The following is a 144,179-nucleotide window of genomic DNA, read 5'->3' as shown; positions in this document are numbered from 1 at the left end:
GTAACCCCGTCCTTGTTGAAGTAGGGGCACCTTGACTATCACCTGCTGGGAATACAGCTTGTGAATTGCCTCTAGCACTGCCTCCCTGCCTGAGGGAGTTTTTGGCAAGGCAGATTTGAGGAAACGGCGGGGGGGAGACGTCTCGAATTCCAGCTTGTACCCCTGAGATACTACTTGAAGGATCCAGGGATCCACCCATGAGCGAGCCCACTGATTGCTGAAGTTTTTGAGACGGGCCCCCACCGTACCTGGCTTCGCCTGTGGAGCCCCAGCGTCATGCGGTGGACTTGGAGGAAGCGGGGGAGGACTTTTGCTCCTGGGAACTGGCTGTATGCTGCAGCTTTTTCCCTCTACCTCTGCCTCTGGGCAGAAAGGACGCGCCTTTAACCCGCTTGCCCTTATGGGGCCGAAAGGACTATACCTGATAATACGGTGCTTTCTTTGGCTGTGAGGGAACATGGGGTAAAAATGCTGACTTCCCAGCTGTTGCTGTGGAAACGAGGTCCGAGAGACCATCCCCGAACAACTCCTCACCCTTATAAGGCAAAACTTCCATGTGCCTTTTAGAATCTGCATCACCTGTCCACTGCCGTAACCCTCTCCTGGCAGAAATGGACATTGCACTTATTTTAGATGCCAGCCGGCAAATATCCCTCTGTGCATCTCTCATGTATAAGACTGCGTCTTTAATATGCTCTACGGTTAGCAATATAGTGTCCCTGTCTAGGGTGTCAATATTTTCCGACAGGGAATCTGACCACGCAGCTGCAGCACTGCACATCCATGCTGAAGCAATAGCTGGTCTCAGTATAATACCTGTGTGTGTATATACAGACTTCAGGATAGCCTCCTGTTTTCTATCAGCAGGCTCCTTTAGGGCGGCCGTATCCGGAGACGGTAGTGCCACCTTCTTTGACAAGCGTGTGAGCGCTTTATCCACCCTAGGGGATGTTTCCCAACGTGACCTATCCTCTGGCGGGAAAGGGTACGTCATTAGTAACCTTTTAGAAATGACCAGTTTCTTATCGGGGGAAGCCCACGCTTCTTCACACACTTCATTTAACTCCTCAGATGGAGGAAAAACTACTGGTAGTTTTTTCTCTCCAAACATAATACCCTTTTTTGTGGTACCTGGGGTAACATCAGAAATGTGCAACACATTTTTCATAGCCTCAATCATGTAACGTGTGGCCCTATTGGAAGTTACATTAGTCTCATCGTCGTCGACACTGGAGTCAGTATCCGTGTCGACATCTGCGTCTGCCATCTGAGGTAGCGGGCGTTTTAGAGCCCCTGATGGCTTTTGAGACGCCTGGGCAGGCACAGGCTGAGAAGCCGGCTGTCCCATATTTGGTATGTCGTCAAACCTTTTATGTAAGGAGTCGACACTGTCACGTAATTCCTTCCACATAACCATCCACTCAGGTGTCGGCCCCGCGGGGGGTGACATCACATTTATAGGCATCTGCTCCGCCTCCACATAAGCCTCCTCATCAAACATGTCGACACAGCCATACCGACACACCGCACACACACCGGGAATGCTCTGACAGAGGACAGGACCCCACAAAGCCCTTTAGGGAGACAGAGAGAGAGTATGCCAGCACACACCAGAGCGCTATATAACACAGGGATTAACACTATAACTGAGTGTTTTCCCTTATAGCTGCTTATATATATATATATATATATATTGCTGCGCCTAAATTTAGTGCCCCCCCTCTCTTTTTTACCCTTCTGTAGCTTGAAACTGCAGGGGAGAGCCAAGGAGCGATCCTTCCAGCGGAGCTGTGAGGGAAAAATGGCGCCAGTGTGCTGAGGGAGATAGCCCCGCCCCTTTTTCGGCGGACTTTTCTCCCGCTTTTTTTATGGATTCTGGCAGGGGTATTTATCACATATATAGCCTCTGGGACTATATATTGTGATTTTTAGCCAGCCAAGGTATTAATATTGCTGCTCAGGGCGCCCCCCCCCAGCGCCCTGCACCCATCAGTGACCGGAGTGTGAGGTGTGCATGAGGAGCAATGGCGCACAGCTGCAGTGCTGTGCGCTACCTTGTTGAAGACCGAAGTCTTCTGCCACCGATTTTCCGGACCATCTTCATGCTTCTGGCTCTGTAAGGGGGACGGCGGCGCGGCTCCGGGACCGGACGATCGAGGCCGGACGATCGAGGTCGGGTCCTGTGTTCGATCCCTCTGGAGCTAATGGTGTCCAGTAGCCTAAGAAGCCCAAGCTAGCTGCAAGCAGGTAGGTTCGCTTCTTCTCCCCTTAGTCCCTCGTAGCAGTGAGTCTGTTGCCAGCAGATCTCACTGAAAATAAAAAACCTAAAATATACTTTCTTTTCTAGGAACTCAGGAGAGCCCCTAGTGTGCATCCAGCTCAGCCGGGCACAAGATTCTAACTGAGGTCTGGAGGAGGGTCGTAGAGGAAGGAGCCAGTGCACACCAGTTAGACCAAAAGCTTTCTTTTAGTTGTGCCCAGTCTCCTGCGGAGCCGCTATTCCCCATGGTCCTTACAGAGTCCCAGCATCCACTTAGGACGTCAGAGAAAAAGGAAGCCACTGGGACCTGAGGAGGGGATGAATGCTGTCCAACAGATACAGCGAGTACCAGGAGGGGTGGGCTGTAGATGGAGGAGGACCATGGAGCCACAAGGACCTGAGGAAGGGAGAGGTGGCTGCAGATCATTAGTAACACTAGCACCGCCTGCATCGTCTATTGATGTAGCTGATGGGGCAGTTTTTCAGTTGGAATTACTGTGCAGGGCAATGGAGGTGGTGGAACTAGTTCCCCCTACCATTACAGGTGGTGGAACTCGGTTCCACCTCGTTCACCATCACTTTAACCCCTGACTATAGATCTAAAAAAAGTTGTCCTTCCCTTCTCTAGAGTCTTAGGGGTGGATTTACAGTTGGACTCAGATGCAAATGCAGGGTTGTGTCTACCTCAAATTCAGCTACAAATTCCTTCCCTGCCTGGTGTACATCCATGCATATTAATATACAAAGAGTGAGACACTCACTAAAGAGCAGTACTATCAAATCCAAAATATGCCTCATTTTGCATGTAATATTTTTGCCATTTTAAATCTTGCAGATAAAATAAACCGACAATGGGCGGCTTTGGAAACCCTCTAAGAGGTTTCATAGGGTGATGGATGTGAGCTATTTGCTAGAAAACAACATGACTCCAGCAGAGTTTGAAAAAAATAAAGACTGTACTTACAGTATTGGTCTCCGTTCACCAATTTTATGTGTCAGATATACAACATTTTGCAACTGTGTCTGCCAATCAAGTGTCAGTATTAAAAAAGATAACTTCAAACAAAAAATGCATGATATATCATATAAATGTGACAAGATGCAAATAAAATCAATCTTAAAATTTGATTACCTGAGAAAAGAAAAGGACATTTCCTGTCTAGAAAATATTTAGGTTCTATAACTGTAAATAGTATAAGGACATGATTTAAGTGTTATTTTTTTTTTTAATTATTTTAATTTTTATATGTGTGGTGCTTGTATTTTGTTCTTTTCAATGAAAGAATCATGAGAAATGATCAGTCTCCTAGACATTAAAGGTAAAGTGCAGGAACATGCAATAAAGATAACTTGTTTTGATGCAGACAGATGAAATGTAGGAAGGCAGAGGTTACTTATGAATCATTTTCACTCCAGCTTCTGAGTTTGTGTTTATGTTTGCAGCCTTTTTTTACACTCCCACATCTTATTTTTTATCTATTATATTTGATGACCATAACTTAACAGTAGCAAAAAAGGAGGGACAGGGTAGGAGAGATAGGGGCAGAGAAAGGAGCAATATAGATGACAGGGGTCGTTAGTAAGGAGAAGGGAAAGTGGAAAAGATGAGACATGGCATGGGGAGTGTCTTCAAGGATATCAACAAAGTGCATCTTGAGCACATAGAGCATGGGAAATGCAGACAAGGCCGCGAGTAGGAGAATAAAGAGTAAGAGAGGAGCTTAAGGGGCATAAAGGTGAACAAAAGCTACCTAACCTGTGAGGTGAATGCAGGAAGGGAGGTTGTAGCTGTAGGAGGGAAGAAGTAGAAAGAGGGCAGAGAGACTGGGTAGATGGGGAGAGGCCCCAGAATGAAACCAAGATAGAACAAAAGGAAAAAGGAGTGACAACAGGAAAGGGACAGATGGGGAGGATTACACAAGAGCAGACAACAAGGATGAGGAAAAAGACTCAAAAAACAGAACATTAAATAACCAATCTGGTCAGTAGCATCAGAATAGAAAAGTGAGACAATGGCATTTCTTCTGGGGTCTGGGTCTGACTGGAGAGAAAGAAGCAATAGACCATTCAGGCATAGGGGCCAGGAAGATTGGGTTGTGATTATGCCCAGGGATTCAAGCAGGACAGTACCCTGAGCAGATGTTTTTACAGAGTAGGAAAGGCCTTTATGGGTGACTGACAAATGAAATGGGAAGCCCTAATGGTAACGAATCTTCTGGATATGTAAGGCTTTGGTGACATTAATCAAGTCTCTGCTTTTCTTCATGGTCGTAGGTGCAAGATCTTGATAAAACTGCAGGTTCTGTACATAGTATGAGATGGATGGGTTGAAGTGGTCTGAGGAAAAAGTTTCTCCTTCATCCTGTAATAATGGTAGCAAATCAGGAAATCACTCAGAGATTTGTCTGAAGTTGTCTTCACCCTTAGAGCTCTGTGGGCTCTGTCCATTTTAAAAGAGGCAAATCTGGGGGACACTGTACAAATAGACCCGCCAGAAACTTGTGGAGGACATCTGAGTGAACAGATGTATCCTGGATGTTGCGTATACATTTGTTTATTCAGAGCGCATGTATGTAAGTCAGCACCCATCTGAAATCTGCAAACATCGACCTGGCATTCAAGAGAATCTGTTCAGACTTAAGGCTGATGACAAGTGACTGGAGTTCTTTCTGGAGAGTGAGTTGACTCAGTTTACGAATCTCAATGAAGAGGGATATCGCAGTAACAGAATCCATATAGCCATAAAACAGAATCAGGAGCATTTGAGCCATTTTAGATTTTAGACTTAGACTTAGGCCCAAAGAAAACTTAGGAAACAGCAGTAGTAGACTTCTTGTGATATTGAGACATGTTGCTGGTAGTGAGATAACACCAAAGTCAGGGGCAATAGAGGCAGAAAAGGTAGTAAAATACAGGGGCCTACAGAGGTAAAAATAACAGGTATGTGTTAGCCAGGAGCAATAGAGTCAGAGCCTCTTGCTCCTCCAAGCGGTGCTGTCATCGGCACATATGAAGTATTGATGGAAACAACAATTGCAGTCTCGGTGGGACAGATGAGCATAGCACTGGTCAGCATAGGTGCCAGCAGAGCACAATGTTAAGCTGTGGAGCATTCCAATATCTGGAAGCAGGCACCGGATGAAGCAGCATGTGAGACAGGCCAATAGTGCAGCACAAGTGGGGGTAGGGGAGACAAGGGAGCCCCAGTAAAAAAGAGACCAGTGGCTGCTAATGGGGAAACTGAGTACTACAGTGTGTCTCCCTCAGGTGCATACAATATGGACACACCAAAGCAGGTGATAAGATCCTCCAAAGACAGGTGCAGCAGATCTGGGGTCAGTCCTGCAAAGGTGGTGTGGCAAGGTCAGACAGATTATCAGCTGAAGCAATGCTCACATCAGGCAGACCACTAGGAGAGGAAGTACAGTTTATGGTGTTCCACCCCTTTCAGGTCGCAGTGGCGGCAGGCTTTGCTGGTACTACAGTGGTATGCATAGAGGCATGCCAGTTCAGATATAGTCCACGCCCACTGGTGAGACAGTCTCATGCCCAGTGCCTGCCGCAGCAGGAAGCTAACGGTCCACTGTGGAGGAAAGCAGCTCTAACACTGATCAAGCCTACCTAAGGGCGTAGGTCATGTCCAGGCTTTAGGGATAGTTAAAGTGGCTCAGCAAGAACACCAGTCAAGGATAAGCTGCAGCGGATACTGCTCCCAACACTGGATAAGTACCAGTTGGTTCAGAGGAATCCCAAATGGTTCAACAGGACAGACAGAGAGTGCAGGTAAGGGGGGATCAGGCAAACAGCAGGTCCACAGTTTGGGATGAATGAAAGTACAAAAAGGAGAGAGTGAACTCCAGCACAATCAGGGTCTAATTCAGACCTGATCACTGTGCTGCAAATTTAAAGAGGTCTGTGATCAGGTAGTCGCCGCCCAGGGAGAGTAAACCCCCCCCCCCCCCCCCCCCCGTGCAAGTGTGCAAATGCATGTGTACACCGTGCGAAAATTACACCAATACGTATTGGATTGTTACTGGACTATTCGTGTTTTTTATTCAACGTTTTTGTCGAGTTTATTATGCTTGGAATAAATTTTATTTTTATCAGATCTACTCCGTGTGGAATCAGCATCAGATCTACTCCGTGTGGAATCAGCACTTACAAGAAACCATTATGTGTGGATCTCAACCTATTAATAAGTGAGTTAGGTACGCATCATTCTGCTGACACAGTCTGTGTATTTAGGTCTGTCCTATAATTACGTTTGCGGTGTAAAGATTCTGGGGGTCATTCCGAGTTGTTCGCTCGGTAAAAATCTTCGCATCGCAGCGATTTTCCGCTTAATGCGCATGCGCAATGTCCGCACTGCGACTGCGCCAAGTAAATTTGCTATGCAGTTAGGAATTTTACTCACGGCTTTTTCATCGTTCTGGCGATCGTAATGTGATTGACAGGAAATGGGTGTTACTGGGCGGAAACAGGCCGTTTTATGGGCGTGTGGGAAAAAACGCTACCGTTTCCGGAAAAAACGCAGGAGTGGCCGGAGAAACGGAGGAGTGTCTGGCCGAACGCTGGGTGTGTTTGTGACGTCAAACCAGGAACGACAAGCAGTGAAATGATCGCAGATGCCGAGTAAGTCTGGAGCTACTCAGAAACTGCTACGAGGTGTGTAATCGCAATATTGCGAATACATCGTCCGCAATTTTAAGATGCTAAGATTCACTCCCAGTAGGCGGCGGCTTAGCATGAGCAAATCTGCTAAAATCCGCTTGCGAGCGAACAACTCGGAATGACCCCCTCTTTATGTGCTTTTCTGCTACACTCTTGAAGTGAGTTTCTTAGTACACACCCTTGATTACATTGTTGTGGTGAGGCTCTATCCCATCCATTCTTCACGGAAGTTACTACTACCACCCCTCACTATCTGTACACAAGAGGCTATTGCTTCAATAGATTTGATTACAGGGGAGGGGTCCTGGGGTGCACACCGGTAATGAGAGGTGCGACCCCTGCGGAGACCTTTCAGTACTGCATATAAAGACAAGGTTATGTTTCATATACACCTTATACACACAGCCTGAATGTCATTTAATACAAATAACTTTGTGTATTAAACAAAGTTTGTGTACATTGAGCCATCAGAAATCAAAGGTTTCACTATCTCACTCTCACTCAAAAAATTCTGTTTTTCAGAATATTCCGTATTTCAGAATATTTGGATATGGGATACTCAACCTGTAGTAATAGTAAGTATTACTTACACCCACCCTCCCTCACTGCACATGTGCAATCTAATACCGTGATTCCCGGGATTGGATGCTCCAATCCCGGGATTCAAATCCTAGCCTTTTTGGGCCAGAATCCTGGGACACCGCCGATCCCGATACCAAGATTGGCCCCCCTAACCACTACTATACCTTTTCATTCTAGCAGATCCACAGTACCAAACTTTGCACCATGGTGGAGTTGTGCTAAAAAATATCCACCATGTTAGGCTGCCAAACCACATCCCCAGTTAGTACATTTTATAATAAATACATAAATAAAATAGCTGAACAGTTCAATATTTCTGAAGAATAATACTGAAGCTGCAATATGAATTTCTTACAAGCATCAAGTCACATAATATGATGCAATGTAGAGTTGGATAACTGAAGGTCACATAATCCATTTTACTATGTGCAATAAAATGCAGAAGAATTTTAGATTAAGGGAGGTGGATATGAGTGTGCAAGCACAAGTTAAGTACGTTAGGGTTGTGCACAAGTACACTGGAGATGCACAAGCCCCTTATCCCACTACAAACCAATCTGGCGGTGAACAGCACTGGGGCTTATCTTGGCGCCACTTGAAAGGTGGGTGTAAGGGTAATGCCCTGGCAGCAGGGCCGGTTCTAGACCTTATGGTGCCCAGGGCGACAGTATCCTTTGGCGCCCCCCCACACACACACACACACAAACACATACACCGCCCCGACAGGTAAAACAGGGTTAATGTGCGCCATAGGCATGCGCCAAAGATAGGGCGTGGCTTCATATGGAAGGTTCGTGGCCAAAGTTATACCCCCTGTAGTTGTGTCCCCAGTAGAGTTATGCCCCCTGTAGCCTTGCCCCCAGTAGATTTTCCCCCTGTAGCTGTGCCCTCAGTAGTTGTGCCCCTGTAGTTTTGCCCCCTGTTGCTGTGCCCTCAGTAGTTGTGCCCCTGTAGTTTTGCCCCCTGTTGCTGTGCCCTCAGTAGTTTTGCCCCCTGCTGCTGTGCCCTCAGTAGTTGTGCCCCTGTAGTTTTGCCCCCTGTTGCTGTGCCCTCAGTAGTTTTTCCCCCTGTTGCTGTGCTCTCAGTAGTTGTGCGACTGTAGTTTTGCCCCCTGTTGCTGTGCCCCTGTAGTTTTGCCCCCTGTTGCTGTGCCCTCAGTAGTTGTGCCTCCTGTTGCTGTGCCCTCAGTAATTGTGCCCCTGTAGTTTTGCCCCCTGTTGCTGTACCCTCAGTAGTTGGGCCCCCTGTTCCTGTGCTCCAGTAGTTTTGCCCCCTGTTGCTGTGCCCTCAGTAGTTGTGCCCCTGTAGTTTTGCCCCCTGTTGCTGTGCCCTCAGTAGATGTGCCCCCTGTTGCTGTGCCCTCAGTAGATGTGCCCCCTGTTGCTGTGCCCTCAGTAGATGTGCCCCCTGTTGCTGTGCCCCAGGTAGCTGCGCTTACAAAAAGAAAAATACTCACCAGCCCCGATCCTGCTTCCCGACCGCTGCTGCTTCCCGACCCCTGGCCGGGGTAACCTGGAGGAGCGGGGACCAGGGCCGGCTCAAAGAGCCTGAGGCTGGTTATGCTTAGTAGGGGGGACCCCACACAATTTTTTTTTTTTTACTATTTCAGACCCTTTTCCACAGATAAGCATGCACGGATCTCACTGATCTGTGCATGACTATCTGAACACACCAGCAAAATGCAGGTCTATTTGAAAGCTTCTTTTTTTTACGGATTCTATGCTTTCCCGGCAGTGTTTGGCTATTGTCGGCAGTGATTGAGAATACAAATTCTTAGTAAATTACTGAGTTGTATCAAATAACAGCTGTCTTTGACCAATGGTCTATTCATTTGTATTTGTGAACTCTGCCGGGAAAAACAATACGAATAGCCCCAACATTGCCGAGATTTGTGTTTAGTAAATTCCCGTGATCACACTTAGAAGAAAAATACAAACTGTAATTAAATCGGGGCCTTAGTAAATATTCCCCTTGGAGAGAGATACCGTGGATTGAGGTAAAGTACCAAACAACCAGCTCCTAGCTGTCCTTTTTAAATACAGCCTGTAACATGGCATTTAGGAGCTGATTGGTTGGTACGTTATCTCCGTCCACTTTATCACTCTCCAAGGCTTAGTACATCTGCCCCTGTATGAGATGTACAATGCTATCAGTATTAATTAGGTGTGAATCTCGTCAGACTGGTGGTGGTGTGTACTGTTGCCGATGGGTATTCCCAAACGCAAATGGGAGAGCGTGGTTATCAAGAGTGTCAATGGGGTATAGGTGACTCCTTGAGGGAGAACCTTCCAAGACTGGCTTCATGCCATGTGGGTCACTGTCGCTAGTAGGTTGGTGTGCTCATTCCCTGGTACCGAGCGGGCAAGGATGAGGAGATAGTATACTCTCTAGTGCCACGTCTGTGATGCACTCGGCTCTGTAATTAGGGATCAGCTCAGGGCCGGTTCTTGCCCTCGTGGCGCCCCGGGCAAAAGATAGGGGCGTGGCTTAATATGGGGGCGTGGTCAGCCACGCCCCCATTTGTAGCGCAGCTGAAAGGAAATAAAAAATTAAAAAAAGTATACTTACTATACCCCGCTCCTGATTCCAGACCTGCAGACCTCCGCCGGCGCCGCTCTTCTCCTAGGATCTATGGGAGAGACGTCAGTCATGACGTCTCTCCCATAGCACAGCATAGGCACTAGAGGTCAATTATGACCCCTAGCATCTGTGCCACAATGCTGTGCGGTGCGCGATGACATCATCGCGCACCGCACAGCAAAGGTCCTCTCCATGAAGGGAAACTAGACACTTAGCGTCTGATTCCCTTCACAGTGGGGGGGGGACCAGCGCCACGAAGGGAAACTAGACGCATAGCGTCTGGTTCCCTTCTCACAGCGGGGGGGCACAGCGGGGGGGCACACTGTACAGTGGCGGATCTTGCCATAGTGTGGCGCCCTCGGGATGGCGCCGGCACCCTCCGGAAGGCGGCGCCCCCGGCAAAAGTCCTGCTTGCCCGTGGCAAGATCCGCCACTGGATCAGCTCCTGGTGCTGCAGCTGGGTACAAAGTTCAAACCAAGCGTACTGGTGCCACCCTTGTTATGGTGCAGCTTGACAAGTGGCTCAGGGCTCGGAATGTAATGATAAAGTGTCATTTCAAGTTAAAAAAGGGAGAAAAAAAATCACTGTGCAGCATTTGCAAGTTTTTTTTTTTCTTGGTAATTGTCAATTATGCTGACACCACTGCAGCCACTTGTGCATTGCTACTTTCACTTGAGCTTCTGTTTTCAAATCTTTTGACCTGGATGATGTGATGACAGATATAGGGCAGTATCCAATTAGCTTTGTTAAATTACCACGGCTAATTGGTTTGCTGGGAGCTATTCTATTAGCCTCGACAACCGGTGCTTATCCCCCGATGCCACCACTTTATTTGGTGAATTGGTTTAGCTTGCAAGCAGATAAGTGACCATTTTTTATGCAAAAAGTGCAGTGAAAATACATAGGTCCGTGGCTTTTCGATACGATAGGGGTAAATACTGCCTTCTCCCATTACACTGTATCCCATTATAATTATATCACTCCCCAAACACTGTTAAATACATAGGGGTATATTCAATTGAAGTTGAAAGCTGCCGTGTGTTGAAAAGACGGCAGTTTTTGACTTTTTTAGGTCGGAAGGGGTTCCGACCTATTCAATCTAAACCCAAATTATTCAACAAGTCGAGGAATTCGACTTGTCGAAAAGCACGTGGATCGGCGGAATAGCTGCCGATCCACGTGCTTGTGTCGAAAACGGTTTTAACCCCCTTTTTCGACCATCTCAATTCGACTTTAAAAAAAGTCGTAGTGAGATGCGGGAGCAGAGACCGGGAGAGCCGCGGGCAGCCAGATGGGGAGAGCAGCACCGGAGAATGTCACAGACGCTACTCACAGCAGCATCCAACCGGCTCCAGCCAGCGAGACCTCGCTTGCTGGAGCCGGGTGGACGCTGCCGTGAGCGGCGGCTGTGATGCGGGGATGGGGAGAGGAGCGACGGTGAGATGGGGGAGAGCCGTGGGCAGACGGGGGAGAGCAGCGCTACAGCAGCGGCTATATAGCCGCTGCTGTAGTGCTGCTCTCCCCCGTCTGCCCGCGGCTCTCCCCTGTCTCAGCTCCCGCATCTCAATTCGACTTTTTTTAAAAGTCGAATTGAGATGACATTGAATAGCCCTGGTCGGACCCATTTCCGACAAATGAATGTCGGAATGGATCCGACTTCTATTGAATATACCCCGTAGACTGAGGATACAGTAATTCTGTGAGTGTTTGAATGTTTTTGCATAAATGTTTTTCTCACAAAAAAGAGAAAGTCAATAATTATAAACTATTACATCAAATCTTAATTTAATTTTTTTGTATTGAACAGTTGCTCAATTGATAGTTAACCAGGAACTCCAGTATCTTACGTCCTAGAGGATACTGGGGTCTATTTAGAACCATGGGGTATAGACGGGTCCACTAGGAGCCATGGGTACTTTAAGAATTTGATAGTGTGGGTTGGCTCCTCCCACTATGCCCCTCCTACCAGACTCAGTTTAGAAAATGTGCCCGGAGCCGGTCATGCTGAAGGAAGCTCCTGAAGAGTTTTCTGCATTTATTTTATATGTTTGTTATTTTCAGGCAGGGCTGGATGACACCAGCCTGCCTGCTTCGTGGGACTTAGGTGGGGGGGGATCTCTTGAAGGGTTAATGGTCCCGTTCCCCGCAGACAGGACACTGAGCTCCTGAGGGACCTATTCGCAAGCCCATCATGGCGAGCGTACTGGCCCACAGCACCCGCCACCCCTAACAGAGCCAGAAGAATGAAGAGTGGTGAGTACTGAGCCGGCATCCCGGCCACAGTACACAACTGCGTCCCCGTACACTGAACACAGTACCCATACTGGCACAACAGCCTTAAAACGGTTTTCTCAATTTTAAGCACCAGATTCCTCAGCAACTATAAAAAAAGTGGGAAGACTGTGCGCCACTGAAGGGGCGGGGCTTCACTATGAGAGGATCCAGCAGCTCACCAGCGCCATTTTCCCTCTGCAGTGGACACAGACGCTGACAGGACAGGGACACGCAGCTCCTCCAGTGTGACTCCAAATTACCTCAGCGGTATCAGGGGGTCATAGCAGGGGGGAGCGATTACTAGTGTACTAGGTCCTCTATCAGGGTACTTAGTCTGCGACCCGGCTAAGCTTGGCATTAGCAATAAGCAGGGACGTGCAGTCAGGGGAGGCAGGGGAGGCAGTGCCTCCCCTGTCATTAATGATTAAAATAATACAAAGCAGATACATATGACACATATTCTGTGTCATATGTATCCACTTTATATTATTATAATCATTGTAGTCCATGTAATTAATTTGGGAGGCACTGACAGCTAGTGCCTCCCGTAGCCAGTGGAAACGGGGACAAAGCGGGGGGCGGGGCCATGCGCTGGTCTGTAAAAGCCCATTACAAAAGAAGGGGAATGCGGCACTTATACAAGTGCCTCGCTGGCAGGGAAAGCACGCCCCTGCTAGCGAGGCACCAGTGATTGAACAGCGGATCCAGTGCTGGTTCCGCTGGCCCAATCACATAGACGCGGCCAGGAGAAGCGACGAGACCCGTCAGGTACTGCTGCGGCGGCGCCGGGACGCCGGGATGCGGCGCTGACTTCATTAAGAGCGGCTCCTCCCTCCCTGCCTCCTTACTCATGGCACAGCACTGTCCTTGCTGCCGCTGCCGGACCGGCGCCTGTCACACACAGGCAGAGCAGAAGACACAGTGCAGCAGCAGCAGTACATGGAGGAGGGGGGAGAGCGGAAGACATGTGGCGCACCAGCAGCGGTACAGGGTGGAGGGGGGAGAGCGGAACGGCAGATCTGTCTATTGTGTCCCCCCCTCCCCCTACTAACTAAAGTGTGTTCCTTGTCCCCCCCTCATCCTAACTAAAGTGTGTCCCATGTCCCCCCTCCTAACTAAAGTGTGTGCCATGTCCCCCCTCCCCCTGAGTCCTAACTAAAGTGTGTGCCATGTCCCCCCCTCCCCTCCTAACTAAAGTGTGTGCCATGCCCCCCCTCTTAACTAAAGTGTGTGCCGTGTCCCCCCCCTCTAACTAAAGTGTGTGCCGTGCCCCCCCTCCTAACGTGTGTGCCGTGTCCCCCCTCTAAATAAAGTGTGTGCCGTGTCCCCCCCTCCCCCTACTAACTAAAGTGTGTGCCATGCCCCCCCTCCTAACTAAAGTGTGTGCCATGTCCCCCCCTTCTAACTAAAGTGTGTGCCGTGTCCCCCCCTTTAACTAAAGTGTGTGCCGTGTCCCCCCTCCCCCTCCTAACTATAGTGTGTGTCGTGTCCCCCCCTCTAACTAAAGTGTGTGCCGTGTCCCCCCTCCCCCTACTAACTAAAGTGTGTGTCATGTCCCCCCTCCTAACTAAAGTGTGTGCCATGACCCCCTCTACCTCCTAACTAAAGTGTGTGCCGTGTCCCCTCTCTAACTAAAGTGTGTGCCATGTCCCCCCTCCCCCTCCTAACTAAAGTGTGTGCCGTGTCCCCCCCCTCTAACTAAAGTGTGTGCCGTGTACCCCCCTCTAACTAAATTGTGTGCCATGTCCTCCCCTCCCCCTCCGAACTAAAGTGTGTGCCGTGTCCCCCCCTCTAACTAAAGTGTGTGCAGTGTCCCCTCCTCTAACTAAAGTGTGTTCCATTTCCCCCCTCCCAGGCACATAAAGATCAGTGGCGGATGTAGACTTAACTTTTAGGGGGGGCAGTTTAAGAATTCTGACTCCTCCCCCTAACCATAGCCCCTCCCACTTAGGAATGCCCTTCCCGTTCGCTTCTAAAATTTCCTATTGTTGCCATTACTAATAAAATGTTGCCAGTTAGTGGAGAGAACCCTGCGCACTGGTGATACAGACTGGCAAATCGACATTCCTTCCATCAGGGGTGGTAGAGGCTAAGACAGTAGGGCAATTTAAACATGCATGGGATAGACATAAGGATATTCTTACAAAGAAATAAGGATCAGATAAGGTTAGAGATAAAAATAATGTAAAAAAAAAAAAAAAGGGGCAGACTAGATGGGCCAAGTGGTTCTTATCTGCTGACAAATTCTGTTTCTACAGCACACAGAATGAGCCGAAATTCACAATATAGCACACTGTATGAGCTGAAATTCACATTGTAGCACACAGTATGATCCGAAATTCACATTATAGCACACTGAATGAGCCGAAATTCACATTATAGCACACTGTATGAGCTGAAATTCACATTATAGCACACTGAATGAGCTGAAATTCACATTATAGCACACTGAATGAGCCGAAATTCACATTATAGCACGCAGAATGAGCCAAAATTCATGTTATAGCACGCAGAATGAGCCGAAATTCACGTTATAGCACGCAGAATGAGCCGAAATTCACATCATAGCACACTGAATGAGCCGAAATTCACATTATAGCACACTGAATGAGCCGAAATGCACATTATAGCACGCAGAATGAGCCAAAATTCACATTATAGCACGCAGAATGAGACAAAATTCACGTTATAGCACGCAGAATGAGCTGAAATTCACATCATAGCACGCAGAATGAGCCGAAATTCACATTATAGCACGCAGAATGAGCCAAAATTCACATTATAGCACGCAGAATGAGCCAAAATTCAGGTTATAGCACGCAGAATGAGCCAAAATTCACGTTATAGCACGCAGAATGAGCCGAAATTCACATCATAGCACACTGAATGAGCCGAAATTCACATTATAGCACACTGAATGAGCCGAAATGCACATTATAGCACGCAGAATGAGCCAAAATTCACATTATAGCACGCAGAATGAGCCAAAATTCACGTTATAGCACGCAGAATGAGCCGAAATTCACATTATAGCACGCAGAATGAGCCGAAATTCACATTATAGCACGCAGAATGAGCCGAAATTCACATCATAGCACACTGAATGAGCCGAAATTCACATCATAGCACAATGTATGAGCCGAAATTCACATTACAGCATGTAGAATGAGCCGAAATTCACATTACAGTACACTGAATAAGCCAAAATAATGCAGGGACATATACACTTTAGTTAGGAGAAGAGGGGGGAGAAATGGCACACAGGCACTTTAGCTAGGAGTGGGGGGGGGGGAGACATGGAACACAGAGGGCACACACACAGGAGGGCACACACACACACACACACACACATACTTTAGCTTGGAGGGGAGGAGACATGGCATATACTGACAGTGACACCTACTCATATTTTGTCCGCAGCAGGGTGTGATGCGCTATTATGCAAATTTCTACACTGGCTCCCCATGTCCTTTAGAATACAATTAACATTATTTCCCTTCACCTACAAGGCCCTCAATAACAACTGCTTTTCATACCGTTATACCCTTATCTCAAAATAAGATCGATCTCTGACATGTGTTGTGCCTTGATGTCTATAACCACCTTAGCAGCATGAGGAGTAGGATGGAGGCCGGGTCCCACCGCGGTATTGGGAATGGGGTGGAGAGTGGTGCAGCGCGGCGTGGGGACAGGGAGAGAGAGAGAGCGTCCTGAAGCGCGTACATGGAGGAGGGGGCGTGGTCAGAACAGAGGCCGCTGTACGCGCGTCAGGACGCTCTCTCTCCCCGTCCCCCGCTGCGCTGCTCCGCTCTCCACCCCGTTCCCAACACTGCGGCGGAACCCGGCCTCCATCCCGGTGCCGGTATGTGTAGGGGAGGCATTCGCCCTAATCGCCCCCCGCTAAATCCGCCACTGATAAAGATGGGATCCAGACCCAGCCCACAGTCAAGAGCTTTGCCGGTGGTGAGCGGAAACCACACTATCAGCTCCGAGTTCTGTCCTGCACAAATACTGATAGAGACCCACGTGTGACAGACTGAAGGAGTGAGGAGGCACTGCACATATCTGGTAAGTGACGGTTGGGGGATTTAGAGCATTTGTTTATTCTAATCTATTTTTTAGGCCCCTGTCCTCACCAGGGACGTGCAGTTAGGGGAGGCAGGGGAGGCAGTGCCTCCCCTGTCATTAATGATTAAAATAATACAAAGCAGATACATATGACACATATTCTGTGTTATATGTATCCACTTTATATTATTATAATCATTGTAGTCCATGTAATTAATAGAGATGAGCGGGTTCGGTTCCTCTGAATCCGAACCCGCCCGAACCTCAGGTTTTTTACACGGGTCCGAGCAGGCTCGGATCTTCCCGCCTTGCTCGGCTAACCCGAGCGCGCCCGAACGTCATCATCACGCTGTCGGATTCTCGCGAGGCTCGGATTCTATCGCGAGACTCGGATTCTATATAAGGAGCCGCGCGTCGCCGCCATTTTCACACGTGCATTGAGAGTCATAGGGAGAGGACGTGGCTGGCGTCCTCTCCGTTTAGAGAAGAGAGAGACACAGTATTTTCGGGGAGCATTATTAGGAGGAGTACTACTGTATACTACTATACTACTTGCTGAAGTGATATTTATAGATTAGATAGTGTGACTGTAAGTGTATTATCTGACTTGTGGGGGAGACACTGACAGTGGGGAGCAGTTAGAGTCTGAGAGCAGGACTCAGGAGTACATATAACGTACAGTGCACACTTTTGCTGCCAGAGTCAGTGCCACACTGCCATTGTTGTGACCACACTGACCACCAGTATAATAATATATTTTGTGATTGTCTGCTTAGGCCTCGGAGTACTAGTTGCAAGTTGCAACGTGACCTGTCCTGAAGTGACCACCAGTTTAATAATCAATCACCACCAGTTTAATATATTTATATATATATATATATATATAATTGTTTATTTTATATATATATATATATATATATAATATTGTATACCACCTACCCGTGGTTTTTTTTTTTTCATTCTTCTTTATACATACTACTATAGTAGCTTACTGTAGCAGTCTGCGGTGCTGTGCTGACCTGACAGTGTCCAGCAGGTCCGTCATCAGTCATTACATAATAAATATATATAGTACCTGTCCGGCTGCAGTACTAGTGATATTATATTGATTTCATCTCATTATCAATAATTTATCATCCAGTCTAGACTCTATATTAGCAGCAGACACAGTACGTTAGTCCACGGCTGTAGCTACCTCTGTGTCGGCACTCGGCAGTCCATCCATAATTGTATACCACCTACCCGTGGTTTTTTTTTTTTCTTTCTTCTTTGTACATACTACTATAGAGTATAGTAGCTTACTGTAGCAGTCTGCGGTGCTGCTGAGCTGACAGTGTCCAGCAGGTCCGTCATCAGTCATCATTACCTAATAAATATATTATCTACCTGTCCGGCTGCAGTACTAGTGATATTATATATACATACATATATATATTGATTTCATCTCATTATCAATCATCCAGTCTATATTAGCAGCAGACACAGTACGTTAGTCCACGGCTGTAGCTACCTCTGTGTCGGCACTCGGCAGTCCATCCATAATTGTATACCACCTACCCGTGGTTTTTTTTTCTTTCTTCTTTGTACATACTACTATAGTATAGTAGCTTACTGTAGCAGTCTGCGGTGCTGCTGAGCTGACAGTGTCCAGCAGGTCCGTCATCAGTCATCATTACCTAATAAATATATTATCTACCTGTCCGGCTGCAGTACTAGTGATATTATATATACATACATATATATATTGATTTCATCTCATTATCAATCATCCAGTCTATATTAGCAGCAGACACAGTACGTTAGTCCACGGCTGTAGCTACCTCTGTGTCGGCACTCGGCAGTCCATCCATAATTGTATACCACCTACCCGTGGTTTTTTTTTTTTCTTTCTTCTTTGTACATACTACTATAGTATAGTAGCTTACTGTAGCAGTCTGCAGTGCTGCTGAGCTGACAGTGTCCAGCAGGTCCGTCATCAGTCATCATTACCTAATAAATATATTATCTACCTGTCCGGCTGCAGTACTAGTGATATTATATATACATACATATATATATTGATTTCATCTCATTATCAATCATCCAGTCTATATTAGCAGCAGACACAGTACGTTAGTCCACGGCTGTAGCTACCTCTGTGTCGGCACTCGGCAGTCCATCCATAATTGTATACCACCTACCCGTGGTTTTTTTTTTCTTTCTTCTTTGTACATACTACTATAGTATAGTAGCTTACTGTAGCAGTCTGCGGTGCTGCTGAGCTGACAGTGTCCAGCAGGTCCATCATCAGTCATCATTACCTAATAAATATATTATCTACCTGTCCGGCTGCAGTACTAGTGATATTATATATACATACATATATATATTGATTTCATCTCATTATCAAGCATCCAGTCTATATTAGCAGCAGACACAGTACGTTAGTCCACGGCTGTAGCTACCTCTGTGTCGGCACTCGGCAGTCCATCCATAATTGTATACCACCTACCCGTGGTTTTTTCTTTTCTTTCTTCTTTGTACATACTACTATAGTATAGTAGCTTACTGTAGCAGTCTGCGGTGCTGCTGAGCTGACAGTATCCAGCAGGTCCGTCATCAGTCACCATTACCTAATAAATATATTATCTACCTGTCCGGCTGCAGTACTAGTGATATTATATATACATACATATATATATTGATTTCATCTCATTATCAATCATCCAGTCTATATTAGCAGCAGACACAGTACGTTAGTCCACGGCTGTAGCTACCTCTGTGTCGGCACTCGGCAGTCCATCCATAATTGTATACCACCTACCCGTGGTTTTTTTTTTTCTTTCTTCTTTGTACATACTACTATAGTATAGTAGCTTACTGTAGCAGTCTGCGGTGCTGCTGAGCTGACAGTGTCCAGCAGGTCCGTCATCAGTCATCATTACCTAATAAATATATTATCTACCTGTCCGGCTGCAGTACTAGTGATATTATATATACATACATATATATATTGATTTCATCTCATTATCAATCATCCAGTCTATATTAGCAGCAGACACAGTACGTTAGTCCACGGCTGTAGCTACCTCTGTGTCGGCACTCGGCAGTCCATCCATAATTGTATACCACCTACCCGTGGTTTTTTTTTTCTTTCTTCTTTGTACATACTACTATAGTATAGTAGCTTACTGTAGCAGTCTGCGGTGCTGCTGAGCTGACAGTGTCCAGCAGGTCCGTCAACAGTCATCATTACCTAATAAATATATTATCTACCTGTCCGGCTGCAGTACTAGTGATATTATATATACATACATATATATATATTGATTTCATCTCATTATCATCCAGTCTATATTAGCAGCAGACACAGTACGGTAGTCCACGGCTGTAGCTACCTCTGTGTCGGCACTCGGCAGTCCATCCATAATTGTATACCACCTACCCGTGGTTTTTTTTTTTTCTTTCTTCTTTGTACATACTACTATAGTATAGTAGCTTACTGTAGCAGTCTGCAGTGCTGCTGAGCTGACAGTGTCCAGCAGGTCCGTCATCAGTCATCATTACCTAATAAATATATTATCTACCTGTCCGGCTGCAGTACTAGTGATATTATATATACATACATATATATATTGATTTCATCTCATTATCAATCATCCAGTCTATATTAGCAGCAGACACAGTACGTTAGTCCACGGCTGTAGCTACCTCTGTGTCGGCACTCGGCAGTCCATCCATAATTGTATACCACCTACCCGTGGTTTTTTTTTTCTTTCTTCTTTGTACATACTACTATAGTATAGTAGCTTACTGTAGCAGTCTGCGGTGCTGCTGAGCTGACAGTGTCCAGCAGGTCCATCATCAGTCATCATTACCTAATAAATATATTATCTACCTGTCCGGCTGCAGTACTAGTGATATTATATATACATACATATATATATTGATTTCATCTCATTATCAAGCATCCAGTCTATATTAGCAGCAGACACAGTACGTTAGTCCACGGCTGTAGCTACCTCTGTGTCGGCACTCGGCAGTCCATCCATAATTGTATACCACCTACCCGTGGTTTTTTCTTTTCTTTCTTCTTTGTACATACTACTATAGTATAGTAGCTTACTGTAGCAGTCTGCGGTGCTGCTGAGCTGACAGTATCCAGCAGGTCCGTCATCAGTCACCATTACCTAATAAATATATTATCTACCTGTCCGGCTGCAGTACTAGTGATATTATATATACATACATATATATATTGATTTCATCTCATTATCAATCATCCAGTCTATATTAGCAGCAGACACAGTACGTTAGTCCACGGCTGTAGCTACCTCTGTGTCGGCACTCGGCAGTCCATCCATAATTGTATACCACCTACCCGTGGTTTTTTTTTTTCTTTCTTCTTTGTACATACTACTATAGTATAGTAGCTTACTGTAGCAGTCTGCGGTGCTGCTGAGCTGACAGTGTCCAGCAGGTCCGTCATCAGTCATCATTACCTAATAAATATATTATCTACCTGTCCGGCTGCAGTACTAGTGATATTATATATACATACATATATATATTGATTTCATCTCATTATCAATCATCCAGTCTATATTAGCAGCAGACACAGTACGTTAGTCCACGGCTGTAGCTACCTCTGTGTCGGCACTCGGCAGTCCATCCATAATTGTATACCACCTACCCGTGGTTTTTTTTTTCTTTCTTCTTTGTACATACTACTATAGTATAGTAGCTTACTGTAGCAGTCTGCGGTGCTGCTGAGCTGACAGTGTCCAGCAGGTCCGTCAACAGTCATCATTACCTAATAAATATATTATCTACCTGTCCGGCTGCAGTACTAGTGATATTATATATACATACATATATATATATTGATTTCATCTCATTATCATCCAGTCTATATTAGCAGCAGACACAGTACGGTAGTCCACGGCTGTAGCTACCTCTGTGTCGGCACTCGGCAGTCCATCCATAAGTATACTAGTATCCATCCATCTCCATTGTTTACCTGAGGTGCCTTTTAGTTGTGCCTATTAAAATATGGAGAACAAAAATGTTGAGGTTCCAAAATTAGGGAAAGATCAAGATCCACTTCCACCTCGTGCTGAAGCTGCTGCCACTAGTCATGGCCGAGACGATGAAATGCCAGCAACGTCGTCTGCCAAGGCCGATGCCCAATGTCATAGTACAGAGCATGTCAAATCCAAAACACCAAATATCAGTAAAAAAAGGACTCCAAAACCTAAAATAAAATTGTCGGAGGAGAAGCGTAAACTTGCCAATATGCCATTTACCACACGGAGTGGCAAGGAACGGCTGAGGCCCTGGCCTATGTTCATGGCTAGTGGTTCAGCTTCACATGAGGATGGAAGCACTCAGCCTCTCGCTAGAAAACTGAAAAGACTCAAGCTGGCAAAGCACCGCAAAGAACTGTGCGTTCTTCGAAATCCCAAATCCACAAGGAGAGTCCAATTGTGTCGGTTGCGATGCCTGACCTTCCCAACACTGGACGTGAAGAGCATGCGCCTTCCACCATTTGCACGCCCCCTGCAAGTGCTGGAAGGAGCACCCGCAGTCCAGTTCCTGATAGTCAGATTGAAGATGTCAGTGTTGAAGTACACCAGGATGAGGAGGATATGGGTGTTGCTGGCGCTGGGGAGGAAATTGACCAGGAGGATTCTGATGGTGAGGTGGTTTGTTTAAGTCAGGCACCCGGGGAGACACCTGTTGTCCGTGGGAGGAATAGGGCCATTGACATGCCTGGTCAAAATACAAAAAAAATCAGCTCTTCGGTGTGGAAGTATTTCACCAGAAATGCGGACAACATTTGTCAAGCCGTGTGTTGCCTTTGTCAAGCTGTAATAAGTAGGGGTAAGGACGTTAACCACCTCGGAACATCCTCCCTTATACGTCACCTGCAGCGCATTCATAATAAGTCAGTGACAAGTTCAAAAACTTTGGGTGACAGCGGAAGCAGTCCACTGACCAGTAAATCCCTTCCTCTTGTAACCAAGCTCACGCAAACCACCCCACCAACTCCCTCAGTGTCAATTTCCTCCTTACCCAGGAATGCCAATAGTCCTGCAGGCCATGTCACTGGCAATTCTGACGAGTCCTCTCCTGCCTGGGATTCCTCCGATGCATCCTTGAGTGTAATGCCTACTGCTGCTGGCGCTGCTGTTGTTGCTGCTGGGAGTCGATCGTCATCCCAGAGGGGAAGTCGTAAGCCCACTTGTACTACTTCCAGTAAGCAATTGACTGTCCAACAGTCCTTTGCGAGGAAGATGAAATATCACAGCAGTCATCCTGCTGCAAAGCGGATAACTGAGGCCTTGACAACTATGTTGGTGTTAGACGTGCGTCCGGTATCCTCCGTTAGTTCACAGGGAACTAGACAATTTATTGAGGCAGTGTGCCCCCGTTACCAAATACCATCTAGGTTCCACTTCTCTAGGCAGGCGATACCAAGAATGTACACGGACGTCAGAAAAAGACTCACCAGTGTCCTAAAAAATGCAGTTGTACCCAATGTCCACTTAACCACGGACATGTGGACAAGTGGAGCAGGGCAGGGTCAGGACTATATGACTGTGACAGCCCACTGGGTAGATGTATGGACTCCCGCCGCAAGAACAGCAGCGGCGGCACCAGTAGCAGCATCTCGCAAACGCCAACTCTTTCCTAGGCAGGCTACGCTTTGTATCACCGCTTTCCAGAATACGCACACAGCTGAAAACCTCTTACGGCAACTGAGGAAGATCATCGCGGAATGGCTTACCCCAATTGGACTCTCCTGTGGATTTGTGGCATCGGACAACGCCAGCAATATTGTGTGTGCATTAAATATGGGCAAATTCCAGCACGTCCCATGTTTTGTACATACCTTGAATTTGGTGGTGCAGAATTTTTTTAAAAACGACAGGGGCGTGCAAGAGATGCTGTCGGTGGCCAGAAGAATTGCGGGACACTTTCGGCGTACAGGCACCACGTACAGAAGACTGGAGCACCACCAAAAACTACTGAACCTGCCCTGCCATCATCTGAAGCAAGAAGTGGTAACGAGGTGGAATTCAACCCTCTATATGCTTCAGAGGTTGGAGGAGCAGCAAAAGGCCATTCAAGCCTATACAATTGAGCACGATATAGGAGGTGGAATGCACCTGTCTCAAGCGCAGTGGAGAATGATTTCAACGTTGTGCAAGGTTTTGATGCCCTTTGAACTTGCCACACGTGAAGTCAGTTCAGACACTGCCAGCCTGAGTCAGGTCATTCCCCTCATCAGGCTTTTGCAGAAGAAGCTGGAGACATTGAAGGAGGAGCTAACACGGAGCGATTCCGCTAGGCATGTGGGACTTGTGGATGGAGCCCTTAATTCGCTTAACAAGGATTCACGGGTGGTCAATCTGTTGAAATCAGAGCACTACATTTTGGCCACCGTGCTCGATCCTAGATTTAAAGCCTACCTTGGATCTCTCTTTCCGGCAGACACAAGTCTGCTGGGGTTGAAAGACCTGCTGGTGACAAAATTGTCAAGTCAAACGGAACGCGACCTGTCAACATCTCCTCCTTCACATTCTCCCGCAACTGGGGGTGCGAGGAAAAGGCTCAGAATTCCGAGCCCACCCGCTGGCGGTGATGCAGGGCAGTCTGGAGCGACTGCTGATGCTGACATCTGGTCCGGACTGAAGGACCTGACAACGATTACGGACATGTCGTCTACTGTCACTGCATATGATTCTCTCACCATTGAAAGAATGGTGGAGGATTATATGAGTGACCGCATCCAAGTAGGCATGTCACACAGTCCGTACTTATACTGGCAGGAAAAAGAGGCAATTTGGAGGCCCTTGCACAAACTGGCTTTATTCTACCTAAGTTGCCCTCCCACAAGTGTGTACTCCGAAAGAGTGTTTAGTGCCGCCGCTCACCTTGTCAGCAATCGGCGTACGAGGTTACATCCAGAAAATGTGGAGAAGATGATGTTCATTAAAATGAATTATAATCAATTCCTCCGTGGAGACATTGACCAGCAGCAATTGCCTCCACAAAGTACACAGGGAGCTGAGATGGTGGATTCCAGTGGGGACGAATTGATAATCTGTGAGGAGGGGGATGTACACGGTGATATATCGGAGGATGATGATGAGGTGGACATCTTGCCTCTGTAGAGCCAGTTTGTGCAAGGAGAGATTAATTGCTTCTTTTTTGGTGGGGGTCCAAACCAACCCGTCATTTCAGTCACAGTCGTGTGGCAGACCCTGTCACTGAAATGATGGGTTGGTTAAAGTGTGCATGTCCTGTTTATACAACATAAAGGTGGGTGGGAGGGCCCAAGGACAATTCCATCTTGCACCTCTTTTTTCTTTAATTTTTCTTTGCGTCATGTGCTGTTTGGGGAGGGTTTTTTGGAAGGGACATCCTGCGTGACACTGCAGTGCCACTCCTAGATGGGCCCGGTGTTTGTGTCGGCCACTAGGGTCGCTTATCTTACTCACACAGCTACCTCATTGCGCCTCTTTTTTTCTTTGCGTCATGTGCTGTTTGGGGAGGGTTTTTTGGAAGGGACATCCTTCGTGACACTGCAGTGACACTCCTAGATGGGCCCGATGTTTGTGTCGGCCACTAGGGTCGCTTATCTTACTCACACAGCTACCTCATTGCGCCTCTTTTTTTCTTTGCGTCATGTGCTGTTTGGGGAGGGTTTTTTGGAAGGGACATCCTGCGTGACACTGCAGTGACACTCCTAGATGGGCCCGGTGTTTGTGTCGGCCACTAGGGTCGCTTATCTTACTCACACAGCTACCTCATTGCGCCTCTTTTTTTCTTTGCGTCATGTGCTGTTTGGGGAGGGTTTTTTGGAAGGGACATCCTGCGTGACACTGCAGTGACACTCCTAGATGGGCCCGGTGTTTGTGTCGGCCACTAGGGTCGCTTATCTTACTCACACAGCTACCTCATTGCGCCTCTTTTTTTCTTTGCGTCATGTGCTGTTTGGGGAGGGTTTTTTGGAAGGGACATCCTGCGTGACACTGCAGTGACACTCCTAGATGGGCCCGGTGTTTGTGTCGGCCACTAGGGTCGCTTATCTTACTCACACAGCTACCTCATTGCGCCTCTTTTTTTCTTTGCGTCATGTGCTGTTTGGGGAGGGTTTTTTGGAAGGGACATCCTGCGTGACACTGCAGTGACACTCCTAGATGGGCCCGGTGTTTGTGTCGGCCACTAGGGTCGCTTAGCTTAGTCATCCAGCGACCTAGGTGCAAATTTTAGGACTAAAAATAATATTGTGAGGTGTGAGGTATTCAGAATAGACTGAAAATGAGTGTAAGTTATGGTTTTTGAGGTTAATAATACTTTGGGATCAAAATGACCCACAAATTCTATGATTTAAGCTGTTTTTTAGTGTTTTTTGAAAAAAACACCCGAATCCAAAACACACCCGAATCCGACAAAAAAAATTCGGTGAGGTTTTGCCAAAACGCGGTCGAACCCAAAACACGGCCGCGGAACCGAACCCAAAACCAAAACACAAAACCCGAAAAATTTCCGGCGCTCATCTCTAGTAATTAATTTGGGAGGCACTGACAGCTAGTGCCTCCCATAGCCAGTGGAAACGGGGACAAAGCAGGGGGCGGGGCCATGCGCTGGGCTGTAAAAGCCCATTACAAAAGAAGGGGAATACAGCACTTATACAAGTGCCTCGCTGGCAGGGAAAGCACGCCCCTGCTAGCGAGGCACCACTGATTGGACAGCGGATCCAGTGCTGGATCCGCTGGTCCAATCACATAGACGCGGCCAGGAGAAGCGACGAGACCCGTCAGGTACTGCTGCGGCGGCGCCGGGACGCCGGGATGCGGCGCTGACTTCATTAAGAGCGGCTCCTCCCTCCCTGCCTCCTTACTCACGGCACAGCACTGTCCTTGCTGCCGCTGCCGGACCGGCCCCTGTCACACACAGGCAGAGCGGAAGACACAGTGCAGCAGCAGCAGTACATAGAGGAGGGGGGAGAGCGAAAGACATGGGGCGCACCAGCAGCGGTACAGGGTGGAGGGGGGAGAGCGGAACGGCAGATCTGTCTACTGTGTCCCCCCCTCCCCCTACTAACTAAAGTGTGTTCCATGTCCCCCCCTCATCCTAACTAAAGTGTGTCCCATGTCCCCCCTCCTAACTAAAGTGTGTGCCATGTCCCCCCTCCCCCTCCTAACTAAAGAGTGTGCCATGTCCCCCCCTCCCCCTCCTACCTAAAGTGTGTGCCATGTACCCCCCTCCTAACTAAAGTGTGTGCCGTGTCCCCCCCCTCTAACTAAAGTGTGTGCCGTGTCCCCCCTCCCCCTCCTAACTAACGTGTGTGCCGTGTCCCCCCTCTAAATAAAGTGTGTGCCGTGTCCCCCCCTCCCCCTACTAACTAAAGTGTGTGCCATGCCCCCCCCTCCTAACTAAAGTGTGTGCCATGTCCCCCCCTCCTAACTAAAGTGTGTGCCGTGTCCCCCCTCTAACTAAAGTGTGTGCCGTGTCCCCCCCTCCCCCTCCTAACTAAAGTGTGTGTCGTGTCCCCCCCTCTAACTAAAGTGTGTGCCGTGTCCCCCCCTCCCCCGACTAACTAAAGTGTGTGTCATGTCCCCCCCTCCTAACTAAAGTGTGTGCCATGTCCCCCCTCCCCCTCCTAACTAAAGTGTGTGCCGTGTCCCCCCTCTAACTAAAGTGTGTGCCATGTCCCCCCCTCCCCCTCCTAACTAAAGTGTGTGCCATGTCCCCCCTCTAACTAAAGTGTGTGCCGTGTCCCCCCTCTAACTAAAGTGTGTGCCATGTCCCCCCCCTCCCCCTCCTAACTAAAGTGTGTGCCGTGTCCCCCCCTCTAACTAAAGTGTGTGCAGTGTCTCCCCCTCTAACTAAAGTGTGTGCCATGTACCCCCCCAGGCACATAAAGATGGGATCCAGACCCAGCCCACAGTCAAGAGCTTTGCCGCTGGTGAGCGGAAACCACACTATCAGCTCCGAGTTCAGTCCTGCACAAATACTGATAGAGACCCACGTGTGGCAGACTGAAGGAGTGAGGAGGCACTGCACATATCTGGTAAGTGACGGTTGGGGGATTTAGAGCATTTGTTTATTCTAATCTATTTTTTAGGCCCCTGTCCTTACCCTCCCTGTAACTCCCTCTTCAGTTCTACTGCCCTTACCCTCCCCATCAGCTTTCCTGCCCTCACCCTCCCTTTATCTTCCCCTCAGCGCCCCTGCCCTCACCCTCCCTGTAACTCGCCCCTCATGATTCCTCTAACTCCCGGTCAGCGTCCCTACCCTCACCCTTCCTCTAACACCCAGTCAGCGTCCATGCACTTACTCTCCCTATAATACCCCGTGAGCGTCCCTGCCCTCACCCTCCCCGTCAGCATTCCTGCCCTCACCCTCCCTGTAACTCGCCCCTCATGATTCCTCTTAACTCCCTGTCAGCGTCCCTACCCTCACCCTTCCTCTAACACCCAGTCAGCATCCATGCACTTACTCTCCCTATAACACCCCATGAGCGTCCATGCCCGCACCCTCCCTGTAACTCCCTCTCAGCATCCCTACCCTCATTTGCCCTCTAACTCCCCGTCAGCATCCCTGCCCTCACCCTCCCTGTATCTCCCCCTCAGCGTCCCTGCCCTCACCCTCCCTGTATCTCCCACTCAACGTCCCTGCCCTCACCCTCCCTGTATCTCCCCCTCAGCGTCCTGCCCTCACCCTCCCTGTATCTCCCCCTCAGCGTCCCTGCCCTCACCCTCCCCATCAGCTTTCCTGCCCTCACCCTCCCTGTATCTCCCCCTCAGCGTCCCTGCCCTCACCCTCCCTGTCAGCATTCCTGCCCTCACCCTCCCTGTAACTCGCCCCTCATGATTCCTCTTAACTCCCTGTCAGTGTCCCTACCCTCACCCTTCCTCTAACACCCAGTCAGCATCCATGCACTTACTCTCCCTATAACACCCCATGAGCGTCCATGCCCGCACCCTCCCTGTAACTCCCTCTCAGCATCCCTACCCTCACTTGCCCTCTAACTCCCAATCAGCATCCCTGCCCTCACCCTCCCTGTATATCCCCCTCAGCGTCCCTGCCCTCACCCTCCCTGTATCTCCCCCTCAGCGTCCTGCCCTCACCCTCCCTGTATCTCCCACTCAACGTCCCTGCCCTCACCCTCCCTGTATCTCCCCCTCAGCGTCCCTGCCCTCACCCTCCCCATCAGCTTTCCTGCCCTCACCCTCCCTGTATCTCCCCCTCAGCATCCCTGTCCTCACCCTCCCCATCAGCTTTCCTGCCCTCACCCTCCCTGTATCTCCCCCTCAGCGTCCCTGCCCTCACCCTCACCATCAGCTTTCCTGCCCTCACCCTCCCTGTATCTTCCCCTCAGCGTCCCTGCCCTCACCCTCCCCGCCAGCTTTCCTGTCCTCACCCTCCCTGTATCTCCCCCTCAGCGTCCCTGCCCTCACCCTCCCCATCAGCTTTCCTGCCCTCACTCTCCCTGTATCTCCCCCTCATCGTCCTTGCCCTCACCCTCCCCGTCAGCTTTCCTGCCCTCACCCTCCCTGTATCTCCCCCTCATCATCCCTGCCCGCACCCTCCCCGTCAGCTTTCCTGCCCTCACCCTCCCTGTATCTCCCCCTCATCATCCCTGCCCGCACCCTCCCCGTCAGCTTTCCTGCCCTCACCCTCCCTGTATCTCCACCTCAGCGTCCCTGCCTGCATACAGTGTAATGTGAATAAGATTGCGCTACAGTGTGGCGTAATTTGAATTGGAGGTACTGTTCTCAGGTGCTATTGTCTCCACGCCCCTTCCTTGGGAGACCACACCCCTCTTTTGTGATGCAAGCTGTCCCTTTATGAGTTAAGGGAGGGAGGGCGCCGAACACCCTTGCACCGGCCCTGAGCGGCGCCTACACTCTGGCCTGCACACACATCTCAAGTGAGAGAGGGGGCAGATGGAGATATATATGTGCCTCCCCAGCCAAAGACCTCACCGCGCGTCACTGGCAATAAGGGCACGTGGGGGCTGGCTCCAAACATCTCTGTGTCTCCCTGAAGGGCTCTTTGTGGGTTAATTGTGCTTAACCTATCCTCTGTGTGTGCTGTCACATTACATTATGTCAGGCAAAGAGTGTGTGTCTTGTACCGCGGAGTGTTCCTCTTCACCAGGGGGCTCACTACTGGGTACTCAGGGTTCACAGACTAGTGGGGCTGAACTGAAATGGGTTAATTCTCTTAAGGGAATGATCTCAACTCTTTCTACAAAATTGTCCCGCAGTGAGAAGGAGACGCAATACTTAAAACAGACTGTGAATGAGTTTATGAACAGAGACTCACTCCCCAAGATAGCATCTCAATCCGCTCCCATTTGTCTGCAAAAATGATCTCTGGCCCATATCCTGCAATATCACTCTGACGCTGACAAGTCAGACATGGAGGAGGGGGAGGTGGACTCAGAGTGGTGGGGGGGGGGGGGGATGCAGCACTGTTACAGGGAATAGAGGCTCTTATAGAGGCTATCAGAGATGTTCTGCATATTCCTGATAAGATGTCAGAGGAGTGTGAGGAATCTTATTTTGATGTAAAAAAAGAAGTCCTCAGTCACTTTTCCTGTGTCAAAGGAATTGAATACCCTGTTTGAAGAATCTTGGGTTAATCCTGATAAGAAGTTTCAGATACCTAAAAGGTTGCTCTCATCTGTTCCTTTTCCTCTGGAGGATAGGAAAAAATGGGAAAATCCGCCGATACTGGACGCATCAGTCTCTAGGCTGTCACAAAAAATTGTATTGCCTGTTCCTGGTGCAGCCTCCCTATTACCCCTTTCACATCACACAAATAACCCGGTATCGACACGGCATATTGCCGTGTCGACACGGGTCAGTGTGCGATGTGAAAGCACTTGGCGTGAATTAGCGGGTCGTCTGACCCGGTAATTCAACCCGGTATAAAAGAAGGGTTCTACCCGGGTTGAATACCGGGTCAGGTGTAGAGATGAGCGCCTGAAATTTTTCGGGTTTTGTGTTTTGGTTTTGGGTTCGGTTCCGCGGCCGTGTTTTGGGTTCGACCGCGTTTTGGCAAAACCTCACCGAATTTTTTTTGTCGGATTCGGGTGTGTTTTGGATTCGGGTGTTTTTTTAAAAAAACACTAAAAAACAGCTTAAATCATAGAATTTGGGGGTCATTTTGATCCCATATTATTATTAACCTCAAAAACCATAATTTCCACTCATTTTCAGTCTATTCTGAATACCTCACACCTCACAATATTATTTTTAGTCCTAAAATTTGCACCAAGGTCGCTGGATGACTAAGCTAAGCGACACTAGTGGCCGACACAAACACCTGGCCCATCTAGGAGTGGCACTGCAGTGTCACGCAGGATGTCCCTTCCAAAAAACCCTCCCCAATCAGCACATGACGCAAAGAAAAAAAGAGGCGCAATGAGGTAGCTGACTGTGTGAGTAAGATAAGCGACCCTAGTGGCCGACACAAACACCGGGCCCATTTAGGAGTGGCACTGCAGTGTCACGCAGGATGTCCCTTCCAAAAAACCCTCCCCAATCAGCACATGACGCAAAGAAAAAAAGAGGCGCAATGAGGTAGCTGACTGTGTGAGTAAGATTAGCGACCCTAGTGGCCGACACAAACACCGGGCCCATTTAGGAGTGGCACTGCAGTGTCACGCAGGATGTCCCTTCCAAAAAACCCTCCCCAAACAGCACATGACGCAAAGAAAAATAAAAGAAAAAAGAGGTGCAAGATGGAATTGTCCTTGGGCCCTCCCACCCACCCTTATGTTGTATAAACAAAACAGGACATGCACACTTTAACCAACCCATCATTTCAGTGACAGGGTCTGCCACACGACTGTGACTGATATGACGGGTTGGTTTGGACCCCCCCCAAAAAAGAAGCAATTAATCTCTCCTTGCACAAACTGGCTCTACAGAGGCAAGATGTCCACCTCATCATCACCCTCCGATATATCACCGTGTACATCCCCCTCCTCACAGATTATCAATTCGTCCCCACTGGAATCCACCATCTCAGCTCCCTGTGTACTTTGTGGAGGCAATTGCTGCTGGTCAATGTCTCCGCGGAGGAATTGATTATAATTCATTTTAATGAACATCATCTTCTCCACATTTTCTGGATGTAACCTCGTACGCCGATTGCTGACAAGGTGAGCGGCGGCACTAAACACTCTTTCGGAGTACACACTTGTGGGAGGGCAACTTAGGTAGAATAAAGCCAGTTTGTGCAATGGCCTCCAAATTGCCTCTTTTTCCTGCCAGTATAAGTATGGACTGTGTGACGTGCCTACTTGGATGCGGTCACTCATATAATCCTCCACCATTCTTTCAATGGTGAGAGAATCATATGCAGTGACAGTAGACGACATGTCCGTAATCGTTGTCAGGTCCTTCAGTCCGGACCAGATGTCAGCATCAGCAGTCGCTCCAGACTGCCCTGCATCACCGCCAGCGGGTGGGCTCGGAATTCTGAGCCTTTTCCTCGCACCCCCAGTTGCGGGAGAATGTGAAGGAGGAGATGTTGACAGGTCGCGTTCCGCTTGACTTGACAATTTTCTCACCAGCAGGTCTTTCAACCCCAGCAGACTTGTGTCTGCCGGAAAGAGAGATCCAAGGTAGGCTTTAAATCTAGGATCGAGCACGGTGGCCAAAATGTAGTGCTCTGATTTCAACAGATTGACCACCCGTGAATCCTTGTTAAGCGAATTAAGGGCTCCATCCACAAGTCCCACATGCCTAGCGGAATCGCTCCGTGTTAGCTCCTCCTTCAATGTCTCCAGCTTCTTCTGCAAAAGCCTGATGAGGGGAATGACCTGACTCAGGCTGGCAGTGTCTGAACTGACTTCACGTGTGGCAAGTTCAAAGGGCATCAGAACCTTGCACAACGTTGAAATCATTCTCCACTGCGCTTGAGACAGGTGCATTCCACCTACTATATCGTGCTCAATTGTATAGGCTTGAATGGCCTTTTGCTGCTCCTCCAACCTCTGAAGCATATAGAGGGTTGAATTCCACCTCGTTACCACTTCTTGCTTCAGATGATGGCAGGGCAGGTTCAGTAGTTTTTGGTGGTGCTCCAGTCTTCTGTACGTGGTGCCTGTACGCCGAAAGTGTCCCGCAATTTTTCTGGCCACCGACAGCATCTCTTGCACGCCCCTGTCGTTTTTAAAATAATTCTGCACCACCAAATTCAAGGTATGTGCAAAACATGGGACGTGCTGGAATTTGACCATATTTAATGCACACACAATATTGCTGGCGTTGTCCGATGCCACAAATCCACAGGAGAGTCCAATTTGGGTAAGCCATTCCGCGATGATCTTCCTCAGTTGCCGTAAGAGGTTTTCAGCTGTGTGCGTATTCTGGAAACCGCTGATACAAAGCGTAGCCTGCCTAGGAAAGAGTTGGCGTTTGCGAGATGCTGCTACTGGTGCCGCCGCTGCTGTTCTTGCGGCGGGAGTCCATACATCTACCCAGTGGGCTGTCACAGTCATATAGTCCTGACCCTGCCCTGCTCCACTTGTCCACATGTCCGTGGTTAAGTGGACATTGGGTACAACTGCATTTTTTAGGACACTGGTGAGTCTTTTTCTGACGTCCGTGTACATTCTCGGTATCGGCTGCCTAGAGAAGTGGAACCTAGATGGTATTTGGTAACGGGGGCACACTGCCTCAATAAATTGTCTAGTTCCCTGTGAACTAACGGCGGATACCGGACGCACGTCTAACACCAACATAGTTGTCAAGGCCTCAGTTATCCGCTTTGCAGCAGGATGACTGCTGTGATATTTCATCTTCCTCGCAAAGGACTGTTGAACAGTCAATTGCTTACTGGAAGTAGTACAAGTGGGCTTACGACTTCCCCTCTGGGATGACCATCGACTCCCAGCAGCAACAACAGCAGCGCCAGCAGCAGTAGGCGTTACACGCAAGGATGCATCGGAGGAATCCCAGGCAGGAGAGGACTCGTCAGAATTGCCAGTGACATTGCCTGCAGGACTATTGGCATTCCTGGGGAAGGAGGAAATTGACACTGAGGGAGTTGGTGGGGTGGTTTGCGTGAGCTTGGTTACAAGAGGAAGGGATTTACTGGTCAGTGGACTGCTTCCGCTGTCACCCAAAGTTTTTGAACTTGTCACTGACTTATTATGAATGCGCTGCAGGTGACGTATAAGGGAGGATGTTCCGAGGTGGTTAACGTCCTTACCCCTACTTATTACAGCTTGACAAAGGGAACACACGGCTTGACACCTGTTGTCCGCATTTCTGTTGAAATAGTTCCACACCGAAGAGCTGATTTTTTTGGTATTTTCACCAGGCATGTCAACGGCCATATTCCTCCCACGGACAACAGGTGTCTCCCCGGGTGCCTGACTTAAACAAACCACCTCACCATCAGAATCCTCCTGGTCAATTTCCTCCCCAGCGCCAGCAACACCCATATCCTCCTCATCCTGGTGTACTTCAACACTGACCTCTTCAATCTGACTATCAGGAACTGGACTGCGGGTGCTCCTTCCAGCACTTGCAGGGGGCGTGCAAATGGTGGAAGGCGCATGCTCTTCACGTCCAGTGTTGGGAAGGTCAGGCATCGCAACCGACACAATTGGACTCTCCTTGTGGATTTGGGATTTCGAAGAACGCACAGTTCTTTGCGGTGCTACTGCTTTTGCCAGCTTGAGTCTTTTCATTTTTCTAGCGAGAGGCTGAGTGCCTCCATCCTCATGTGAAGCTGAACCACTAGCCATGAACATAGGCCAGGGCCTCAGCCGTTCCTTGCCACTCCGTGTGGTAAATGGCATATTGGCAAGTTTACGCTTCTCCTCCGACAATTTTATTTTAGGTTTTGGAGTCCTTTTTTTACTGATATTTGGTGTTTTGGATTTGACATGCTCTGTACTATGACATTGGGCATCGGCCTTGGCAGACGACGTTGCTGGCATTTCATCGTCTCGGCCATGACTAGTGGCAGCAGCTTCAGCACGAGGTGGAAGTGGATCTTGATCTTTCCCTAATTTTGGAACCTCAACATTTTTGTTCTCCATATTTTAATAGGCACAACTAAAAGGCACCTCAGGTAAACAATGGAGATGGATGGATACTAGTATACAATTATGGACGGACTGCCGAGTGCCGACACAGAGGTAGCTACAGCCGTGAACTACCGTACTGTGTCTGCTGCTAATATAGACTGGTTGATAAAGAGATGTCGTAGTATGTATGTATGAAGAAGAAAGAAAAAAAAACCACGGTTAGGTGGTATACAATTATGGATGGACTGCCGAGTGCCGACACAGAGGTAGCTACAGCCGTGAACTACCGTACTGTGTCTGCTGCTAATATAGACTGGTTGATAAAGAGATGTCGTAGTATGTATGTATGAAGAAGAAAGAAAAAAAAACCACGGTTAGGTGGTATACAATTATGGACGGACTGCCGAGTGCCGACACAGAGGTAGCCACAGCCGTGAACTACCGTACTGTACTGTGTCTGCTGCTAATATAGACTGGTTGATAAAGAGATGTCGTAGTATGTATGTATGAAGAAGAAAGAAAAAAAAACCACGGGTAGGTGGTATACAATTATGGACGGACTGCCGAGTGCCGACACAGAGGTAGCCACAGCCGTGAACTACCGTACTGTACTGTGTCTGCTGCTAATATAGACTGGTTGATAAAGAGATGTAGTAGTATGTATGTATAAAGAAGAAAGAAAAAAAAACCACGGGTAGGTGGTATACAATTATGGACGGACTCCTGAGTGCCGACACAGAGGTAGCCACAGCCGTGAACTACCGTACTGTACTGTGTCTGCTGCTAATATAGACTGGTTGATAAAGAGATGTCGTAGTATGTATGTATGAAGAAGAAAGAAAAAAAAACCACGGTTAGGTGGTATACAATTATGGACGGACTGCCGAGTGCCGACACAGAGGTAGCCACAGCCGTGAACTACCGTACTGTACTGTGTCTGCTGCTAATATAGACTGGTTGATAAAGAGATGTAGTAGTATGTATGTATAAAGAAGAAAGAAAAAAAAACCACGGGTAGGTGGTATACAATTATGGATGGACTGCCGAGTGCCGACACAGAGGTAGCTACAGCCGTGAACTACCGTACTGTGTCTGCTGCGACTGGATGATAAATAATGATATAAAAAATATATATATATCACTACTGCAGCCGGACAGGTATATATATTATATAATGACGGACCTGCTGGACACTGTCTGTCAGCAGAATGAGTTTTTAATAGAATAAAAAAAAAAACACCACACAAGTGAAGTCACACGACGAGTGTTTAACTTTTTCAGGCAATCACAATATAGTATACTACTAACTATACTGGTGGTCAGTGTGTCAGGTCACTGGTCAGTCACACTGGCAGTGGCACTCCTGCAGCAAAAGTGTGCACTGTTTAATTTTAATATAATATGTACTCCTGGCTCCTGCTATAACCTATAACTGGCACTGCAGTGCTCCCCAGTCTCCCCCACAATTATAAGCTGTGTGAGCTGAGCACAGTCAGATATATAATATATATACATAGATGATGCAGCACACTGGGCTGAGCAGTGCACACAGATATGGTATGTGACTGTCTTGTACTCCTGGCTCCTGCTATAACCTATAACTGGCACTGCAGTGCTCCCCAGTCTCCCCCACAATTATAAGCTGTGTGAGCTGAGCACAGTCAGATATATAATATATACATAGATGATGCAGGCATGCAGCACACTGGGCTGAGCAGTGCACACAGATATGGTATGTGACTGAGTCACTGTGTGTACCGTTTTTTTCAGGCAGAGAACGGATATATTAAATAAAACAACTGCACTGCTGGTGGTCACTGTGGTCAGTCACTAAACTCTGCACTCTCTTCTACAGTATCAGCCTCAGGTCAATCTCTCTCTCTCTCTCCTAATCTAAATGGAGAGGACGCCAGCCACGTCCTCTCCCTATCAATCTCAATGCACGTGTGAAAATGGCGGCGACGCGCGGCTCCTTATATAGAATCCGAGTCTCGCGAGAATCCGACAGCGTCATGATGACGTTCGGGCGCGCTCGGGTTAACCGAGCAAGGCGGGAAGATCCGAGTCGCTCGGACCCGTGAAAAAAAACATGAAGTTCGTGCGGGTTCGGATTCAGAGAAACCGAACCCGCTCATCTCTAGTCAGGTGCAGTGTGAATGGGAGCCGCGTCACAGCATAGGGAGAGGCGGCGCAGGAGATTAGCTCATCTCCCAGCGCCGCCTCCGCCCCTGCTGTGCTGCCCCCCCCCCCCCCTGCTGCTATGGCAACCGACCCGGTATATTGCCCGGGTCGGAAAGCCAGCAAAGGAGAGCAAATGCCGGAACTCACCCGGTAAGGACACGTTTCTCTTACCCGGTGGGATCCGGCATTTGCGATCTGAAAGCGGTATAAAAGACACGGCTGATCATAAAATTGAGACTACACTCAAATCATTGTACACAGAGCTGGGGTGGCCCAAAGACCCACTATTGCATGTGCGTGGATCACTAAAGCCATTGCAAAATGGTCAGGTATCCTAATTGAGGGGTTAGATTCCTTATCTAGGGGGGATGTTGTCTTACTCCTGCAACATATACAGGACTCTGCGAACTTTATGGTGGAAGCCATAAGGGAAATAGGCGTACTTAACGCACGCACCACTGCTATGGCAGTGTTGGCACGCAGAGGCTTGAGGCTACGCCAGTGGACTGCTGACATGGATTCCAGGAAAGGCGTGGAAGGCCTTCCATTCACAGGAGAGGCCTTGTTTGGAGATGAATTAGACAAATGGATCTCCACAGCTACTGCGGGTAAGTCTACGTATCTTCCTTCTGCAGCCCCCCCAACCAAGAAGACTTATTCAGCTTCTAAGTTACAGTCCTTTCGGATGGCCAAATTCAAGGGCAAATCCGGAGGTGCTTCTACGTCCTCCAGCTGCACAAGTGGTAAACTACGCAAACCAGCAACAGCAGGTGTTCAGGAACAGAGCTCAGGCTCTGCTTCCTCAAAGACTTCAGCATGACGGTGGACCGCAATGGCTGGAAGGCTGTCAGGTGGGAGCTCGCCTACAATTCTTCAGTCAAATCTGGTCAAATTCGTGCCAGGATCCCTGGGTCATAAATCTTATTTCCCAGGGCTACAGACTGGAGTTCCAAGAGCTCCCACCTCACAGATTCTTCAAATCAGGCTTGCCACTTTCACAAGAGGCAAGTATAACTTTACAACACGCCATCCAAAAACTGGTCCAGGCTCACGTCATGGTTCCAGTTCCACCTCATCTACTACACAAGGGGTACTATTCCAACTTGTTTGTAGTACCGAAACCAGACGGTTCGGTAAGACCAATTTTGAACCTCAAGTTGTTGAACCCGTACTTACAAGTGTTCAAATTCAAGATGGAGTCTCTGAGAGCGGTGATCTCAGGTCTGGAGGAGGGGGAATTCCTAGTGTCTCTGGATATCAAGGATGCGTACCTTCACATTCTGATCTGGCCGCAACATCAGGCTTACCTACGGTTTGCAATGCAGTACTGTCACTACCAGTTCCAGGCCGTGCCATTTGGTCTCTCCACGGCACCGAGGGTGTTCACCAAGGTGATGGCAGAGATGATGTTTATATTCCGCAAACAGGGAGTGAACATTATTCCATAACTGGACGATCTCCTGATAAAAGCACCGTCCAGGGAAAGGTTGCTGGACAGCATTTCTCTCTCAACCAAACTTATTCAGGATCATGGGTGGATTCTGAACCTTCCGGATTCTTACCTAGTGCCAACACGGAGGCTCCCATTCCTGGGAATGATACAGGATACAGAGTCACAGAAGGTGTTCCTTCCATTGGAAAAGGCATTGGTGATCCAGTCGATGGTTCGGGATGTCCCGAAGCCATCCCGGATATCGATGCATCTGTGCATTTGACTTCTGTGGAAAATGGTGGCCTCTTATGAGGCTCTTCAATATGGAAGGTTTCACGCAAGACCCTTCCAGCTCGATCTGTTGGACAAATAGTCCGGATCGCATCTTCACATGCACCAGAGGATCCGTCTGTCGCCAAAAGCCAGGATCTCCCTTCTGTGGTGGCTACAGACTTCTCACCTCGTCGAGGGTCGGGAGGTTCAGAATTCAGAATTGGATTCTGTTTACCACAGATGCAAGCCTCAGAGGTTGGGGAGCAGTCACTCAGGGGGTGCAGTTTCAAGGAAGATGGTCCAGTCAGGAAGTCGTCCTTCCAATCAACATTCTGGAACTCAGGGCCATATACAACGCTCTTCTGCAGGCCTCACATCTTCTTCAAGGTCAGGCCATTCAGGTCCAGTTGGACAATGTGAGAGCAGTAACGTATATAAACCGACAGGGCGGAAATGAAAAGCAGAGCAGCAATGTCAGAGGTGTCAAGAATTCTCCTCTGGGCAGAGAGAAACGCTGTGGCATTGTCAGTGGTCTTCATTCTGGGAGTAGACAACTGGGAAGCAGACTTCCTCAGCAGACACGACCTGAACCCGGGGGAGTAGGGCCTTCACCCGGAAGTGTTCAGGTGCTTGACAAGTCGATGGGGATATCCACAGATCGACATGATGGCCACTCGTCTCAACAAGAAGCTCAAGCGGTATTGTTCCAGGTCGAGAGACCCACAGGCGGTGGCAGTAGATGCCCTGATGACTCCATGGGTCTATCAGAGGGTGTACGTGTTTCCTCCACTTCCTCTGATCCCAAGATTTCTAAAGCGAATTAAAAGGGAAAAGGTTCAAGCAATTCTAATTTCTCTGGACTGTCCAAAAAGGGCTTGGTATGCTGACCTTCTGGTGATGCTCCTCGAAGATCCGTGACCTCTTCCTCTTCGCGAGGATCTTCTGCAACAGGGCCCGTTCATCTATCAGGACTTACCGCGGCTACGTTTGATGGCATGGAAGTTGAATTGCTGATTCTAGCCAGGATAGGGATCCCTAACAAGGTTATCCTGACTATGATCAAAGCCAGGAAGGGGGTAACGTCTAAGCATTACCATCATATTTGGAAAAAATACGTCTCTTGGTGTGAGAGCAGAAATTTTCTGCAGTGGAATTCCATCTGGGACGTTTCCTGCTTTTTCTACAAGCAGGAGTGGATGTGGGCCTGCGTCTGGACTCCATAAAAGTCCAGATTTCGGCCTTGTCCATTTTCTTTCAGAAACAATTGGCTTCTCTCCCTGAGGTCCAGACATTCTTGAAAGGTGTTCTGCACATCCAACCTCCCTTTGTGCCTCCCACGGCACCTTAGGATATCGATGTGGTGCTGCATTTCCTCCAATGGGACTGGTTTGAACTGTTACAGGAGGTGCACGTAAAATATCTTATGTGGAAGACCGTCACACTGTTGGCCTTGGCTTCAGTAAGACGCGTGTCGGAGCTGGGGGCTTTGTCTCACAAAAGTCCCTATTTAATTTTCCATGAGGATAAAGCTGAACTCAGAACTCATCATCAATTTCTTCCTAAGGTGGTGTCTGTGTTTCACATCAACCAACCTACTGTGGTTCCGGTTGTCACCGACACCTCTGCTACTTCAAAGTCTTTGGATGTCGTGAGGCCTTTTGAAGGTGTATGTGTAAAGAATAGCTCGTCACAGAAAGACAGACTTGCTGTTTGTTCTTTATGATCCCAATAAGATTGGGTGTCCTGCTTCAAAGCAGACAATTGCACGCTGGATCAGACTTACTATCCAGCATGCTTATTCCACAACAAGTTTGCCGTGACCAAAATCTGTAAAGGCCCACTCTACTCGGTCGGTGGGTTCTTCCTGGGCGGCTGCCCAGGGTGTCTCGGCTTTACAGCTCTGCCGAGCAGCTACTTGGTCAGGTTTGAACATGTTTGCAATGTTTTACAAGTTCGATACTTTGGCCTCTGAGGACCTTCAGTTTGGTCATTCAGTTCTGCAGGAACCTCAGCACTCTCCCACCAGGTTTGTGAGCTTTGGTACATCGCCATGGTACTAAATGGACCCCAGTGTCCTCTAGGACATAAGAGAAAATAGGATTTTAATTACCTACCGGTAAATCCTTTTCTCATAGTCCGTAGAGCAGGGCTGGCCAAACCAGTCCTCGAGATCTACCAACAGTACACATTTTCCAGACCACCTAGCTGGTGCACAGGTGTAGTCATTACTAATTAAGATGTGCTGCATTCATTCCTAACTGACAATTCTACAGATCTCCAAGAGGCCTGGAAAACATGAACTGTTGGTAGATCTCGAGGACCGGTTTGGCCAGCCCTGCCGTAGAGGATACTGGGCGCCCGCCCAGTGCTTCGTTCTTCCTGCACTGTTACTTGGTTAAGTAATGTTGGTTCAGCCGTTGCTGTTCCTGATTCAAGTTTGGTTAGCTTGGCTTTCCTCTTGTTGTGTGGGCTAGTTCGGAATCTCACCACTATCCTTATCTATCCTTCTCTCAAAGTATGTCCGTCTCCTCGGGCACAGTTTCCTAGACTGAGTCTGGTAGGAGGGTTATAGAGGGAAGAGCTAGCCCATACTATCAAATTCTTAAAGTGCCCATGGCTCCTAGTGAACCCGTCTATACCCCATGGTACTAAATGTACCCCAGTATCCTCTACGGACTACGGTAGGTCATTAAAATCCTATTATTTCATGTAATTTCCTTGACATACTTGTACTTACCTTGTATAAACTATAGATGAGCGGTTCAAATTGCCTGAAATCCCAGTCCGCCCGAACTTCTGGAATCCAAGTAAATCCGAGCAGTGGCTTAGGTTTTCCTGCCAGGTTTGGATTCCATATTGAGGCAAAACGTCATTCCTACCAGCATTGGATTCTCATGGGTTTTGGACTGCATATAAGGACTCTCCGGCGGTGACTCTGAACCATTTCACTCCAGTCCACGCATGCTGCTGTGTGCTGTGCTGTGCTCTGCTGTCCATTCACAACTTAGCGGCTTAGACACCTCACAGGTGTACATCCACAAGTGGCTGTGCAGTTAGGTTATACTTAATATGTCTGCGAGGTGTCCATGCAGAAGTAACTTGAATCCTGCACCAGCTCAAAGCTGGTGGAGATTGATTCTCAGCCAGTGCTTTTAATAAAACAAAAAATGCAAGTGGACTGTATAATTATTTATTATTTACTGTATTTATTAACATATTCTTATATAGCGCAGCAAATTCCGTTGCGCTTTTTCAATTGGACACAATGATAAAACAAATCTGGGTAGTAACAATCAGTCATAGAGATAGGAAGACCCTGCTCACAAGCGTACAATCTATCGGGAAATAGGCATTGATATACAAGGATAGGTGCTATCTACTGCATAGTTGTCTACCAGATTGCAAAGGTTCTAGGTGTGCTGCATGATATCACATCACAGCAATGATTAACCAAGGTCAGACTCAGGAAGAATGGAAAGTGTAGAAAGAGAAAATATGTGGAGGATATGTGTGGACTGTACTGTGGGGATATAGGGGGTCATTCCGACCCGATCGCTCGCTGCAGTTTATCGCAGCGCAGCGATCGGGTCGAAATTGCGCATGCGCCGCAGTGCGCTGGCGCATGCCGGATGGCCAAAGGCTGTCGCTCCCTAGCGATCGCCTAGCGATCGCCTGATTGACAGGCAGAGGCGGTCACTGGGCGGGAGGGAGCGGCATGGCTGCGTTTGGCCACTGTTATGGGGGTGCGGTCCGGGCTACACAGGCGTGGCCGGACCGTGCAGGAGGCGGGCCGCAGCGGCTGCGTGACGTCACACGCAGCCGCTGTGACTAGGGGCAGCGACGATCAACTCCCAGCCAGCCGTAAGAGCTGCGCTGGCCGGGAGTTACTCCACAAGTACAAAAGCATCGCCGCTGTGCGATGCTTTTGTACTTGTGCAGAGGAGGGGGGGGGGGGGACAGACATGCGGGGCAGTCTAGCCCTGTGCTGGGCGTCCCCCTGCATGTCTGGGAATATGATCGTAGCTGTGCTAAATTTAGCACAGCTACGATCAACTCGGAATGACCCCCTAAATTGGAAAGAAAAGCTTATGAAGGTTGAGTGAGCGATTCTGGAATGTGATAAGCTAGCCTGAAGAGGTGTGTTTTTAGGGAACGCTTGAAGGTTTGGAGACTAGGGGAGAGTCCTATTGAATAAACATGATTAGAATCATTAGGTTTTAATAAGAAGAATTTTATTTATATAGCACTTTTTCTCCAATAGGACTCAAGGCACTTAACAGAATCAACACATATCAGTACAGAAACAATGAAGTACAGAAAAGCTTTTCATAAAATACAGAGAGCGTGGAGATATTAAAGTGACAATTATGGAAATGCTTAAGTAAACTGGGGAGTCTTGCGTCTGTATTTGAAGGATTCTAGAGTGGGGACCTCTTGAACTGTATGGGGAAGCGAGTTCCATAGAGTCAGAGCCGCATGACTAAAAGCTTGATCCCCAGATCAATTATGGGAGAATCTAGGAACTGGACTGCTAAAAGGCCTTCATCTACAGATCGTAGTAATCGTAATCGTAGTAGGGCAGTAAGGAATCAGAAGCTGCTTGTACATTGGGCCCTTGTCATGTAGGGCTTTCAAAGTCAGTAAGCCAATCTTGAAGACGATTCACCATCTTACAGTGGGGGGAGTAGAGAATGGGTATGTGGCTGGAACGGGGCTAGTTGGTTAACAGCCTGGCAGCTGTGTTTTGTACCAGTTTTTAGCGGTGGGAGACCAGGGTAGTGGGCATTGCAGTAGTCTAAACAAGTTGATACAAACGTATGTATGGGTTTTGGCAGATCTTCAGAGGGAATTCAGTGCTTGATTCTGGCTATGTTCCTCAGATGAAAGAATGAGGATTTGATTGTGGCTGATATCAAAGTGTCAAACCACCATCAAGGACAACGCCATGATTCTGCACACGATCACTGTTTTGTAATTCTGAATCCCGAAGCATAAGACCATTTTGTTGGCTATGCTGCAGTCTTGTCCTTTGATGTTGCGGTCCTATCATAATGACCTCTGTTTTATCAGGATTCAGCCGCAGCCAACTCACACTCATCCATTCTTGGAGCTAAGCTAGAAAGCCATTTGGGTTATTATTGGGTTCTCAGTACCCGAGGCACAGTACAGGTACTGTTGTATATCATCTGCATAGCAGTGGTAGACAAGGCCATGGCATCTGATTATAACATGTATACTGCAAAAAGCATGGGCGATAGTATAAAACATTGTGGAACACCACATGGCAGTGGCACTGCCAATGATAAGTGTAATCCAGATGAAACTCTATGTGACCTGCTGTGAGAAATTATTTGAACCAGCTTTTAGAACCCGACGCTTAGTAAAAAAAAACCTTGTCTACACTCTTCAGGAATCTCACTGCTATAGTGAACACCAGTCGTAGAGGGGTCAGTGCAAGGCTAGCATGTCTCTAGGTGTGGGGGAGGCCACAAGATAACAGCCAATTCCCACTACCAGTCCCATGAACAAAAGCTTGGCCTGTGAGATACTGTACCTAACAAGTAGTAATTTACAACTTACAAGTTTGAAATTGCTTATGTGGCAACTTTGCCACCTTAGTTGTCTATTGACAGGAATTCCCAGCTGCTGACATGCAGGTGCAGCAGTCGGCAACTTTTTACATGTAGCTATTTCCTGCTCATATTTTTTTAATGGGAAGGGAGGTGATCCTGATAGGTGAAAGCCTAGGGCACAAAATTCACTTGCCTGCACTATCTGAAAAAAACTGGTCTAGCAAAACAGTAATCTTAAATCCCCCATACATCTAATCCCCGACCAGAACCACCGATTGGCAGCTATCACTGATTGGTGATCCGTCTGGGAAATTAATTTTAAAAGTCCCTGATTTGCCTATCCCAACCGGGTTGGGAAATCGATATTTTTTAAACATGTTTAATATTACCGTTTCCAATACTCGGCCTTCGGGTGATCGGGAAATAGCGGTACTCCGTCACTAATGTATGGAGGCTATTACTCTTACAGATCTTGGTCAATATGAGGTATCGGTCACCTGCCTCTGACTGTCTTTGCAGACATTTGCTGATAACAGGATTTTAATACCTACCGGTAAATCCTTTTCTCCTAGTCCGTAGAGGATGCTGGGGTCCACTTCAGTACCATGGGGTATAGACGGTTCCGCAGGAGCCATGGGCACTTTAAGACTTTTTCAGAGTGTGAACTGGCTCCTCCCTCTATGCCCCTCCTCCAGACCTCAGTATAGGAACTGTGCCCAGGGAGACGGACATTTCGAGGAAAGGATTTACTTTTTTAGTTAATGGTGAGATTCATACCAGCTCACACTTCAACCATGCCGCACACATGGCATTCAACAAAATACATGCCAACGGGCATGAACATTACAGCAACCGTGCTGAAAACATTTTCAACAAATTAACAACTGCAGGTAAAGTACGCACTGGGCTGGGTGCCAAGCATCCTCTACGGACTAGGAGAAAAGGATTTACCGGTAGGTATTAAAATCCTGTTTTCTCATACGTCCTAGATGATTCTGGGGTCCACTTCAGTACCATAGGGTTATACCAAAGCTCCAGTACGGGTGGGAGAGTGCGGATGACCCTGCAGCACCGATTGACCAAACTGTAGGTCCTCATCGGCCAAGGTGTCAAACTTGTAAAACTTAGCAAACGTGTTTGCCCCTGACCAAGCAGCTGCCCAGGACGAGCCCACCTTTCTAGTAGAATGGGCAGTCACCGAATTTGGTACCGGCAATCCTGACGTGGAATGAGCGTGCTGAATCGTACCTCTGATCCAGCGCGCAATAGTCTGCTTAGAAGCAGGACACCCAATCTTGTTGGGAGCATACAGGACAAACAGCGCCTCTGTTTTTCTTATCCGAGCCGTTCTGGCGGCATAGATTTTCAAAGCCCTGACCACGTCCAGAGACTTTGAAGCAGTGAAGGTGTCAGTAGCCACTGGCACCACAATTGGTTGGTTTATATGGAAAGAAGAAACCACCTTTGGAAGAAATTGCTGACGAGTTCGTAACTCAGCCCTATCTTCATGGAAAACCAAGTAAGGACTCTTGTGAGACAAGGCATCTAACTCAGACACCCGTCTTGCGGATGCCAAGGCCAACAGCATGACCACTTTCCAAGTGAGAAATTTTAACTCTATCTCCTGGAGAGGTTCAAACCAATCCGATTGAAGGAATCGTAACATCACGTTAAGATCCCATGGTGCCACAGGAGGCACAAATGGAGGTTGGATGTGTAGCACCCCTTTCACGAATGTCTGAACTTCTGGAAGGGAGGCCAATTGTTTCTGAAAGAAAACGGACAAAGCCGAAATCTGGACCTTGATTGAACCCAATCGTAGGCCTGCATCCACACCCGCCTGGAGAAAATGGAGAAAATGTCCTAACTGAAACTCTTCCGTTGGAGCCTTCTTGGTTTCACACCAAAACACATATTTTCTCCAAATACGGTGGTAATGTTTAGACGTTACTCCTTTCCTGGCCTGAATAAGAGTGGGAATGACTTCTTTGGGAATTCCCTTTCGGGCTAGGATCCGGCACTCAACAGCCATGCCGTCAAACGTAGCCGCGGTAATTCTTGATACACGCACGGGCCCTGCTGCAGCAGGTCCTCGCGGAGAGGAAGAGTCCGAGGATCTTCTATGAGCAACTCCTGAAGATCTGGATACCAAGCCCTCCTTGGCCAGTCTGGGACAATGAGGATTGCTCGAACTCCTGTTCTTCTTATAATTTTGAGAGCTTTTGGTATCAGTGGAAATGGAGGGAAGACATATACCGACCGAAACACCCACTGGGCCACCAGTGCATCCACTGCTATTGCTTGAGGGTCTCTCGACCTGGAACAATATCTCTGAAGCTTCTTGTTGTGACGAGATGCCATCATGTCTATTTGAGGAATTCCCCAAAGACCTGTCAACTCTGCAAAGACTCTTGGTGGAGGCCCTATTCTCCTGGATGGAGATCATGTCTGCTGAGGAAGTCTGCTTCCCAGTTGTCCACCCCCGGAATGAAAATTGCAGACAGAGCTCTTGCATGTCTTTCTGCCCAGCGGAGGATCTTTGACACCTCTGCCATTGCCGCTCTGCTTTTCGTTCCGCCGTGACGGTTTATGTACGCGACTGCTGTTACATTGTCTGACTGGATCTGTACGGGCTGATCTTGAAGAGGATGCACCGCTTGTAAATGTAAATTGTAAATGGCTCTCAACTCCAGAACATTTATGTGAAGACAAGTTTCTTGACTTGACCATCTTCCTTGGAAGCTTTCCCCCTGTGTGACAGCTCCCCAGCCTCGGAGACTTGCATCCGTGGTCACCAGGATCCAGTCCTGAACCCCGAATCTGCGTCCCTCTAGTAAGTGAGAACTGTGTAGCCACCACAGGAACGAAATTCTGGCTTTGGATGACAGGATTATCCTCTGATGCATGTGTAGATGGGATCCGGACCACTTGTCCAACAGGTCCCACTGGAATACTCTGGCATGGAATCGGCCAAACTGTATGGCCTCAAAGGCCGCTACCATCTTTCCCAACAACCGAATGCATTGATGAATCGACACTCTTGTTGGTTTTAGGACTTGTTTGACCATTCTCTGGATTTCCAGAGCCTTTTCTACTGGAAGAAATACCCTCTGTACTTCTGTGTCCAGTATCATCCACATAAAGGACAATCTTGTCGTCGGTTCCAAGTGTGACTTTGCAAAATTTATGATCCAACCGTGATGTTGAAGTATTGTCAGGGAGAGTGCAATATTTTGCACCAGCTTTTCTCTGGACCTTGCTTTTATCAGGAGATTGTCCAGGTAAGGAATTATATTGAATCCTTGCTGTCGAAGGAGGACCATCATCTTTGCCATTACCTTGGTGAACACCCTCTGAGCCGTGGAAAGTCCGAACGGCAACGTCTGAAGTTGGTAATGACAATCCTGCACTGCAAATCTCAGATAAGCTTGATGCGGAGGATAAATGGGAACATGTAAGTAGGCATCTTTTATGTCCACTGACACCAGACTGGAAATCACTGCCCTCAGAGAATCCATCTTGAACTTGAACCTTTGCAGGTAGAGATTCAAATTTTTCAGGTTTAGGATTCGTCTGACCGAGCCGTCCGGCTTCGGAACTACAAATAGGCTTGAATAAAACCCTTCTCCTTGTTGTGACAAGGGAACCAGGACAATGACTTGATCCTGACACAATTTTTGTATTGCCACTGCTACTACTTCCCTGTCTGGAAGAGAAGCTGGTAAGGCCGATTTGAAAAATCGGCCTGGGGGAACATCTTGAAACTCCAGTTTGTACCCGTGGGACACAATTTGTAAGATCCACAGGTCCAGGCCGGATTGAACCCAGAACTGACTGAAAAGTTTCAGACGTGCCCCCACCTGAGCGGACTGCCGCAAGGGAGCCCCAGCGTCATGCTGAAGATTTGGCAGAAGCAGGGGTTGATTTCTGCTCCTGTGATCCCAGAGACGCTGCAGACTTTTTTCCTTTTCCCCTTCCTTTACCTGCAAAGAAAGGGGAACCTTTACCCTTTTTGTATTTATTGGTCCGAAAAGGACTGCATCTGAGAGTGATGTGTCTTTTTCGCCGGCGCAGGAGCATAAGGCAAGAATGTCGACTTACCTGCAGTAGTCGCAGAGACTAAATCATCCAGTCCATCTCCAAACAAGGCCTCACCTTTATACAGGAGAGCCTCCATATTTCTTTTGGAATCTGTGTCAGCATTCCATTGGCGAATCCACAACACCCTCCTTGCTGAAATAGCCATGGTAGCGGCTTTTGATCCCAAAAGCCCAATATCTTTCATGGCCTCTAGCATATATGCAGCCGCATCTTTGATATGACCAAACGGCAGGAGAATCTCGTCTTTATCTATTGTGTCAATCTCTAATGACAAGATTTCTGACCATTTTTCAATAGCACTACTCACCCACGCACAGGCAATGTTAGGTCTGAGCAGTGTCCCATTGGCCACATAAATAGATTTTAACGTAGTCTCTAACTTGCGGTCTGCCGTCTCCTTTAGGGAAGCCGTCCCAGGTGCAGGGAGAATCACCTTTTTTGTTAAACGTGACAGGGCACTGTCTAAAACGGGGGGTGACTCCCACCTTTTTATGTCCTCTGCCAGGAAAGTATAAGCTACCTGAATTCTTTTGGGAATCTGAAATTTCTTTTCAGGGTTTACCCAGACTCCCTCAAAGAGAGTGTTCAGCTCATAAGATGGAGGAAAAGTTACATAATTATCTTTTCTTTATAAAAGTAAGCCTTCTCCTGAGGTAAAGGAGGGGCTTCTGTAACTTCTAAGACCTCCTTAATAGCAATAATCATGTACTGAATGTTCTTCGCTAAATTTGGATCTATTCCTTTGGAATCACTAGTGTCGACACAGGAATCAGAGTCCGTGTCGGTATCAGTATGTACTATTTGTGCAATGGTCTTTTATGTGACCCAGAGGGGTTCCCTGTGGATGAATAAGCAGAACTATTAAAAATCACATCTTCGACTGATTTTCTCCAGGTTTCTGCATGAGACCCAGACTTTTCCAATCTCTTACTGATATGATTCACACTATCACGTAATTCTTTCACCCATTCAGGCTCGTGGTGTGCCGGCAGCGCCACCACATTACAACTCTGTGTCCCTAAAATGGTTCCCTCAGGTGAAGAGCTCCCTGCCTCAGACATGTCACTCACGTGCACAATCACACCACAGACACTATGGGGCTTATAGGGGACAGACCCACAGAAAAATCTGTCAGAAGGACACAGAAAGGATTTGCCAGTTCACAACTCAGCGCCAATATAAAATCCCTGTGTAATCTAAAATGTCCACAGAGACCTGTAGCGCTTTTATAATGTCTAATTATACAATACAGCACCAAAAAACACTGTGCCCCCCCCCCCTTATTTACACCCTGATACTTGGTTCAGTAGTGGAGGAGGACCAGCGTATCTTCTCCTGCAGCCTGTGGAGAAAATGGCGCTGAGCAGTGTCCCCTGTAATGGCGCTTTTCTCCTCAGAAATTTCAACACTATTTTTTATACTGGCGGGGGCTAGGACTGTGCCTCAGCATCTTATGTCCCTTTTTAGCCAGTTCTGAGTAGGTTTCATGCTGCCCAGGGCGCCCCCCCCCCCCCCCCGCTCCCTGCACCCTGCTCCCTGCTGTGCCTGTTTAATGGTAGCATGGCGCACTGCATTCCCGCCCGCTGCGCGGTACCTTTTAGCCGCCACGATGTCTGAAGAATCTTCCCTTCTGTACACTCACCTGTCTTCTGACTTCTGGCTCAGTAAGGGGGGTGATGGCATCAGTGGCGGAACTAGCGAGCAGTGGGCCCAGGTGCGACAAAATGCTGTGCCCCCCCATCCCATTCAAGTCCACCCCCTCACCCCTGGAGAGGATCTGGTGAGGGGGACCTGCTCAGGGCCAGAGAAATGGATACCTAGCAACAGTGCCGTAACTAGACATTTTAGCACTGTGTGCAAGAAACGGCATCGGAGCCCCACCCCTGCATGCAAAACAGGGGCAGTGCGTGCCTTAGGTGCGCGCAATAATACATAGTGGCGTGGCTTCGTGGGGAAGGGGTGTGGCCACAAAATAATACCAATTCATAAAACGGTGCACAGTAGTCTCCATTATTCAAATTACGCCGCACAGTAGCACCACTACACCAGGTAGAGACCCTTTTACACCTTACAGCGGACATATTCCTCTTTATACACATTACGGCAGACAGCGTCCCCCTTTTTACACATTACGGCAGACAGCGTGCACTTTTTACACATAACGGCAGACAGCGTCCCCTTTTTACACATAACGGCAGACAGTGTGCCCTTGTTACACATAGTGGCAGACAGTGTACACTTTTTACACATAACGGCAGACAGCATCCCCCTTTTTACACATTACGGCAGACAGCGTCCCCTTTTTACACATTACGGCAGACAGCGTACACTTTTTACACATTACGGCAGACAGCGTCCCCTTTTTACACATTACGGCAGACAGCGTCCCCTTTTTACACATTATGGCAGACAGCGTACTTTTTACACATAACGGCAGACAGCGTCCCCTTTTTACACATTACGGCAGACAGCGTGCCCTTGTTACACATTATGGCAGACAGTGTCCCCCTTTTTACACATTATGGCAGGCAGATACCCCCTTTTTACACATTGCGGCAGGCAGATTCCCCCTTTTTACACATTGCGGCAGGCAGATTCCCCATTTTTACACATAGTGGCAGGCAGATTCCCCATTTTTACACATTGTGGCAAGCAGATTCCCCCTTTTTACACATTGCGACAGGCAGATTCCCCCTTTTTACACATAACGGCAGACAGTGTCCCCCTTTTTACACATTACGGCAGACAGCGTCCCCTTTTTACACATTAAAGCAGACAGCGTACACTTTTTACACATCACGGCAAACAGCGTCCCTTTTTTACACATTACGGCAGACAGCGTCCCCTTTTTACACATTACGGCAGACAGCGTACACTTTTTACACATAACGGCAAACAGCGTCCCCTTTTTACACATTACGGCAGACAGCGTGCCCTTGTTACACATTACGGCAGACAGCGTCCCCCTTTTTACACATTACGGCAGGCAGATTCCCCCTTTTTACACATTGCGGCAGGCAGATTCCCCTTTTTTACACATTGTGGCAGGCAGATTCCCCATTTTTACACACAGCGGCAGGCAGATTCCCCATTTTTACACATTGCGGCAAGCAGATTCCCCCTTTTTACACATTGCGGCAGGCAGATTCCCCCTTTTTACTCATTGCGGCAGGCAGATTCCCCATTTTTACACATTGCGGCAGGCATATTCCCCCTTTTTACACATTGCGGCAGACAGCGTCCCCTTTTTACACATTACGGCAGACAGCGTACACTTTTTACACATAACGGCAAACAGCGTCCCCTTTTTACACATTACGGTAGACAGCGTACACTTTTTACACATAACGGCAGACAGCGTCCCCTTTTTACACATTACGGCAGACAGCGTGCCCTTGTTACACATTACGGCAGACAGCGTCCCCCTTTTTACACATTACGGCAGGCATATTCCCCCTTTTTACACATTGTGGCAGGCAGATTACCCTTTTTTACACATTGCGGCAGGCAGATTCCCCATTTTTACACATAGCGCAAGGAAGATTCCCCATTTTTACACATTGCGGCAGGCAGATTCCCCCTTTTTACACATTGCGACAGCATCCCCCTTTTTACACATTACGGCAGACAGCGTACACTTTTTACACAAAACGGCAGACAGCGTCCCCTTTTTACACATTACGGCAGACAGCGTCCCCTTTTTACACATAACGGCAGACAGCGTACACTTTTTACACATAACGGCAGACAGCGTCCCCTTTTTACACATTACGGCAGACAGCGTGCCCTTGTTACACATTACGGCAGACAGCGTCCCCCTTTTTACACATTACGGCAGGCAGATTCCCCCTTTTTACACATTGCGGCAGGCAGATTCCCCCTGTTTACACATTGCGGCAGGCAGATTCCCCATTTTTACACATAGCGGCAGGCAGATTCCCCATTTTTACACATTGTGGCAAGCAGATTCCCCCTTTTTACACATTGTGGTAGGCAGATTTCCCCTTTTTACACATTACGGCAGGCAGATTCCCCATTTTTACACATTGCGGAAGGCAGATTCCCCATTTTTACACATAGCGGCAGGCAGATTCCCCCTTTTTATACTTTGCGGCAGGCAGTCCCAAGAAAGAAAGAAAGAAAGAAAGAAAGAAAGAAAGAAAGAAAGAAAGAAAGAAAGAAAGAAAGAAAGAATTATACTTACCCTCTCCGCTGGCTCATGCTCCTCGGTGCAGCTTGACGATTCCCGGGTAGTAGAGAAGGAGGAGGAGGGAGCCGCAGCAGCGCTGTATTATTGGTGGAGGCGCTGCTGCTGCTGCCCCTCTGCTTCACTATAGGCTGTTCTCGGAAGACAGCCTATAGTGAAGCAGAGGGGCAGCAGCAGCAGTGCCTCCACCATTTTTACACATTGCGGCAGGCATATTCCCCCTTTTTACACATTGCGGCAGACAGCGTCCCCTTTTTACACATTACGGCAGACAGCGTACACTTTTTACACATAACGGCAAACAGCGTCCCCTTTTTACACATTACGGCAGACTGCGTCCCCTTTTTACACATTACGGCAGACAGCGTACACTTTTTAACCATAACGGCAGACAGCGTCCCCTTTTTACACATTACGGCAGACAGCGTGCCCTTGTTACACATTACGGCAGACAGCGTCCCCCTTTTTACACATTACGGCAGGCAGATTCCCCCTTTTTACACATTGTGGCAGGCAGATTTCCCCTTTTTACACATTACGGCAGGCAGATTCCCCATTTTTACACATTGCGGAAGGCAGATTCCCCATTTTTACACATAGCGGCAGGCAGATTCCCCCTTTTTATACTTTGCGGCAGGCAGTCCCAAGAAAGAAAGAAAGAAAGAAAGAAAGAAAGAAAGAAAGAAAGAAAGAAAGAAAGAAAGAAAGAAAGAAAGAAAGAAAGAAAGAATTATACTTACCCTCTCCGCTGGCTCATGCTCCTCGGTGCAGCTTGACGATTCCCGGGTAGTAGAGAAGGAGGAGGAGGGAGCCGCAGCAGCGCTGTATTATTGGTGGAGGCGCTGCTGCTGCTGCCCCTCTGCTTCACTATAGGCTGTTCTCGGAAGACAGCCTATAGTGAAGCAGAGGGGCAGCAGCAGCAGTGCCTCCACCATTTTTACACATTGCGGCAGGCATATTCCCCCTTTTTACACATTGCGGCAGACAGCGTCCCCTTTTTACACATTACGGCAGACAGCGTACACTTTTTACACATAACGGCAAACAGCGTCCCCTTTTTACACATTACGGCAGACTGCGTCCCCTTTTTACACATTACGGCAGACAGCGTACACTTTTTAACCATAACGGCAGACAGCGTCCCCTTTTTACACATTACGGCAGACAGCGTGCCCTTGTTACACATTACGGCAGACAGCGTCCCCCTTTTTACACATTACGGCAGGCAGATTCCCCCTTTTTACACATTGTGGCAGGCAGATTACCCTTTTTTACACATTGCGGCAGGCAGATTCCCCATTTTTACACACAGCGGCAGGCAGATTCCCCCTTTTTACACATTGCGGCAGGCAGATTCCCTCTTTTTACACATAACGGCAGACAGCGTCCCCTTTTTACACATTACGGCAGACAGCATCCACTTTTTACACATTACGGCAGACAGCGTACACTTTTTACACAAAACAGCAGACAGCGTCCCTTTTTACACATTACGGCAGACAGCGTGCCCTTGTTACACATTACGGCAGACAGCGTCCCCCTTTTTACACATTACGGCAGGCAGATTCCCCCTTTTTACACATTGCGGCAGGCAGATTACCCTTTTTTACACATTGCGGCAGGCAGATTCCCCATTTTTACACATAGCGGCAAGCAGATTCCCCCTTTTTACACATTGTGGCAGGCAGATTCCCCCTTTTTACACATTGCGGCAGGCAGATTCCCCATTTTTACACACAGCGGCAGGCAGATTCCCCCTTTTTACACATTGCGGCAGGCAGATTCCCTCTTTTTACACATAACGGCAGACAGCGTCCCCCTTTTTACACATTACGGCAGACAGCATCCCCTTTTTACACATTACGGCAGACAGCGTACACTTTTTACACATAACGGCAGACAGCGTCCCCTTTTTACACATTACGGCAGACAGCATCCCCTTTTTACACATTACGGCAGACAGCGTACACTTTTTACACAAAACGGCAGACAGCGTCCCCTTTTTACACATTACGGCAGACAGCGTACACTTTTTACACATAACGGCAGACAGCGTCCCCTTTTTACACATTACGGCAGACAGCATCCCCTTTTTACACATTACGGCAGACAGCGTACACTTTTTACACATAACGGCAGACAGCGTCCCCCTTTTTACACATTACGGCAGACAGCATCCCCTTTTTACACATTACGGCAGACAGCGTACACTTTTTACACATAACGGCAGACAGCGTCCCCTTTTTACACATTACGGCAGACAGCATCCCCTTTTTACACATTACGGCAGACAGCGTACACTTTTTACTCAAAACGGCAGACAGCGTCCCCTTTTTACACATTACGGCAGACAGCGTGCCCTTGTTACACATTACGGCAGACAGCGTCCCCCTTTTTACACATTACGGCAGGCAGATTCCCCCTTTTTACACATTGCGGCAGGCAGATTACCCTTTTTTACACATTGCGGCAGGCAGATTCCCCATTTTTACACATAGCGGCAAGCAGATTCCCCATTTTTACACATTGCGGCAGGCAGATTCCCCCTTTTTACACATTGCGGCAGGCAGATTCCCCATTTTAACACACAGCGGCAGGCAGATTCCCCCTTTTTACACACTGCGGCAAGCAGATTCCCTCTTTTTACACATAACGGCAGACAGCGTCCCCCTTTTTACACATTACGGCAGACAGCATCCCCTTTTTACACATTACGGCAGACAGCGTACACTTTTTACACAAAACGGCAGACAGCGTCCCCTTTTTACACATTACGGCAGACAGCGTCCCCTTTTTACACATTACGGCAGACAGCGTACACTTTTTACACATAACGGCAGACAGCGTCCCCTTTTTACACATTACGGCAGACAGCGTGCCCTTGTTACACATTACGGCAGACAGCGTCCCCCTTTTTACACATTACGGCAGACAGCGTCCCCCTTTTTACACATTACGGCAGGCAGATCCCCCCTTTTTACACATTGCGGCAGGCAGATTCCCCCTGTTTACACATTGCGGCAGGCAGATTCCCCATTTTTACACATAGCGGCAGGCAGATTCTCCATTTTTACACATTGTGGCAAGCAGATTCCCCCTTTTTACACATTGTGGCAAGCAGATTTCCCCTTTTTACACATTACGGCAGGCAGATTCCCCATTTTTACACATTGCGGAAGGCAGATTCCCCATTTTTACACATAGCGGCAGGCAGATTCCCCCTTTTTATACTTTGCGGCAGGCAGTCCCAGAAAGAAAGAAAGAAAGAAAGAAAGAAAGAAAGAAAGAAAGAAAGAAAGAAAGAAAGAAAGAAAGAAAGAAAGAAAGAAAGAATTATACTTACCCTCTCCGCTGGCTCATGCTCCTCGGTGCAGCTTGACGATTCCCGGGTAGTAGAGAAGGAGGAGGAGGGAGCCGCAGCAGTGCTGTATTATTGGTGGAGGCGCTGCTGCTGCTGCCCCTCTGCTTCACTATAGGCTGTTCTCAGAAGACAGCCTATAGTGAAGCAGAGGGGCAGCAGCAGCAGTGCCTCCACCAGTAACAAAGCGCTGCTGCGGCTCCCTCCTCCACCTCCCTCCTCCTCCTTCCTCCGTACCACTGCTCCTCTCCTCTCCGGGCGGCTGTGTGTTGCAGGCAGCGGTTGCCCGCAGCACACAGCGGCATGTAATGAGTCAGTTTGACTCATTAAATGCTTTGAGCCCCTGGACAGAGGCGGGCCCCAGTGCAACGCACTGGTTGCACTGGCGGTAGTTCCGCCTCTGGATGGCGTGCTGTGGGAGTGAGCGCATAGCCCCAGCCAGTGTTCAGTACCCTTCAGGAGCTAATGGTGTCCTGTCAGCCAGAAGCAGAGCCATGAAACTATTTAGGAAGTTGGTTCCTACTTCTGCCCCCTAAGTCCCACGAAGCAGGGAGACTGTTGCCAGCAGCCTCCCTGAAAATAAAAAACCTAACATAAAGTATTTTTTAGTGAAACTCAGTAGAGCTGCACTAGAGTGCGACCAGTCTGCCTGGGCACATTTTCTAAACTGAGGTCTGGAGGAGGGGCATAGAGGGAGGAGCCAGTTCACACTCTGAAAAAGTCTTAAAGTGCCCATGGCTCCTGCGGAACCGTCTATACTTCATGGTAGTGAAGTGGACCCCAGCATCCTCTAGGACTTATGAGAAAAGAGATTTTTTCATCCATGTAAAAAACAGCAATACGGTCTGACTTAGGGTTGTAATACAGTCCTAAGTGAGATTTTTTTAATGATGAATATACTCATATACGGAGCCGGCGGAACCCACTCAGCAAAGGCATGCAGTGCAGGTAGGCACCAGGAAGGAGAGGTGCTCTCCCTGCTCTGCATCCCTGTGCGGTGCGCTGTTGCTTCCGGCTGCCGCTGCACCTATCACTGTACAAGCAGTGGCAGCTAGCAGCCTGGATCACAGCTCTTTCAGTCCCCACACCAGCCACGCCGCTGATGTCACCTTCTCCCGTCCTGTGTCAGTGCAGTGATGCTAGCAGGAGGAGGTGTGGAGGCGGGACTGACTCCGGGAGCAGAGAGCTGCAGTTACTGCTGACTGCAGTACTGCCAGGAGCCACTAGATGCCCCCATCTCCATGGATGGAGCCATCTCATCACCTACCAGGACTCAGGAACAATAGAGAGACTGTCCGGGACCAGTGCAGAAGAACTGAGTTTTCTTTTTATGTGTGACTGTCTATTATCTATCTATCTATCTATCTATCTATCTATCTATCTATCTATCTATCTATTATCTATGTGTCTTTCTATCTAGCACAGGCCTGGCCAACCTGTGGCTCTCCAGATGTTGTGAAACTACACATCCCAGCATGCTCGGCAACAGTTTTAGCATTCCCTAATAGCAAAACTGTGGCAAAGCATGATGGAACTTGTAGTTTTACAACAGCTGGAGAGCTACAGGTTGGCCAGGCCTGATCTATCATCTATCTATGTGTCTATTATCTATCTATCTATCGTCTGTCTGTCTGTCTGTCTGTCTGTCTATCTATCTATCTATCTATCTATCTATCTATCTATGTGTCTGTCTAGGGGCGGAACTGCCAGAGACAACGGAGTCTGTTGTCACCGGGGTCCAGCCCAGAAGGGGGCTCTTCCTCCGTTGTCCTCCGTTCCATTTGTACCAATTCTGCAGTTGCTGTAGTAGAGGAGCCACCGAGCGCAGAGTATATCATCAGTGGCGCTCGCTCCTCCTCTGTGACTGAATCGGTCCTCTGGCCTGCAGACATCACATGACATCCGACAGCAATCCAGAGTGAGAAGCCAGCGATGCAAGGGGGTCATGGCTAAACCAGAATGCACCAGGAACACATCTGTGTCCTTTATAAATAGGTGCTGCCTGGCTGAGTAGCCCGGGGTCCGGAGGCTGTACACACGTCCTGCACTGAGTTGGCGTCCCTTCTCCCGGCTGTCGACGTCTGAGTTCCTGCTTTCTCCGTGCTGTGGTGCGGCCGCATCTCTCACTACCTCCACACTCCGGGTGCCGCTGAAGTGCCTGTGTGAGGCAGTTACCCTTCCTTGCTGCCAACACCTTCCAGCTTTACAGTAGCTGGAGACTCAAGGGATCGTGCTGCACAGTGAGGACACCGTGTGGGTGAGCAGTGTGGGGCTGTGACTGACTGGGGAGTGTGCACGGGAATCCAGTCTGCAGTGATAAGTGCAAGCCCTATTGGGGGGGGAAGGAATGGGGGGCGGCGGGTGCCGAACTTCGGTGCGCACTGTACCTTTATTGAGTATGGGAGGGAGGACGCAAATTTATAGTTTGCAGGGGGGCGCCGAAAACCCTTGCACTGGCCCTGCTCATATACAGAGTCATATACAGTCACAGGTAGTAATTCAGATCTGATCGCTGCTGTGCGTTTTTTGCTGTCCTGCATTCAGATAGTCGCCACCTACAGTGGGAGTGTATTTTCGCCATGCAAGAGTGTGTTCCTATGTGTACGCCGAGCTTCTAAAATTCTGTGTGTGTGCAGTCTCTGCGCAGCCCAGGAATTACTCTTCCAGTGCGACTGAATCAGGCTGATCGGAGCTGAAGTCAGACACCCTTTCTGAAAACGCTTAGGCACGCCTGTGTTTTCCAGAACACTTTTTTGCAATACTTGGTGTTATAGGAACTTAACTCTATATATGATCTTATAACTCTGCTCATGGGTAACACCATTTTATACAACTCCAATACGGATAACATTAGATACAGCATAATTAGTGTCCTTTATAGAATGTATAACAACCCGCACTGCAAAGATTATAGGACATGATCATTTTGGGTTCTATTGGTGACATTACCCAATCTGTCTATAAAACTTGACTCAACGAGTCATAATTATATGTTAAATGTGTGTTTGTTTACAAGTGAGTCCATATATAAAAGTTACGTTTTAGCAATATTTTTTGAAGAGTGCCCCACAAAAGAGAGTTTTCTTTTTTCTTTGTTTTTTGTGTATACTGTGTTAACTCTTGGGAGCACCACCGGTATTTATTAGAGATGAGCGGGTTCGGTTCCTCGGAATCCGAACCCGCCCGAACTTCATGTTTTTTTTCACGGGTCCGAGCGACTCGGATCTTCCCGCCTTGCTCGGTTAACCCGAGCGCGCCCGAACGTCATCATGACGCTGTCGGATTCTCGCGAGACTCGGATTCTATATAAGGAGCCGCGCGTCGCCGCCATTTTCACTCGTGCATTGAGATTGATAGGGAGAGGACGTGTCTGGCGTCCTCTCCATTAGAATAGAGATAGATAGATTAGATAGAGAGAGATTGTGCAGAGTCGCAGACAGAGTTAGTTTACCACAGTCAGTGACCAGTGCAGTTGCTAGTTAACTTTTATTTAATATAATATATCCGTTCACTTCTCTCTGCTATATCCGTTCTCTGCCTGAAAAAAAAAACGATACACAGCACAGTCAGTCACACAGTGTGACTCAGTCTGTGTGCACTCAGCTCAGCCCAGTGTGCTGCACAGTCATCAATGTATAAATTAAAAGCTTATAATTAATTGTGGGGGAGACTGGGGAGCACTGCAGGTTGTTAGCAGGAGCCAGGAGTACAATTATATTAATTAACAGTGCACACTTTTGCTGCAGGAGTGGTGACCAGTGCCTGACCACCAGTATAGTATTGTTGTATACTACTAATATCTCTTTAAATATCAACCAGTCTATATTAGCAGCAGACACAGTACAGTGCGGTAGTTCACGGCTGTGGCTACCTCTGTGTCGGCACACGGCAGGCAGTCCGTCCGACCAGAATTGTATTATTTATTATTATATACCTACCACCTAACCGTGGTTTTTTTTTCATTCTTTATACCGTCATAGTGTCATCCTAATTGTTACGAGTATACTACTATCTCTTTATCAACCAGTGTACAGTGCGGTAGTTCACGGCTGTGGCTACCTCTGTGTCGGCACACGGCAGGCAGTCCGTCCGACCAGAATTGTATTATTTATTATTATATACCTACCACCTAACCGTGGTTTTTTTTTCATTCTTTATACCGTCATAGTGTCATCCTAATTGTTACGAGTATACTACTATCTCTTTATCAACCAGTGTACAGTGCGGTAGTTCACGGCTGTGGCTACCTCTGTGTCGGCACACGGCAGGCAGTCCGTCCGACCAGAATTGTATTATTTATTATTATATACCTACCACCTAACCGTGGTTTTTTTTTCATTCTTTATACCGTCATAGTGTCATCCTAATTGTTACGAGTATACTACTATCTCTTTATCAACCAGTGTACAGTGCGGTAGTTCACGGCTGTGGCTACCTCTGTGTCGGCACACGGCAGGCAGTCCGTCCGACCAGAATTGTATTATTTATTATTATATACCTACCACCTAACCGTGTTTTTTTTTCCATTCTTTATACCGTCATAGTGTCATCCTAATTGTTACGAGTATACTACTATCTCTTTATCAACCAGTGTACAGTGCGGTAGTTCACGGCTGTGGCTACCTCTGTGTCGGCACACGGCAGGCAGTCCGTCCGACCAGAATTGTATTATTTATTATTATATACCTACCACCTAACCGTGGTTTTTTTTTCATTCTTTATACCGTCATAGTGTCATCCTAATTGTTACGAGTATACTACTATCTCTTTATCAACCAGTGTACAGTGCGGTAGTTCACGGCTGTGGCTACCTCTGTGTCGGCACACGGCAGGCAGTCCGTCCGACCAGAATTGTATTATTTATTATTATATACCTACCACCTAACCGTGGTTTTTTTTTCATTCTTTATACCGTCATAGTGTCATCCTAATTGTTACGAGTATACTACTATCTCTTTATCAACCAGTGTACAGTGCGGTAGTTCACGGCTGTGGCTACCTCTGTGTCGGCACACGGCAGGCAGTCCGTCCGACCAGAATTGTATTATTTATTATTATATACCTACCACCTAACCGTGGTTTTTTTTTCATTCTTTATACCGTCATAGTGTCATCCTAATTGTTACGAGTATACTACTATCTCTTTATCAACCAGTGTACAGTGCGGTAGTTCACGGCTGTGGCTACCTCTGTGTCGGCACACGGCAGGCAGTCCGTCCGACCAGAATTGTATTATTTATTATTATATACCTACCACCTAACCGTGGTTTTTTTTTCATTCTTTATACCGTCATAGTGTCATCCTAATTGTTACGAGTATACTACTATCTCTTTATCAACCAGTGTACAGTGCGGTAGTTCACGGCTGTGGCTACCTCTGTGTCGGCACACGGCAGGCAGTCCGTCCGACCAGAATTGTATTATTTATTATTATATACCTACCACCTAACCGTGGTTTTTTTTTCATTCTTTATACCGTCATAGTGTCATCCTAATTGTTACGAGTATACTACTATCTCTTTATCAACCAGTGTACAGTGCGGTAGTTCACGGCTGTGGCTACCTCTGTGTCGGCACACGGCAGGCAGTCCGTCCGACCAGAATTGTATTATTTATTATTATATACCTACCACCTAACCGTGGTTTTTTTTTCATTCTTTATACCGTCATAGTGTCATCCTAATTGTTACGAGTATACTACTATCTCTTTATCAACCAGTGTACAGTGCGGTAGTTCACGGCTGTGGCTACCTCTGTGTCGGCACACGGCAGGCAGTCCGTCCGACCAGAATTGTATTATTTATTATTATATACCTACCACCTAACCGTGGTTTTTTTTTTCATTCTTTATACCGTCATAGTGTCATCCTAATTGTTACGAGTATACTACTATCTCTTTATCAACCAGTGTACAGTGCGGTAGTTCACGGCTGTGGCTACCTCTGTGTCGGCACACGGCAGGCAGTCCGTCCGACCAGAATTGTATTATTTATTATTATATACCTACCACCTAACCGTGGTTTTTTTTTCATTCTTTATACCGTCATAGTGTCATCCTAATTGTTACGAGTATACTACTATCTCTTTATCAACCAGTGTACAGTGCGGTAGTTCACGGCTGTGGCTACCTCTGTGTCGGCAGTCGGCAGGCAGTCCGTCCATCCATAATTGTATTATTATTATAATATATACCACCTAACCGTGGTTTTTTTTTCATTCTTTATACCGTCGTCATAGTGTCATACTAGTTGTTACGAGTATACTACTATCTCTTTATCAACCAGTGTACAGTGCGGTAGTTCACGGCTGTGGCTACCTCTGTGTCGGCAGTCGGCAGGCAGTCCGTCCATCCATAATTGTATTATTATTATAATATATACCACCTAACCGTGGTTTTTTTATACCACCTAACCGTGGCAGTCCGTCCATAATTGTATACTAGTATCCAATCCATCCATCTCCATTGTTTACCTGAGGTGCCTTTTAGTTCTGCCTATAAAATATGGAGAACAAAAAAGTTGAGGTTCCAAAATTAGGGAAAGATCAAGATCCACTTCCACCTCGTGCTGAAGCTGCTGCCACTAGTCATGGCCGAGACGATGAAATGCCAGCAACGTCGTCTGCCAAGGCCGATGCCCAATGTCATAGTACAGAGCATGTCAAATCCAAAACACCAAATATCAGAAAAAAAAGGACTCCAAAACCTAAAATAAAATTGTCGGAGGAGAAGCGTAAACTTGCCAATATGCCATTTACCACACGGAGTGGCAAGGAACGGCTGAGGCCCTGGCCTATGTTCATGGCTAGTGGTTCAGCTTCACATGAGGATGGAAGCACTCAGCCTCTCGCTAGAAAACTGAAAAGACTCAAGCTGGCAAAAGCACCGCAAAGAACTGTGCGTTCTTTGAAATCCCAAATCCACAAGGAGAGTCCAATTGTGTCGTTTGCGATGCCTGACCTTCCCAACACTGGACGTGAAGAGCATGCGCCTTCCACTATTTGCATGCCCCCTGCAAGTGCTGGAAGGAGCACCCGCAGTCCAGTTCCTGATAGTCAGATTGAAGATGTCAGTGTTGAAGTACACCAGGATGAGGAGGATATGGGTGTTGCTGGCGCTGGGGAGGAAATTGACCAGGAGGATTCTGATGGTGAGGTGGTTTGTTTAAGTCAGGCACCCGGGGAGACACCTGTTGTCCGTGGGAGGAATATGGCCGTTGACATGCCAGGTGAAAATACCAAAAAAATCAGCTCTTCGGTGTGGAGGTATTTCACCAGAAATGCGGACAACAGGTGTCAAGCCGTGTGTTCCCTTTGTCAAGCTGTAATAAGTAGGGGTAAGGACGTTAACCACCTCGGAACATCCTCCCTTATACGTCACCTGCAGCGCATTCATAATAAGTCAGTGACAAGTTCAAAAACTTTGGGTGACAGCGGAAGCAGTCCACTGACCAGTAAATCCCTTCCTCTTGTAACCAAGCTCACGCAAACCACCCCACCAACTCCCTCAGTGTCAATTTCCTCCTTCCCCAGGAATGCCAATAGTCCTGCAGGCCATGTCACTGGCAAGTCTGACGAGTCCTTTCCTGCCTGGGATTCCTCCGATGCATCCTTGCGTGTAACGCCTACTGCTGCTGGCGCTGCTGTTGTTGCCGCTGGGAGTCGATGGTCATCCCAGAGGGGAAGTCGTAAGCCCACTTGTACTACTTCCAGTAAGCAATTGACTGTTCAACAGTCCTTTGCGAGGAAGATGAAATATCACAGCAGTCATCCTACTGCAAAGCGGATAACTGAGTCCTTGACAACTATGTTGGTGTTAGACGTGCGTCCGGTATCCGCCGTTAGTTCACAGGGAACTAGACAATTTATTGAGGCAGTGTGCCCCCGTTACCAAATACCATCTAGGTTCCACTTCTCTAGGCAGGCGATACCGAGAATGTACACGGACGTCAGAAAAAGACTCACCAGTGTCCTAAAAAATGCAGTTGTACCCAATGTCCACTTAACCACGGACATGTGGACAAGTGGAGCAGGGCAGGGTCAGGACTATATGACTGTGACAGCCCACTGGGTAGATGTATGGACTCCCGCCGCAAGAACAGCAGCGGCGGCACCAGTAGCAGCATCTCGCAAACGCCAACTCTTTCCTAGGCAGGCTACGCTTTGTATCACCGCTTTCCAGAATACGCACACAGCTGAAAACCTCTTACGGCAACTGAGGAAGATCATCGCGGAATGGCTTACCCCAATTGGACTCTCCTGTGGATTTGTGGCATCGGACAACGCCAGCAATATTGTGTGTGCATTAAATATGGGCAAATTCCAGCACGTCCCATGTTTTGCACATACCTTGAATTTGGTGGTGCAGAATTTTTTAAAAAACGACAGGGGCGTGCAAGAGATGCTGTCGGTGGCCAGAAAAATTGCGGGACACTTTCGGCGTACAGGCACCACGTACAGAAGACTGGAGCACCACCAAAAACTACTGAACCTGCCCTGCCATCATCTGAAGCAAGAAGTGGTAACGAGGTGGAATTCAACCCTCTATATGCTTCAGAGGTTGGAGGAGCAGCAAAAGGCCATTCAAGCCTATACAATTGAGCACGATATAGGAGATGGAATGCACCTGTCTCAAGTGCAGTGGAGAATGATTTCAACGTTGTGCAAGGTTCTGATGCCCTTTGAACTTGCCACACGTGAAGTCAGTTCAGACACTGCCAGCCTGAGTCAGGTCATTCCCCTCATCAGGCTTTTGCAGAAGAAGCTGGAGGCATTGAAGAAGGAGCTAACACGGAGCGATTCCGCTAGGCATGTGGGACTTGTGGATGCAGCCCTTAATTCGCTTAACAAGGATTCACGGGTGGTCAATCTGTTGAAATCAGAGCACTACATTTTGGCCACCGTGCTCGATCCTAGATTTAAAGCCTACCTTGGATCTCTCTTTCCGGCAGACACAGGTCTGCTGGGGTTGAAAGACCTGCTGGTGACAAAATTGTCAAGTCAAGCGGAACGCGACCTGTCAACATCTCCTCCTTCACATTCTCCCGCAACTGGGGGTGCGAGGAAAAGGCTCAGAATTCCGAGCCCACCCGCTGGCGGTGATGCAGGGCAGTCTGGAGCGACTGCTGATGCTGACATCTGGTCCGGACTGAAGGACCTGACAACGATTACGGACATGTCGTCTACTGTCACTGCATATGATTCTCTCAACATTGATAGAATGGTGGAGGATTATATGAGTGACCGCATCCAAGTAGGCACGTCACACAGTCCGTACTTATACTGGCAGGAAAAAGAGGCAATTTGGAGGCCCTTGCACAAACTGGCTTTATTCTACCTAAGTTGCCCTCCCACAAGTGTGTACTCCGAAAGAGTGTTTAGTGCCGCCGCTCACCTTGTCAGCAATCGGCGTACGAGGTTACATCCAGAAAATGTGGAGAAGATGATGTTCATTAAAATGAATTATAATCAATTCCTCCGCGGAGACATTGACCAGCAGCAATTGCCTCCACAAAGTACACAGGGAGCTGAGATGGTGGATTCCAGTGGGGACGAATTGATAATCTGTGAGGAGGGGGATGTACACGGTGATATATCGGAGGGTGAAGATGAGGTGGACATCTTGCCTCTGTAGAGCCAGTTTGTGCAAGGAGAGATTAATTGCTTCTTTTTTGGGGGGGGTCCAAACCAACCCGTCATATCAGTCACAGTCGTGTGGCAGACCCTGTCACTGAAATGATGGGTTGGTTAAAGTGTGCATGTCCTGTTTTGTTTATACAACATAAGGGTGGGTGGGAGGGCCCAAGGATAATTCCATCTTGCACCTCTTTTTTCTTTTCTTTTTCTTTGCATCATGTGCTGATTGGGGAGGGTTTTTTGGAAGGGACATCCTGCGTGACACTGCAGTGCCACTCCTAGATGGGCCCGGTGTTTGTGTCGGCCACTAGGGTCGCTAATCTTACTCACACAGTCAGCTACCTCATTGCGCCTCTTTTTTTCTTTGCGTCATGTGCTGTTTGGGGAGGGTTTTTTGGAAGGGACATCCTGCGTGACACTGCAGTGCCACTCCTAGATGTGCCCGGTGTTTGTGTCGGCCACTAGGGTCGCTAATCTTACTCACACAGTCAGCTACCTCATTGCGCCTCTTTTTTTCTTTGCGTCATGTGCTGTTTGGGGAGGGTTTTTTGGAAGGGCCATCCTGCGTGACACTGCAGTGCCACTCCTAGATGGGCCCGGTGTTTGTGTCGGCCACTAGGGTCGCTTATCTTACTCACACAGCGACCTCGGTGCAAATTTTAGGACTAAAAATAATATTGTGAGGTGTGATGTGTTCAGAATAGGCTGAAAATGAGTGTAAATTATGTTTTTTGAGGTTAATAATACTTTGGGATCAAAATTACCCCCAAATTCTATGATTTAAGCTGTTTTTTAGGGTTTTTTGAAAAAAACACCCGAATCCAAAACACACCCGAATCCGACAAAAAAAATTCGGTGAGGTTTTGCCAAAACGCGGTCGAACCCAAAACACGGCCGCGGAACCGAACCCAAAACCAAAACACAAAACCCGAAAAATTTCCGGCGCTCATCTCTAGTATTTATATGAGAAATCGTTTTCCTATTGAGACTAAGATGATATTTATATCTAGATCTGATTCCAAATAAAAGATTAATTCTATTTCTATCCCAGTTCTTTATCTATTCCTCACCAATTACCTGGGTGAGTATACCAGTGCGCCTGCCTACTCCCCGTTTTTCTTCTAATTTTCCAGAACACTCCCAGTAAACGGTCAGTTACCACCCACAAACGGCCTCCTCCTGTCAATCACCTTGCGAGCATGCGTGCAAACGGATTTTTCGCACCATCCCGTCGCTGACCGGCGATCCCCGTTGTTGTTGTCCGACGCGTGTGCGCATTGCGGTGCATACGCATGCGCTGTTATGACCTGATCCCCCACTGTGCGAAAACAGCAGTGATCAGATCTGAATTACCCCCACAGTCACTGAGTGTTATTATTGTATATTGTTGTTATTTGTCATTCATTTGTACAGTGACACAGGGGGTAATTCCAAGTTGATCGCAGCAGGAATTTTTTTAGCAGTTGGGCAAAACCATGTGCACTGCAGGGGAGGCAGATATAACATGTGCAGAGAGAGATAGATTTGGGTGTGGTGAGTTCAATCTGCAATCTAATTTGCAGTGTCAAAATAAAGCAGCCAGTATTTACCCTGCACAGAAATAAAATAACCCACCCAAATCTAACTCTCTCTGCACATGTTATATCTGCCTCCCCTGCAGTGCACATGGTTTTGCCCAACTGCTAAAAAATGTCCTGCTGCGATCAACTTGAAATTACCCCCACAGTGCTCCACAATGGCAGAAAGGGGGGACAACAGTGCATACATAAAGCAGGGACATACAAGGCAGACAGAATAAAGGCAAAGAGTTGATAGGCACTTGCTTATGAGCGACTTTACAATCTAATAAAAATGATGTATGTTTCTAGTTGCTGTGTGCAGCATTTAACAATTATGGAAATAAATAGTATAGTGTGTTCATAGACATGTTCCTTCACTTTATGGAAAATAAAAACTTAGGGGGTTATTCAGAGTTGTTAGCAAACCAAAAAAATAAGCAATTGGTCAAAACCATGTTGTACTGCAGGTGGGGCAGATATAACATGTGCAGAGAGAGTTAGATTTGGGTGGGGTAGGTTCAAACAAATCTAAATTGCAATGTAAAAATAAAGCACCAGTGTTTACCCCACACAGAAATAATTTAACCCACCCAAATCTAACTCTCTCTGCACATGTTACATCTGCCCCACCTGCAGTGCAACATGGTTTTGCCCAATTGCTAACTTTTTTGGTTTGCTAACAAACCTGAATAACCCCCTTAATCTGGTAATACCTAAATGCATACCTCCCAACATGACCCTCTCCAGGAGGGACACAATGCTCTGCTCCTGGACTTTTCTCTTAATTTATGATTGCCGGCACCTGTGTTGAACAGGTTAATGGCTAAGAAAGGTGTTTCTGTACAGGTGATGGTAATCATAAATTAAGAGGGAAGTCCAGGAGCAGAGCGTTCTGTCCCTCCTGGAGAGGGTCATTTTGGGAGGTATGCTAAATGTAGATAATGGGTCCCATACGTGTAAATACTTTCTTGTTACCCAGCTTGACATAAAGCTGAGCAACCCACATTCAACTACGACATAACAAAATCCTTTTGGAGTCTTATTTTTAGTGCAATATGTCCCGGACATCATCACTGACCTTTAGTGAGAGGATGTTGTTACTGGAATTTTAAGAACAAAGCCCATAAACACATTGGCTGCTTTGCATCTAAACTAAACTACAGTAATACTCCTGCAACTTTTGACAAACAGCAGTCTTGCTTTTACTGGAGTTGATGTAGGCTGAGTCTCGCTGAGTACAGAGCGAGAGACAAATGTTACATAACCAGTCATTAGTGTGGCTGCTGCAAATTGAATAAAATCCTCTGCTACAGGCAATTTGCTGCCATGGTTTTGTAGTCCTTTACAAAGGTGCCTGCCTTAATTTAGCGTTAAAAAGCGTTCTAAAATGCTTGACACAGACATAGGGCTATTGATAGCTCATTGTAAAGCTAAGTATAAAATGTCTTAAACAATGTACAATAATGAACTTCATGCTATATTTTTATCTGCTGTCAGTTTCTATAATTCATTGTGTGTTAGAGTGGATTAAAAAAGACATGATTTATCTTTTAGCCATAATTATGCTCAATGTACGATGTAGAAGAAAATTCCTATTGTGATATACTGGGAGGGGAGCCTTTGCCTACTATCAAAGAGGGGTTCACATTCTTTGTGAATGTTGTGTTATGCTTCTGGTAATCAGATTAATTTCCAGAATATTTCCCAGTGGAACCTCTTCTCAGTTTCAATGCTCTCCCGCCTAAGGCAGACATCTGAACTGTAATATGTATGCTTTCTTTTTTTAAAGAAACAAACAGAGTTTATAACTTTATTTAGATTAGAAACCAACAATCTAGGATTGAAGACGGGAACTTAATCCCTTGACACAGTACAGAAACTAACAAAGGAGTAAAGATCTAGGTCAAATAAGAATTAATTGAGTAGTTGGACCATGACTAAAAAAAGATAACATACTCTGCACTGTTTCTCTGCATCAAAGTCAATAAAGCTTATTGATAAATAGTAGCACGGCTTTATGGTGGTAATTAGACTGTAATAGAGCATTATCAGAATTGTACAGGAAAAGGCTTCCCAACAAATTTCAGAGCAGCTGCAATACATTGACATTCATAGCTAATTAAAATGTTATGTTCTATGTAGCCCCTTACAGGATGGGTTATATGGGGTCACACAGTTGAGAGCAAATGAGAGAAGACAATTGTAAACACACACATATATATATATATATATATATATATATATGTGTTATTCATAGAGTGTTATATAATCAATAAGAAACTCAAATCAATTAGTGGTAGATATATATATATATATACACTGGTTGTGACTTGAAGCTATTGTAGCTGCTGGCAAGGTTACACACGCATATGAAATTGTGGTAGACCTGTGTATTTGAACTTGTTATCCAAATCCCTGAATCATAAGGTCACATACCTATTTGAACTTGCGTTCAGGCCTATGCGTTTGAACTTGTTATTCAAGCACTTAACCATAAGGCTTAATCTAACTTTCACCTGTGTACCCCACCGGTGTGTGGTTTTTTCAAGTATCCAGAATACGTAATTGCCATTTTATTGATGCACTAACAGTATTTATCAAGCACTAGAGACATACCCCTGATGAAGTCTTAGAGTAAGACGAAACGCGTCGGGTTATTTGTTCATAAACATCAAATCTCCGAATTGTCAAAGGAGAAGGAGGAATCTATCAAAGTTATTTCAACTGGTCCTCTGTACTATATGGTGTTATCTGCAAGAAGAGATACTATACCGTTTTGTATCATTGCTTTTATGTTGTAATAAATTTTACATGGAACATCTTAAATGTGGTTTTATGCTCACAAATTAGGAGTAAATATCTTAGGGAGACTGCTGTTTTTCCCCGTTGAATATTGGGTGGAAAAACAACCCAAGTGCGCCCATTCCTCTATTGGCACATATATATATATATATATATAGTAATGATCACCATTCTAACAAATGCTGTAAAATGTACATAAATGTTTGTATATGTACACATATGTTCAATAACATTGATGGTGAATGGGAATGGAAACTTCTGGAGCCCCTCACGCTGAGTGGCAAGGGATTCCTCGAGGAGAAACAGAAAAAAACGGTTGAGGGAGCGAGGAGAGACAGTTGGTGCGTGTGCAGCGAAAAGGACGGAGGAGGTGTAAGCAGGCAGCGATGGTGATGACAAGCGGAGGAAAGGATCAGTGAGCTCCGAAACTGTGAAATCAGCCAGAGCAGACGATACAGGAGAAGCGGGGAACTTACCATTCACTACCAAGCAGAGACGCCATCTATTGTGCCGAGCTCCTGGAGAGAGCAGAGAGAGGAGCAGATTGTAGCTGAGAGCCGGTGGCCGCCCTCTTGTGAGTCACAGTGATGCGGAAGGAGGAGGTAACAAGGCCGTGAGTGACGGGGAGCCTATACACCAGTCTGTCATATTGTCTGGGACAGGGACGAGTCAAATAAGACCCGCCTAGGGGATACGCCTGTTGCGTGAGTGACTGCTGCACAGCGCTCCTATCTACAGAGTGAGAAGTAGAGGCATAGGAGGAACAGCAACTGACAGTCTCAGCTGGTGTAATCAGGGAGGCAGAGTTGACCCCTGTATAATAGGAAAGGTGGACGGTAATGTTAGTGGGGCTGATCCTATAACAAGGTAGAAATAAAGTCACTATTAAAGGCTCCTTTTACCATATACTAACCATCCACCAAAGTCCAGCTGTCAATATACTGTATCAGTGCAGAATAGAGAGAGACCTGCCTTAGTCAGACCATCAGTGGAAAGATAACTAAAGAACTAAAGAAATCCATTCATTCATTACTTCAGAGTAATAGCTAAGACTGTTCTGATTTCTAAGCCAAGTGATTGCATGATTAACACTACACTGATGGTTTCAAGTAGTCTAGTGATCCAGTCGGCAGCGGAAGGGAGTGAGTACTTATAACCCGCTAGCAGTTCCCACTTGGTACAGTGGTATAGACTCCCATTAATGATAGAGTAGCCATTTCAGCCTAAATGACTACAGTGTCTCCACTGCAGAAGACAGTGGGATCACTTTAAGACGGGGGCATCCTGTTATGAATACATTGTGACTAATATTCATTTTTCAAGGATTATATGGTGTATAGTACATTGCACGGGACCGTCCTAGGCTACCTGACTGTTCCACATATAAGGCATTGGAAAGTGATTCTGTTGAAGTTAAGCACATTTGTATCATCAAGGCATTAAGTGTCTGTCCATAAATAGCTCAGCTACTACCCTGTTGAACAGCCAAATCAACTCTCTCATAGATTAAATTCTTCACAGTAAAGACAGACAAGTATCCAGTAAAAGACAAGTGATACTGAGACATCAGAGTGGAGCCAGGGAAGTATCGCTGCGCCCAGAGTAAGTGAAGTCAGGATTACAGTTAGTTTTCAAAATATGCCAGCCGTCATATTCAGATATTGCTGACTCTGAAGAAGTTTCTTATATTAAACAACTCCGGCCTTTAAAACAACTGCAACAATATGGGATTATAACCTACATAACCTACTGCTATAATTTCCGTATCATTTGTAGAAATAATCACAGACGTTGTGGCCACATAAACTGAACTATTTTTACAGTGATCACTTAGGATAGGTAGAGTGTGTACTGCGCAGGAGGTATAAGGGTATTATTAAATCCAGGGTCCATAGTCGTATCGGCTGTGGTGGTATAAACTTTTTTGTAATGCATGCACTATTACTGTAACATTGGGTTATGGTCATGTAAGATTGTTAAATTGGTAACACTTATATATTGAGGGCTCTGTGGAAAGATATTGAGTTTTAGTAAAATAAAGTTACTTACCTGTTAAAGTTGGTATTGGGCATCCGGAAATTCTTGTTGAGGGAGTTCTGTAATCTACGATGAGAAACAGATGAACGTATGGGATTACTAAGGTGAGATGTTTACATTACTGACATATTATTGTCTTACTGTCCTATTATTGTCTGTAACCTCTGTCATCATCTAAGAGTTTAACTAGTAACACCCAATATCCTATTAAGGGATGGCTTTTCCCAAGCGAGCCGGGGTGTATACGCTTGGGTGGAGGCACGCCAACAGAGAAGTAGGGTTACATTATGAAGTAACGCAGATGGTCACAACACTGAGGTAATCGGTTTACACCACGGCCCTAATTGTGTGGAGTTTGTATATTCTCGCTGTGGTTGCATGGGTTTCCATGGGTTTCCATGGGTTTCCTCCAGGTACTCCAGTTTCCTCCCATAATCCAAAAATATACTTCTAGATTTATTGGCGCCTAGTATATGTGTGTGTCTTTGTGTACATGTGGTAGGGAATATAGACTGTAAACTCCATTGGGGCAGGGACTGATGTGACTGGCAAAATATTCTCTGTAAAGTACTGCGGAATATGTGTGTGATATATTAATAACTGGTAATAAATAAATTCCCCACAGTCAAATTCTCTTTTCTTTCTTTTTTTTCTGTATTTAACAGAAACAACCTTAACGCATGAATACATGTAATTGATGAAAAGTCACACTGAGATATCCATAATTATTACTTTGTGGAATTTAGCCCCCTGTAGCATTTGTATGATCAGGATTAGTAGAAATTAGTAGGAATAGCAGAGATATGCAAGGCTTAGTACATCACCCCCATAGGCACACATATCCATGGTTTATTGCACTTGACAGTCACAAAGAAGCAAGTGGTAATATTTATAAACTTATCAAATGTCACTGCAGATTTTGTAACACTGTATGAAACCCTTCTCTTTTGTGGGGAGATATCTTAGATTTTCTGAGGAGTAAAAGTGGGGAAATTGCCCATGACAACCAATCAACTTCAACCTGTCATTTTATAGATTTTGTTAGATAAGTGATAGCTAGAAGCTGATTGTTTGCAATGGGTAACTTCTCCATGTTTTACCCTACTCACACTGGTGCATCCTCACACATACCCTACTTTACTCACACTGGTGCATCCTCACACCTACCCTACTCTACCCATACTGGTGTGTTCTCACACCGACCCTACTCTACTCACACTGGTGCATCCTCACACCTACCCTACATACACAGGTGCGTCCTCATACCTACTCTACTGACACTGGTGCATCCTCACACCTACTACTCACACTAAAGAGTCCTCACACCTGCCCTACATACACAGGTGCGTCCTCACACCTACTCTACTGACACTGGTGCATCCTCACACCAGGGACGTGCAGTCAGGGGAGGCAGTGCCTCACCTGTCAATGTTTAATATAATACAAAGAAGATATTTACACATGATCTGTGTCTTAAATATCTTCTCTGTATTTTTCCAATCCTACTTGATGTGAAAAAAAGAGCCAAATGTGAGTGGGAGGCAGCGAGAGCTCTGCCTCCCACTGTCAATGGTAAAGTCTGGAGATGGACAGGGGGCGGGGCCAAGCTGCGGCCAGAAAAAGCCCATCCAAAAACTTAAGAGAGGCGGCACCAGCACATCTGCCTCATTGACAGGGACGTGCCTTCAACCCACATGAAAGCACGCCCCTGTCAATCAGGCAGACGTGATTGGACAGCACTGATCTGTCTGTCAATGCTGAGCACCAGCTAATTTCCTGCCCAGCTTCACTGTGCCGAGCTGCGGGTACTGATACCCGACTCCCCCTCCGGCAGGAGCTTGCAGCCGCCGTGTGCTGGTGTCTGACCCCCCCCTAATCACAATGGCGATTGCAGCCGCCGGTACTGATACCCGACCCCCCTCTCCCGCAGGAGCTTGCAGCCGCCGGGTGCTGGTGCCTGATCCCCCCCCCCCCATCACAATGGAGTTTACTGTCGCGGGTACTGATACCCGACCCCCCTCTCCCGCAGGAGCTTGCAGCCGCCGGGTGCTGGTGCCTGATCCCCACCTCCATCACAATGGAGTTTACTGTCGCGGGTACTGATACCCGACCCCCCCTCCCGCAGAAGCTTGCAGCCGCCGGGTGCTGGTGCCTGATCCCCCCCCATCACAATGGAGTTTACTGCTGCGGGTACTGATAGCCGATCCCCCCTCCCGCAGGAGCTTGCAGCCGCCGGGTGCTAGTGCCTGATCCCCCCCCCCCCCATGGAGTTTGTAGCCGCGAGCAGCAGGGATCACTGATATTTCTTCCTCCTTCCCCGAAACTTACAGCCGCTGACTGGGAGTCAGTGCCAGAGGGATCATTGGGGTAAGTGAATGCTAGAGGTGCTGCTGTGCTGTCAGTAAGTGCTGGACGGGTTTGAAAGTGCAAGTGCATAACCCCCCCCTCCTCCACTTTACACCCCCAAATGTGCCTCTCCAGCCACAGGCATCACCGCACGTCACTGCCTCACACCTACTACTCACACTAAAGAGTCCTCACACCTACCCTACGCACACTGGTGTGTCCTTGCACCTACCCAACTCTACCTACACTGGTACATCCTCAGCCCTACCCTACTCTATCAACACTGGTGCGTCCCCGCACCTACCCTACTGTACCCACCCTGGTGCTTCCTCACACCAACCCTAATCCCACCTGTAATCATCTCATTGATACAAACTTTCACCTCCAATACTCTCATCTGTACTGCTCACTCTGGTACACCCTGACGCCTTCCTTGCTCCCACCTGTACTACTCACACTGGTACACCCATACACCTACCCTATTTCCCACACTTGTACATCCATACACACACAGTACTTCCACCCATACTACCCACATTAGTACATCCTCAAACCTCCCCTACTCTCACATATACTACCCACACTAGTACATTATCACACCTACCCTATTCTCATCTGTACACTAGTACATCCTCACGCCTCCCCTACTCTCACCTATACTACCCACACTAGTACATCCTCACTCCTGCCCTATTCTCATCTATACTACCCACACTAGTATATCCTCACTCCTACCCTATTCTGACCTATGCTACCCACACTAGCACATCCTCACACACCCCTACTCTCACCTATACTACCCACACTAGTACATCATCACTCCTACCCTATTCTCATCTATACTACCTACACTAGTACATCCTCACACATCACCTACACTCACCTATACCACCCACACTAGTACAATCTCACTCCTGCCCTACTCTCACCTATACCACCCACACTAGTACAATCTCACTCCTGCCCTACTCTCACCTATACTACCCACACTAGTACATTTAGCACCTCTCTCAAACCTGCCATTTTCATCTAAAAAATATTTCAAGGATCAGACCCATTCTCACCCAGAATGCTACTAAGATCCTATTCACTGGTCATCTCCAGGCTGGACTACTGTAATCTCCCCCTGTTTGGCATCCCTGGCAAGTGCCTCTCTCCACTCCAATCTGTCCTAAATGCTGCATCCCGGCTCTGGAATTCTCTACCTCTGCCCTTCAGACTCCCCACCTCCCTACAAAACTTCAAACAGGCTCTGAAGACACCCTTCTTCACCAAACCTAGCCATCTCTCCTCCTAACCCTCTTTTCCACACTTACTGTCTACCGCATCCGTGTCACCCTTGTCTGTCTGCCCCCCCCCCCCCCCCCCCCATTTAGAATGTAAGCTCTCACAACCAGGGTCCTCTTCCCTCATGTGCTTTTCCCCCTCTTACTTAAATCATCTTCGACGGCACCAAATCCCGGGGTTGTCTGCAACCTTGGTATTTATATCAGTGTCGTCTGCTGATGCAGCCATGTTTATGTACCCTGTACTTGTCCTATTTTGTCTTCTAGTGTCTGTCACTGTTTTCTTGTTTTGCTTATTTGTTTATCTGTTCTGTACTTGGGAGCTGCAAATCCCTTGTGGTGCCATATAAAGGATAATAATAATAATAATAATAATAATAATACTATTCTGAAAAACACTGTGGAATTCTCACTCTTTTTGTAGACAAACAAGGGTAAAGAACTAACTCCTGCAAACAGACACTGTACATGCCCTTGGATGTTTTTTTTTTTTTTTATCATTCACAGCATTTGTCAGTCAAGAACTGAAACCAGTCATGGAGATTGATGTCCACATTGATGTAGCTATTACACAAAATCATAGCTCACAAGATCATGTTAAACAATGCTCCTTACAAATCACTAATGCAGAAAAGTTATTTTTACAGTGCCATTACAATTATTACAATATATTGATTTGTTTATAGTTGGAAGATGCATAAGTCTTTTTCTGAATGTTCAGTAAGACTATACAAGAGGTCTGCAATAAGTTTCAGGATGTGCAGTGTATAGGTAGATTAGACACAATCTGACTGTCTTGTTGTGAAATACTGTATAAGCTCTTGACTAAAGTTCTTGTGATATGTCAAAGCACAGAACTATATATAAGCAGCACTGCGCACCGAAGAAGTCAGCATGTTCACTTCCTTCACAAACTTTTTATGGAGAATCAATAGAGGCCTCTGGAGAGCCATGATCTTCTACAACTACAAGAGTGGTCTGCAACAGAGGAGAGTTTTTGCTAACTGATCTGCTTATGGGGAGGAAGCACAGTTCCAAATCACTGTTTGAGTGGTTTGCAGAATATTGGAACGTGAAACATTCCCTGGTAGAACAGGTGCCATGCGACCAACCTGTGTCTGCCATCACCGAGGACAACGTTGATGCTGTGCAGGCCATAGTTATGTTTGACGGCATGGTCACCATGGCCCAGTTAAAGAACAAGATAGGCATCTCATCGGGAACCATCTGCTTGATACTCCAAGAAAAGCTTAGCCTGAGCAAAATTTCTGCACACTGGGTGCCGCATTGGCTGAATCGGGAGCAGAAGGAGGCTCAGGTGCCTTGGAGCGGCAACATACTAGCCAGGTTTGATGACCCTGAAACCAAACAACAGTCGGCCCAGTGTACCACAACTGGAGGTGCGCTGTTGCAGAAGTTCCAACATGCGCAAATTGTGGCAAAGCAGATGGTTGCTGTTTTTGTGGCCAAGACTGGTTATGTACAGTATCTACTGTGCCACTCGTACAGCAGCGTTCTGTCCCTGGGGACTGATATGCAAATCAATGCCTGCCGAAAGTGCTGGAAGCCATTTCTAGACATGATTCAAGAATTCATGCTCATGGTACCTTATTCCATCACAACAATGCACCTGCTCACATATCCAGGAAAGTGGTTGATTTTCTAGCCATGAATGCATCCAGGAGCTTGGTCATCTGCCGTACAGTCCAGACCTGGGCTCCTGCAACTTCTTCATGTTCCCAGAAATCAAATGCAAGATGCGTTGGATTTGTTTTGAGTCACCGGAAGCTGCAGTGGAGATCTTCATCCAACATGTAGAAGACATACCTGCTTCAGACTGGTTCAGCTGCTTCACCAAGGTTTGAGCCAATGCAATTTTGCATAGACTCTTCTGGTGAATACTTTGAAAAAAGGTAATGTTCATTTTGTAAATAAAATACATTTTGTGCTTCCAGAAACGTATTGCACACCTCCCGTAAATTGTTTGATAAGATTAGTTATCATCTAAAGTAGAGATAAGTGGATTCGGTTTTACTCGGATTTATTTGGTTCTCAAAACGGCATTTTATTGGCTCACGGATGTCACGTGTTTTGAATAGCCAATAAGATGCAGTTTTGAGAACCGAGTAAATCCGAGTAAAACCGAATCCGCTCATCTCTAATCTAAAGCAACAACAGTACTAGATCCCATAGGTGTAGCCTAACTTTGGCCCTCATTCCGAGTCGTTCGCTCGGTATTTTTCATCGCATCGCAGTGAAATTCCGCATAGTGCGCATGCGCAATATTCGCACTGCGACTGCGCCAAGTATCTTTGCTATGAAGATAGTATTTTTACTCACGGCTTTTTCCTCGCTCCGGCGATCGTAATGTGATTGACAGGAAATGGGTGTTACTGGGCGGAAACACGGCGTTTTATGGGCGTGTGGCTGAAAACGCTACCGTTTCCGGAAAAAACGCAGGAGTGGCCGGAGAAACGGGGGAGTGGTTGGGCGAACGCTGGGTGTGTTTGTGACGTCAAACCAGGAACGACAAGCACTGAACTGATCGCACAGGCAGAGTAAGTCTGAAGCTACTCTGAAACTGCTAAGTAGTTTGTAATCGCAATATTGCGAATACATCGGTCGCAATTTTAAGAAGCTAAGATACACTCCCAGTAGGCGGCGGCTTAGCGTGTGTAACTCTGCTAAATTCGCCTTGCGACCGATCAACTCGGAATGAGGGCCTTTATTCATGAGCAAAGCTAGTAAGATGCAGAATGTGGTCTGAGGTGCTGGGTGGACTGGTAGCTCTGCAAACAGAGTATTCCTAGTTCTGCAGTTTGCTTCTTTGTACGTACTAACAAAATCTCCTGTTTGTACAATCTTCACTTCCTAGTTTATTCACAGTTATAATCCCGGGATCATTATGGAACATAAATATAACATCCTATACTAACCACCACCCCCACACACGTGTGTTATACATTCACAGCACACAATAATCACACTTTCCATACAGGGTACTGTGTTTCCAAGAATAATTTAATGTAGATTTTGGGTTCCGTCAATTCTGCTTTAAAAGAAGTACAGTATTCTTTATTCAATGCTGCCCCCCAGTGGTGTGATGCATGATCTCCATTACCTCTCATACATCTGTTTCTTTTGTTTTCTACTACACAAAACATTAGAGGTAATTTAGGAACTGGAAAAGTGGAAAACTGAGTGCACTGCAAATACTTTTTTTTTTTAAATGTCATGTGCCTACTTCCTGCAGAAGAGATTTTCATGGAAATTGTATAGATTAATTTCCCAGGGTTGAAGCTTTTGCAGAGAGCAGATCTTTGCAACATTAGCGATGATAATTTGGGCACACGAAGGGTGTTCTTTGTTCAGTGTAGATTATGCATATGAGCCCATCTACCTGAAGGGCAAAAACAAGATTTTGGTTTGCAGGATGATATTGTTTTAGTGAGATAAAGGGGTTTAGAGGGCATATATAGATGGACATTCCCTGGTAGGGCACACAGCCTTTTCCTCCCTGCAAAATGACTTAAATTCTCATGGTCATCTATGAAGTGCTTATAATCAGGTCTTGTTCCTGTGCACACTTGTGTTACTGAAGGGATGCTTGTTTGTACAGTAGGTGTACATGACTACAATTATTGGTGCAGTAATAAGATAATTACATATGGATCTGAAAAGTACTTTATGTACATATCCTTGCTTACACATGGAAGCCTGGCCAAATGTCATTATACTAATTTGAATTTCTTAATGAAAATAATGCTTTCATTTGAAGTCGAACCAATTTATTACTTCTACCACTGATAAAACATACACAATAAACACATAAAACTTGTGTTTTTATTACATTTTCTATTACTTCCTTCTTATAAATACCACTGGTTTTAATTAAATACAATATCATGTTTTCAAACATCTTTCCAAAGATATAAAAAAATAAGTTATTACTAAAAATTGTTACTGTCTTAAAACGGGCAAAGCACTGTCATCTAAACTGAATCTATTTATTATCTGAGATAAACTTTTACAATTGTTGAATAAAACTATTCTTCTGAACATTCTCTTTGTTCTGCAATTTCTGCATTTGGATGCAAATTTCAGTGTTTGCACCACTTAGCAGAATGATACCGTATGACCATTTGCTGTCCCAGTTTTATTTACAACTTATAATTTCCACCAAGTATAAATTACCAATGCACAACAAAAGATGACTATATTGTTGGAACATCACACCTCTGCGAAACGGTCTGCAGTGAAAATAAATTTTGTGCAGCAGTTTCAATCATCTCTCACAGTTATGAGTGTTCTGTATTGAGTGCTCCTGTGCATGCTACTTACCTGGGACAGCACACCACACTGAAGTATTTACTTAAAGTATTTACAGAGCTTCACTCTGAACTTGCAAAACCGATATTTTTGATCTTTAAGGATTCAGTAATATCAGGTATGGTTCCCAAAGACTGGCGTATAGCGAAAGTAATGCCTATATTCAAAAAGGGAAGTAAAGCAGAACCAGGTAATTATAGACCAGTTAGTCTTACATCTATAGTGGGGAAAGTATTGGAAGGTATTCTAAGAGATAGTATTCAGAAGTTCCTTGAAGTCAATAAGGTAATTAAAAGGAATCAACATGGGTTTATGAAGGACAGATCCTGTCAAACCAACTTACTTGGCATTTGTGAAACAGTAAGCGCAAACCTAGATCAGGGTAAAGAGGTGGATGTAATCTTTTTAGATTTTGCCAAAGCATTCGACACTGTACCACACATGAGACTTATCTACAAGCTACAAGAAACAGGGCTAGGAAGCACAATATGCACTTGGGTCAAAACTGGTTAGATAATAGGGAGCAGCGCGTTGTGGTTAATGGATCTTTTTCAAATTGGACTGAAGTGCTAAGTGGTGTGCCGCATGGCTCAGTATTAGGACCGCTATTGTTCAATATTTTCATTAACGACCTAACAGTAGGTCTAGAGAGCATGGTGTCAATTTTTGCAGATGATACCAAATTGTGTAAAGTTATAAATGCGGAGGGGGATGCTGAGTCGCTTCAGAACGACTTAGTTAAATTAAAAGCTTGGGCAGCGAAATTGAGAATGCGCTTCAATACAGACAAGTGTAAGGTAATGCACTGTGGTAACAAGAACAAAAATAACACCTACCTACTAAATGGGGTAAAATTAGGGGATTCTGTACTGGAAAAGGACTTAGGTGTCATCATAGATAGCAAACTAAGCAGTAGTATCCAAAGTAGGACTGCAGCAAAGAAGGCTAATAAGATATTATCATGCATAAAACGGGGAATTGATGCTAGGGACAAGAGTATTATACTCCCATTATATAAATCACTTGTGAGGCCACACCTTGAATACTGTGTACAATTCTGGGCACCTTACTACAAAAAGGATATCCTGGAGCTAGAAAAGGTTCAGAGGCGGGTGACCAAACTAATTAAGGGTATGGAGACGCTGGAATACGAGGAAAGGCTTGCAAGACTAGGCATGTTTACACTGGAAAAGAGGAGATTAAGAGGGGACATGATCAACATTTACAAATATGTAAGGGGACAATATACAGATCTTGCGCAGGACCTGTTTTTGGTTAGATGAACACAGAGAACTCGTGGACACTCGCTCAGGTTAGAGGAGAGGAGATTCCGCACAATACGGTGTAAAGGCTTTTTTACGGTAAGGACGATACGTGTTTGGAATTCCCTGCCTGAGGGAGTTGTAATGGCCGACTCAGTCAACACCTTTAAGAATGGGTTAGATAAATTCCTAATAGATAAGGATATCCAGGGTTACGGGGCATAGTCACGCACTATGGTTATTATAAAAAATAGGGGTAAAACGTAACAGCAGTCATCAACCTCAGTCAAAATTTTATACAAAATAATCGTGCATAGGAGACCACAAATAGGTTGAACTAGATGGACAATTGTCTTTTTCCAACCTTAGATACTATGTTACTATGTTACTTAAATCATGAAATAGGAGAGGCTATCACTTTCAACATCTGCAACACATAACTATTGTATGTCATCCATATTCTCCAAACCTTAATTCTCATTAAACCATTTCCAAGTTAAATTGTAGATAGCTACTGCAAGAAATAGCATTTCCACATCTCTGAAGTTTACAATGATATATTTTTTCTAATTGAAAAACAGGTTATAGTTCTACTTACTACCATGAAGGTGGATCCCTCGCCTACACACAGTGGGAGTATATATATTAACTGCTAAACCAACATTCATAAGAGTGTTCTATTCTGCAGGCAGTCAAGTGCAAGTAGCGGTACCTCAGTCCATGCCGCATGCATCTTTGATCTGGACCATCTTTATTAATAAAGCACTATGAGGATAATAGGCGAAAGCATAGCACTGTAAAAGTAGTATACATGTAAGATATACATGTACAGCACTATACTGTTCTACCAGTGAATGTCTCTGAGTAACCAAATTTGGTTTTCCAGTAGTGATTTTTTGGTGGCCCCAGTTTCCAACTGCCAGGGCAGGCTCATACCTATAAGCTTTAAGGTAAGGATCAGGGCAACCACAAGTTACCTCATTGGAGGCTCTTCTGTCATGAGGCTGGATCAGTGCCAGGTGTTGTCTATCTCTGTTGGGAACACCTGCCAGCAGCTGCTTCACAATGTCTGATTGTGAAGCTCATTGTCAAGTGAAGCTCATACATTTTAGCTTCTTCAAAGTCTGATCATTGGGAGATGGAATTGTTCCAAGGGTTTAACCCCTGAAATGTAGTACAGCTCTCCGGATGACCAGCATATCCGTTATTGCCATGCCATTCCTCTGGAAGCCTAGTCTGCCAAAACAGTGGTCTAAGCTGCAGATTAGTGCTACTGGGCCACAGGCTGTATTTGAGTCTTTCATGAAGCTAGACCTTCACAGAATGGCTATACTGTAGCTCTTCTGCAGACCCAGTTTCCATATCAGTATAAACATAGTAAAGCATATGGGGTACATCATATCAATACATAATATATTGGGGAATATTTAAGGAGAGGGAGGGGATAATCGCGCATTGAATATGCCAATAACCACCTTTTCTGTAACCAAGGATTTGGGGGCTACAGGAGGTCATAGCTCCTGTAGAGGACATGTTATGATATTCAGTGGGGCACAGAGGCTCCAGCTAATGATATCTAATTATTGCAAAGGCATACCACTCGGAAACATATGTTATATATTGCATCAGTGCAATATAAGTAATACATACCGCCCAACATTTAGGAGTTTAAAGTTAGGACTCAGTGTGCTTCCAGTGGTCACATGACATGCCTCCATTTTCAGCACTCCCCTGTGCAGAGCAGCATTGAGTGCCCCCCTTCCCCCCCAGCTTTCACCTGTCGTGTGACACTGCAGCCCGCGGTGGGGATAGTGGAACAGTACCCGAAAAGTGGGACAGTTAGGAGGTAGGGTATTGGTAAGATGGGATGCCAAGTGCATGTATGAAACTCTGCCACATGAACTCTGCCTGGAGTCAATAAATAGGTATGCATTTCCCATTGTGTAATTTCAGTTATGTTTTTTTTAATCCCAGCTGTGCTATTTGGTATATGGGAAAGATTAAACCACAGTCTATTGATAGTAAAAAAAAATTATTTTTATTGTTAAATGATCTTAATGTTTCTGAAAATGAGTCTAAAATTTCATCCATAGACAGAGCCAAAAACCTTACTTCCCGCAACCAATCAGAATCTTGAATTTTGGAAAATATATAGTTAGACTCAAATTGGTTTCCTGTTTGCAGTTAGCATAAATGTCCTTCTGTGTCCCTGAAGGCGTTACATTCCTAATCAATTGCCATTATTGTGTTTAAGGGCTGCTGAATGAGTTGTATGGATTGATGTAGTAAAGACTGTACACATATACACCCAGCTGAACTCTCTTGGTTATATACAAGGGTACATGTTGGGAGGGGGGTGTTAAGTGAGTGAAATAAAGGAAAAAACAAACAGTGAACATTATAAAGACTTGCTTTTCTGGCCTGTCTCAGTAAGCAGCAGTTATTTAGTAGCCAGGCGCACACAGCCTTCACTTCACTTAAATTGTCAATTAATCTTAACGCCTCTGCCCCAAACATCAGCGTCCTTCAGTAGCTGCCCGCCAGTATCTAGCTTCGCTCCAAAAACCCTGTTTCTTTTCTTTCCACTGCCAAATACACATGGCTGTTTTATTTCTGCTGCCTGCAATAAAGCATCTGGAGGGTACCGTCTCTCTCGCAGAACAGCTACAAATTACTAATTGATAGATCCAATTACATTCAGCTTTTACCATCTTGCAAAAAGTTATCTTAATTGGCAATTATGGGCAGCAGTCAGTCTGCAGTTGAGTAAGGTCATGGCTCTGAAGTTGTAGCACAGTCTGAGCTGTTCAGGAGTCTAATGGAGAAGAAAGAAATATGTATCTCTACATGGCAGTTAAATGTGTCATTAATATTCCATGTATTCATCTCTGTATGATTACTCAATTATCACCGGGGCAGAGAAAAGAGACCTCCCATTCACAGACAGCATGGGGAGTTTAACCCCTCCCCAATGAGCAATATCAAGTAACTACAACATACAGTATGCACATTTAGGTTCGATTATTTTTACCAAGAACACAACAGTTCTATACAATACATGAGCAACAGTCTCCAGTATAACTCTGCACTGAATATGCATATATTACTGTGAGCTATAATGTAGTAAGAAACATACTGTATATACAGTATAACTTATTGGCCCTACGTAAATACATTTTATATTTTTATTGAGCACTGCTGACAAAACATCTAAATACAGAGTATAATGAATATTGTGACAAAAAAAAAAGAAAGAAAAACACAGCATAATAAGACAGATATAGCAATGGAATTAAATTATAACTAATGACAAAGAAATGGTACAGACTACGGAACTTGACATTAGGGAGACAATATACAAAAATGTACTAACTGTAAGGTTAGTGAGATAAAATAAAAATAGTCAAGAAAACAGGGCTGGATCAAGAACGTCAATTAGGAGGGGTTCCTTCTAGGATTCGGAGAGCATTATTATCATTATTATTAATGTCTTTTATTTATATGGCGCCACAAGAGTTCCGCAGTGCCTTAAGTACATAACAAATGAGCAGGACAAGAAAACAGTGACTTACAGTACAAGACAATATATGACAAATACAGGGTATATAAACATTGCTGCCTCAGCGAACATAAGACTGAAGTAAGCTTCAGGGTTGTAGAAGCCGAGGGCTAGGTGCAGTTGTAGGTAGTATGGAGTAGACGATAGTCTAAGTAAGAGAAGGAAAAGCACATGAGGAAATGGGCCCTGCTCATGAGAGCTTACAGTATAAAGGGGAGGGGCAGACAGACAAGGGTGACACAGATGGGGTAGACTGTGAGTGTGGAAGGGTTAGAATGAGCATACTGAACCAAGTAGTTGTTTTGAATGAGTTGGGAAGTTGGGAATGAAGCGATAGGGCGAGGATGCCTATGAAGCTTTTACTTACTCTAAGAAGGGTTTGATCCTTCTTTATCTATGAAATAAAGTGTCAATCCACTTCATGCAAAACAAATAAAATAATTTATCTTTGTTCAAATGAAGGACAGGGGTGAGGGGTGTGTATCCAGGTCTGGAGGATGGTCTACTTGGCCCTGGCACTGATAGCCAGTAGTAATGTCCTACAACTTCTAGTCCACGCTCCTGAGAGACTACTCAGCACTGCCCATTCTGGTGTGAGCAGACTATAGATCACCAAATGGGTTTGTGCATATCTCTTAACTTAAATTATAGACAAGGAAAATTCCGACAACCAGTGGAACCAACATTTGAAAAATGACAGAAGCTTATTGGTTGGCACTTCATCTCTCTCCACTTTATCTCTCTGCAATGTTTGGTACATCTTCCATTATAATGATGAGATATTACCTTTTTAAGGGGAAAAGGATGGGCAAAAAAGCAATCCAATATGTTATGCCAAATGGCGTCAGACAGAATCTGAGGTACAGATCTACGGTAATATGATTTTGGTCTTGCATAAACGTGAGCGTATATGCTTGTATTATTAATTTTTTAGTTTCTTCTAGGTAAGAGAGTGACCTATGGGTATGAGTGTTAGCCAGAGTATCTATGGAGAAATTCCCCTTAAGATTCGAAAGTGTGAAGGGGTGGAAAGCTATGCCATCCACAAATTCTAGATTTTGTAGCAGGGGGAGATGGAGGGATTTACGTGCATTGTCTACACTTTTTCTCTCTCAAAGGTGTGATACATCTCCCCCTCTAGGGAAAGAGAGACTGATATAGCTGAGGAAGGAACCACAGCAATACCTGTATATTGAACGTGTTGTTGAGAGGCTAAAAAATATGGTAACTGGTTTAGCTGCAAACTTGACAGGTTATTTAATGTATTTAATCCTGTTTGGTATTTGGAGACCCCTATTATAAAAGCGATGTTTATTTAGGAAGGTATTACAGGTATAGTCTGAAGTATGGGGAGTGTTTGGGATATGGTGTGCGGAATCACTTTCATGGTCTATTTGGACAAACATTACAGTGGTTATATAAAATTTAGTTGGGAAGTAATGCCATTACTTAACTCCAAAATTAAGTTACAAACTGGATAGCAATAAAACACTCATCATTCTTTATTTATTTATTTACATGTATATATCTCCAGCATATTCCATTGCGTCTTTCCTCTTTCAATAGCAATAAACCTTGCTATTAAACTGTGAATTGGCCCTCTTCTCAAGCCACAATACATTGCTTTGTTCTCCCCTAATTACCTCTTCCTATGCATACCTTTTGAGACTTCTCTAGTGCTGCATCACCCTTGTATATACTTGCTCCATCATACTCCCAACAATATCTTATCTTTCAAGAGTCTCTTGAGTAGCCATCCTTTCAGAGAAGCCTATCACCAATCTTATTATTATCCACTGTCTCCGACCCACACACTCCATTCTCCAAATGTCAGCTGCCTCATATCCAAATGACAATTAATGTATCCCATGAAAGAAATATAGTTTTTGTCTCAATGCATACTTTGTGAAGCAAGTGCTATTTATTCTATTCAGAAATGTATTCTGTTTAATTAAACCATCTGTCTGTCCTTAAGTACCCCATAAACCACACCATCCAATGATGTATGATTCACTCATGACAAAATCATTGATATGGGAATCACCTGTTATAATCCAATAATTAGTCATGTAATTTAATTCTAATTGCCTGTAACCATTCATACCAGGGTTACTTACAGTACTAGTCAAGCAATTTATAGCAAGGGTGAGCAATTACAAGTAACATAATATACAAATGTATTTTATTGTTCTTTTGTAGACAATATGTTTTGTTATTTTTGGAATTTGATTTCTTTTAGATTTTTTTTATCTACAACACTCAACAGCGAATAAATAGATCAAGAGAGCTAAAAATTCAATTAGCACTTTGTCTATTTTGATATTTTATAAAACACCAGCAGAACAGGCTTCCTTTAATGTAAGTGAGATTTACATGCTGACTGTGAGAGAAATATGACATTTGAAATTATGACGGATAATTTCATGCTTTTGAGGCAAATGGCATCAATGTTTGGTTTTCTCTTTCATTTCCCTTTCTTGTGAATGAGGAAAGCTTTCAGTTAATGTCATTTCTCATGAACATAAACAATCTGGTAACACACTGCTGTTTTGCAGACATTTTCAGATGGATTTTTTCAAATGTGCTTTAATGAATGAATCAGGCACAGAAAATCTGCAGTGTTATTTTGATCATCAAAAGCAGGCTTCGCTTATTTAAGGCTTTCTAGTTTAAGTGATTCTTATTCTATGTGTTGCTGTTCAAAAGAGGTTGTTGTGCTATTTTAGGTTTAATAGACTGCTCAGGTCAAATGTAATAACCTTCAAGTTGCCAAAAGTGCAAATGTTGGGGCAATTTAAAGTAGCTAATAAAGCTAAGTACACCTTACTCTTCCTAATTTATTGTACAGCATATTGTGTGTGTTTGAACGGTGTTTCACTGATAAACCAGAGAAATTGGGATCCCATCATTCTTATTTCATTATCGGTGCAGTTGGCCATGAGGGAAAATCTCTGTGCTTCAATATCCTGATATCATTCAGTGATATTATGCAGTGTGTGGGCATTCTCAATAATCGGACTGTATTTCCCACATTTTTCTGTGACTAAGGGGGACATTTACTAAACCAGTGATAAGAGCGGAGAAGTGAGCCAGTGGAGAAGTTGCCCCATCAACCAATCAGCAGCTCTGTATAATTTTATAGTATGCAAATTATAGATGGTACTTCAGTGCTGATTGGTTGACATAGGCACTTCTCCACTGGCTCACTTCTCCGCACTTATCACTGCTTAGTAAATGTCCCCCTAAGTCATCCTCTTTGTGGGCGGACATATGCAAATTAAGTGTTGTGTGGCAGAAAATCGGTTACTTATAAAAAAAAATCTTAAGGGCTAATTTATCAATTAGTGATAAAACTCATTGTGAATGATAAAACTCATTGCGTGTGATAAATGGCGCTCCAGCCAATTAGTTCCTGTCATGTGTTCAGCTTCTAACTGTTGTATGTTTGAAAAATGACATTTGGGAGCTGATAGGCTGGAGCACCATTTATCATATGCAACAAGGATATCCTCCAGTAGGAGTTTTATCACTCGTTGATAAATGGGCCCCTTAGTACTGTATGTACTGTAGCTCAGATATTGGGGCCTTCAATTTTCCAGTGGGTACTTAGCTTTTGTTTTGCCTTTAAAGAACTTTCTGGACTTTCGGTTCCGGCTGCATGGAGAGCTGAGCTCCGTTCTGAGCTCCGTCCCCCGCTCCTCTTCAGACACCTTTTACTAGGCTTCTACAGCCTAGTTTTGCGCCCGGAACCCCCCTGGAGTGCCCCTACACAACCCAGCACAGGCATGGATCGTTTTTAGCACTGCTGGACCACCAGCTGGACCACCAGCAGCAGCAGCAGCCACAGCCTTTGTGCCAGGAGAAGTGGCGTGCTGCGGGGACTATGCAGGCAGAATCTGCTGTGGAGAGCGCACCCCCCTGCACAAGAAAGCCGCGGCCGAGGGACCTACATCTGGGGGACATGTGAGTGTGCGCTGTGATGCCCCTGTGACTTATTCTGAGGTGGTGGCGGCCATTACAGCCACTATGACTCCTCTACTGTCCAAGGCAGTGGCTGATATCACCAGCCAGCTGCAGCATCTGACCCACAGGGTTTCTACTACAGAACAACAGCTCAGTATAGCCTCCCATGACATAGGAGACCTGCAGCACACTGTGAAGCACCTCACTAATGATTCCTATCAGCTGTGGAACAAGATCGACGATATTAAGAACAGATCGCGTCGTAATAATATTAGGCTAGTCGGCCTCCCTGAATCTATTGAGGGACCTGCTTTAGCCCATTTTGTCCGCATCACTCTACCCTCACTCTTAGGCATAGAGGCGGTTTGCCAGGATATGGTTATAGAGATGGTCCACAGGGTGGGCCCGACACCGACCCGTAACAGGCCGAGGCCCTGAGTCACCCTGTTCCGCTGCTTGAATTACCTACACAAGATGGAAATATGGTCAGCCTCCTGGAAGGCTAAAGCTTTGTCGTGGGAAGGTCATAAGCTGCATATTTTTCAAGATTATTCCGCTGAGCTGTCACGGGCTAGGAAAGCCTTCTCCCCTGTCTGCTCCCGACTAGTAGCTGAAGGGCGCAAATTTGGACTTCCTTTAAGGACTTCTCACCCCTCCCGATGCAATGGCCTACCTCCAGGAGCTGTCTCAGGCCACGGCTGCTGACATCTCCGGTTCGGCAGAATAAGGGACTGCGCCCCATGTTCTAAAATATCCCTATGCAGCCTACCTGTCCTGCATATTTTCATATTTTCATGTCCTCATGTTGGATTATTGATTTATAAGTTTGTGTTTCTACATTTTATCATTTTAATGGTTTATTTTCTATATGATGATGATATACCAGTATCACTTTGCGCAACGCGCTGCCGGGATTTCTGGGCCATGATTATACGTTGCTACATGTTGAGGAACGGGGACGGATATACCCCTCCTCACCTGATGTGTATTTCTTTTGCTATGTTATGTTATTTACATTTATTCGGAAGTTTGGCATCAAATGCTTGCGTTTGTATGCCTTTTCTTGTCTTTGCTCTCTTTCCCCCTCCCCGTCTTCTCCCTCCCTCCCTCCCTCCCTCCCTCCCTCCCTCCCTCACTGTCCTGTCTCCCCTACAACTCCCTCGGATGCTGTCTTGCAATTTTCGAGCTGCCCAGTTTCTACAATGTCCTTTAGCAGCCATGCATTGGAAGTTTATACTGATGTCTTTGGGAGTTTTAAACCAATGTTTCTTTTTCTCCCCGTTTCCTTGAGGGATGCCTTATCTACGCTTGCTACCTGGACCGTTGGAGGGATTAATTCCCCAGCGAAACGTAGGAAAATTTTGATCTTTCTGCAGAAGTCTGGCGTGGACGTGGCATTCTGAGTCCAGGAAACTAATTTGACTCCTCCCGAGACTGCAAAATTAGGATTGTTGGGATGGTCTGTATTGGCATCTTCCTCCTACAGTTCCAGGGCCCGTGGAGTAGTGATTCTGGTAAGACGCTCTTTGGCTTATGAAATTCATCGTGTCGTTACTGACGATATGGGTAGATATGTAGTTGTATCTGTGGACATGCTGGGCAAGAGGTTCACTCTGGCAAATGTATACGTCCCCCCCCCATACTCTAAGCTATACTTTCAGCGTTTGATTACCCTGCTGACTCCTTTCATGGGGGACAATTTGATCATTGGTGGAGATTTTAACCTGATCTCTTCCCCCCTACTAGACAAATCCAACACTCGGGGGACTGCCCCTCTGCTTCCCAAAGTGGGTATCCAACTCCTTACTTTCACCCTGCAGGTTATAGACCTGTGGCGAGCCCTGTACCCAACAGAATGGGAATACACCTGTCTCTCGGCGGCGCATGGCTCTCTCTACCGCATTGACTACTTCTTCATCTCTCACGCTCTTTTTCCTCAGGTTACTGACTGCTCTATAGCCCCCATCTCACTGTCTGACCATGCCTTAATTTCTATGACTGTCCACTTTCCCGATGATAGGGATTCGACTAAGTTGTGGAAGTTCCCATCTAGATTTTGTCGTTCTTCTACCTTTAAATCCTTCTTGGAGGCTGCTTGGGATGATTATTGTGCAACAAACTCTGAGCATCTTCCGACGGACGCCTTTCTGTTCTGGATGTCGGTGAAAGCCGTTCTCAGAGGGGCAATTATGTCTTTCACCGCAGCTTCCAACAAGAAAAACTCCACACATTACCTGGCGCTCCAGGACGCTCTCACTACGGCCTTTCAGGCATACAAGTTGGTACCATCACCAGCCACAAAACAAGCATACATGCTCACTAAAACTCATTTTGACGAATATATCTCTGAAATGGGAGATAGGTACCTCTACTCTGTCCACTATAGGTTTCATAGATTTGGGAACAAGTCTGGCCGTTTGCTCTCTAACCTGCTCCGTGGTACATATTCCCCTGCAATTGTTCATCCCCTTCGCACACAACATGGGACACTAACCTCCACTAACAAGCAGATTGCTCAGATCATGCAGTCCTACTTCTCACAATTATATTAATTTACCCCTTCAGTCACCTCACAGCTGCCCTCATCAGCTTCACCTCACACGGCGCCTTCATCTCAACTGCCACACTCCCCTTCCACACCCGCTGCGGCCTCCCCCAACCCTTCTCTCTTCTGGGAAGCTTTGCCTTTCCCTGTCCTTTCTGATGATATGGCCTCTCTTCTTCTATCCCCGATCACTCTTGCGGAAGTCCGTTCAGCAGTGAGACAGTTGTAACCCAATAAGGCCCCGGGCCCTGATGGCTACAATGGTGAGTTCTATAGACTTCTCTCTCACAAATTTGACTTTGTCCTGGATGAAGTTTTCAACTCCCTATTGCTAGCCAAAACTCCCCCCTCACATTTCAACTCGGCAGTCCTTAAGGTACTCCCTAAGCCAGCCAGAGACCTGTCCCTCCCGGGCTCCTACCGGCCAATATCTTTGCTAAACCTAGATTACAAGCTGTTCGCCAAGATACTGGCCGATTGTTTAAAACTTATACTTCCCCACATCATTCACCCTGATCAGACAGGATTCATTGCCGGTAGACAATCGGTGGTTAATGTCCGGAAGATAATAGCGGCCTTACATTCCTGCCATGGTGACATTTCCCCCCTAGGGTATGCCATCCTATCCCTGGACGCGGAAAAGGCCTTCGACTTAGTCGAATGGCCACACCTATATGCAACCATGACACGTTGTAAATTTCCAGCCACCTTTATTCAGGCTATCCGCGCATTATATTCGTCCCCGGCCACTCAAATCTCCTGCAACAGTTTCCTTTCTGACCCCTTTTTTTTATAGAGAAAGGCACTAGACAGGGCTGCCCGCTCTCCCCTCTCCTATTTGCCATTGCCTTGGAACCTTTAGCTATCGCTCTCAGGCTTTCCTCTTCTTACACTGGCATACATGTTGGTAACACTGAGCTTAAAATCGCCCTGTTCGCAGACGACAAGTTGTTATTTGTCTCGAATCCCCTCACATCAGTCCCGGAAATCCTGCGTTTGATTTTGGATTTTAGTGAGGTGGCTGGTTATAAGATCAATGTTACAAAGTCAGAATTACTTCCTATACACATCCCCCCTCCTCACTGTCCTCACTTACACAGACATCACCCTTCATGGTCACTCAGTCGCACTTTAAATACTTAGGGGTAAACATTTCACGCAATGTTTCGCGGATTTACTCGCTAAACTAGAGGGCTGGGCTACCCTTCCGCTCTCCCTGCTAGGAAGGATTGCAGTTCTTAAATCTGTGATTTTCCCCAAAATTCTTTATGTCATGCAATCCCTCCCAATCAGTCGCAGAGATGCAGACGGCGCCACACTTCGCAAGGCTATGACTCGATTTATTTGGCATGGGGAAAAAACGAAGGTGGCTTTGCTAAACTTGTAATGGACAAATCATTGGGTGGGTTTGGAGTCCTGGATTTTCTCTCCTACTCCCTTTCAATCTTCCTCAGGTATGCTGCTGACTGGCTTTTCGGTAAAATTACTTATACGGATCTGGCTCTAGACACTGACGCCTTCCGACCTTATTCCCCCTGTGCCCTCCTACACACCAAGAAAGTCGACATATCTTCATCGATCCTGGAACACCCCTTATTTCGGGACACCTACTTTAGCTGGATTAAAATACACAGGAAACTTAGGTCTGACCATACTGCTTCTTCCTATGTATCTCTTTGGGGTAACCCTTCTTTTCCGCCTTCTCTTCACAATGCTCTGTTTGTACAATGGCGGGAGAGGGGGCTATGCTCAGTTTCTCAAGTATTTGACCCGGGTGGCCACATTGCTCAATTTGCAACGCTGAGAGACAGGTACTCCATTCTGTCCTCCCACTTTTTATGTATCTCCAAACGAGACACTATATCCTATCACTACACCTCGATCCATTTCTTCCGATCCCCTCATCCCCATTAGTAAAAGTTCTAAAACGCTGGGAATCCCATCCTTACAAAATTAAACACATTTATTCCCTCATCGTGAATATCCCCTCCGCACCATTTCTCCCCAAACTAGTTGCCTCTTGGCAAGCAGATATCCAGAGCGTAACTTCCTATGAATTTTTAATTGACCATCACTGCCGCACCATGTCCATCCTGGGCTCTGCATACTTGCAGGAGGTCCATATTAGATCTATCCATAGAGCGTACTTGCCCCCTTATGACCAAATGTCCACTGATCCCGTGATCCCCAACAGATGCCTTAAATGTAAAGGGGCTAGAGCCTCATTCTACCACTGCCTCTGGAACTGTACCAGGATTCAACGCTTCTGGAACAAATTGGTTGTGTTTATAAATACCCACTTTAGCACTTCGCTTAGGCCCAACCCACAGGCCTGTCTCTGCATCAATTTCTCTGTTTGGAACTCGGTGGACGGGATCAGCTCGCTATTTCCTATGTTGGCTATGCTGTTTACCATTTCTAAGAAAGCAATATTGAAACATTGGGTCGCCAGAACAACCCCTTCCTTAGCCGAAGTCCTGAAAACTATATTGCAATACTTATTTTTTAACCGTAGATCCACTCTACTTACCGGTTATTTTAGCCTAGCTGGGTTTTACAAAAAATGGGGTCCCTATATATCCACCCTGGACCAGTCCACTCATTCTATGATAACCGCAGCCTTTGAAAACACCGATTGGAGGAGGTCTAGATGACTTGGTTTTTCCTACTTGCTCATTTCTTCCTTCTTTCCTCTTCTTTCCTACACGGCTGCCTTCTTCTCTTTCTCCATTCATATCTTCTTTATGCTCGTCCTATATTTCTCATTCTCATTGCTACTATGCTATGTTATCTGAAATGTAGAAACAGGACCGGTGCCGACGTATAATAATATATAACAGTGTATATCTCTTTGTGTTCATGACTCCACCCATTGTGGTGGTCTTCTTCTTTGATGGGCTAATGGCATCCCCCCCCCCTCTCCCTTTCTATCCTCAACCCCTATGCCCCCCCTCCCGCGTTTGAATGTATTGTTGTTGCATATTGTTTATCGACCTATGTATTCTTGTATGGTTTGTTTCGCTGTGATCTCCCTATGTCTTGAGGGTCTAACCTTTTGATACGATATGATAGATTGTCAACCATATGTTTTCCCTACGAAACAAAAAACTCAATAAAAATCAGTTGTATAAAAAAAAAGAACTTTCTGCTTTAAATCGACAAAACAACTGCACAACTAGAAACCTGGGGAGTATTACATTTTGCCTGGAATTTTAGAACAGGGTGTAATGTTGGAATCACCCGATACATCTTCACTGAAGTAACATTATGTTACGCAGGTATCCAGTTTTCTGTTCAATAGACATTCCTTTAAAACAGTCCAAATTTGGTTCAAAGTAAGTTCTATTAATGAGCTGTACATGCACTGACCCAACTGACAAAACCACGCTCCCATATCATTAGACTATTCACTTTCTGAGTGCAGGAGTTCATACTGGTTCAGAGATGGACGCAGATCGCTGCATATACATCCTTTGGATGTTATTCAGTATCAATGTACAATGGGGGTCATTCCGAGTTGATCGCTAGCTGCATTCGTTCGCTGTGCCGCGATGAGGCAAAAAAACTGCACTTCTGCACATGCGTATGCGGCGCAGTGAACGATGTAGTCTCACACAGGGTCTAGCGAAGCTTTTCAGTCACACTGCTGGCCGCAGAGTGATTGACATGAAGTGGGCGTTTCTGGGTGTCAACTGAGCGTTTTCAAGGAGTGTTCGAAAAAACGCAGGCGTGCCAGGAAAAACGCAGGCGTGCCAGGAAAAACACAGGTGTGGCTGGGCGAACGCATGTTTGTGACGTCAAAACAGGAACTGAACAGTCTGAAGTCATTGCAAGCGCTGAGTAGGTATTGAGGTACTCTAAAACTGCACAAAAAAATTATGCCGCTGCTCTGCGATCCTTTCGTTCGCACTTCTGCTAAGCTAAAATACACTCCCAGTGGGCGGCGGCATAGCGTTTGCATGGCTGCTAAAAACTGCTAGCGAGCAATCAACTCGGAATGACCCCCAAAATCCATAACTCAGACACACCCTCTCCTTGTGACTCTTGCAGTAGGTCTGATAACAGATCATTGCATATCTGTAGCGAGAGGTTACTGCTCATTTGTACTGTGTTAGTAAAACAGCCCAACTCTGCTGCACATCTGACTCCCAGATTTAAATCTGGTTCTTGAATTAAAAAGGTTAAGAAATTCCAGTGTTTATTCACTTTTTAAATAAAAATAGTTGTGTCTATGGTCAGCACAGCTGTATTAGTAGTTTGACATATATAAACTAAGGGGGTTATTCAGAAGTGGATGCAGGTCACACAGCAGCTGTGTGTAAATATGCTAATGCTGAAAGGCATCTTGTGTAAATACTTAGTTACCTCTTGCCGGCTTCTGTGATCTGCTGCTGCATCCGAAGACGCTGCATGGGATCACACTGGGGGAGATGTACTAAGCCTTGAAAAGTTAGACATTTCACAGTGCTAAAGTAACAGCCAATCAGCTCCTAACTGCCATGTTGCAGGCTTGATAGTTAGGAGCTGGTTGGTTAGAACTCTATCACCCTGAAATGTATCACTTTTCAAGGCTTAGTACATCTGGTCCTCTGTGTGAACATTGATGGCCTCAATATGCATATGTAGCCCCCTAAAAATATGTGCTCATGAGGAGATATAGTGGGAGTAAAGATTCAATGGCTACTAGGCTAAATATATACTAAATACATACTGCAGGTGTAAATATATGAAACATATTCAATATGTATACTGTTAATACATGTTAATGTATGTAAAGGATGGTTGATGGTGGTGAATAGCTTAAGGTAAACAGTGGACTATAGGAATGGGTAAATTGGCACGAGAGGGACTAGATAGACTTATCCAGAAGCCCCTCATGCCGGGTAGTATATGCCCGTATACAGAGAACTGTTGGAGAGAGCGCGAGAAAAAGCAGGAGCGGTTACCTGAGGGAAGAAGGAGTAGCGGCTGAGGACGACGGGAACGAGAAGCAGTTGAGAGAGGAGAGTGTACGGAGTGATCGGGCGGCTATGGGAAGGTGACCCATGAGGTGACAGCGTCCAGAGCTACACTCAGACCGAGGGTAGTGCTGCTCCCCGGAGGATCTGATACGGGAGTCGGTCAGCGCAGAGGCAACCAAAGAGACCGAGCCCCGAGGTAGCGCTGCAGGCGGTAAGAGCTTCGAGGTCGCACGGCATGCGGAGAGAGCTGGGAGTCCGCGACCTCCGCTTCTGCACCTAGAAAAGGAGAGACGGATCTGAGCGGACAGAGGTGGAGAGCAGTGAGCAGTATCCCATCGGAGGAATGATCCAAAGTGCAGCCAGTGTAGGCAGTGTCGTCTAACGAATTAGCAGCCTGCAGTAGTCGGGGGAGTGACATTCGAGTGAAAGCAGCCAGACAACTTACTTAGCCCCGAGCTGGGGGAGGAGAGCTAGTACTGAGTGACAGCTGAATTTAACTGAGGGAGAATATAGCCAGGAAAGTGACTAAAGCTCCCTCTGCTTATTTGGGGGACCCACATTCCAGCACAGCATCATACCGCTTCAGTCTCAAGATAGTGAGTGGGGTGAGCCTTCATACGGGACGGATTATAACCCAGTCCACACCCGACCTACTAATTGATTTGCAGCCTACATGTTTGAACTCAATGTAAGGGCTGAAGTAAAGTGAACTACTCTATACAGTGAATATAGTGACCCCGGCACTCGTTAGAGTATTATCACGATCACTGCCCGAGCGGTCAGAGCTATACAGGAAGGGTCACAAAGTGAGAGACCATTATCCTCTGTGGACAGGGGATGAGAATAACGTCAGCTACATAGAACACTATAGGTCAGGGGACCGCACCTAGTCCGCAGGGATAATCCTGAGCATCATTGAGGCATATGTAAGACTGGCAACTTTCTTTTCTGATGCCTGAACAATTAACCCAAATCCCCAGAGGGAAGCTCACCCATCATACCCGCATACCCTAGGCAACAGGTAGTCTGCTATCAGCTGACATAGAGATGATTCCGATTGGTGAAGTTGGACATTGACGGTGTCCCTACAGATACACCTAAGTACTCAGGAACAAAACAAGGCTATGGGATTCTCCTCACGTTGATGAAGGCATCTGTAGTACGGATGGTATATTGGGCCCCAACAGTGCACCACCAATAACCTAATGGTATACCCAACAGGTGAACGGTAGACTGCAGTTGGTCACCTAAGGTTACTGTAGAACTATTTATTACCTAGAGTTATCACAACCGGTCATGACAAGTTTTCTTGTATTGCATGCAAGGTACTCAAATATGTATAGGAAAATACAATGGTATAGTACAGTATAATTGTATGTATTGACTCACAGGTAAACGGGGAATATATAACAGACAGTGTATTTAAGGGTAGGTGATTGTTAATGCTTTTGACAAAGGGACTTATGTATGTATTCAAATAACCTTAATAAATACTTACCTTTGAAGGGAGAGTAGTTTCTAGTCCTCGAAAGAGCAGCACCTGAAAGACAAAGACGAAACAAGGTAAACCAATCACATCTATATAGAACCCCACGTGAAACAGTATATATATATATATATATACAACAACTCGTTAACGGCTTTTCCAAGCAAGCCATGGGGGTATAAATACTGCTTGGGTGGAGGCACTCAGTAAGATTGTACTAGTAACCCTAGTAGTGCAGCATTAGTGCGCAGGGAAGGGTTACATTTGGAGGCACTGCTGAGATCTCAAAGACCCAGGGTTCGTTGGGCGCCAAAGAATATACGGATTATGGAAGAAGTGACCAGTGCCGATCTTTATAGGTGGTGTCGGGAAAAAGGCGTGGAGCACTTGTGCAGCTTTGGGTTAGTTGGAAAACTTTCATTAGTTGGTGATGATGCAGTCATTTGGGTTGTAGGACAACTGTATGGCATCAGCCAACCTTGCACAGTTGACCGCTGGAAAGGGCAGAATGTAGAAACGTTTGCTATCTTAATCAGTAGTAGACTCCCTTTGGATCACACATTACTACCCAGTATGGTGGTGGTGGAAGATGTTCCCGGGCACAAGGTTCAACTAGTGTGGCCGGAAGGTATGGAGGAAGCAGCCACTCCAGGGGAAGATAGTGGTAATGGTACCTCTGCAGTGGGGTAATGCTTTCATACTACTAGTGCAGAAACAGATAGGAGGATAAGGAAGAATCTCCGGGGACCGGAGTTGAAACAATGGTTGATAACATGGTTAGCCACATGGAGAGATGGCACTACGAAGGGGGTTATCGCCGTTTACGGATTTTCTCTGGAATTTCCCCTGTGCCGTCAGGTGAAGAAACATACGATACTTGGCGAGAGGTGGCTATTCAACACTCGGAGGAGTGGCAATGCCCTGAGCATATAAAAAAAACAGCGTATAGTGGAAAGTCTCAGGGGACCACCTATGAGGGTGATTCAAGCCACTCGGAGAAGTAAGTCGACGGCTACTGTTAAAGATTATCTTGAAGCATTAGACTTTTCTTATGGCACCATGGAGGATGTAGGGGATTTGATTTCAAGACTGCATCACACCTAGCAGGAGCCGGGGGAGACTCTGACTCATTATATTTATCGAGTTGATCGATTGATCTATCAGGTTGTGGAGAAAGATGGGATAGCTAAGGAGGTAGTCGATGAAAGCCGAATGAGAAAAGTTCTGAAAGGAGCACTAACCAATAATCCAGTGGTGCAGCGATTTCGGTGTACCCGTATGTCGGGGCCCTCCCCAACTTTAACAGAACTAGTAAAGGAGGTCAAGTTAGAGGAAGTGCAGATAGAGAATAGAGAAAAGACCATTAAGAGAGTCAAAGCTATAATACCTGCTCCGAACTCAAACGTTATGGACGATTGGTTGATTAAGCTACTAGAAGATCAAAATAAAAAAATAGACCAGTTGATTGCACTCCAGAGCACCGCCACCTCGAGGCCCTATTGGTCATCAGAATCGGGCAAGTGGCAGTCGAGGGCCCATACTATGTTATAGTTGTGGACAACCAGGGCATAGATCCTTTGAATGCCCGGTGAGTGGCCTGGAGAGGAGGGGAAGGATGCCCCATTACAGCAGGTCGAGAGATGAGAAGATGGAAAACCCCAACGGGAGTTCTGTGAACCCCTCACAGGCTCCCCAACAATAAATGTACGTGCAATGGGGAGTGCCCAATGGTCTGATACTCTCCCTGACAGTTTAATGGGGCATGCACCACTGGTGAAAGCACTGATAAATGGACAGGAGTGCCTGGTATTGATGGACAGTGGATCGCAGGTTTCCATTGTGTTTGAATCATGGTACCGGGAGAATTTGTCATCTGTTCCCATTCAAACTCTTAGCGGTCTTACAGTCTAGGGCCTAAGTGAACAGAAGTACCCATACTTGGGATACATCGTTACACAAATTAACTTGGAACCAGGACTAATTACTCCTAATGAGTCAATTCCTCTGGTTGCCCTGATTTGCCCTGATTCACCCGGGGATAATGGCCAATTGTCAGCGATCGTGGGTACAAACACGAATATGTTCAGAAATCTAAGGCGATGGTGTGAGAAACAAGACAGAGGAAATAAAGCGGAGACGAGAAACTCTGTAGGCCAAGAGATATATCACTGTCAGTTCCTCGAGAGTCATCCTGAAAGGCTGGTTGCCAACTCTCCTAACGGGACCCCGCCAATTTCCACCCGCTGGAACATTGAGGAGTGTTTTCATGGGAGTGATATTGATAAGACAAGGAAAGAAATGCTAATGGACCAGCTTCAACTAAGGGAGGCAGTGTTTTCCAAAAGTGATTGGGACCTAGGGACTGCGACAGGTGTTGAGCATTATATTAAATTGACGAATAATACCCCATTCAGGGAGAGATCACGGAGGTTGGCTCCTGCTGACTTGGAAGACGTGAGGACTCACCTTCGGAATTTGTTGTAGAATAATGTCATCGCTGATTCAGAGAGTCAGTATGCGTCACCTATTGTGGTTGCTCGTAAGAAGAGCGGAGAAATTTGTCTATGTATAGACTATCGCACCTTGAACAGTAGGACAGTGCCTGATCAGTACACCGTACCTAAGGTAGACGAGGCATTGGATTGCCTTCAAGGAAGCAAGTGGTTCTCCGTTCTTGATCTACGATGCGGGTATTATCAGATACCTATGAGTGAGGAGGATAGGGCCAAAACCGATTTCATCTGTCCTATCGGTTTCTTTGAGTTTTTGAAGATGCCCCAAGGGATCAGAGGAGCACCAGCGACCTTCCAGAGAACGATGGAACAAACCATTGGTGACCTGTGTTACCGTGAGGTATTGGTGTACCTAGACGACATCATCGTGTTTGGGAAAGATCTAGACGAGCACAATGAACGTTTACTTAAAGTGCTGGACCGTTTCCAAGCCCGGGGGCTAAAGCTGTCTGTAGAAAAATGTAAATTGTGTAGATCATCCATTAAGTATTTGGGGCACATTGTGAGTCAGCAAGGGATAGCTACGGACCCAGATAAAGTAGCCACGGTAAAGAAATGGCCCAGACCCACCAACCTTAAAGAATTGAGATCTTTTTTAGGATTTTGCGGATACTACAGGAAATTCGTATCTCACTATTCCAAAGTGGCTAAACCATTGACAGATCTAACCAGAGGATTTCCCCCGGCCACTATACACCCGAGTAAGAAATCAGAGGAAGAAACTTCTTACCACCAACCCTGGGAGTTGTTTGGGAAAAAGTGGACTGAACAGTGTGAGGAAGTCTTTGTTACTCTGAAAGATCGTCTCACTCAGTCTCCAGTGTTAGCCTATGCTAGGCCTGATCTGCCGTATGAAGTGCACATAGATGCCTCCTTAGAAGGCCTTGGAGGAGTGTTATACCAAAGACAAGACCAACATTTGAGGCCCATTGCCTATGTTAGTAGAGGAATATCCAGTAGTGAAAGAAATGATCCGGTCCATAAGTTGGAGTTTCTTGCGCTAAAATGGGTAGTTAGCGAAAAATTTCATGATTACCTTTACGGAGCGCAGTTCATTGTACAGACGGATAATAATCCCTTGACCTATGTACAGACATCAGCTAAGCTGGATGCCACTGGGCACCGGTGGCTAGCAGCACTTACCAACTATGACTTTACTATCAAATATAGGCCGGGTATTAATAATCAGGATGCGGATGCTTTATCTCGAATGCCGCACGATGAAGCTCCTGGAGCCAACAATGATTGGATTGAAGTACCTGCTGCTGTAGTGAAAGGGTTGTGTCAACAGATTAGTGTTACTAGAGATCGGGAGATGGCCGCCATAAATAATATAGGAGCATCCGAATTAGATATACCTCCATCCTATTGTTGGTTAGGACAGGCTGAAATGGAGGGGTTAGGGATAGTACCGTCATAACAATTGGCGCAAGACCAACGAAATGATCCTGATATCCTTCCTATTTTAAGACTAATGGAAGATCCTAATTGCCACATCAACCGAGCTCAGCTGTCAAGAAAGGCAAAAGTATTATTACGACAGCACAGGAAGTTAAGTGTGATGAAAGGTGTGTTATATCGAAGGGTCCTAAAGACTGACGGGGGTACTAAAGTGCAGATAGTCTTACCCACCAAGTATAAACAGATGGTGTTAGAAGCTTTGCATGATCAACATGGTCACCTTGCATATGAGAAAACACAGGGGCTGGTGTCTGATCGATTTTTCTGGGCGTATATGAATCGGGATCCGGTCTGAAGATCGACAGTGTCTAGGTCGACAATGTTTAGGTCGACCACTATAGGTCGACAGTCACTAGGTCGACATGGATGGAAGGTCGACAGGGTTTCTAGGTCGACATGTGCTAGGTCGACAGGTCTAAAGGTCGACATGAGTTTTTTTAAAAAAAAATTTATTTTTTCATACTTAACGATCCACGTGGACTACGATTGGAACGGTAAAGTGTGCCGAGCGAAGCGAAGGCACCATGCCCGAAGCATGGCTAGCGAAGCGAGCCATGCGAGGGGACGCGGTGCACTAATTTGGGATCCCGGTCACTTTACGAAGAAAACGACACCCAAAAAAAAAAAATTCCTCATGTCGACCTTTAGACCTGTCGACCTAGCACGTCGACCTAGAAACCATGTCGACCTTCCATCCATGTCGACCTAGTGACTGTCGACCTATAGTGGTCGACCTAAACATTGTCAACCTAGATACTGTCGATAAAACGAACCACACCCATATGAATCAGGAAATAGAACATTTCTGTAGGACGTGTGGAAATTGTATTCTGAGGAAACCGCTACCTGTATCTGCGGCTCCATTGGTAAATATCACCAGTACGTGACCTCTGGAGTTGGTATGCATTGATTTCCTTACACTAGATGGCCCAGGAAGAAAAGACTGCCATATTCTAGTGGTAACTGATCATTTTACGAGGTACGCCAAAGCATATTTAACAGTGAATCAAACTGCGATAACTGTTGCGTGAACACTGTGGGAAAAATTCTTTGTGCATTACAGATTGCCAGCCAGGATTCACTCCGATCAAGGCTGAGAATTTGAGAGTCACGTAATTCAAGAATTGTGTCAGTGCTGCGGGATTCAGAAATCTTGCACAACACCTTATCATCCTCAAGGAGATCCGCAGCCTGAGCTATTTAACAGGACTTTATTAAACATGTTGGGAACTTTGGATTCTAAAAGGAAACACAACTGGCGTCGATATATAGCTCCCTCAGTGCATGCATATAATTGCACTCGGAACAACGTTACTGGGTATACCCCCTATTATCTCATGTTCGGCCGGGAGGCCAGATTACCAATAGATGTTTGTTTGGGAACACAAACTAACTCCGGTTCCAAAATGTACCACAGTCAATATGTTAGGCAACTCCGTCAGCAACCACAGGAAGCCTACCGACTGGCTGCTGATGCTGCCCGGAAAATGGGTGAACGAAACAAAGCTTACGTTGATAGTCACATTAAGGAACAACGTTTAGAGCCAGGAGATTGAGTACTGATTAGAGCTATGGTGTTAGGATTCTGTTCAGTATGTATCTGGTGTCAGCTGATCCATCTGTGTGTTCTGTTCCTCTGGCTCTGTGTGCATGCAGCTCAGCAGGTGCACAGGGTTTGTAATTAGTTAACACTCCCAGCCTGGCCTTGTTCATTGGTTAGTGTGGCTGTTAAAGGCCAGCTAGCTGAGTTCTTCGACGCCGGTGATATTATACTACTTTCATGCCTGAACTATCTGTTTTGCCTGGTGTCTTAGTCCTAGCTCCAGTTCATGCCGAGAAGCCCGGTCTGTCAGTTCATGTTATCCAGCAACTCCTCTTCTTGTTCCAGGACTACCTAGCTAAGTATTATGGACCTTCACTGTGCCCTGTGGATTCTCTAGTACTACTTGTGTTACATGTTACTATGGACTTCCTCTATGCCTGCATGCTGTTCTGCTTTATTGTACAAGTCCTGCAATCTGCGTTCTGTGGATTATATTACTCTGGTTCCTTGTTCAACTATCTCATTAATCTGCTGCAAATCTCAGTCTGAAAAACCATTTACTCTCTGCTCATATTGTACCCTGGATTGTTACTGTGATTCCTCTGCCATACCTTATTATACCACTGCTATAATAAAGTACTTAGTATTTCTGCACTTCTGTGGACATTCATTACCTGTAACAGTGATTGTTATACATTCTAGTCCTGTAATCAAGTCCTGGCTCTTAGCTGTGTTATATTACTCACCTGCTGTCCATAATCAGTGTAAAGTGTGGTGCTGCACATTCCAGTATTAAAGGGAGAGTCCATAGTCTGCTAAACTTTAATTCTGCTACAACGTGCTCAAGTTATTACAGTATTCCCCAGTCAAGTCTGGTTAACCATTTCTATGTCACTCTGCATCTGCCTGCACCTCCAGTAGTAATCCTGTCCTTGTAATTCACCTGCCAAACATTAGAGGCAGGTGAATTGTAACATTATCACCGGCCCCAAAACACGCTACTGGAGTAGTATGCTCAGAATGGACACTGTCGTGTCAAGTCCAGTCCAGATCTCAGCCGGTCAGACTCATGTTGCAGATCCAGTTCCGGGTCTTCTGAGCAAGCTGCAGAACTTTGAGAGTATACAGACCCTGCTGTTACAAGCCATTTTAGGAATGTCTTCTCGCGTGGATCTGCTGCAGCAGCAGAGTATTCCAACCTCTCAAAGTGTCCTGGAGGCAGTTAATCCCTGGCATAATCAGCCTGGTGAGGACAATTTTGTTGGTACGTTTTCTTGCAACTGTTCCAGGTCCTCTCAGTCCCACGGTGGAGTGAATCCTGAGCGACTGATTATTTTGTTCGTGAAAATTGAGCAGTTACAAACATTTTTTACTGGTATAACTCAATTGATACCAGAAATTTTTGGGAGTTTTCTGGACATTTTCAAAGCTTACTCTCAGGCTTCTGAGACCAATGTGACTACAGACTCTTGCTCCCTCACTACTGAAATTTCCTCGTCAGGTTGGAGTGAAGGAAGATTTCGGCATTACCTGTGACCAAAGGCTCTCCGAAGCCGAACGCCAGCGGCATATGGAGAATGGTCTCTGTCTCTATTGTGGGGGTGCTGAACACCTGATTAAAGACTGTTCATTATGCAAGTCCATAAATAGTGATAAACTTCAGCCTTCCAGGGTTCAAGCTGATAAATCACTCAATGTTCTTCCAGACCCTATTACTCCCAAAATGGTTGCCCAAAAGAAAACTCTTATTTACAATTGGAGTCCTGTGACGAGGGGCTCAGAACTTAAATTTGGGAACCAGCAGGAGACTATTGAGCCTCTTATCAGCAGTGAGGTGTTCACCGCCTGTGCCACAGGAGGGGTCTTGAGTGGCTGTGCCCCAGGAGGGATCTCGAGTGGCTGTGCCCCAGGAGGGATCTCGAGTGGCTGTGCCCCAGGAGGGGTCTCGAGTGGCTGTGCCCCAGGAGGGGTCTCGAGTGGCTGTGCCCCAGGAGGGGTCTCGAGTGGCTGTGCCCCAGGAGGGGTCTCGAGTGGCTGTGCCCCAGGAGGGGTCTCGAGTGGCTGTGCCCCAGGAGGGGACTCGTGTGCCAAAGCCCCAGGAGGGGTCCCCACTGCCCTTGCCTCACGGCATGAGGACCCGTCTGCCCTTGCCTCACGGCATGAGGACCCGTCTGCCCTTGCCTCACGGCATGAGGACCCGTCTGCCCTTGCCTCACGGCATGAGGACCCGTCTGCCCTTGCCTCACGGCATGAGGATGCTGTTTTCCCTTCCATCGAGCAAGTGAGGACTGCCGTGTCAATGGTCAGTCCAAATGTTGTCTTGTCTTTCAGGGTCACTCAGTCATCCAAGTCTGCCTTGCCAGAGGTCCGTGAGGTGTCTGCCTGGCCAGAGGTCCGTGAGGTGCCTGCCTTGCCAGAGGTCCGTGAGGTGCCTGCCCTGCCAGAGGTCCGTGAGGTGCCTGCCCTGCCAGAGGTCCGTGAGGTGCCTGCCCTGCCAGAGGTCCGTGAGGTGCCTGCCCTGCCAGAGGTCCGTGAGGTGCCTGCCCTGCCAGAGGTCCGTGAGGTGCCTGCCCTGCCAGAGGTCCGTGAGGTGCCTGCCCTGCCAGAGGTCCGTGAGGTGCCTGCCCTGCCAGAGGTCATGCCAAGGCCTGTCCAGCCCCAGGAGGGGGCTCTGCCTGTCCAGCCCCAGGAGGGGGCTCTGCCTGTCCAGCCCCAGGAGGGGGCTCTGCCTGTCCAGAATCCAGAAAGGGTAGTTGATGGCCTGTCACCAAAAGGGTCATCAGACCCTGAAGCTCTGGGAAAGGTTTCAGGTTTTCGCTTCCAGTTCTGAAGCCCCTGGTGGGGCATCTGATCGTGCAGCCCTAGAAAGGGCGTCTGATTCAAGTTCTAGTGTTAAACATTGTGCCTCAGAGTTGATTTCCAGTGTGAACACAGCTTTCTCAGACTGTATCCAAAATGCCTCCAAACACTATCATGTTGCATCTGTTAGCTTTAGTTCCAAGAAAGATCTCCATTGTAATACTCCAAGGAATATTGTCTTTGAAGGAGATCTTGCTCAATTCCGTGCCCTGGCTCGTCAGTATCTCATATACATCGAATCAGACTTGCCAATCAGCATAACTCCTGCCAATGCAGTTAATTATTTCCTCAGATCCTTCAGAGGGGAAGCTTTGGACTGGGCCAAGCCCTTCATCAAGCCCAAAAATCCAATGCTCACTGATCTTCCTGCCTTCATTAAAGCGGTACAACAAAGATTCACCCCAAAATCAGACTGTTCAAAGTTATCTATAGACTCAAATTCTGTCGTATCTATTTCCAGTCAAAGTCTGCCTGTTCCGGTCCATAAAGTTAATTTAACTGTTCCTGTTAATGAGTCTCCATGTCTTGCTGATCCTAAAGAGAAATTTCCTGCCCTACCGGTTCCTGGGAAGAACCTTAAGTTTCGTAAGTCTCAAGTAGGGGCTTCATGTCCTGTTGGTCCTGTAAAAGTTCTTCCTTCTGTCAAGCCTGAAAAGAAAGTCCAGTCTGTTGGTCCAGCTTAAGACTCTCATTCTGTTGATCCTGGCCAAGACCCAGACCCTATTATCTTTAATGGGAGGTTGGAGCAATTTCGAGATTTGTTATTTCAAGTTCAGGAATTGGGTTCATGCCTTTCCTCTGATGCTGAGATAATTCTATTCTTGGGCATGGCCTTCAAGGGGGAGGCTCTGGAATGGCTTAAATCACTCATCTCTTCCAACGATCCTGTTCTTCAAGACTTGAAAGCCTTCAGTAATGCTGTTACTAAAAGATTTAGTGGTCCTGAAATAGATTTTTCTGAATGTTCTGTGAGTCCTGCCTTGTCCACGAAAGAACCTTCTATTACTGAAGTCGGATCACCTTTGGGGAACCAGCGCACGAATGACTCTTCATCTCACAAAAACTGCAGCCTTCCTAAATCTTCTTCAAAACAACAAACCAAGTACATAACTTCTGGCTGTATGTCATTCTCCTCTCCATACAATTGGTCTTCTGAAAATTCCTGTCATTGGAACCCATCATCTGCTCAGTCTGTCAAGTTTTTATCTCCTGCTAAGAAAGCTGTGGTTTTGCCTTGAAAAGTTGACTCCAATTCGGATTATGACTCATAGCTGAAGAAGCTCTGTTACTGGAGTCACCTGTAAGCTATGACAATGTCTTTATGCTTCCAGTGGTAAAACCAAAACGGTCCCGTAAGAAGAAGCATTGTCGGAGATCTTGAATTTATGATTTATCTCTAAGACTTTTTGTTTCCCTTAGTTCTGTTCGGGTGTCCGGAGTCCAACCTGAAGGGGGGGGGGGGGGGGGAGTACTGTTAGGATTCTGTTCAGTATGTATCTGGTGTCAGCTGATCCATCTGTGTGTTCTGTTCCTCTGGCTCTGTGTGCATGCAGCTCAGCAGGTGCACAGGGTTTGTAATTAGTTAACACTCCCAGCCTGGCCTTGTTCATTGGTTAGTGTGGCTGTTAAAGGCCAGCTAGCTGAGTTCTCTGACGCCGGTGATATTATACTACTTTCATGCCTGAACTATCTGCTTTGCTTGGTGTCTTAGTCCTAGCTCCAGTTCATGCCGAGAAGCCCGGTGTGTCAGTTCATGTTATCCAGCAACTCCTGTTCTTGTTCCAGGACTACCTAGCTAAGTATTATGGACCTTCACTGTGCCCTGTGGATTCTCTAGTACTACTTGTGTTACATGTTACTATGGACTTCCTCTATGCCTGCATGCTGTTCTGCTTTATTGTACAAGTCCTGTAATCTGCGTTCTGTGGATTATATTACTCTGGTTCCTTGTTCAACTATCTCATTACTCTGCTGCAAGTCTCAGTCTGAAAAACCATTTACTCTCTGCTCATATTGTACCCTGGATTGTTACTGTGATTCTTCTGCCATACCTTATTATACCACTGCTATAATAAAGTACTTAGTATTCCTGCACTTCTGTGGACATTCATTACCTGTAACAGTGATTGTGATACATTCTAGTCCTATATTCAAGTCCTGACTCTTAGCTGTGTTATATTACTCAGCTGCTGTCCATAATCAGTGTAAAGTGTGGTGCTGCACATTCCAGTATTAAAGGGAGAGTCCATAGTCTGCTAAACTTGAATTTTGCTACAACGCGCTCAAGTTATTACAGTATTCCCCAGTCAAGTCTGGTTAACCATTTCTATGTCACTCTGCATCTGCCTGCACCTCCAGTAGTAATCCTCTCCTTGTAATTTACCTGCCAAACATTAGAGGCAGGTGAATTGTAACATCTGGGCGTACTTAGAAAGCAGAAATTACAGTATAGGTGGAAATCCACACCGTATATAGTATTGAGATAGCTACCTAACATTCCTGTTTACCAACTCGTGCCTGCCGGTAGACAGGGAAATATGATAACCTACCATAGACAGCATTTACTTCCAATTGCACAGGACATTCGGTGGGAGGATACGGTATCTTGTCCTTCGAAAGATAAGGTAGATGGAAACCATGCTAAAGACAAGAGTAACCTTCGGGGCATGGGAGAAGAATCTGAGGACAGCTATGATGACTCTAATACTGGATATTACTATTGGGATAGTGAGCTTTGGGGAGCCGAGGCAGCTGCCCCAGATCCATACCATGGAGGCCAATCTGAAATACCCAACTCATCCAATGTGGTGGAACAGGAGAATGGTGGAAGTAATGATGGTGTGGGAAGTGACTCAAGTTGTGGAATAACAGCAGTTCCCGATCCAATCCATAGGCGTGATTAAATTATAAATTATTATAATATTATTATAATTATAAATATTGCGAATGCATGCATGAGTAACCCTAACCCCCGGCCCCGACTGTCAGCCTGACTAACTGTGCTATGGGGCCCCAATGTACATAGCTACGCCCCTGGTAACTGATATATGTACTGTAGCATTTACTGTCATGTTTGCTATCATTCCTTTATTTTCACTGTGCAGCCTTTAATAATAATGTAACTAGTGATGTGCACCGGACATTTTTCGGGTTTTGTGTTTTGGTTTTGGATTCGGTTCCGCGGCCATGTTTTGGATTCGGATGCGTTTTGGCAAAACCTACCTGAAATTTTTTTTGTCGGATTCGGGTGTGTTTTGGATTCTTGTGGGGTTTTTTTTACAAAAAACCCTCAAAAACAGCTTAAATCATAGAATTTGGGGGTCATTTTGATCCCATAGTATTATTAACCTCAATAACCATAATTTCCACTCATTTCAAGTCTATTCTGAACACCTCACACCTCACTATATTATTATTAGTCCTAAAATTTGCACCGAGGTTGCTGGATGACTAAGCTTAGCGACCCAAGTGGCCGACACAAACACCTGGCCCATCTAGGAGTGGCACTGCAGTGTCACACAGGATGGCAGATTTAAAAAATAGTCCCCAAACAGCACATGATGCAAAGAAAAAAAGAGGTACAATGAGGTAGCTGTGTGACTAAGCTAAGTGACCCAAGTGGCCGACACAAACACCTGGCCCATCTAGGAGTGGCACTGCAGTGTCAGACAGGATGGCACTTCAAAAAATAGTCCCCAAACAGCACATGATGCAAAGAAAAAAAGAGGTGCAATGAGGTAGCTGTGTGACTAAGCTAAGCGCCCTAAGTGGCTGACACAAACACCTGGCCCATCTAGGAGTGGCACTGCAGTGTCAGACAGGATGGCACTTCAAAAAATAGTCCCAAAACAGCACATGATGCAAAGAAAAAAAGAGGTGTACCAAGGTCGCTGGATAGCTAAGCTAAGCGACCCAAGTGGCCGACACAAACACCTGGCCCATCTAGGAGTGGCACTGCAGTGTCAGACAGGATGGCAGATTTAAAAAATAGTCCCCAAACAGCACATGATGCAAAGAAAAAAAGAGGTGCACCAAGGTCGCTGGATGGCTAAGCTAAGCGACCCAAGTGGCCGACACAAACACCTGGCCCATCTAGGAGTGGCACTGCAGTGTCAGACAGGATGGCAGATTTAAAAAATAGTCCCCAAACAGCACATGATGCAAAGAAAAAAAGAGGTGCAATGAGGTAGCTGTGTGGCTAAGCTAAGTGACCCAAGTGGCCGACACAAACACCTGGCCCATCTAGGAGTGGCACTGCAGTTTTCTAAAGAGAGGATGAGTGCTTCCATCCTCATGTGAATCTGAACCACTAGCCATGAACATAGGTCAGGGCCTCAGCCGTTCCTTGCCACTCCGTGTCGTAAATGGCATATTGGCAAGTTTACACTTGACATCAGACGTTTTTAATTTGATTTTTTTGGGTCATTTTACTGAACTTTTGCTTTTTGGATTTAACATGCTCTCTACTATGACAATGGGCATCGGCCTTGGCAGGTGATGTTGATGGTATTTCAACGTCTCGGCCATGACTAGTGGCAGCAGCTTCAGCACGAGGTGGAAGTGGATCTTGATCTTTCCCTATTTTACCCTCCACATTTTTGTTCTCCATTTTTTAATGTGTGGAATTATATGCCAGTAATATATCAATAGCAATGGCCTACTGTACCGTACTGCTATATATTATATACTGGTGGTCAGCAAAATTCTGCACTGTCCTCCTACTATATATACTGCGCAAAACTTAAATGCACCACAGGTATGGATGGATAGTATACTTGACGACACAGAGGTAGGTAGAGCAGTGGACTACTGTACCGTACTGCTATATATTATATACTGGTGGTCAGCAAAATTATGCACTGTCCTCCTACTATATACTGCTCAAAACTTAAATGCACCACAGGTATGGATGGATAGTATACTTGACGACACAGAGGTAGGTAGAGCAGTGGACTACTGTACTGTACTGCTATATATTATATACTGGTGGTCAGCAAAATTATGCACTGTCCTCCTACTATATACTGCGCAAAACTTAAATGCACCACAGGTATGGATGGATAGTATACTTGACGACACAGAGGTAAGTAGAGCAGTGGACTACTGTACCGTACTGATATATATTATATACTGGTGGTCAGCAAAATTATGCACTGTCCTCCTACTATATATATACTGCGCACAACAACTAAAATGCACCACAGGTATGGATGGATAGTATACTTGACGACACAGAGGCAGGTAGAGCAGTGGACTACTGTACCGTACTGCTATATATTATATACTGGTGGTCAGCAAAATTATGCACTTTCCTCCTACTACTGTGCACAACAACTAAAATGCACCACAGGTATGGATGGATAGTATACTTGACGACACAGAGGTAGGTAGAGCAGTGGCCCACTGTACCATACTGCTATATATTATATACTGGTAGTCAGCAAAATTATGCACTGTCCTCCTACTACTGCGCACAACAACTAAATGCACCACAGGTATGGATGGATAGTATACTTGACGACACAGAGGTAGGTAGAGCAGTGGAATACTGTACCGTACTGCTATATATTATATACTGTTGGTCAGCAAAATTATGCACTGTCCTCCTACTATATATACTGCGCACAACAACTAAAATGCACCACAGGTATGGATGGATAGTATACTTGATGACACAGAGTTAGGTAGAGCAGTGGACTACTGTACCGTACTGCTATATATTATATACTGGTGGTCAGCAAAATTATGCACTGTCCTCCTACTATATATACTGCGTAAAATTTAAATGCACCACAGGTATGGAATATGGATGGATAGTATACTTGACGACACAGAGGTAGGTAGAGCAGTATACTACTGTACCGTACTGCTATATATTATATACTGGTGGTCAGCAAAATTATGCACTGTCCTCCTACTATATATCTACTGCGCAAAACTTAAATGCACCACAGGTATGGATGGATAGTATACTTGACGACACGGAGGTAGGTAGAGCAGTGGACTACTGTACAATACTGCTATATATTATTTACTGTTGGTCAGCAAAATTATGCACTGTCCTCCTACTATATATACTGCGCACAACAACTAAAATGCACCACAGGTATGGATGGATAGTATACTTGACGACACAGAGGTAGGTAGAGCAGTGGCCTACTGTAACGTACTGCTATACATTATATACTGGTGGTCAGCAAAATTATGCACTGTCCTCCTACTATATATACTGTGCAAAACTTAAATGCACCACAGGTATGGATGGATAGTATACTTGACAACACAGAGGTAGGTAGAGCAGTGGACTACTGTACCGTACTAATATAATACTGGTGGTCACTGGTCAGCAAAATTCTGCACTGTCCTCCTACTATATACTACAATAATGCAGCACAGAATGTAGATATTTTCAGCACACTGAGCACAGATATTTACAAGCACACTGAGCACAGATATTTGCAGCACACTGAGCACAGATATTTGCAGCACACTGAACACATCTGAGAGAACGCTGCACACGTCCTCTCCCTATCATCTCCAATGCACGAGTGAAAATGGCGGCGACGCACGGCTCCTTATATGTAATACGAATCTCGTGAGAATCCGACAGCGGGATGATGACGTTCGGGTGCGCTCGGGTTAACCGAGCAAGGCGGGAAGATTCGAGTCCGCCTCGGCACCGTGTAAAATGGGTGAAGTTCGGGGGGGTTCGGATTCCAAGGAACCGAACCCGCTCATCACTAAATGTAACACATTTAATGTTGAGACTGATACATGACTTAAGAGAGATTCTTTGAGGGCTTGGTGGTTGGGAGTGTTAGATGAGAAAGCAGTGCAGGCCTTGTGAAGGACAGGGATCATATTGTGCTTACTAAAACATTATCTTGACACAAGACCACAGAGTAACCTCAGACTGTCCGTCTGCTTCTATGGTAACATCTAGAGCCAGCAAAGCTTCACAGTGTCAACCGCACAGACCGGCCACACTGGTATAAATAGATGGGCGAACAGAGGGCTCGGAGCCTGCTTTGCTGCTTTACCTGCCTGTCTTGCACAATCATGCTTCAGAGGTTTTTCACCCCAGCTAAGCGGAAATTCAATCCACTGACATGAGGAGCCCTCGGTGGATGAGAGCTGCTGATGCTACATTAGTTAGACCTAGCTTCCCCTTGAATCAGATTAAAGGCTTCACTCCCACCTGCTTATATTACTCTGTGGGCAAGAGATCTGAAGGAATATTTTATATCACATGCAAGTAAGTAAGCCGCTAAAAAGTGCATTTCTCCTCCTTTTCTTTGTGGCAGCTACTATATAGAGTGTGTACATCCACTAGAACTGAATCTTGTGGCTTTTTGACCACTATACACACACATCATTATATGTTGTTTGTAGTTTGTTTTTTGTCCATGTTTACCGGTAATAGGTTGTTCACACACACAAAAAAAAAAAATGTATGCATGTTTTATGCAAATACTCATTATTTATCAATAAAACATTTATTGGACAATTAAAGTCTTTTAGTGTCTATGATTTGCGCTGGGGAAACTTTGTTTTTTATTCCTTTGAAAGGGGTTAAGGGGTCATAGCCCTTGCAACGGCATGAACAGCGCATGCAGGGCCTGATGAATCACCTAGTAGGTGTTGTGGTTGGGTGAGTGGCGGGTGCGGGGGAGATGCAGACGGGGGATGGGTCTTGGGGTGCCGCGAGTGGGGGAGGGGCTGGTGCGGTGGTGACATGGGTGGGGGAGGAGCGGGTGCGTGGGTGCCACGGGTGGGGGTCCGGAGCCACCACGGGTGGGGGAGGAGCAGTTGCAGGGGTGCCGCAGGTGGGGGAGGGGTGGGTGCTGGGGCTGCTGTGGGTGGGAGAGGGGGTCTGGATCCACCGCAGGTGGTGGAGGGGGTGTGTGTGGGGGTGCCGCAGATGGGGACCAGAGGTACTTCGAGTGGGGGAGGGGCAGGTAATGCTTCTCCTGCGTCTCCTCCTGGAAGCAGGTAAGCTGCTGTCCTCCCTTTGGCAGTGGCTCTCCCGGAGACTTGCACAGCAGCCAGTCACTATTGTTAGCGCTGGTGTCCCAACACGCCGCATTACAGGGAAGAAGATGCACTAAATAAACTACAGCTCCCAGCAGGCCCTAGCACCGGAAAGCTTTGGCGCTAAGGGCTACTGGGGAGCTGTAGTTTATTTAGTGCATCTTCTTCCCTGTAATGCGGCATGTTGGGACACCAGCGCTAACAATAGTGACTGGCTGGCAGAACTGACTGCCTCACTGAATAAGTGTAAAAGGTGAGAGTGCTGTGCAGTGACAGTGACACTGCACACCCACTGCACTGCATAGAACTATCACCTTATACATTGATTCAGCGTCCAGACATTAACCTCTACGTGATATCACCGACTCTATCCGTTGAATTAGCCATCTCAGAGCTTCCAGGCCAGCAGCCCAGGTGCTGTTGTAAAAGTAATTTTGCTTTCTAACAAATATTTAAAATGCCAGCTAAAATATATACTGTGGATGCCTGCGCATCTTATTACCATGTGCTATGAATGTGCGCTATGCATCGCAAAACACTGCATCCCATAAGAGAAAACAATACACCCACACATTATCTGAGTTCCAAAGCTCATTGATGTATATATTTGTTATTAAAAGGATTTGTATTCAATATATCACAATGTACAGTATATATATAGTTACATGGTTACAATATACACAGTAAGCAGGAATTACAAACTAATTCATTACAGACATGGCCAGCAATACAATTACCATATTTTGCTCAAATACAGTCTCCACTCCATATCATTCTCTCTCTCTCTCAGTAAAATCATGCAGCCACTGGGCAGACATCATCTCCACCATCATCTGGGACAAGAAGGGCCGTGTGTGTGTGTGTGTGTGTGTGTGTGTGTGTGTGTGTGTGTGTGTGTGTGTGTGTGTGTGTTCAGCAATACATTGAGTCTCTTGGGGGCGTATACAGATCTCTTGTTACTGGTCTAGGGGAGGGAACTTTCTCATTCATGATGAGTCATTGGTCAGTTCATATGCAAGCCTTGAAGACATCAAAAGGGCTGGCCTAAGTTTCCTGTCCATCACATGCTTTGAATGGAATGTCCATTGTTCTCATCAGAATTGTGGCTTTATATTCCTACATTCAATCATAACTACTCATGGCAATGTGCTACAACTTAATAATAGGCATCAAATTAATCTACACATTAATCTGGTTACTGTGACACCAAGCATGACATGTCCATCTTGCTCCGCTCCAATAATACACATACATGACGTTACTCCATTATATAATTTAAAACATTATGATGTCTGGCGCTTGATATGTTCAATTTATGTGCTGTATGAAATACAGTATGTGTCGAATCTATCTTTGTGGCATGTCTGTGTAAATGCGTATGTTACCATATATTGCTGTGCTCGCTGCGCGTATTTGCAAGCTTAGCGACTCATAATGTGTGGAGTCTGTATGTTCTCTCTATGTAATATTTTTTACTTTGACAGTCCACCCTTTGGCAGTAAACAATAACTGCCATAAATTATTAACATAAGAAAAATATTTCAGACAATAATCTGTGACCTAGACACAAGTATGTATTCATTTTGCAAATCAGATATTTGACTATATTTGTGGAAGACAGGGAGGAGGACGAGACATCCTCTATATGCACTCAGCAGTCACAGGACCACTGGTTGGGTGTGGGACAACATTCAACCTATAGAGTATGCTGGGACAGTGCTTTGGCCTATAATGTCTGAATTGAATGAACATTTCACACATACATGTACCTACGTCTTCGTACACTGATGTTCGGATTCCATTGAGGTTCTGCTGGATAGAGGGAGAAAACACAAACAAATCGTGAAAGTGACAAATAAAATTTTCATGATTTACATATTCCTATCATTTTCTGAACATTGTTTCCATTTCTGGAACGTATGCTAGGTCTGTTTCATCATTGAACAAGGGTTATAAGTAGTGTCCTTCCTAAATAACATAAACCTTTGGAGTACGGGGAGAGGCACTCATAAACCTTTCTTCCACATATATTAATGAGCTCTTTATCTGCAATGTGTGAATAGCCATTGTCTGATTGTTCCTGATTACCTCCAAATTTCCTGAAATTGGTGAGATTTAAACATACCAAGGATTTATCTATGGTACTGGTGGATCTTAAGACTAGGGGGTCTAGTTATATTATATTCTTTATCCACCGGTCCCCTTCCCCTTCCGTGTAATTCAAGTACCTCAGCTAACTCTAAAAAAAATATGGCACTAATCCTGCATTTTTTCGTCTTAGAGATACTTGTGAGCACATCCAACATTCCGTTTGGTTTAAGACCTTACCCACTAGTGAGCGGTAATCACTCAATGGATGTCTGTCACCTTATTGCTAGACTGACATCTCTGGATGCACTTATTTTCAAATATGGTGTCACAATAACTACAAAATACAGTATTCCTCAGACAATAGCCTATCACGTTACCTCCGAACTCCGTAACTACTAGCCCTTTGACTTTCTCTGGCTTCAACAAACTGATCGGCTAATCCTGGGATCCTATATAGAAATCACTCCATCCTCCAGAACCAGTTCCAGTCCCACACTCAACTCCTCATGAAAAACCTCGCAAAAATAGAATGTCCTGAAAAAAAATGTTTGTCAACGGGAAAGAGGAAAGAAAAAAATAGAACAAAACAAATCTTGTCCATAGCAAATCAATTACAATGACTGGTCTTTCTGTAATTCTTTAGCACGCTCAGGTAGTGTTCAACAGTGCCGCCTCTCAGTCTTCACGGAACAGACTCTCTGGTGATACTTTTGCGATCTCACTCCATTTACGAGTTCCTTCCAGACTACCGACTTTCCTGCAATGGGAATCGTGGACCCAAGTCTCTCTCTCGGCTACTTTCACTGGGATAGTGCTGTCAACAAAACTTGGTATGGTCCTTCCCTCGTGTCTATTAGACAACCTGAGCGTAAGAACAATCACACAGTTTCTTGGTTCCCAATCAAGACAGTTAGTATTTGGCATACCAGGAATCAACAGTTTCAAGTTCTTTTGTCAAGTTCTCAAATGCTGGCTCAACTCGATAAGGTACTGTACTGTCACCTCATTGGTGTATTTCTGATCATTGTGCGGATAAATCATGACATGAGGTTGTCTTCCAAAAAAAACAAAAAAACACAAAAACCAAAACCAATACCAAAACAAAAACAAAAATTTCGAAGAGGGTGATTCGTTAAGTGAAGATCTGGGAGTGGTTCCAATGCTACATAATACTAGTGGCAGTGTCTATGAAGACAATAGTCCAATTTCAAGCTTTGCTCCTACTCCTAGGTGTACCATTATCTACACAAAAATTTCTGCACAATTTTCTTTGCGGTAAACACAGCAGCATCCGTGGTGGCAGGAAATGCCTCTACCCAGTTTGAGAAAACATTAGTGCACACCAATACATTACAATAATTCCTAAAGGGTGTTAACTGTACGAAGTCGATTTGTATTACCTGAAAAGGTCCGTCTGCAGGAGGGATATGGGATGGCTCTGTTAGTATTACCTTACCAAATGTTCTTCCTCATGCAAGTAAGAGAGGTCATTGCTTTCCTGCTTGCCTGAGAAGAGAAACCTGGTACACGCCAGTAAGCTCTTACCAATTTGCACATACCTTCCTAACCCTAGGTGAGTCAGACCATATGCCACCTCAGCTAGGCTTGGGAGATACGTCCTGGGGGCCACTGGCTTACCTTGTCCATCTCTCCAGAGTCCTGGGGACTCCTAACCATACCCCTTCGACTTCCAGACCTCCTTTTCCTGTAGGGAACACAAATTTGTATCTTAATTTAACTGTTGTGTGTTTGCAATGTAGAGTACCATGAGCATAACTAAAAAAAAAAGAAAAGAAAAAAAAAAAAACATCTCTAGAGGAGAGATAGAAGAAGAAAATATCAGCTCTGCGTTCACCAATGGGCATATGAGTGTCTATACAAAAATTTCCCTTCACCAGTATTCTCATCCTTCCTCTACCCTTTGTGCATGACAAGGCACACTGCAGTAAGACTGGTGTTATTGTGCTGGTGAGATATACTGGGTTCGGGCAGAACTCTGAAGGACCAATTAGGCATGTAGTGTTTGAACTGTAATATGGTCCATGTATTGTACCACCCTGTGTGAACGCAAAAGATGAAGAGGAAACTGTGGAGAAACAGAATAGAGGTTGGTGACAGATAAGTTTGTAGAGGTGTAGAGGATTTTATTAAAATTACAACTGGATTGGGCACTACGGGGAATTGATTAACTACTTGGTCTACCCCCCTTTAAAGCTTGTGCATGCTGTGTCACTACTGGGACTACTTCAGCCATCAATCCAGTGTCCTGTCCATCCTAACTTCATAGGGAACCCAGTATCTGTGAGATAATTTCCTCTACCTGTGATGGACATGAATCTAGAACAGAGTAATGCAACTAGAGATGTGCACCGGAAATTTTTCGGGTTTTGTGTTTTGGTTTTGAATTCGGTTCCACGAGCTTGTTTTGGATTCGGACGCGTTTTAACAAAACCTCCCTGAAATTTTTTTGTTGGATTCGGGTGTTTTTATCAAAACCCCCTCAAAACAGCTTAAATCATAGAATTTGGGGGTAATTTTGATCCTATAGTATTATTTACCTCAATAACCACAATTTCCACTCATTTCCAGTAGAGATGAGCGCCTGAAATTTTTCGGGTTTTGTGTTTTGGTTTTGGGTTCGGTTCCGCGGCCGTGTTTTGGGTTCGAACGCGTTTTGGCAAAACCTCACCGAATTTTTTTTGTCGGATTCGGGTGTGTTTTGGATTCGGGTGTTTTTTTCCAAAAACACTAAAAAACAGCTTAAATCATAGAATTTGGGGGTCATTTTGATCCCAAAGTATTATTAACCTCAAAAACCATAATTTCCACTCATTTTCAGTCTATTCTGAATACCTCACACCTCACAATATTATTTTTAGTCCTAAAATTTGCACCGAGGTCGCTGTGTGAGTAAGATAAACGACCCTAGTGGCCGACACAAACACCGGGCCCATCTAGGAGTGGCACTGCAGTGTCACGCAGGATGTCCCTTCCAAAAAACCCTCCCCAAACAGCACATGACGCAAAGAAAAAAAGAGGCGCAATGAGGTAGCTGTGTGAGTAAGATTAGCGACCCTAGTGGCCGACACAAACACCGGGCCCATCTAGGAGTGGCACTGCAGTGTCACGCAGGATGGCCCTTCCAAAAAACCCTCCCCAAACAGCACATGACGCAAAGAAAAAAAGAGGCGCAATGAGGTAGCTGTGTGAGTAAGATTAGCGACCCTAGTGGCCGACACAAACACCGGGCCCATCTAGGAGTGGCACTGCAGTGTCACGCAGGATGTCCCTTCCAAAAAACCCTCCCCAAACAGCACATGACGCAAAGAAAAAAAGAGGCGCAATGAGGTAGCTGTGTGAGTAAGATTAGCGACCCTAGTGGCCGACACAAACACCGGGCCCATCTAGGAGTGGCACTGCAGTGTCACGCAGGATGTCCCTTCCAAAAAACCCTCCCCAAACAGCACATGACGCAAAGAAAAAAAGAGGCGCAATGAGGTAGCTGACTGTGTGAGTAAGATTAGCGACCCTAGTGGCCGACACAAACACCGGGCCCATCTAGGAGTGGCACTGCAGTGTCACGCAGGATGTCCCTTCCAAAAAACCCTCCCCAATCAGCACATGATGCAAAGAAAAAGAAAAGAAAAAAGAGGTGCAAGATGGAATTGTCCTTGGGCCCTCCCACCCACCCTTATGTTGTATAAACAAAACAGGACATGCACACTTTAACCAACCCATCATTTCAGTGACAGGGTCTGCCACACGACTGTGACTGATATGACGGGTTGGTTTGGACCCCCCCCAAAAAAGAAGCAATTAATCTCTCCTTGCACAAACTGGCTCTACAGAGGCAAGATGTCCACCTCATCTTCACCCTCCGATATATCACCGTGTACATCCCCCTCCTCACAGATTATCAATTCGTCCCCACTGGAATCCACCATCTCAGCTCCCTGTGTACTTTGTGGAGGCAATTGCTGCTGGTCAATGTCTCCGCGGAGGAATTGATTATAATTCATTTTAATGAACATCATCTTCTCCACATTTTCGGGATGTAACCTCGTACGCCGATTGCTGACAAGGTGAGCGGCGGCACTAAACACTCTTTCGGAGTACACACTTGTGGGAGGGCAACTTAGGTAGAATAAAGCCAGTTTGTGCAAGGGCCTCCAAATTGCCTCTTTTTCCTGCCAGTATAAATACGGACTGTGTGACGTGCCTACTTGGATGCGGTCACTCATATAATCCTCCACCATTCTATCAATGTTGAGAGAATCATATGCAGTGACAGTAGACGACATGTCCGTAATCGTTGTCAGGTCCTTCAGTCCGGACCAGATGTCAGCATCAGCAGTCGCTCCAGACTGCCCTGCATCACCGCCAGCGGGTGGGCTCGGAATTCTGAGCCTTTTCCTCGCACCCCCAGTTGCGGGAGAATGTGAAGGAGGAGATGTTGACAGGTCGCGTTCCGCTTGACTTGACAATTTTGTCACCAGCAGGTCTTTCAACCCCAGCAGACCTGTGTCTGCCGGAAAGAGAGATCCAAGGTAGGCTTTAAATCTAGGATCGAGCACGGTGGCCAAAATGTAGTGCTCTGATTTCAACAGATTGACCACCCGTGAATCCTTGTTAAGCGAATTAAGGGCTGCATCCACAAGTCCCACATGCCTAGCGGAATCGCTCCCTTTTAGCTCCTCCTTCAATGCCTCCAGCTTCTTCTGCAAAAGCCTGATGAGGGGAATGACCTGACTCAGGCTGGCAGTGTCTGAACTGACTTCACGTGTGGCAAGTTCAAAGGGCATCAGAACCTTGCACAACGTTGAAATCATTCTCCACTGCACTTGAGACAGGTGCATTCCACCTACTATATCGTGCTCAATTGTATAGGCTTGAATGGCCTTTTGCTGCTCCTCCAACCTCTGAAGCATATAGAGGGTTGAATTCCACCTCGTTACCACTTCTTGCTTCAGATGATGGCAGGGCAGGTTCAGTAGTTTTTGGTGGTGCTCCAGTCTTCTGTACGTGGTGCCTGTACGCCGAAAGTGTCCCGCAATTTTTCTGGCCACCGACAGCATCTCTTGCACGCCCCTGTCGTTTTTTAAAAAATTCTGCACCACCAAATTCAAGGTATGTGCAAAACATGGGACGTGCTGGAATTTGCCCATATTTAATGCACACACAATATTGCTGGCGTTGTCCGATGCCACAAATCCACAGGAGAGTCCAATTGGGGTAAGCCATTCCGCGATGATCTTCCTCAGTTGCCGTAAGAGGTTTTCAGCTGTGTGCGTATTCTGGAAAGCGGTGATACAAAGCGTAGCCTGCCTAGGAAAGAGTTGGCGTTTGCGAGATGCTGCTACTGGTGCCGCCGCTGCTGTTCTTGCGGCGGGAGTCCATACATCTACCCAGTGGGCTGTCACAGTCATATAGTCCTGACCCTGCCCTGCTCCACTTGTCCACATGTCCGTGGTTAAGTGGACATTGGGTACAACTGCATTTTTTAGGACACTGGTGAATCTTTTTCTGACGTCCGTGTACATTCTCGGTATCGCCTGCCTAGAGAAGTGGAACCTAGATGGTATTTGGTAACGGGGGCACACTGCCTCAATAAATTGTCTAGTTCCCTGTGAACTAACGGCGGATACCGGACGCACGTCTAACACCAACATAGTTGTCAAGGACTCAGTTATCCGCTTTGCAGTAGGATGACTGCTGTGATATTTCATCTTCCTCGCAAAGGACTGTTGAACAGTCAATTGCTTACTGGAAGTAGTACAAGTGGGCTTACGACTTCCCCTCTGGGATGACCATCGACTCCCAGCGGCAACAACAGCAGCGCCAGCAGCAGTAGGCGTTACACGCAAGGATGCATCGGAGGAATCCCAGGCAGGAGAGGACTCGTCAGAATTGCCAGTGACATGGCCTGCAGGACTATTGGCATTCCTGGGGAAGGAGGAAATTGACACTGAGGGAGTTGGTGGGGTGGTTTGCGTGAGCTTGGTTACAAGAGGAAGGGATTTACTGGTCAGTGGACTGCTTCCGCTGTCACCCAAAGTTTTTGAACTTGTCACTGACTTATTATGAATGCGCTGCAGGTGACGTATAAGGGAGGATGTTCCGAGGTGGTTAACCCCTACTTATTACAGCTTGACAACGGGAACACACGGCTTGACACCTGTTGTCCGCATTTCTGGTGAAATACCTCCACACCGAAGAGCTGATTTTTTTGGTATTTTCACCTGGCATGTCAACGGCCATATTCCTCCCACGGACAACAGGTGTCTCCCCGGGTGCCTGACTTAAACAAACCACCTCACCATCAGAATCCTCCTTGTCAATTTCCTCCCCAGCGCCAGCAACACCCATATCCTCCTCATCCTGGTGTACTTCAACACTGACATCTTCAATCTGACTATCAGGAACTGGACTGCGGGTGCTCCTTCCAGCACTTGCAGGGGGCGTGCAAATGGTGGAAGGCGCATGCTCTTCACGTCCAGTGTTGGGAAGGTCAGGCATCGCAACCGACACAATTGGACTCTCCTTGTGGATTTGGGATTTCAAAGAACGCACAGTTCTTTGCGGTGCTTTGCCTTTTGCCAGCTTGAGTCTTTTCAGTTTTCTAGCGAGAGGCTGAGTGCTTCCATCCTCATGTGAAGCTGAACCACTAGCCATGAACATAGGCCAGGGCCTCAGCCGTTCCTTGCCACTCCGTGTGGTAAATGGCATATTGGCAAGTTTACGCTTCTCCTCCGACAATTTTATTTTAGGTTTTGGAGTCCTTTTTTTACTGATATTTGGTGTTTTGGTTTTGACATGCTCTGTACTATGCCATTGGGCATCGGCCTTGGCAGACGACGTTGCTGGCATTTCATCGTCTCGGCCATGACTAGTGGCAGCAGCTTCAGCACGAGGTGGAAGTGGATCTTGATCTTTCCCTAATTTTGGAACCTCAACATTTTTGTTCTCCATATTTTAATAGGCACAACTAAAAGGCACCTCAGGTAAACAATGGAGATGGATGGATTGGATACTAGTATACAATTATGGACGGGCTGCCGAGTGCCGACACAGAGGTAGCCACAGCCGTGAACTACCGCACTGTACTGTGTCTGCTGCTAATATATAGACTGGTTGATAAAGAGATAGTATACTCGTAACTAGTATGTATGTATAAAGAAAGAAAAAAAAACCACGGTTAGGTGGTATATACAATTATGGACGGGCTGCCGAGTGCCGACACAGAGGTAGCCACAGCCGTGAACTACCGCACTGTACTGTGTCTGCTGCTAATATATAGACTGGTTGATAAAGAGATAGTATACTCGTAACTAGTATGTATGTATAAAGAAAGAAAAAAAAACCACGGTTAGGTGGTATATACAATTATGGACGGGCTGCCGAGTGCCGACACAGAGGTAGCCACAGCCGTGAACTACCGCACTGTACTGTGTCTGCTGCTAATATATAGACTGGTTGATAAAGAGATAGTATACTCGTAACTAGTATGTATGTATAAAGAAAGAAAAAAAAAACACGGTTAGGTGGTATATACAATTATGGACGGGCTGCCGAGTGCCGACACAGAGGTAGCCACAGCCGTGAACTACCGCACTGTACTGTGTCTGCTGCTAATATAGACTGGTTGATAAAGAGATAGTATACTCGTAACTAGTATGTATGTATAAAGAATGAAAAAAAAACCACGGTTAGGTGGTATATACAATTATGGACGGGCTGCCGAGTCCCGACACAGAGGTAGCCACAGCCGTGAACTACCGCACTGTACTGTGTCTGCTGCTAATATATAGACTGGTTGATAAAGAGATAGTATACTCGTAACTAGTATGTATGTATAAAGAAAGAAAAAAAAACCACGGTTAGGTGGTATATACAATTATGGACGGGCTGCCGAGTGCCGACACAGAGGTAGCCACAGCCGTGAACTACCGCACTGTACTGTGTCTGCTGCTAATATATAGACTGGTTGATAAAGAGATAGTATACTCGTAACTAGTATGTATGTATAAAGAAAGAAAAAAAAACCACGGTTAGGTGGTATATACAATTATGGACGGGCTGCCGAGTGCCGACACAGAGGTAGCCACAGCCGTGAACTACCGCACTGTACTGTGTCTGCTGCTAATATAGACTGGTTGATAAAGAGATAGTATACTACTAATATTATATACTGGTGGTCAGGTCACTGGTCACTAGTCACACTGGCAGTGGCACTCCTGCAGCAAAAGTGTGCACTGTTTAATTTTAATATAATATTATGTACTCCTGGCTCCTGCTATAACCTATAACTGGCACTGCAGTAGTGCTCCCCAGTCTCCCCCACAATTATAAGCTGTGTGAGCTGAGCAGTCAGACAGATATATAATATATATAGATGATGCAGCACACTGGCCTGAGCCTGAGCAGTGCACACAGATATGGTATGTGACTGACTGAGTCACTGTGTGTATCGCTTTTTTCAGGCAGAGAACGGATATATTAAATAAACTGCACTGTGTGTCTGGTGGTCACTCACTATATAATATATTATGTACTCCTGGCTCCTGCTATAACCTATAACTGGCACTGCAGTAGTGCTCCCCAGTCTCCCCCACAATTATAAGCTGTGTGAGCTGAGCAGTCAGACAGATATATATAATATTATATATAGATAATAGATGATGCAGCACACTGGCCTGAGCCTGAGCAGTGCACACAGATATGGTATGTGACTGAGTCACTGTGTGCTGTGTATCGCTTTTTTCAGGCAGAGAACGGATTATATTATGTACTCCTGGCTCCTGCTATAACCTATAACTGGCACTGCAGTAGTGCTCCCCAGTCTCCCCCACAATTATAAGCTGTGTGAGCTGAGCAGTCAGACAGATATATATAATATTATATATAGATAATAGATGATGCAGCACACTGGCCTGAGCCTGAGCAGTGCACACAGATATGGTATGTGACTGAGTCACTGTGTGCTGTGTATCGCTTTTTTCAGGCAGAGAACGGATTATAAATAAAAGTGGTGGTCACTGGTCACTATCAGCAAAACTCTGCACTGTACACTACTGAGTACTCCTAATGCTCCCCAAAATTAGTAAATCAAGTGTCTCTCTAATCTATTCTAATTCTAAACGGAGAGGACGCCAGCCACGTCCTCTCCCTATCAATCTCAATGCACGTGTGAAAATGGCGGCGACGCGCGGCTCCTTATATAGAATCCGAGTCTCGCGATAGAATCCGAGCCTCGCGAGAATCCGACAGCGTCATGATGACGTTCGGGCGCGCTCGGGTTAACCGAGCAAGGCGGGAAGATCCGAGTCGCTCGGACCCGTGAAAAAAAACATGAAGTTCTGGCGGGTTCGGATTCAGAGAAACCGAACCCGCTCATCTCTAATTTCCAGTCTATTCTGAACACCTCACAATATTATTTTTAGGCCTAAAATTTGCACCGAGGTCGCTGGATGACTAAGCTAAGCGACCCAAGTGGCCGGCACAAACACCTGGCCAACCTAGGAGTGGCACTGCAGTGTCAGACAGGATGGCCCCACACAGCACATGATGCAAAGAAAAGAGAAAAAGAGGTGCACTGTGGTCGCTGGACGGCTAAGCTAAGCAACACAAACACCTCAATATCAAAGGAATTATTCGTTCTAATCAATGGTATTATTGGTCCAAATCACTGGAAGAAAATGACAAAATCACTGGAATTATTTGGCAAGATCACTGTAATTAATAATTATAAATCACTGATATTAATTGGTAAAATCTCGCTATCGCCTGCCTAGTGAAGTGGAATCTAGATGGGATTGTGTATCGGGGACACAATAACTTCATCAGTTGTCTAAATCCCACTGCACTAATGGCGGAAAACAGGCACACGTCTAACAGCGCACTGATTATACTGAGAACTGATTATACTGCTCACTAATGATACTACGGAGAACTGACACTGAGCTGCGAGAACAGCACTGAACTATTGTACTGTAGTATACTGGTCACCACAATGCAGCACTGACACTGACACTGATATTAAGCACTGATCAGGATACTAGAAGTGACACAGAGCTACAAGATATAGCAATGGCCTACTGTACTGTACTACTATAATTATATACTGGTGGTCCCCACAATGCAGCACACTGAGCACAGATATTACCAGGTGTATCTCACACATCGCTCTGTACAGATTACAGAATGTATAATCACCAGGTGTATAACACACGTCGCACAGTACAGTTTACAGTATGCAGCTCTGGAGGGATCAGTATTTGGCAGGAAGGCGAGGCCTGGTCCTGGCAGCAGAGTGACAGGCGGCCGTATAGTAGCAGCCAGCTCCAAATCTGGCAGTGTGTGGAGAGGGAGGGGGTGAGGGAGGGGGTGAGGGAAGGGAACGAGCGCTGGAGTGTCTGAGCGGAGGGCTTGGAAGTTCAGGGGGAGTGAGGCGGGAGCTGCTCTTCCATAGCAGCGCACAGTGGTGGTGACGTAGTCTGACAAAGGAGTGAGGAGGAAGATTGGGGCAACTGGCCGCAGGGGAGCACTGTGCCGCAGCCATCACCTGCAGGGGGAGTGGAGGGAAACACATCCTATCTGCCCCAGATAAGTGACTTCTGATCTGAGCAATTGAGGGTCAGAGTTTTTCTGAAAGGTGGAAAGGAAGGGGTTCTTTTTCATGTAGACTGGAAGGACTACAACAATCTTGGAGTGACTACACTTTTCACCCTAGTTTGGCAGCCCTGCTGCCCTTTAATACACAGATGAATGAAGACTCCATTTGGAAAGGCGGCTGCTCAGAGATCAAGAGCTGATACAGCACATGCAGGTGTTTCTGCAAATATGATGAAGAAAAGAACATCTCATAAGAAACATCGAAACAATATGGGACCAAGTAAACCAATCTCCCAGCCAGGGCGAAATATTGTAGGCTGTAGAATACAGCATGGGTGGAAAGAGGGCAGTGGGCCAATAACTCAGTGGAAAGGAACAGTTCTGGATCAAGTACCAGTGAATCCCTCCCTCTATCTTATAAAGTATGATGGATTTGATTGTGTCTATGGACTTGAGCTTCACAAGGATGAAAGGGTGTCTGCTCTTGAAGTTCTACCAGACAGAGTTGCCTCATCCCGAATCAGCGATGCCCATTTGGCTGACACAATGATTGGTAAAGCAGTGGAGCATATGTTTGAAACAGAGGATGGTTCCAAGGATGAGTGGCGAGGGATGGTATTAGCACGAGCACCTATTATGAACACATGGTTTTATATAACCTATGAAAAGGACCCAGTCTTATATATGTATCAACTTTTAGATGACTATAAAGAAGGAGATCTTCGGATCATGCCAGACTCAAATGATTCCCCTCCAGCTGAAAGAGAACCAGGGGAGGTTGTGGACAGCCTGTTGGGCAAGCAAGTGGAATATGCCAAGGAAGATGGCTCAAAAAGGACTGGCATGGTTATTCATCAAGTTGAAGTTAAACTATCTGTGTACTTCATTAAATTTGATGATGATTTCCATATTTATGTCTACGATTTGGTGAAGACATCCTAAATGGGATTCTGTACTTTTTTTTTTTGCCAAACGTAATCTAATGTAAACATTTGTAGAAAGTCGCTGCTTTCTGATTACAGAAATGCTCAGATATTCCTTCAAATCCACAATCCCTTCCCAGAGGAAAAATAAATTGAGAAACCATTGTTTGATAACGTTTATTCTCTTTCCCTTACAAAGGAACAAACCACTTTCCAAGAAGACTGACATTTTGGGGATTATGGAGATATAATGTGTTTGAATATAAATCCTAAAGCAGGTGGTGTATTAGAGCAAAAGAGTGCAAGAGACCAGCCATGCAGTTTCTGAAATATTATGACAAAATGTTACTGTATTTCATAAGCACTCATTCCTAACTCTGCTAAGTACTGTTTGGTATACTCTATCTGGCTTCTATGAGGTAGTTGTCCATTATTTTAGCTTCCATTGACCTTTTGAAAGCGGTAGAAGTTATCGATTATTTTTTATTTTATTTTTATTTCCCCCTATTTTTAATTTTCTCCTGCATAGCCCGGTAAAATGTTGCAATGTTAAGCATTGACTTGTGCCTTCTGGGGGTCCACTTCTTCACCAAACCCAGCCAAATCTCATCCTAACCCTCTGTTCCACGTTCTCTATGTACCCCATCTGTGTCACCCCTGTCTGTCTACCCCTCCCCTTTAGATTGTAAGCTCTCACGAGCAGGGCCCTCTTCCCTCATGTGCTTATCCTTTGTCTTACTTTAATAATCTTCAACTGTTCCACATCCAGCAGTCTTCTGCCAACTGCGTGCAGGTCGTCGGCTCCCAATGACGTAAGCAAGGTAATAAGGTAAGAATGTACACTATTTATCTATGTCCTGACTAAATTTTTTAAATAAAAATGAAACGACTACTTATTAACAGGAGACTATGCGTGGATGACGCTGAGCATCTTTACGGATAAATGACATACTTAGTCCTTTGAGTGCCGCAGTTGATATATAGCAGCGGGTAGTCCGGCACTCCACCATATAAACAGCTGCCCCAGGTGCCTTCTGAAGATCCAGCAAATGCACAGAAAGAAGCAGCGGGACTCAGAGGACTTCGTATTGAATAATTAAAGTATATTAAAACACATACAATCCCACCAAAATGAAACATCCACAAGTGTGCCATAGTCAAAATAAGCATAATATCCTAGTGTGAAATCCCCTGGACAGACAAATCACTGCATGGCACTTCAGGATTTTTAAATGCAGACTTTACTTTCTCTGCGTTTCATTGTCAACTGTGACCCATCGCCAGGATAAATATACAAAGCAAAATACCTTTGTATATTTATCCTGATGACGGGGCACAGTTGACCCCAAAACACTGAGAAGTCTGCTTTTAAAAATCCTGAGGTGCCGTGCAGTGATTTATTTATATATATATATATATATATATGTACATGTATGGAAACACCCCCATGAAACTCATGCGTTTGCCACTGACGTCCTGTTGTGCACACCAGTGCCTGCAGGAAAGTACTGGTGTCGGAACTGTTATGCACTCCAGTGTCTGCAGGAATGTACTGGTGTTTGAACTGTTATGCAAAACAGATGGACTCACAGACAAACTGGGGGATATGACATTATGTACACAGAAGGTGATAGGGTAACAAAATACACACAAAGTGAACAGAGAAGCCCAGAGGCTAAGGAACTGGGTATCTCCCTTGTATTAGAACTGCTCAGATGGAAAAGCAAGATGTTGTGTTTTAATACGTAGAGAACCCGAAATGCTGTTGCTAAGGGCAACAGCAAAACCCTAAAGGGTTACCAACGGGTGTGGCAGTAAACTCCTTGGTCAGAGATGGAATGATAGACACAAGGAGAATCTCCACAATCCTAATTCTCACTTGCAGTGCACAGGTTTTAGCTTACTGCCACTAAACTGACCCCTGACACCTAGCACAGTGAGACAGGATTAGACAGGCAAGTCTTAGAATACAGCCGCAAACTTGCTAAGTTAACAGAGTAGTAACAGAACCCCAGCAAGCTAAATGACTGACTCCAGTCTTACTGCTAGGTCTGGATTGGCAGAGTGTAATACCAAATCCCCAGGCCTATTTGCAGTAAGCAACAAACAAATACAAAGCTACACAGTACTGGCTAACTTTCATGAACTGACTAACCAACAAAGATTCAGCAGCATCTGCTTACCCTGAAAAGAGGCCTTATAAAGCAGGTGCTGTCCACGCCCCACTCAGACCTCACAGACTGTGAGCACAAAAACCAGCACTGGATCCCCTGCCGTGCACAGAGCCTATAACCACTGCACAGCAAAAGACCCGAACCGGAGTATCAGCTGCGCTCAGGTTACTCCACTAGCACTTGTCTCCCGGTTGCCATGACGACTTGGCAGCACAGGGCAGGAGACCCTAACAGTACCCCCCCTCTGACGAGGGGTCAAAGAACCCCTACCACTGGGTTTATCGGGGAACTGCGAGAAGAAAGAGCGTATCAGTCTGGGGGCATGAAGATCACAACTGCGCACCCACGACCGCTCCTCCGGGCCATACCCCTTCCAGTGCACCAAAAATGACAGCCGACCCCGAACCACCTTGGAGTCAAGAATCCTTTCAACAACAAACTCCCTCTGGCCACGTATCAGAAGAGGGGAAGGTCTTCCACTGGAAGAAGGATTACTAATCGCCCATTTTAAAAGGGAACAATGAAATGTTTTATTGATACCCAAAGAACGGGGCAGATCTAACTGAAATGCCACCGGATTGATAACCCTGGTGATCTTATAAGGGCCGATGAACCGGGGCCCTAACTTATGAGATGGCTGTCTCAACTTCAAATTCTTGGTAGACAACCAGACGAAGTCTCCTAATTTGAAGCTGCAGGGTCTTTTCCGCTTATCAAAAACCCTTTTGGTCACTAATGACACAGACACAAGGGCTTTCTTCACTTTCCGCCAAATACCTCTAAGGACCGAAACCACAGAGGAACCACCAGGCGTGGAGTCCAGGGGGTCAAAAGAATTGGCCTTAGGATGATGCCCATACACACAAAGGAAGGGAGAGATCCCTGTAGCAGAGTGAGCCGCGTTGTTATAGGCAAACTCCGCCATGGACAGATGAGCAACCCAGTCAGTCTGACACTTGGAGACATAACACCTGAGGAACTGCTCCAAGGACTGGTTCACCCTTTCAGTCTGCCCATTAGACTGCGGATGGTAGCCTGATGACAAGCTGACAGAAATCTGGAGATCGGAACAAAATGCCCTCCAGAATTTGGCCACAAACTGGGATCCGCGGTCAGAGACCACATCAAGTGGCAACCCGTGGAGACGCACAACATGCAGCATAAATAATTCAGACAGGCGTCTGGCTGATGGCAGCCCAACCAGTGGAACAAAGTGCGCCATCTTCGAAAACCTGTCAACGACAACCCAGATGGCTGTCATCCCCGAGGATTTGGGCAAGTCCACCACAAAATCCATTGAAATGTGGGTCCATGGCTTAGATGGGATAGAGAGTGGATGTAATGGGCCAACAGGAACCCCTCTAGGAGTCTTATTTCGGGCACAGATGTCACATGCCCGAACCCACTGATCCACATCCTTAGCCACCGAGGGCCACCACACCGCCCTAGATAGCAACTCCCGAGTTCTGGCAATACCCGGGTGACCTGCCGACTTCTTGGCATAGAATTCCAGGAACACTCGCTGTCTTAACCTAGGAGGCACAAACAAAAGACCTACCGGAAGGTCTGGAGGAGCCTGCTCCTGTGCTCTAAGGACTAATGATAAGAGGTCCTGGGTAATGCCCACTTTAATACATGATGGGGAAACAATGGGCAACGGCTCCTCGGTGGTCTCCTGGATTGGAGCAAAACTCAGCGAGAGCGCATCAGCCTTGATGTTTTTTGACCCAGGGCGATATGTTATCAAAAAATTAAAGCGAGCAAAAAACAAAGCCCATCGTGCCTGCCTGGCATTGAGACGCTTCGCTGACTCTAAATATGCCAGATTCTTATGGTCAGTAAGAATTGAGACCACAAACTTAGCCCCCTCAAGCCAGTGTCTCCACTCCTCGAGTGCATCCTTAATAGCCAACAATTCCCGGTTACCCACGTCATAATTCATCTCGGCAGGCGAAAATTTACGGGAAAAGTAAGCACAGGGATGAAGGTGATTATCAGACACTCCCATCTGAGAAAGCACTGCCCCAATACCCATCTCAGAGGCATCCACCTCCACCACAAAAGGACGCTCTGGATCTGGGTGTCGCAGCACCTTGGCCGAAACAAATGCCCTTTTGAGACGGGCAAAAGCCGCTTTAGCCTCACAAGACCAGTGAGCAACATCCGCCCCTTTCTTAGTGAGTGCCACCAAGGGCGCCACTATAGACGAAAATCCAGCGATAAATCGTCTATAAAAATTCGCAAAGCCCAGGAAACGCTGAAGCGCCTTCAAACTAGTGGGCTGCACCCAATCCAGGACTGCCTGTACCTTGGAACCCTCCATTTGGAAACCTTCTGGGGAGATAATATATCCTAGAAATGCGATTTGCTGAACTTCAAATTCGCACTTCTCCAGCTTCGCCCCAAGCCGGTGGTCTCTGAGTTTCTGGAGGACTAAGCGTACATGCTTCCGATGTTCCTCCAGGGAATGGGAGAAGATTAGGATGTCATCTAAGTATACAACTAAGAATCTATCCAAATATTCCCTGAGCACATCATTCATGAAATCCTGGAAGACTGCCGGGGCATTACAGAGCCCAAAAGGCATCACCAAATATTCATAATGCCCTGAGTGGGTATTAAAGGCAGTCTTCCATTCATCCCCCTCTCTTATTCGGATTAGATTGTACGCACCGCGTAGGTCAATCTTAGAAAAAATGGTGGCAGTACGAAGCTGGTCAAACAAGACCGAAATGAGAGGCAGTGGGTATGAGTTTTTAATCGTGATACGGTTCAATTCCCTGAAGTCGATGCAGGGTCGCAATGAACCGTCCTTTTTACCCACGAAGAAGAACCCCGACCCAACTGGAGACTGTGAAGGTCTGATAAATCCCTTAGCCAAGTTCTCCTGAATGTACTCTGCCATAGCCTGAGTCTCAGGACGTGACAGGGAGTACAACCTGCTCTTGGGAAGCTTAGCATTTGGCAACAAATCAATGGCACAGTCATAGGGGCGATGGGGAGGTAGTACCTCTGCAACTTTTTTGGAGAACACGTCCGCAAAATCTGCATAACACCCTGGCAATCCTGGCAAACTTAGCTGCGAGAGCCTGACTGGAAGGCTCAAGCAACTCCTGAAACAATCAGTACCCCAACTAAGAATCTCCCCAGAGACCCAGTCAAATTGAGGATTGTGGGCCCTTAACCAGGGTAACCCCAACACCAATGGGGCAAAAGTACAGACAGTCACATAAAAGGACAATTTTTCAGAGTGTGTGGCTCCAATAAACAAAGAAATCTGGCTAGTGCAAGAGGTAATTTTACCTTGGGATAATGGTTCCCCGTTTAACCCACAAATCTCAATTTCCGATGCCAAGGGTACTAAGGGAACAGAGTGTTTCAGGGCGAATTGGCGGTCCATAAAAACCCCGTCGGCCCCACTGTCCACAAAGGCCTCAGTCTTGACAGTTTGACCGAGGATCTTCAAGGTCACCGGAATGATAAAAGTCTTCTTGGGAAATTCTGACTTCTGGCCTGACAGGATATTTCCCATCACCCTCAGGCCCTGAAGTTTTCCGGCTTTTCTGGGCATGATACTACCACATGACCTTTATTCCCACAGTACAAACACAACCCCTGCTGTCTCCTCCGCGTCTTCTCACGCGAGGAGAGGCAGGTAGCCCCAATCTGCATAGGCTCCTCAGAAAATTCCTCATAGTCTGAGGTTCCCTTGGGAAGGAAGGAAATCTCAGTCTCCCTTTCAAGCCTACGCTCTCTCAGCCGTCTATCCACCCGGATGGATAACTGCATGAGCTGATCCAAGCTATCAGGCAAGGGATATTGTACCAGTTGGTCCTTTATCTGGTTAGAAAGACCTCTTCGGTACTGGTGTCTCAGGACTGGGTCATTCCACTGGGTATCATGGGCCAGCCTCCGAAACTCCGTACAGTAAACCTCAACTGGCCTTCGCCCTTGCTTAAGGATCGAAATCTGAGCCTCGGCTGAGGCCGTCTTGTCAGGGTCATCATACAACATGCCCAGTGCCGTAAAAAAAGCATCAACACTTTTAAGCGACGGACAGTCAGGCTGCAACCCATATGCCCAGACCTGTGGGTCTCCTTGTAGCAAGGAAATCACTATGCCCACCCGCTGAATCTCCGACCCAGAAGACTGAGGCCTAAGCCGGAAGTATAGCTTGCAGCTCTCCTTGAAACAAAAGAACTGCGAGCGATCTCCAGAAAAACGATCCGGGAGATTTACTTTCGGCTCCTTAACCCCTGCAGGTGCTGCTGCTGCGGGAGCAACGCCAGCAGCCTGGGAGGTGTGCATTTTAATGGACAAATCATTAAATTGTCGAGTCAGGACCTGCACCTGATCGACCACCTGTTGCAACGTATTTTGAGGGGTATGCTCCATATTCCCACAAAATTTCAACAGGAGTATTAGGCTGCTGAATATGTTGTGCACACCAGTGCCTGCAGGAAAGTACTGGTGTCAGAACTGTTATGCACTCCAGTGTCTGCAGGAATGTACTGGTGTTTGAACTGTTATGCAAAACAGATGGACTCACAGACAAACTGGGGGATATGACATTATGTACACAGAAGGTGATAGGGTAACAAAATACACACAAAGTGAACAGAGAAGCCCAGAGGCTAAGGAACTGGGTATCTCCCTTGTATTAGAACTGCTCAGATGGAAAAGCAAGATGTGTTTTAATACGTAGAGAACCCGAAATGCTGTTGCTAAGGGCAACAGCAAAACCCTAAAGGGTTACCAACGGGTGTGGCAGTAAACTCCTTGGTCAGAGATGGAATGATAGACACAAGGAGAATCTCCACAATCCTAATTCTCACTTGCAGTGCACAGGTTTTAGCTTACTGCCACTAAACTGACCCCTGACACCTAGCACAGTGAGACAGGATTAGACAGGCAAGTCTTAGAATACAGCCGCAAACTTGCTAAGTTCACAGAGTAGTAACAGAACCCCAGCAAGCTAAATGACTGACTCCAGTCTTACTGCTAGGTCTGGATTGGCAGAGTGTAATACCAAATCCCCAGGCCTATTTGCAGTAAGCAACAAACAAATACAAAGCTACACAGTACTGGCTAACTTTCATGAACTGACTAACCAACAAAGATTCAGCAGCATCTGCTTACCCTGAAAAGAGGCCTTATAAAGCAGGTGCTGTCCACGCCCCACTCAGACCTCACAGACTGTGAGCACAAAAACCAGCACTGGATCCCCTGCCGTGCACAGAGCCTATAACCACTGCACAGCAAAAGACCCGAACCGGAGTATCAGCTGCGCTCAGGTTACTCCACTAGCACTTGTCTCCCGGTTGCCATGACGACGTGGCAGCACAGGGCAGGAGACCCTAACACGTCCTCTCCGTTCAATCTCCAATGCACGAGTGAAAATGGCGGCGACGCGCGGCTCTTTATATAGAATACGAATCTCGGGAGAATCTGACAGCGGGATGATGACGTTCGGGCGCGTTCAGGTTAACCGAGCAAGGCGGAAAGATCGGAGTCTGTCTCGGACCCGTGTAAAATAGGTGAAGTTCGGGGGGGTTCGGCTCTCGACGAACCGAACCCGCTCATCTCTAAATGCAACATTAGTCTTTGAGGGGTGTCTAACATACCTTGTACTTCCTGAGCGGGAGTACAATATATGTATTTCACACTTAACAAAATCTCTGTCAATTAAGTAAGTCAGGGGCCAATGCTGTTAGGAAAAAGAAGGAAAGGAAATGGTTTAGCATTGTGGTGGCCCAATCGTAACTTCAGCAGGTTTTTGTCAAAGGGTAATGTTGCACACCTTTCGTTCCTCCCATTCGCCTAATTAGTGTTTTCCAGTGATCTTATCCAGACGGAGAATTTTCTATTACTGCAAAAGACAAAAAAAAATTAACAAGCTTCTAGGTCATGCGAAGTATTCATTCAATCCTTCTCATCCCGTATTAAGGGTCTGTAGATGGTCCAACAAACATTTCTGAGCTCATCTTGACTAGGGGCATTATTAGGAATGAATACTTCTTATATGGTAACTAAAAGAAATACCCTGGGGTTACCTTGTCTCTGTCCGCTTTCCTACTGGCAAATACTAATGTGCGGACAGGTTTTTTTCCATTTCTGACGTTACTTTCTTGATTTTTATTTTATTTTTGGGTTTTACTATATATGTACACGAATGACACCATACTTACCAGTTCCACTGGTCTCAGCCACTTGCCCCGCAGGCTACTGCTATTCTTTTACCGGTTGGATACTCCTCTGAGTGCATGAGAAATGGCTGAAACCAGTCAGGTCGCCTTCTCCTCCTAGATAAAACTTCAACATTCATTAGTACATATATAGGTTACATTCATATTTTTCATATTTTTCATATTTTTATTTTTTCTATAGTTTGTATGCTGGCCGTAACTGCTTCCACACCTACATATGGCGGTGTACTTGCTTTCTCTTTTTCTTCCTACTTGTTTATTATTGCTACAAGTTCAAACAGTTCTTAAATTTCCGTTTTTGTCTTTAATGACTTTGGTTAGACATACCACCTGCAATACCTCAGGATCAAACTCACCAACCCCAGGGAATGATGCCCTATCATCAGCAGTTATACGCACCCGTTCATTGCAATAAGCCTCTGCGTGTGGACCATATTTCCCACACATAATAAACCTCTCGGCCGCAATTCTCCAGCCTGAACCCTGCATACTGAACATCTCTCACTTGAGCAACTGGCTCCCATATTTGTGGTCCTTTTCCCACAAACACCAAAATACTCAATGCAAGCAGACGGTGAGCACTCTTCACCCGCTCTCGCCCACGTTGGCAAGTACTACGATACACTGTCGATAGTGGATCGCAATGTACTCAACCTAGGGCCCTATCAGACCTTAATGCACCGTAATTTCTTTCGGTGGAGGTTCTGTTGGAATCTTTTCCTGAGAGAGGCAGCGAAAAAATTCCTTTTCTGTATCTTTCCACTGGAATTTTTGTAGGGTGAAAAAACAGTTGCCTAATAACTATCGCTCATCCTTTCCAGTGGAAGCCCTCCAGGGAGATTTCCCGACGTTATCAAAGAAAAACCCCTTTCTCTTTCCTTTTACACAATCACGTCTGCGTATGCTCTCCACAGCGCATATGACACAATAATATCACTTTGTGCTGTGTAAAACACACGGTTCAATCGCACAGCCTATAGATACTAGTTATCTATATGCCCTACGATCGCGGGAGTCAAATTCACAAGCTGCGCTCCTCAGCCGGAGCGTAACAAAAAAAAAAAAATCTATGTTTGGGATTCACTTTTACTTCAATTTCACAATTCACAATTCCCTATTACACTCCTCTGCAAATCTCCTCACGATTTGCGTATTTCCACAATATGTTCACGTAAGGTAGCGAACCTTACGCCACCGGGCCTTTACTAACCCAGTGTTCCCAAGGGACCCGAATTTCCGGGGTTCAGCTCCACTCACTCTTACTTTCACTCAGATACACCTTGTTTTTCTTTTCTGTACAGAAAATATCACTCCCTTCGATTGATGGTTTTAACCCAGAGGCAGTACCGTTTAAACAAAGTCTTACACTAATCTGCTTTTGAAATCGGATAGTTATGTGCTATTGTATTAAATGTATACTATCCCACCTTTAATTGAACAACTATCGTGTGATTTATACCTTGCGCCCGCAATCCTACGCAACCTTGCGTAACCACGTGACTGTGCGTGCCTCTACGCTATGTGCGTGCTCCTGTACTTTGTTTATACCACATGTACAAACGTGCGTTCGCAACTCAATAAACCACACAATCTCTATAAATGTGAGCAATACAAACTATTATCACTCACTAACACAACCTTTAACGACTAGGCCAGAACTGCGTTTTATGTTTTATGATTACACCCTTAATACACTTATTTCAAATAAATATATATATAGCAAATAAATGTATCCGATTTCACACAGATCTATAATGACTAATAACCTATGATTTAAATGCTATGATTCAGATTGGATAGCTATCTTGCAGAAAATACACTGATATAAATATACAAATAATTATAATAATATATATATGTATACCATTTTCTGCACTCCTATGATACACCTCACCCCTTCACTGCCTCTAATTTGCATATCAAAGATATTTGCCTTGCCTGTACAAGAAAAAGTGGTTACACAAGTTAATTTGCATTTCAATGCCTATCCTACCCTAGTACGCAGACTCCACAAGTCTTGGAAGAAAAGAAAGAAAAGAAAAAAAAAACTATTTCCTTTTTCTATCTGTGTGCAACCCCATACTTGATGTAAGGTAATTACACACAGACAAGAAAAAAAAGCAGTCACTTATCTCACCATTTACTCTCACTAGGCCCAATTGAAACTATTTGTAATTGACTATGGCATGGGTTAAATAAATTCATTGGTAACCTAGAAATGTTGCTGGATTTGTAGGTATGTGGAAACTTTGTGACAAAGGAAACTGATTGTTCTGACCAGACTGAAAATCAGCTATTTAGAAAGTGACCTTCCTAAAATTGCCACTGCTCCTCCCCCTTCCACATCCATGTGGTTTGTACAAGATGGTGGACAGGCCATGTGGCTAGACCAAAATGGAGGACAAACCATGCGGCTCCCTTGTCACAAAGAAATTACACTCTATACAGGCACCAAAAGTTACTTTAAATCTACTTAACAGATAAACAATCCAATCTGAATCAAACACAATATGACTTATTTAAACTTTGTTTTGCAACAATAAAAATATGCTGTAGCATCTTAAATATTATGAGAAACACATTGTCCCTTGAATTTCATATCAGCGCCTTACTAATAACACAACACACAAACATGGATGTGATTCGTCAGCATCACGATGCGTCCACCGTTACCTGGTCGACCACAGCCGCGCTTGTAATGTACAGTGCATCATTAAGAACGTGATATCGCGGATGTGCCCCATCTGTAAAATTAATTTTGCTTTCTAACAAATATTTAAAATGCCAGCTATAATATATACTGTGGACGCCTGCACATCTTATTACCATGTGCTATGATTGTGCGCTATGCATCGCAAAACACTGCATCCCATAAGAGAAAACAATACACCCACACATTATCTGAGTTTCAAAGCTCATTGATGTATATATTTGTTATTAAAAGGATTTGTATTCAATGTATCACAATGTACAGTATATATATAGTTACATGGTTACAATTTACACAGTAAGCAGGAATTACAAAATAATTCATTACAGACACGGCCAGCAATACAATTACCATATTTTGCTCAAATACGGTCTCCACTCCATATCACTCTCTCTCTCTCAGTAAAATCATGCAGCCACTGGGCAGACATCATCTCCACCATCATCTTGGACAAGAAGGGCCATGTGTGTGTGTGTGTGTGTGTGTGTGTGTGTGTGTGTGTGTGTGTGTGTTCAGCAATACACTGAGTCTCTTGGGGGCATATACAGATCTCTTGTTACTAGTCTACGGGAGGGAACTTTCTCATTCATGATGAGTCATTGGTCAGTTCATATGCAAGCCTTGAAGACATCAAAAGGGCTGGCCTGAGTTTCCTGTCCATCACATGCTTTGAATGGAATGTCCATTGTTCTAATCAGAATTGTGGCTTTATATTCCTACATTCAATCATAACTACTCATGGCAATATGCTACAACTTAATAACAGGCATCAAATGAATCTACACATTAATCTGGTTACTGTGACACCAAGCACGACATGAACATCTTGCCCCGCTCCAATAATACACATACATGACGTTACTCCATTATATAATTTAAAACATTATGATCTCTTGCGCTTGATATGTTCAATTTATGTGCTGTATGAAATATGTGTTGAATCTATCTTTGTGGCATGTCTGTGTAAATGCGTATGTAACCATATATTGCTGTGCTCGCTGCGTGTATTTGCAAGCTTAGCGGCTCATAATGTGTGGAGTCTGTATGTTCTCTCTATGTAATATTTTTGACTTCGACACTGTGTTGCGGAGTCAGAGCATCTGGGGATCGAGCACGGCTGTGGCGAAGAGACACTTCTGTGACATCAATGGGGGTCCTCAATGGGGGTCATTCCGAGTTGATCGCTCGCTAGCTAGTTTCAGCAGCCGTGCAAACGCTATGCCGCCGCTCACTGGGAGTGTATTTTAGCTTAGCAGAAGTGCGAACGCATGTGTAGCCGAGCTCTGCAAAAACAGTTTGTGCAGTTTCAGAGTAGCTCTGAACCTACTCAACGCTTGCGATCACTTCAGCCTATTCGTGTCCGGATTTGACGTCATACACCCGCCCAGCGAACGCCCAGCCACGCCTGCGTTTTTTTCAGGCACACCTGCGTTTTTGCAAACACTCCCTGAAAACGGTCAGTTGACACGCAGAAACGCCCCCTTCCTGTCAATCTTCTTGCGACCATCAGTGCGCTTGAAAACTTCGCTAGAACCTGTGCAATACATCAAATGCCTTTGTACCCGTACGTCGCACGTTCGCATTGCGGTGCATACGCATGCACAAAAATGCAGATTTTTAGCCTGATCGCTGCACTGCGAACAATGGCAGCTAGCGATCATCTCGGAATGACCCCCTATATTAGAATGAGCTGTGGAATGTATAATTGATGACACAGGTGAAAGGGGTTTTTATCCCTTTAAAAAGGGAGTGTGGGAGACAATAGAAATCTTAGTCTGAGGAAGCCGCTGAATGTTGTGTAGGCGGATAAAAACGCGTTACTATCGTGGAGCAACCAAAGGCCGGCCGCACGAGGAGTATTGAGCCGTGACACCAACGATATTAGTGAGGCCAACGGAGAGAGCAGCTTGCGTCTCACTACTGCACATAGGGGGTCATTCCGAGTTGATCGCTCGCTAGCTATTTTTAGCAGCAGTGCAAACGCATTGCCGCCGCCCACCGGGGAGTGTATTTTCGCTTTGCAGAAGTGCAAATGCCTGTGCAGCAGAGCACCTGCAAAATCATTTTGTGCAAAACAAGACCAGCCCTGTAGTTACTCTTCGTTTGCATTGATTCTAACGACGGAGGAACAGCTTTTGATGTCACACACCCACCCAGCGTTCGCCCAGCCACGCCTGCATTTTCCCCGACACGCCTGCGTTTTTCTAAGCACTCCCTGAAAACGGTCTGTTGACACCCAGAAACACCCACTTCATGTCAATCTTCCAGCGTTCGGCCGTGCGACTGAAAGCTTCGCTAGAACCTGTGTAGAACCACAAAGGACTTTGTAACCGTACGTTGCGTGTGCGCATTGCGGTGCATACGCATGCACAGATTAGACGTTTTTCCACTGATCGCTGCGCTGCGAACAACGGCAGCTAGCGATCAACTTGGAATGATCCCCATAGTGAGAGCGCACCGGCCTCACTTGCAACCGCTGACCGCCCAGTCGCATACATCAGGAGCGGGGAACATCCATCATCAGTGATGTTACACTCATTAACGGAGACTGCCACACAGAGCGGTGTGCACTCTGCGGTCGGTCGTAGTGTCAGCGTCCTACCTGGAACATATTACCAGCTACCCCAGCAGTCCACCTTACACAGCGGGATCAGGAGACCGTTTCTATCAGAGGTAAATTATCCTCGATTGACATTATAACAAAGAAGGTCTATACACTGATACAATTGTTTCATATGTGGATTTATCGTTACCTGCTCAGGAATACCAGTGGAAACATTTATCTAAACCCTCTGAATATGGCCATATAAAAAGTAACTCTATACCAGTGGCCCAGAGGACAGTGATATTTCTTTTAGGTGTCTCCTACAATTTTACACAAATCATTTATGCTGTGGACTTTTTACCATCAATATTGTTGAAATTTATTATTGATGCTGAATATAAATTTTACTGTTCTTATATATATATATATATATATATATATTAATCTTTGATATCAGGTTTAATATACCATCTATGGTGACCATTAATTCTATAAGCAGCAATTTATTTTAATTTAGCCATTGGAATCTCATTCTCTTAAATTAATTGTTGTTAGTATATATTATGTGGCTGGCCAGCTGATGCTTTTTTATGTATATTACAAATCTTGCGGACATTGGCCCTCATTCTGAGTTGTTCGCTCGCTAGCTGCTTTTAGCAGCATTGCACACGCTAGGCCGCCGCCCTCTGGGAATGTATTTTAGCAGAATAGAGAACGAAAGATTAGCAGAACTGCTACTAAATATTTTCTTGCAGTTTCTGAGTAGCTCCAGACCTACTCCTAGTTTGCGATCAGCTCAGTCCGTTTAGTTCCTGGTTTGACGTCACAAACACGTCCTGCGTTCGGCCAGTCACTCACCCGTTTCTCCAGACACTCCCGCGTTTTTCCCCGACACGCCTGCGTTTTTTAGCACACTCCCGGAAAACGCTCAGTTACCACCCAGAAACGTCCCTTTCCAGTCAATCACTCACCGATCAGCAGTGCGACTGAAAAGCGCTGCACGAACAACAGCAAAACTGCTACGTTTTTTGTTATATAACTAAGCACATGCGCTCTGCTTACCATGCGCATGCGCATTTATCAGCAAATCGCAGCATAGCGAAAATCGGCAACAAGCGAACAACTCGGAATGACCACTATTATGTCCTTTTGATTAAATAAAATTTCTTACATTTTACCTCATACCAGCGCTCTTCTGACCATTTGTACATACAATTCTCTGGTTTTGGAGTGAACCGCCGGCGTGGAGTGGGCAGTGGAGACTGACAATGGCCGCCAGGCCTGGGAGCGCTGGTAATGGAGACACAGCGCAGCAGCAGACAGCAGAGGATACCAGATGGACCAGCTGATGATGGACAGTGCCCCTGAGTGCGGCGCAGTTAAGACAGAACGTGGCTGGGGAGCACTTAATATCTCCGTTTTGTGACACCAATATACAGTGTTAAAAAAAAAAACACCTCTTATCAAGGGCAGGATTGGTGCAGAAAAACATAAACTTGCCAACATGCCATTCACCACATGCAGTGGCAAGGAAAGGCTCAGGCCTTATGGATGGTGTAATGGTTAGTATTACTGCCCCACAGCACTAAGGTTATATGCAATATATAACCTTATATATATATATATATATATATATATATATATATATATATTCTTATAACAAGTCTGTAAATAATTTGGATCTCTATGACTGATGCTGTCGATACTAGGTTTTCACAGCATTAGTATTATAATTAACCACAATTATAATCAACCACATTTTTAATTCCTTTGGATATACATATATACATATGAAGAGAAATATAGTTTCAATATTGGCATGAGCACCATCATATTTCGGAAGATGCTGATTAGAGATATTATCAATATTTTTGTCTATTCCTTTTGGAATTCCATTTCTCCTTTGCATTATTATTATTGTCTTAGTATTTTTATGTCTATTCTAACTAAAAATTGTGAAAATGCGCATATATATATATATATATATATATATATATGTATGTATAGCTATTTCTATTAATCATTTTATTATATTAATTATATAATAATTGATTCCCACCATGGCCCTAACTGTGTGGAGTTTGTATATTCTACCCATACTTGAGTGGGTTTCCTCTGGGTATTCCAGTTTCCTCCCACAATCCAAAAATATACAGGTATGCTAATTGACTCCCAACAAAATTAACCCTACCATGAATGTGTGGTGGTTCTGCAACTGTCAGTGAGGCATCTTCTTCTGCCTCTAAGGACAATTCAAGAACTTTTCACTCAGAGTTTGGAAGAGGTGTTATTAAAACCACTAAGACGGTAAAGCAAACTGTGTGTTCAGAACCATCAAACGTTCCTGAGGAATGTTTAGGGGTGTCCATGTTAGCTATGTGTGAGTCTGACATTTCTCACACTGTCCTCATAGAGAAGCCTCTTTCGCCTCCTTGCACCATTTCTACACCATCTGCACATGGGAGCAGTACAAGTAAAGATGGTGATGAGTGCATAATAAAAATTGAGGATTTATGTGTGGAAGTGGAACAGGATGAGGGGGTATGTGTGTACTACTACTTACTGACAGAGTGGCTGCAGTTCATGCCCATGATAAAAAGAAAGCCATTGTAATGCCTGGGCATAAGGCAAAAAAAACACCTCTTGGGTGTGGGATTATTGTTACCCAAATCCTGGCAATGTTTGTGAAGGCATCTGCTCCATTTGTGAGGACAAAGTTAGTAGAGGTAGGGTCATTAGCTATCTAGGTACCTCCTCCATGTTACATCATTTGCGGCGACTTCATGAAATTTATTTTACAAGAATATAATGTAATTATCACTTTCATTATCAACCTCCTCATTAGTCATCGGAAGTACTGTAGTCCTTTCACAAATTGTCTTGTGGAAGCCCAAACAAAGCAAGCACTTCAGCAACAAAAATGTCAGTCCCTGTCTCTGAAGTGCTTGGTTTCTTAAACTGTGCATGTCCTCTTTAATATTCAATATAACAGGGACGTGCAGTCAGGGGAGGCAGGGGAGGCAGTGCCTCCCCTGTCATAATGATTAAAATAATAAAAAGAAGATATTTATAACACATAGTCTGTGATAAATATCTTCAATTATTATTTTAATCATTCCCCCCCCCCC

Source organism: Pseudophryne corroboree, chromosome 8 (assembly GCF_028390025.1).
Source record: "Pseudophryne corroboree isolate aPseCor3 chromosome 8, aPseCor3.hap2, whole genome shotgun sequence".
In the NCBI taxonomy this organism is placed as follows: domain Eukaryota; kingdom Metazoa; phylum Chordata; class Amphibia; order Anura; family Myobatrachidae; genus Pseudophryne; species Pseudophryne corroboree.
The sequence above is the reverse complement of the archived record's forward strand: the minus strand, read 5'-3'. Positions refer to the sequence as shown.